Source organism: Vigna angularis, chromosome 1 (assembly GCF_016808095.1).
Source record: "Vigna angularis cultivar LongXiaoDou No.4 chromosome 1, ASM1680809v1, whole genome shotgun sequence".
NCBI lineage: Eukaryota > Viridiplantae > Streptophyta > Magnoliopsida > Fabales > Fabaceae > Vigna > Vigna angularis.
The window spans coordinates 32,943,828-33,056,442 of NC_068970.1; the positions used below are offsets into that span (position 1 = coordinate 32,943,828).

Here is a 112,615-nt window from a genome sequence, read left to right on the forward strand (position 1 = left end):
AATTTTCAGATTTCTGCACTCAACAAGGTATATCCAGGCAATTGACAACTGCTTACACCCCACAACAAAATGGTGTTGCTGAACGGAAAAACCGCACCATCATGAATGTCGTGCGTACGGTTTTGCATGAAAAACAGGTTCCTAAACAATTTTGGCCTGAAGCAGTACGCTGGTGTGTCCACGTTCAGAACAGAAGTCCTACAACTGCAGCTCTAAATCATCAAACACCAGAAGAGATGTGGAGTGGTTCAAAACCGAGGGTGGATTATTTTCGAACGTTTGGTTGCATTGCCCATGCTCACGTTCCAGATCATACTATAAGAAAGCTGGATGATAAAAGTCAGAAATGTATTTTCTTGGGGGTAAGTGATGAATCCAAAGCTTATAAATTATTTAATCCTGTTACAAAGAAGGTTATAGTGAGCAGGGATGTTGTATTTGAAGAAGAGAAAAACTGGAATTGGCAAGATGACTCTGAGAAAAATAAAACAGAAGCTCTTGACTGGGAAGACACAGCCACTACAACAGACAAACACTCTGAACCTGCTTATCAAGAATGCTCTGAACCTCCTTCACAGGAACGCTTTGAATCTGCTTCACAGGAAGTTACAATTAATGATGGTGTAGATCCTGTTATAACAGAATCAAGTTCTGAACATGTTGATATTCCAATGACAGGGAGGGCAACCAGAATTCGAAGAACTCCCAATTGGATGACAGATTATGAAACTAATTTGGTAATGGAAGAAAGTGATGAATTGTTGGCAATGATGCTGGCAGAATCTGCAAATCCCCAGTCCTTTGAAGAAGCATGGACGAGTCAACAATGGAGAGAAGCAATGAAAGCTGAAATGGAGGCCATTGAGAAAAACAATACATGGCAACTTGTAGATCCACCAGCAGGATCTACACCCATAGGTCTTAAATGGGTTTACAAGACCAAATTTAATGAAAATGGTCATGTAGAAAAATATAAAGCCAGATTGGTAGTTAAAGGTTATGCTCAAAAGTATGGAAAAGATTATACAGAGGTATTTGCACCTGTAGCTAGACTCAATATAGTGAGAATTTTGATAGCATTGGCTGCACAAAATGCATGGGAAGTATTTCAGCTTGATGTAAAAAGTGCGTTCTTGCATGGTGATCTTAAAGAAGAGGTATATGTTCAACAGCCAGCAGGTTTCATTCAAAAGGGTCGAGAAACTCAAGTTTACCGGTTGCAGAAAGCTTTATATGGACTTAAGCAAGCCCCACGAGCTTGGTATAGCAAAATTGAAGCCTACTTTGCCAAAGAAAAGTTTAATCGATGTTCCAGTGAACACACATTGTTCACCAAACAATTTCAGGGTAATATTTTAATAATCAGTCTTTATGTTGATGATTTGCTATTTACTGGAAACAGTAAACATATGTGTGAAGAGTTTTTAAAAGTTCAATGAAGCTAGAATTTGATATGACTGATCTTGGAAAAATGAAATATTTTCTCGGAATAGAAGTCATACAAAGCAAGGTAGGAATTTTCATTTGTCAAAGAAGATATGCACGGGAGATATTAGCTCGATTCAACATGACAGAAAGCAATCCAGTAAGAAATCCTATTGTACCAGGAACAATATTGTCCAGAGATGAGGAAGGAGTTCCAATAGATACCACAAAGTTTAAGCAAGCAATTGGTAGTCTTATGTATCTCACAGTCACTCGACCTGATTTGATGTATGGGGTGAGTTTAATAAGCAGGTACATGGCAAATCCAAAGGAATCACATTGGGCAGCGATCTCAATTCACGTGGAGGCACTGATAAGCCGTCTATCAAATTAATACTACTTTTCAAGGCAACTTCAGTATTGTCAAGTAGTATTCAAGAAAGTAGACAGGGTTGAAGTAACCCTGAGTCGTCTCCCAATGAACACGGAATTGCTTTTGAATATCTGTGACTCTTACAAATGCTATGCAATGCTTATGAATAAAAGTAATGGTTGAAGAGTGTTTAAAGAATAAATAAGAAACTTAAAAACAATTATGATGAAATAGGCTATCGGTTATTCACAGATAATTGTTCAATTGATTATTGTTTAAGTTTCAAATTAATTAAAGTACATTCTTAATTAATTTGAGGGTGATCATGCATTTAACCAAATAATTGTTCAATTGATTATTGTTTAAGTTTCAAATTAATTAAAGTACATTCTTAATTAATTTGAGGGCGATCATGCATTTAACCAAAGTAAATTCTCAATCAAATGCAAAACCTTTCTAGATTATTCACAATAAATTCAACCAAAGTACATTCTCAATCAAATTCTATTGTGTTTAATCATGTCTATTCTTAAATCTCCTAACCAAGTTAAAAGTTAATCAATCAAAGTAAATTCTCAATTAATTATAGTTGAAATTATTACTACCAACCAAAGTACATTCTCCATTGATAGTAAACACCATTTAATCATATGAAAGTTCCTAAATTAAATCAAAGTAGATTCTCAATTAAACCTAGAAACCCTAGAACTCATATAATCAATATGCATGTAGATTCAAACACATTATGATGCAAAAATCTTTGCTTTTAACAAGATAGAGAGATGAAAGACATAGAGAGAGAACAACTTAAATCAATAACCAAAGTAAACAATTGCATTAACTCAATCTAACCTCAGAATCCATAATGGAATTACAGCAGAATAACCCTAGATGCTTAGTTCTCCATGAATGGAGTTGAGTACAAGATGAAAGAAAAGTGAGAGGAGTATGAGAGAATGAATGAAGTGAAGTCCCCTTTCTGCCTCCCCTGGGTCTCTTAATATAGGACCTTCTTGGGCTTGGACTCTGAATATTCAGTTGACAAAATCTTTTATCTTATATCTTCCAAATAATTAAAAGATTTAGATAATTATAATATTATTTAGAAGATATTTTCTGTTGATATTCCCAAATTAAATTAATTGAACAACTGAATTTTATCTTTTAGCTTTTCTGACTTTCCAAAATTGCATAAATACCCTGAATTTTCTCTATCTACACTTTAATCCCTTCAGAAATCTCCAAAATTGCACAAAGGTCCCTGTTTGACCAGCTTTGACCAGAGGAAACTTGTTGACTAGCTTTGACTGAGGGGGAGACGCGGCCAATGAGGTGCTTCCACGTGTCCGCTCCCTTTCCACCCAAAATTAGGGTTCTGCAGATTGGGGAAAGGAGCTCTGTGCCGCCGCGAAAGAGAGAACACATTGTTCTCTACGCGAGACCATGGAGGCTTGTGTTTCTGGTTTTCCTGAGTGCAGGTTTGAAGATGAACGAAGCTTGGATGGAAACGGCGTGATGGTGATGAGCGTGGTGCACGACGGAGAGGTTGGAGTGCGCGACCTGGGAATCGCATTTGATGGTGGTGCGGCTGGGTTCCGAGAATGAAGAAGATGAAGATGGTCGTTCCTGCAGCGGCTTTGGGTGTGCGCGAGGCTGATGGATCTGGTTAGGGTTCTTGCAGGTTTCGAAATTGAAGGCGAGCGTTGGTGAAGGAGATGACGGCCATGCGAGGAGGTTCTCTCGACGGTGGTGTTTCGCGAATGGAGGAGGAGCTCGGTTGCGTCAATGGCTGCGGCGAGGATCGCAAAGTGATGGCGGCAGTGTGCGTTGAAACGTTGTGGTGGCTTGAAGGTTGACAGCGGAAAGAACTCACAGAGGCGCGATGACGATGAATGTTGCGGCGGCTTCGAACCCTTGCGCGAAGGAGAAGGAAGGTGGCGGTCTTGCGGCGTGGTTGGTGAAGATCGCGAGTGAAGATCCGAGATGAAGGTGCAATTGGTGACCGACGACGCGACATCCATGGCAGAATCGCGATTGTCGAAGGCGGAGAACTCGCGTCTGGTCTCGCGATGGTGGCAGCTTCACGGCGGCATGGTCCGGCGAAGGCGGTGCAACATGATTGCGGATGCGCGAGAATGATGGTGGTTGTCCGGTGACGGAGCGGCGTTGGGGCTTGCGGCGGCGGCACGGTAGTGGCGGCTAGGGTTTCTGTGCAGAAGGTGGAAGATGATGCTCATGGGTTAGGGCTGATGTGGCGGCACGTGGTGGGCTAGATCTGTGTGGGGAGGATTTGGACACGTGGCATGATCTGGTGGAGTCTAGCTTAGGAGGGGTGTGTATAGGAAACTTAGGGAGGTGTAGTAGAAATGGCTTAGTGTTTGGGCTTGGTCTTTGGCCTGTTTCAGAAATAGGAGTGTATGTAGGGATTTTAGGGGGTGCAAGGGTAGAGCTTGTCTGTTTGGCCCATCTGTACATTATTTTTCAAATAAAACCTGATTTTGGGCCTTGAATTGCCATTTGGACCAATAAAACTTATATTCTCAGCTGCACAAATAAACATTAGAACATCCAAGAATAATTTATGCGCTAAAACTTACTTTTTACGTCTTTTTATTTCCCAAACCCAATCATCACAAATTCACTTAAAATCAACCATTTAAACACAATTATCCCATCAAAATTTTAATTTTCAAACATAAATGTGGGCATAAATATGCACTCATCAGGCACCCATGCTGAAATCTAATCTTCTAGATGTGCACAAAATACACGTGCTGAAATAAAAGCTATGCTAGGCTACGGTGCATTCCAACCTTTAGGAAAAGGCAGCGGACCAATCTCCCTTTATTCTTCTTTCTTTGACTTTCTATCCTTCTCCTTGTTTTTGGCAATTTTGGATTATCTGATTGATCTCCAGGTTTCCACTCAAAGATGGCAAAAAGCACTTGACCTTCTAAAAGAAAATCATTAACATCTTGTTGAAGCTTTTTGACCATACCTCATGTGATGGGGCCTTGATGTATCATTGTGCTTGGCTCACATGTATCATCCTCTCCCTCTTGGAAAGGATTTGTCCTCAAATCCAAAGGATCTTCATTGTCATTTTCAATCCCTGAAAAAGGAATAAGATCAGATACATTGAAAGTGGGATGAACTCCATATTCTGGAGGAAGATCAAGTTGATACGCATTATTATTTATCCTCCTAAGAACTTTAAATGGACCATCTCCTCGAGGATTGAGTTTGGATTTTCTTAGATTTGGAAATCTTTCTTTTCTAAGATGAAGCCAAACTAAATCTCCTTCATTGAAGATTATCTCTTTCCTTCCCTTGTTATGAATCTTGGCATATTTCTCATTTTGGTGTTGTATTTGGTTTCTAACCCTTTGATGTAAGTCCTTTATAAATTTAGATTTAGATACTCCTTCCTGATGAACAAAGTCAAATGACTTAGGAAGAGGTATTAAATCTGTAGGTGTCAAAGGGTTGAATCCATATACAACCTCAAAAGGGGAAATTTTAGTAGTTCCATGAACTACTCTGTTATAGGCAAACTCTACATGAGGAAGATATCCCAAGATTTGTGGTTTCCTTTTAGAATGACTCTCAATAAAGTTGATAGAGATCTATTGACTACTTTAGTCTGTCCATCTGTTTGTGGATGACAAATAGTAGAAAAAGAAAGCTTAGTCCCTAATCTAGACCATAAGGTCTTTCAAAAGTGACTAAGGAATTTTGTATCTCTATCAGAAATTATAACATGAGGTAATCCATGAAGTTTTACCACATCTCTAAAGAAGAGCTTAACAATGTTGCTTGCATAATCTACTTTGTGACAGGGTATGAAATGAGCCATTTTACTAAAACGATCTACTACCACAAAGATAGAATCAAAACCCCTTGAAGTTTTTGGGAGTCCTAAGACAAAATCCACACTAATTTCTTCCCAAGGAGTTGAAGCAACATGCAAAGAGGTATACAGTCCATGAGGCATTGCTTTAGATTTTGATTCTAAACATGTAATGCATTTGAAACAATGCCTTTGGACGTCTTTCCTCATGTGAGGCCAGAAGAATTTTTCTTTCAACATGCCAATAGTCTTTTCTACCCCCAAAATGACCCATTAATCCATCCTCATGCATTTCTTTGACAAGAAGCTTTCTATGTGATCCTTGAGGTATACAGATTTTTCCTTCTTTAAAAAGATATCCCTCTCTCACATAAAAACCTCCTTGAGCTTTGTGTATGCATTCCTCATAAATTTTGGAAAACTCAAGGTCTTGAGCATACAACTCAATTATGTTATTAAAGCCAAGAATTTGCGCTCCTAATGTGGCCAAAAGATTGTTTCTTCTGGATAAAGCATCAACCACAATATTAAACTTGTCTTTCTTGTATTTAATAACATAAGAGAATTGTTCAACTCCTCTACCGGTTTCTTTTACTCCACTAACTCAGTTGGTGCCATCCTGTACGAAGCGACTAATATTGTCCTTGCACCAAAATTGGTTGCCTCTGTCCCTAATAAAGCATCGATTTGCCCGATGCCCGAGGTTTGGTACCTCCCCTCTGTTGAGACTAACTCGTCTGCTATGATCCCAACCTTGACCCTCTCGATAAGGAACAATCTTTAGCAACATGACCTTATTTCTCGTAGGTATAACACTTCATATAACCAACTCTATGAGGACAAACATTCTTAAAATGCGGTCCTCCACGTGAGTAACATCTCACTCCACCAGATCTCCCTGATTGACCAGATGGCTGGGAAGAAGACCCTCTAGACCCATGAGAGGGAGGCCTAGCTTAGGGTTTCCTCCTGTCTTAAACCTGACTTGCACCAATTGAAGAAACTCAACCTCCTTAACAAACCGCACAATATCTGAAAAGTACTCAGTGTAAAACTTTTTCTTAAACAACTCCCAGGTAATCTAAGTACCACTGCCCTCAAGCAAAGATCTTATACTACTCCACCAATGGCTAGCCTCACTAGTTAACAAATACTCGGTGTAGGCCAACCTGTTCTTCTCATGACATCTTTTTGCATTATATATCTGCTTCATATCTCTAAACCAATGGTCTGCCTCATCCGGACTAACTTTTCCATTAAACTTGGCAGGGTGATATTGTAGAAAGCTCTCAAGGCTTCACTCTTGAGGTTGAGTGGAAGAAGAAGAAGAAAGCTTGACTGCTATTGTGTCACTACTCATCAACTCAACATATTGTCTTTGGGATGCCTCAGCTAACACCCTAGCAACATCCAACTACAGTAAAGCCACAATATTTTGCTGGTCTAACTAAGGCGACATTCTATTGCTGCATTGCAGTTATAACTGACTCCATCATCCTCATAAAATCTGGTGCATCAGGATTTGTGGGTGGGGGAGGAGGAGGTCAAGGTGCCATCTTTTATTCACACAGAGAGAAAAGTCATTAGTCCAACTCAAAGAAACAAAGATACTAACAAGACATAACTATGAGTACACAACACAAACATAGTAAGTACACTCACAACCTACAAGATTCCTAAGGAAAGAACTACTTTGATACAAAAAATATAACATCCCAAAATATAGTATAAAACTATATAAAGTTATTTACACTTATATATAAAACTATATAAAACTACAAAGGATGGAAAATAAAGTTATTTACACTCATATACATAAATATAAATTTAAAACTTTATTTACAACATCACTAACCAAAACTATATACAATACGACTAACTAATATTACTAAGCATCAGTGGCTCCTCCATCTAGCGTCTGCTCCAGACAAGTCTCATCAACCTCTGCTCATATTCACCAGATGATCATAGCAAAAAAAAAGAAGCACAGGAAACAAACCACAAAAACACAAGCAAAATGGTAAGCTATAGTAAATAGAAACATCCTAAAACAATTATTAAATCAATCATGAAATACAATTTCAATACAGGGAATCACACCTACTACACATTTAACTATCAATAGATTTGACTCATCAGGATATAATATGAATGTCGAACTAGGATAGTTTATGCACTTGTAATGGTAATACAACTGGCCCACCCCAAGCTAGCATACAAGGTTAGTCTAAAAATGTCTTTGGTCAAGGTAAAGCCCCTATATTGGACCTCCTGCTACTCTCCACGACATAACCAACCACCTCTACTTGAGGTAGGGTTATTGAGAGCGTTAGGATAAAATCCCAGTACAAAGCTTTATACATTCATACAACAACAACACAGGGCACCACCATCATGTAACCTCTTTAAGAGGGTCATGGAATTACGTTCATCAATACCATTCACACAATTAACCACATATTCATCATCATAATATCCTTCTCATAATGTATAATCATATGTTTCATGTGATAGTATGAAATGTTTGTGTAAAGTACACACACACACACACGCACACACACACACACACACACACATATATATATATATATGTGTGTGTGTGTGTGTGTGTGCGTGTGTGTGTGTGTGTACTTTACACAAACATTTCATACTATCACATGAAACATCTAATTATACATTGAACAACCAAAAATAGCCTTACAAGTCATCAGAGGTCACAAAATAAGACAATTTCTTCAAGGCATCTTATTACCCACATGTAGGTAAGGAAAATAGCTTTGAAACCCTCACCAATAGTTCTAGAAGGGTTCAAAACCCTCAAAATGACCTAAAGATCGTCCAAAATGGACATACAGAACCCTGAAAACTCTCCAAAACTGTTGTAGTGATACTAGACGAAAATCCTTTTTGAAACCTTAACTCCCTATAACCCAGGTGCGGAGAGGTAGAAGTCTCCTCTCTTGCTCTCTTTCACACCCAATAACTTTCCATCACTTTATGGTTTTAAAAAGTTAGAAAAGGAAAGAAGAAAGAGAGAAGAGTGACGAGGGAGGAAAAAGAAGAAGAAAAAATGGAAGAAGAAAAAAAGAAAGAAGAGAAAGAAAGATAAGGAGAAGGGATAAAAAAAGAAGAAAGAGATAGAGAAAACAAGTGTTCTTACATTAATTTTATTTTAACGTCATCATTTATATTTAATGTTATATCATATTTATTTTTAAGTGTAAAGTAATAATTTTTAATTTTATCTATTAAAAAAAATTAATTTATCGTGGACAAATTTTTATATTTGTTTTTCAAATTCTTTCGTGCATTCTTTCATATTTATTATTTTAAATAAATCTACAATCTCAATTTCATAAACCCAATCCATAGGTTAGTGATTGAGACGTAATTTGAATGGAAAAACATGGGCAGTGGCCTCCATAGGACTGACATGTGTTTCAACTTTGAAGGAAAGTAATGAATGAGATAGCAACATGTTGGTTGGGATCCAACCACGCGTATGGCCCTGTATCATTTCTGGCCTACAAATTCTCAAATGCCTCTCTCAGTCAAATCCTTTTCATTCTTTCTTTTTCCCACATTTTGCCTCTTTCCAATTCTGTTGCTACATTTCCTTACTAATATATACAATTTCCACTTATTACAAGGAGTTATTGCAGGAAAGGGTTGGTATTATCACTTCTACATATCAAATTTAATGATTTCAAATTTCTTTTTTCTTTTTAAATAGACTAAAAAATGAAATTCTATGAATAAAGTTAAAAAAATTATTTACTTTTGTACTAATTATTTTAAATATATTTTATTTACTAACGTATTTATGTTTCATGACATTGTATAACTACTTATCTAGTCAAATTTTACTAAATAAGAAATGAGATTCATATGATTTATAAATATTGATACATTTCAGTTAATTATAAAGAGCATGTGTTTTATTATAATTTATATTTAAGAACTAGTTAGTATTAAATTCTATTATTTATTTTTAAAAAAGATATTTTCAGAAACAATTTTGAATTCATAATTTTTTATGCAATTGGAAAGGAGAAATTCAATCTCACATATACAAAATCTTAAAATGTGTTGTTTTAGTTTTAATAAAACATACAAACTATACAATAATATTCTATCTATTTTTTTTATGTTTAAAAATATTTTATTTTATATTTTATATTGATTATCCTAACAATTTACTCTTGCTTTGTATAGACTCTGTATAGAAATCTCCTATAACATTTTTTTTGTTTATATTCTATTACGTATCAACAACTCTTGACTTTTGATTTGATGTTAAAAATCTCTATTGACTCTTAATATTTGATACTTTTAGTATATAAATGATACTTGCAATCTCAACCTTCTAACTTAATACTTACTTTTACACCATCAACTCAGTAACATTTCCTCGATTACTATCTTCATAACATATCATTTCCATTTAACACTAAATCCCACTCTCATTACAAAAAGTACGTATTTTAGAAGGGGTTTTTTATCCAGGATTTTGAAAACCTAAGATAATTTTCGACGGATTTTCTAAAACCACAATTATGTTTTGTTTATTTTTTTTAATTTTAAATTTTTTGGCAGTTATGTTTTATTTATTAAAAGTTATGTTTTTTAATTCTAAAACCTTGGATCACTTTGCGTCTCCATGATTTTCTTGGCGAATGACTTTCTTTTGCCTCTCAATTTCTCATTCTTCACGGCTTTCCCCTCCTTTAAATCTCTAATTCTTTGGCTTTTCTCTCTTTGAAATCCCTCCTCCATCTATCTTCCGAAAATCTAGGGACCCGCAATAAACCCCTCAAACCAACATAGTTTCATTCTCTTCCACAATTTTCAACAAGATTTTTTGCAACGGCCGAAACATTGCACCGCAACCGCTGCCTCTCTATTGTCATCAAAATACACAAGGAAACCATGGTCCATAAAGTTGCGTTGAAGGTTTAAGAAGATCCATATCAGCAATTACAATCACAAGTAAGGTTTTTGTCCTTTTTTTTCCTTCAAAATTTTTTTATCGCAGTTTTAAGAAGTGATTAGGACTCGGGAGTGAGTTTGTATAAGGAAAATGGTAGAATCGCAACTGTTCTCGACTCAATATGTTTTGTCACAATTCTAGTTTCTGGTAATTGCAGGGGCACTCTAATATCGACGTGCTTTTGTACTGAAGTTCCATGTTTCAGGAATCTTTTTAAATTGTCACTGACCTAGTTGGTGAAATTTCGCAGAACGCGATTTCTTTTTAATTTTATATTTTTGTGTCGCATGCGTTCAGGGTAGAGCTAGATATATGCATATTAGTAAGTAGCCTTGTTGTATACTACTGGTTCATACCTTACCATTTCTTGTGACAAAATCCTTACCATTTTCGTGGCGAACCAGACAAAGAAAGCTATAAAGGGAACCATCCTTGCAAAGAAAATAAATTATGCGTGAAGATGCCTCTGATTTTGGGAACACTGAAGTGGAGCCTAATCTTAGAGTTTCTTTCGCTATCAAAGATGAAAAGGATGTTAGTGACCACGAGCTTGAAAACGAAACTGGGAGCCTGTTTCTTTACAAAGGGATGAAGATACTCATTACTCTACTGATACTGGCACTGGTCAGTCTCCTAAAAAAGGGAACAAGAAGGATGTTGTAGGTGCATTAGGTATGGAAATGGAAATTATGTTCTCTTTTTCATCTCTTACATCTATTATACATATTTATCTTTTATAATTTCCTTTAAAAATATTTAATTGGATTACACAATTGATTAATATACCTTAGTCACATATCTTTATGCCCTGGGCCATGAGATTTATTGAGAGAAGGAAATGGCTATTGGCAGAAATCATGTTTTAGTAAATTAATTGAAATGGTGTGGCGAGGCAAGTAATTCTTACTTAAACTGGATTAATTGAAGACTGAACCAGATTACATTCAAATACTCAAAAAATCATCACAATTTGCAACAATTAGTAGACAAAATTTAAGAACACACACTCCTCACTTCATCCAATCTTGTCGTTGAAGTAAGAATATCATTAATAAGTTCATCCAAGTTTACACAATGAATTTATTACTTTTGAAGCATAGACTAATATGTCCACTTGCAAATGCAAGGTAAGGTAGTGAGCAAGTGATCCATATGATGGTGAGACCATTCATTGGACCTCAACATAGACAAATTACCCATGTTTCCAGCCTAAGGTATTTTTCATTCTTATCCTCAAGCCAAACACATCATTGTTCTCATTGTCTTCCTCAGATGTTCAACCCATGGCTTGATTTGTTGTAGAATTATGGTCATCTTTGAGGCTCCTAATTTTAAACTGCAAGTCATCTCTTTTGTGTTTTCTTCCTTTCTCCTGAAAATGTTTTCTTTGAACAAAAGAAAGATCAAACAGAAGCATGCAAAGAAGGTAACTCATTTTGTTTATCCATACAAAAAAATTACATGTATCTGCTCTGAATTTGATCAAAGTATACGTAGTTAATTACTTGTAGAGCCGAAGGCTATATTTTTCAAGAAATGTTAAGACAACAACCAATTTTTTACTCATATTCCAGAATCTACTCCTCTTCATTCTCCTAGCTTTTGCCTGAAGTATATAATGTTAACAAAATAATGTTAAGTTTTAACAAATATTCTTTGTACATGCAAGGGTAAAATTCAAATTGGAAAAGGAGATCGTGGACCTAAGTGATTATGAAGATGATGATGATGATAAGTACACATCACAAGGATTGCACGGAGGGAAAGCTATTTCTCAAATAATTGAAGAAAATCAACATCCACAAAGGATTGAAATTATCAAAAGAAAACATGCTTCTAATATTGAGGCTTCTACTTCCACATCTACATCCTTTGCTGATTTATTTGAAAAAGAAAATCTCCCTGTAAAGAAAAATAAGTTCTCTAATCAATATTATATGTGAAAGTTTAGATTAGTTCTTAGTTTAAACATATCAGCGTGTTGGAATTGTATATCTAGCTATGGCAGTCACACTTTAAATCTTTCTGAATGATTATGACATTGGCATGAAGTATGACTTTGCTCAATGACATTTGAATTGTATAATATTGGATCAAAGATATCTTAGCTTTCTTTATTATGAACTAGGATAGTAAATTATTTCTATGCTACCTAGGCATTTGTTCAAATTGTTATTTCCCTGCAGTGAGAGAGAATGGAAAAAGTGTCCCACTATTTGTTTTCTTATATTTAAAAGATAATAAATATAAGAAAAATTGTCCCACTGGTATGCCCCTTATGTTAGTGTCTTCAATTTGTGTTTGTAGGTATGTTGACTTGAGGATCAACAGATTAACGAATTACACATTCAGCTTTGATAAGATAATTAACGATAAGGTGCACTCAATGTGTTCAAGTGTAGCTCAATAATGAAGCATGTAAATTATTAACTAACATTTATTTCTGTTGCGCTAGTTTTATTTCCCTTATAACAAGCATCATATGAAGTATAGGGTAATTTTAGAGATTTGGTTGGTACTAGTGGTTTAATCATTTTAACTTTTACTCTCTGTATATCTTTAAGATTACATTTTAACTTGTATTCTTTGTACATCTTTAAAAGTTTATAAACATGTCAGCATATGAATTTTGAAGTTGATAATCATAGTGTAGTGATTTTTATTTTTTATTTTTATGTTTTATCAATAAAATGTAATGATTCTGAGGTTTTAGTTGAACCCATGTGATGGATTCATTATAAACTTAATTTTGAGATTTTATTGGACATCATTTATGATGACGAGTCTCTTTCAACTTTTCAAGTGTCCCTCCATTTCTTATATCTTTGGCTATATTTTAATAATATATATGTTTATCGTTAAATGTAACATTTTTTTCCATCCTCTTTCAATTAACTTATAAAATGCAAGTCTCTCAACTAAATCATTGTATTTATGTAGTTATGAGGATTTGTCCATGAAAGTCGGAATAAGTTTTATAATAAGATTTTAAGGAATAAGCGCATATAAAATTTTTTTAAAGGATCTTTTGTAGAACCAATAAAAACATGATACCAATTTTCTCATTTATAATAATTGATGTTTGAATCAATAAAATGTGCTTGTACTATATATAAATTTTCTACTCTCTTATAATTGATGTTTGAACCAAATTTTATATAACAATATTTAATTTTAGTTTTAAATCATTTAACTTTTTATTTAATTACTAAAGCAAATGATAATTAAATAATTTTAATAATATAAAAAATAATTACACAAGTAAGTATCAGTGATTTTGGAGATCCCAATAAATGTTAGTGGTTTTGAAAAAACTCAGTAGCGGTTTTGAAAACCCTCACAAATCCCGACGGTTTTGGAAAATCTCCGTAAATCTCGGCGGTTTTGAAAAACCCCCGCCAATTTCGGCGGTTCCTGAAAAACCCCGCAAATCCCGGCGATTTTTCGAAAATTTTCTGATTCATTCACTGTTTTGGTTATATTTTTCTTTAGATATCATTTTTGGATGATTCCAGTTATATATATTGGATTCTACATTTTTAGATTTTAATTTGAATATATGATTTGCTAAAAACTTTCTATGATCTTTAGAAATTGAAGTAAATATGATGAAAATTTGTATATAAAACTTTTTGATGAATCTTTTCCCAGCTTTAGCTTTTGTAGTTTAACTTAGAAACTTGATTAGAGTCTAATTACCTTCAGACTTCAAAGGATATATAATCTTTAATGTATTAAGAAAAGATAGGACAAAAATTATTTGCAAAATTTAGAGTTTTAATACTTTTATTTTTTGTTTAATAGCATTTTTTATTTTTATTTTCGTCGATTTTATTCAATGTGAGACTCATATTTTTTAGTATTCAATATGGTTACAATTTTCATAATTTATGTTCAATTTAGTTATTTTTCATGATACCGTTTAAATCGTTAATAACAGAGTGTACACGTGAGAAATGACTGAATGATGTATTCCATTTTTTGTTACATGGCTCGTCATGTCATATCATCTTCTTTCCAACACACCTAGAAACTCTAGGTAACCACTATGACCTCCACGCCACCGTACCACCACCAACCATCGCAAATTAGAGTGTTTCTTCAACCATCACTTCAAGACACAACATTCATGACACCACCGTTGATTGCACCACCATCACCATCTTTGTTCATACACTAGTACAATAAGAAGAAAAGACACCGGTTATTTTTTATTATTGGCATCGGTTCTGCAACCGAGGCATATGTGGGCGAGGTAAAAAGGCCAGACTTTATGCCTCGGTCATGGACTTAGATAAAACCAGATAGGAATATGTCTCGGTTCTTAGATAACCGAGGTAGTATCGTTTTTTTTTTCAGATGCAACCCGTTTCAGTACGCAACCAACAACCAGAAATTGTTTCAATGGTGCAAGTCATTGTTTTTCAAACAACCGGAAAATCCCTATCCCAATCCGAGATCAAAACAGACCTAACGTTTCCCAATTTCAGAAACCCAAAGTGCTTGTGATTGTGAGTCTTCACTGGCCTGGCCTCAAAAACAATGTCAAAATCTACAAAATTTTACAGATCTAACATGGTTAAACTTCATCTTTATTGGATTAAGATATGAAGAAGAGGCAGAAGAACAAGAGTAGATGGACACCTTCTACAACGAACCAGGAAGCTCCCTTAGGGTTTCCAATCACACAAGGCTTCGACGGCTGGAGGAAGAATGCCGGTCTAGGGCGGCGGCGTTCCATTAAGGGGTGAGAGGGTAGCGGCGACTCGCGATGGATTTGGAGCGGTGGATGAAGATGAAGATATAGAGGGGAAGAATGGCGGAGGCAGCAACGACGGAGGGCTCGCCGATCTGGAGCGGCTTGGCAATGGCGATCTGGAGCGGTGGATCTAGAGCGACGGAGCCAGCAGCGGCGGAGGCAACAACGACGGAGGGCTCACTGATCTGGAGCGGCTTGGCGATGGCGATCTGGAGCGATGGATCTAGAGCGACGGAGGTAGCAATGGCGGAGGCAACAATGGCGGAGGCAGCAACGATGGAGGGCTCGCTGATCTGGAGCGGCTTGGCGATGGCGATCTGGAGCAGTGGATCTAGAGCGGCAGATGCAGCAGTGGCGGAGGCAGCAGCGGAGGAGGCTACAGCAGCGGAGGCTACAACAGCGACAAAGGGGAAGAATGGGAGAGAACAGAGGGGAAGAATGGGAGAGCACGGACGGAGAAGTGAGAGCACGAGGGAAGAAGAAGATGTTGGGCCGTGGAAATGAAAAAGATCAGAGAAATGAAGGGTCGCACATGTGTATAGGCATCGGTTATTTGGCAACCCGAGACCATAGGACCTTTTCATAAAGTTGTCAGACAAAAAAGCAGAGTATAGGTCTCGGGTGCTCTTCTAACCGAGGCAATATCATCATTCTGCCTCGGGTTAAGATGTAACCGAGGTATATAGTCTTTTACGTTTCAGGTTTTGCATAACCGAAGCGTATATGGCGTGTTAGATTCCACTTTTTTTACTAGTGATACCAAATCTGCAAAAAAAAAAAAAAACAAACCCAAATCGCACCACCATTTTCACCATCTTCGTTCACACAAAACTTATAGAAAAACCATACCCAAATGGCGTCATTATCGTTGTCATCTTTGTTTACGCAAAACTTGCAAAAAAACCAGACTCATATCGCCACCATTGTCACCATCTTTGTTCACGCGAAACCTACAAATAAACCAGACCCAAATCGCGCCATCATATTCATTCACCACACACATAGCCACCTACAAATTGCAGTAAACAAAACCAAGAAGATGAAAATAGAAATATGTGTGGACTTAATTCCTCTGAATAAAAAAAGAGACTTGAAAATCATAAGCAAAACTAGGACACCACCATCATAGAAAGCCTAATTTTGGGAGTGATTTTGGGGTTTGCGATTGGGGAAGATGGACATTCATAAAGCTTTCATTCAGACTTAAAAAACATGGTGGTGTAGTGCCAAATGACTTAATTTCATGTTTCAATTTCGACTTCAAGCAATTCCAATGGCATTTTACACAAATCTTCCATCTTGTCTTGCTTTCAAAGTAGAAATATTTTTTTGAGAGAAATAAAAAGGACCTTGGTTGTGGTGATCCTGTTGGAGTGGCCTAGGGGAAGGGAACTCGGGAATGGGATGTGTGAAGGAGATGATAAGGAAGCGAAAGCAACAAAGATACGATTGTGGAGGAATAAAGTTGCTTTAGTGATGGCTCAAATGGTGGTTGCATTCACGGTGGTAAAACAGCGAATCAGCATCGCATGGCCACGTAAGCAATTATGCAGGACAACCACATAAGTAACAATTCAACCTCTCATTCAAACATTGTCTACGTATACAGTCTGTCATTAACGATTTAAACGATGTCATGAAAAAGAACTAAATTGAACACAAATTACAAAAATTAAAACCACATAAAACACTAAAAAAATAGTTCCACATTAAATAAAATCAAAAAAATAGAGACAAAAATGATATTAAACCTTTATTTTCTTTTGTCTATTTTCTCTTTTGTTTTTTTCACTACAAAATAGTTTATGTTTACTTACAGAAAAATCTATAAATAATAAAAGATTATCCACAAATTACTAACGAGATCTGTATGTAATCAGAATGTGAGTAAATTTTAATGAAATTTTGATCTGTAAACAGTATTAGTCTGGGAGTAATACATATGGACCACCTACCATAAATAATTTTTCACGACTAAACTTTTGTGGCCAATTTTCTATGACTCAACATCCATGAGTGATGGATACGGACATGTGAGTAATTTCCCACATCTCACTTTGCGTGCGTGTAGGGAATGCACGTGGGTAGTTAAATGTCATCTCAACACTGTTGTGCACACCTGGACTGTCTGTCGTTAACGATTTAAACGGCGTTTGCAAAAAGGACCAAATTAAACAGATTTTACATTCTTTAGGACAACATTGAACAAAAAAAAAGAGGAACCAAATCGAACGCACTTGACTTAAATAGGGATCATCAGGGGTATTAAGCCTACATATGGACCACCTACCATAAATAATTTTTCACGACTAAACTTCTGTGGCCAATTTTCCATGACTCAACATCCGTGAGTGATGGATACGGACATGTGAGTAATTTCCCACATCTCAACTTCTATAAATAAGGAAAAAAAAATTTAACAATTTTTTGACAACTTTTTTAGAACAACTTATGTGACAAATGTGGCAATTGTGATTGATCTATTTCAAATATACAAACTAATAAAAAGGTTATTAAAATAAGTTGTTAACGTATCATCATCTATATCTAATTTCTCACTTCTTAGCATATGTGGATAAGTCATATCTGTTTTTTTTTTTCACGATAGTGTCTTTCATTTTAAATTTTGTATTTTGAAAGATTATTATAAATAAAATAGGAGGAAAATTCGGGTACACAGAGTAAAAAAATTATTCATATACTTTTCAGAAGACACAACTCAAAATTAATTTCACTCTTATTCAAATTAAAACAAACTAAAGCCAGCTAAATTTCAAATCATATTGAAACATAATCAAGAGTATGAAAATCATAAATCCAAAAGTAATGTAAATTGTTTACTCTAACTAATATTAAAGCATCAATATAGCAGAAGTAAACACAAAGCTCTTAAAAATTAATCAAAAGCTGGAACATAACTTGTGACACAATATAAATCTCTGTAACAAGGTTTTCTATTTCTTTTATTAGACACTCTACAATTGGAGCCTTGTGCTCTTCAAGGATAGCAGCTGCATTGTAAAGAAGTTGAGGGTCTTTCCCATAATCTTTTTCAGATTTTGCCAAAGTCCATGACTTTATTAACCTCTTCTTCTGAACAAGCTGCACCGACACCATTTTAGAGCTTATCAGACACACTCATCTTCACTTACTCTGTATTTTCAAATATTTTCTCAATAAATATTTTGATTACTATATTATAATCATTTTAGTAAATTCATCATTAATAATTGAAATTACCAAATATGATTCCTTTTTAGTATTTTTTTTAACGATGAAGCTTCTAATAAGTCTACGTAATTATAAGTGTAGAAAAAATAAAACTAATAACTAAAAGTAAATTTAAAGGTATTATTTTATACTATGGATGATAAAAGTATAATAAAACGAGAGTTGATGTAAATAGATCATTTATGTTGTTGACTTAGGAAGATGGTTTTTAAGAAAATTGCAGAGTGCTATAACCAGCTACACTAAGTATTATTACCCAAACCATAAGATAACACCCATACCCTCAACAAGAAAACCAGACATCAATTTATCCCATAAGTGTATAACATTAGGATATAATATGTCAAATTTATTTATCCATAGCACCTTTAATCTTGAATGTCGGGCAGTAAATAGTCAACAAGAACACACACTGTATGAGTAAACATAAAATAGAAAATACATTAAAGATGGTATAATTTCACATGAGGTGAACAGAACCAATTTATTGCATACCAAGATTAACTCACTACACGGTAGCAGTTGGCTGGTTCTAATTTTGTCCACAACGAAGCATATATTGGTTTACTTCTTAATTCATCTTTAAGAAAATTTCATAACACAATACTAATGTTAAAAATTTTAATATAAATATAAGTTTTACATTAAATAAAAATGAAAAAGTAAAGGATTATATAAGAATGTATAAGAATGTGAAGACTCATTTGTTAAAATAAAACCTCATGCACACTCAAATATTTATGTGAAATTGAGTCTTAACTTTCTATTAAATACTGACTTTTAATAGCTACGTAAAATGCCAAATACCGAAACCGTATTACAAATAAAATAATAACTAGAAGCATACTTATCTTTTCACTCAGATTTGCATAATAACAACTGCACCTACGAAATATCACGGCTTAACCAAATATATGAATAAAAATATAATTATCTACTTAACCAAAACGTTCTCTCAAAAATTACAAATAAAACACTCTCATAATTTAAAGTTTATCTAACAAAACTCTTCCATAAACTTTAAAATCATCTTTCCTTCATTCCTATCAGTTTTCTTAATTCCTAAAACGATGCTGACAACTTTATATTTTTCATCTTCTACATTTGTAAACAAACATATTACATGTACTTCTTTCATCTTTAAAAAAATTTCACAACATAATACTAATAAATCTAAATATAAGTCTAAGTTTTATATTGGGTAGAAATGAGAAAGTAGAACACTATATAAGAATAAAAACTCATGAATTTATTGTTTAAGATTTTGAGTTAAGAATATGTCAATCTCATATGTGGTTGGGTTCATATCTTAACAATATCAATGCTTTCACTCTCCATACATTTCCTAAAGCACTCCACAAGTTCCACACGTTGAAGCTCAAATTAGTCATGTTTTCAATTCTCTTCATTGTCATGCCATGTTTTCATTGTTCAAAAAGCCTCAATCTTTAAAACTTCCACATAAGGTGAGTTAAGGTCAGAATTAAGTGATTTTGACCCATTACAAGACTTTAATTAATTGTTAAGTACTTTTCAAAATCGCACGAGTCATAAAAATATTCTAAATTGTAAATTGATCTCTAAATATTTCCATTAATTATAAATTGGTCCTTAAATTCATTTTTATTTTTTGCAACTTAATTGAAAGGTTATAGCCTAACCCTACTTTTCTGATTGGGTCGACCCAACCTAACTTGGGTTCGGTCTGATTTGGAATTGTGGGACATAGGTTTGACCTTGGTTGTCCTTGTCTTAGCCTAACCTAACAAGGCCAAATCTAAACTTGGATGACATGGGCTAGATTAAACTCAATCCAAAATGGGCTTAACTTGAGTTTGACTCAACTTTATCCAAAGTGGGTCTAACTCTACTTTATCCAAAGTGGACCTGACTTGACTAAGCTTGAAATGAAATTAATTTGAGTCTACATGATGTGAGCTTGGCTCTACTTGACTTGATGTGGGCTCGACACGATTCAGCCTGTTAAGAAGTGGACTTTAAGCCTAACTCAACCCCAAAAAATCGGTTTATAAGGTAAAAGTTTGCATCCACTTATATACTATAAATTGAATTTATCTCTAATAAATGTGAGACTTCAACCACACCTCCCCCCCTTATATCGAGATATATATATATATATATATATATATATATATATATATATATATATATATATATATATATATCTAGCGCGGGACTAGACACTAATGGGTTGTCTGACAGTCGCTCGATAACGAGTGGAACAATATGCCCAACAAACAATAAATCTCTCTAAAATATGCTCTAACAATGGCTCTAATATGGACTTTAAGTTTAACTCAACCCCACAAAATTGACTTGTAAGGTGAGGTTTGGTTTCAATTATATATTATAATTGGTCTTATCTCTAGGCGATATGAAACTTCCAACACACCCTAATGTGGATCTAACTTATATCATACTGAATTGACTTGATGTGGAATCAACTTGACTTAGTCAAACTTGAACCTGAGTTGATTTAGCCTGATATAGGTATGACTTTACTTAAGCCGAGGTGGAGCTGACTCAAATTCACCTGAGATTGGTCCAATTTGACTCGACCTGAAGTGGACCTAACTCAACTTGGCTTAAGTAGCCCAAAATGACTTAGGTGTGATGGGCCCAACTTGACTCAACTTGATGTGAGCTCAACTTAACTTGACTAAACGTAGACCTTACGTGTCTTAATCTGATGTAGACTTAACTCTACTTGACTTGATATGGATGGTCGAACATGACTTGACATCTTTGGTTTAACTCAACTCAGGTTGATGTGGAGTCCATTGAACTTAGTTCGACCTAGGTTTGAGTTAGTTTAGTCAAATTTGGGCTCGATTGAAAACCTAAGGTGAATTTGACTCAACTTAGCTTGAGGTGGACTTGACTCAACTTAGACCAAGATGAGCTTGATTTGCTCAACTCAAGGTGGGTCTGACTCAACTTAGCCTTAAGTAGGCTCAACTTTACTTGTGAACCCAACTCGACTCGGTTTGACATGGGCTTAATATATGAGTCTACTTAGCCTGACATGGGCTCAACTTGATTCTGCTCGACGTGGATACGATTCAACTCAGTGGATTTGAAATCAATCAATCTTGGCTTAACTTGGGATCCATTATGACTTGGATTCATTTAGCCTGACTTAACCTAACCTAGGTATGACCTTAACTTGGCCTGCCATGAGCCTTACCTATCTCAACCTGAATTAACCTACATGAAAGTGGATTGGACCTAACTTAGACTTCATCCAACCCAATTTGTCCTAACACGTGTTCAATTAGATTAGACACGAGTTAGGTAAGGCCTAACTCGACTTGACTTGAAATCAATTTGTCTAAAACTGACCTAAATTTGACTTGATCTAGGTTCATCTGGACTAGCTTAACATGGTATTGGCTTATCCAAACTTGATCTAAGCCTAACTTGACTTTACCCACGTTAGATTTAAATTTGGACAAGTAAGTATTTTTATTTATATACAAATTTTTTAAGTAACTTTTTTTCATTTTAATTTTTAAATAATATTTTTTACTTAAAAAAAGGTTTATGGATATATCTTGAGCAATAGAACTTTTGTTGTCATTTTACTTTATAGACTTTTGTTTTTAACTGGACTTCTTTGAGTTTGACCCGTGTGGGTCAATATACAACCCTTTGAACTGGACAAGAGGTTTATAATTTTCACATCCATAATCTTTTCAACATCACTTCTTTTAAATCAATTCAAAATTTGGCTTTTTATAGACGCATGGCAAAGTTTAAAACGTGTAACTACTCATGTAGGTGTATGAGGTTTTGGTATTGTTTTTCTCTTTCTATTATTTTAGCTCTAGTCCTTGCTAAATCTTCCTTATTGTTCTTGACTCTTGTTATCCTTTCAACTTATTGGTTTGTGAACATATTTAAATGTGTATTGTTCAATCCATGCCATCATCTTTATCTCGCAACACTACTCTTGATATTATCCTTTTAAAATGACAAATTATCAGCAACTGATATAGCAACCTGGAGAACCATTTTCTTTCACAAGCCATAACAGTGTTATTATATTGTTAAAGTTCAAGATGCTTTAGGTCCAAATGGGGAGATATCTCACTATAAAAATTTAGATTTGTATCGAGGATTATTTTTTAGGTTTCCGGTGGTTTTAACACCCGGAAAGTATGTTACTCGGAATTAGGAAAACTCCTGTGAAATGCTGTAAAAACCACTGAAAAAAGCTACATCACTATTAGCGGGATTTTGCTAGAACCGCCAAAATTAGCGAGGATTTACTTAAACCACCGAAATTAGTGAAAGTTTTGCTGAAACCACCGAAATTAGCAAGAGTTTTGCTAAAACTGCCAAAATTAACGAAGGTTTTTCTGAAACCGACAGAATTAACGGAGGTTTTACTAAAACTACCGAAATTAACAAACTTTTGCTGAAACCACGGGAAATGTGTATATATTTTTTTTAGTTTTTGATTGTAATAAAATTAATTTTATTAACCAATCAAACAATAAAATAATATGAAATAAAACTAAATATTATATATAAAATAAACTATATTATTCAACATATTAATATGTTAAACAATTAATTATTCATATATTAAAAAGAAAGATGTTCAATACTAAATTAACATACTAAATCCCAAAGCATCGGCTAGACTTTATAGCTTGATCTTCCTCCAGCACATGTAAGTTCTCTGGGAAGTTTTCCAAGAACCTGAATGTAACAGCTAGGCCTTGGATTCATCAGAAAGAAAATAAGATCCAAGCATTTCAACCCGCTTGCAGTGGTCCCATAGAACATGCTCACATGAGTATTGATAGCAACAGGCACAATCTCATCAGCCAATTCTGCAAAAAGTGAGGTGAACCTCAGTAAATATGGTTCCCTACAAGTTGTTCCATCAGGACAAACCACCAAATCCCCTTCTCTCAGAAGCCTTTGCATTGTTTCACCATCTTTTTTTCTGTCCCTTGGTAGTCTCACTGTCCTTATAGGGGCTATCAGCTCAGACACCTTACTCAAGCGGTATGTCACTACAGTCAAACGCTTTGCCAAACATGTGCTTAGGAAAACAGGATCAAGAAGAGTCCTGTGAGTGCAAACATAGAGGACCCCTTGCTTTTGCTCTGACTTTTCAGGGAGAATCCCTTTGATTTGGAGATTCAAGCCACTCCAAACCCCTAATGATAATGTCCATCCATAAGGAAGTACAATGCCTAGAAGGAACCTATAAATGGCCAAAAGAATTCCAAATGGAAACCACATGAACATAACCAGAGCTGCTGAGGGTGTAGGCAGGAATGCTAGTCTTCCATCATGAAATATTAAGGGCTTTGGATATTTTTCCCTTGGCATCACTGAGCTAAAGTTGTTCTTTCTCTCTTCATTGTTCACCACATATGCTTCCTGTATTGTCATGTAGCTGAAATTAGACACTATGTATTTGAGACAGACTTAATAAAAACGTGTCCACTGAATTATAATCTGTATCAAGATTATGAAAACAGTTTGTGATAGTGACTTTGGTCACAATGCTAAGGAATTTTTTGCCTTTGATGTAACGCAATCATCACAATCCTAGCTGTATCTACAGTGACAAATAGTGATGGTGACTGCAATTCAAAACCTTGACATCAGTGCAATAGATTTACAATATTTTGTGCCAATGAAACTTGACAAAATTTGCTTTTTAAATTAAATGGTCTTCTTGTTTATTATGATTTGTAAGGCCCTTAAGAGCGCTGAACACGCAAGAGTTAAACAGTAACTGGGGTCATTAAACAGTGATGAATATTTTGTGCCAATGAAACTTGACAAAATTTGCTTTTTAATTTAAATGGTCTTGTTGTTTATTATGATTTGTAAGGCCCTTAAGAGCGCTGAACACGCAAGAGTTAAACAGTAACTGGGGTCATTAAACAGAGGAGCAAACCTCAGACTTACCTTGCAAAGGGAGAGGAAAAGATGATCATGAACAGCAGAACTTCCAACACCAATATCAGGTTTTGTGTCTCCAAAATAATCCTTCAGTGCTCTGTGCTTCACAAGTAAACCAGAACCAGAAAGCAAACCACTGAAGAGATTCTTCATTAAAAAAAAGGAAAATTCTTTGAAAATTCACATAATTTGATTTCAAGATATGATGAGATCATATACTTTTAAACAGCTTCCTAAAAGGAAAAACAAAAATTAAAATTCCTAGTGAGAGAATCAGTCATCACCTATGTATACAGACCAAATCTAAATCATCTTGAGAAACAAAATTTCGATATAGAAATGTGGAAGTTGGTGGAGTTATACTTAGAATGAAAATACAATAAAATATTTACCAAACATCATAAATTGAAATTTACATCCAAAATATTATATAACATTGTATATCTAAGTTTTTCCTAATGAAGAATGATCTAATAATTATGTGCAGAATTATGGTGAGAAAAGGGGAAATAGAAAAGTGAGGTCAAAGGATTTTCAAAAAGGGTTTGATGCAAGTTGGGAAAATTGAAAAGAAAGTGACAAGAATACAAAAAAAAGGGTGTGATGTATCATAATCCATTGAATATCTTACCTAATCATCTTAATATTTGCCCAAATAAATATGAAGGAAAGATCCAGGTATCTTCCTCACACCATTATCATAAGTCATGCATTACGTTTCTTCAATTGAATCTTAATTTTTTAATCCACTTTCTAACTCTTCTTACACATCACATCACATCCCAGGAATTTTCTCTCTGATACCTTCTATTTTTCTATATTCCCATTTCATTTTAATGACAAGTGAACCAGGTCCATAAAAACAGCATTATATATTAGCCACTAAACAAAGTGAGCATCAGAAAAAAGTAGCAGCATGCAAAACTTTTCATAATTTTTCTAATGTTTCTGACTACTACATGCATGCATCTTTTTTGTTTGGTGTAAGTGCCACAGAATTTCAATTTAACAGAGCTGAAATACTTTTAATAAATGTATTTTGAGTGTAAACTAATTTTAAAATTTGTAAGATGGAGTTTACTATGAATATTATAAATATAAATTTATTTGAGTAATATAATATAATAAAAAAACAATAAATTTAGTTAAAATAGATTTATGATAGTTAAATTTTAAATCAAACTTAATCTTATAAAATCGAAACGAAATTTATACTTATAATAGTTTGACCAATCTCACTGATGCAATGTAAATAAACAGAAAACTGTGGATGAACAGACAGATTAAAAGTGGCACAAACTTCTTAAGAAATTCTCAGAAAATACCCATAGAATCATACCTTGATTTTTCTCAGCAGATCATAACCAGTCATTCTTGGCATACAGTAATTTGTTATAATCAGGTTAACATCCACATCCTGCATGATCAATCAATCAATGATTAATTCAGAATTATTCACAAAATATTTTAGGCTGTATGTGTGTGTGTATATATATATATATATATATATATATATATATATATATATATATATATATATATATATATATATATATATATATATATATATATATATATATATATATATATAATTAATTGGTTAGAGAATTGTACCTGATGAATTTCTGATGCAACAGAAGATTCAAAAGTCCTGAATTCATCTTCAACCAAACCAAGTACCTTATGGCAAAGATGACCATTGAGCATAGCTTCAAAAAGATTGTCAACTTAAATTTGACCAAGCCAAAGAATTTCCTCCTCTTTTTCTGCACCAAATTTTGTTTGAAAGATTGCATTCCTAAATACTTATTCAACATGACTGCATAAGACAAGTTTTTTAAAAACATTCTTTCTGATATAAAAAATGCATGTTCTTCTATGAAAAATTGAAAAGCCAATAACTTCTTACATTGCAAAAATAAAATAAAACAGGAGTAGTTTAACACCAGAGCAAGATCCATGCTACATTCTGATTAAAGATTTATGTTCCTATAATCCTTCAAAATTAAAAAGAGAAGAACAAAGATCGAATTAGCTCCATCAATACAAACTTTACAAACTATTCAGAAATCATGAAATAATATTTTCAGCTAGAAGACTGAAGAAGAGTGAATCGTCCTCGTACAAACCGTAGAGGAAAATCAACTATTCCTTCGTACGAGGAAAATCAACGATTCCTTCCGCAAGGGTTTGGAGACGTCGACATAAGTGTTGGTCCAGGTTAGAATCTCATCCTTGGGGGCCAACAACCGCATGACGTAGACGCTTACCCCTTCCTCATCGTAGTTGCGTTTCAGAACCGAACCTTGTGAGTTTAGAGTAGTTGTGTCTAGACCTAGAGTAAAACTCTAACAGACAAAGAGAGTGAGAGAGAGATTACAGGAGCATGTTCATTTTGGCGGCTTCTTGATAGTGATCCTTGAGGGAACGGAGAAGAATCGAGTTCACGGTGGGGAGATGTCGCCACCTTCGGATGAAAATGGCCGTCAGAAAGCAACGCCCACCAACGCTAGCTTCCACCAACAACGAAAATGGCAACATTGATGGAATATTTTCTAGGGTTTGGGAAGAGGGAGAGGGTTGGAAGTGAAGAAATAGGGTTTGGGAAAAGGGAGAGGGTTGGAAGTGAAGAAGGAAATGTCTGAGGGTTGGAAAATTAAAAAAGAAATTTCACTTAGGGGCGGATTATTTAGGAACGGCCAGAAATTCTTTTAAAAAAATTAAAAAAAATATTTAAGTGCGGTTTTTTAAAAACTGTTGGAAACTTAAGGGGGTTTTCTATAACCCCCGAAAATAACCTCTGCTAAAATTTAATATTTTTGTAGTGTTTCATGTGGTATTTATTTCAGAAGATACATGGAGAAAACTAGTTGTAAATAATTGGAGTCTTCTATATGAGTGATGACATTCCTTTCTGATCTTTTGGCTACCCTTTTCCTTTTATCTGGCTTCATCTATCCATGGACACACTTTATAAAATTTTTATGATATCTTAGTAGCAAAATGTTACCCTATGATGCAAGCAAACAACTACAAAGACCCTCTTTACTTAAGAATAAGGGAACGGATAATACCGACTTGCTTGTTATATACACAAGTAAATAATATCTAGCATAAATATATATTACCGTAATCTTCATTCTAAATATAAAGTAAATAAGCTTACAAAGCACCAAGACAATGCTTTTAATATCTGCGGTCGTTCTAATAAATTTATTTCTTAAGAGTTGTATTGTGATGTTCAATTTAGTGGTGATGCATTAAATATGCATGGACATTTGTCCTGAGATACCAAACCATGTTTGATATGAAATGATGATACATGTTTTATGCTAATTACGATTATGAAATATTATCCTCTTTGTCTGTGTACATGTTTAAAGAACATTTCAGATAATGTGCTAAAAAGCTATAATATAAAAGATTGTAGAAGCTATAAAAAGCTGCTTCTAGTTGTCAAACACGTTACAGAATTAAAGTGGTAGGGATGAATTTACATAGCAGCTGGAATAATCTAGTTCTGATCTTCAAAATCAGTCATTTCACCTAACAAAGCGGGAAGAGCCAGGAAATGATGTTGATAGCCACAAGTGTTTCATCCTTATTATTAAAACAAAGACGCCATAGCATGGAAAGTGCATCAAAGCCACAGCCAAGTACCTGAATTTGAACATTACACCTTATGCATTTCCATTAATGGGTCTATTTTTCTCATATGTTAAACTTTATGAAGCAATGAGAAGAAAATTACCATAAGGGTGCATAGGGAGAGGATAGATCAAGGAAAGGATAAGGCCACCTGTAACAGAGGTTGGTAAGTTATGAAAGGAACAAATTCTCTTGGACTAAAACAGGGGATAGAAGAATTTACCAAAGTGAAACGCAAACGTGGATGATCCACTGAAAAATCACAAAAGTAGCCGTCCACAACACAAAATATGCAAATCGAAACATTGGAAATCTCTGCACTTGTTAACAATAAATACTTGTCTTATTCTTCAATTATATTTCAAGTTTTATATCACATATATGTCTAATCAAGAATTACGTAATATAAATACGTATTGCTCCTACAAACTCTAACACAAACGACAGAATCATACAAACAAAATTTGTTTAAATTGTTTCCTAAACAGTAATAATAATTATTGGGTGATTAGGGTCCTTGAAATCATTGCTTTGATTTTATTTAAGATAAATTTATTATAAAAAATTTTCAATTTTATTGAAAATTAAAAGCATTTATAGAATGTCCAAAAATCTTTTAATCCTAAAATCTCCAAAAAAAAAAGAGTAAAATTAACATAATGAATTTGATTCAAATAAAAACAAAAATGTGTATAAACCTAAAACTCACCATGCAATTCAATGACGTGTCACCGAGGAGGAAAAGCGCATTAATTGAGTGCATGCAAAAAACCAACTGCAAAATGACGAAAAAGCAAATATTTTCAGATGAAAGACAGACCAGCCTAACATTTGCAATTTAACATTTTATATGTTTGGACCATCTTCTTAATTAAAAAAATAATATTTTAAATATAAATAAAATTAGTTTATGTATAAGTTAACTTATAAAAAATTTATTTATTTTTAACATGTATTTATGAAAAAACTAATTTCTTGAGAAAAAGAAATCCTGCAAACATGATAAATAAAGAATTTCGAAACAATCATGGTGCTCTTATACTTTATTTTGAAAAATGAATTTAATGATAAAAAAAGTGTAAAAGGAAATTAACTAAAGTAATGTAACTAATATAGAAAAAATACTTTTATTTGTTTAGTATTGAAGGAGAAGTAATAATATTTATGTGAAGCTGGGTGGAAAGTTGAAACATTTTTTTTATGATATTTGAAGAATTTGGCAGGAAAAAGGATAAATGAGAGAGAAAGGAGAATGTTGATTATACTTACAAAATCAACACTATAATCTTTGGAGGAGCTGAGACGAGGATAAAGGATGAACCAGAACACTGAATCCGTTAACACTACAGCACCTGCACAACTCTATATATTTAAAAGAAAAATTAAAAAAAAAAAAAACAAATTAACCACACAACCCAACAAAACCAAAAAAAATTCTCTTTTGGTTTTAAGATTTTATGCTTGATAGGGAAAAAAAGTTGAAAGAAACTCCCAATTACCTGAAATATAATTTGAAAAACGTAACCCCATAAAGAAGCAATTTTTCTATCATGGGTAACAATACCAACTTCTGCATCATTCACTGTGATTTTATCTTGTTTCAGGGAACATCCATATAAGGAGAAATATGATCCTAGCTGAAAATCAATTTCAGATAACAGAAAACAAAAAACAACTAAATGAGTGCATTTTCAATTTTTCATACTAATATTTTCTGCTACATCTATCAGAGTCGGCAATGTGAAGCTTTACCCCAAAGTAAATAGTCACCAATGTAAAGGTCCATCTGCTTAGCACAAGAAAACAGAAAACGATTAGAACCCTTCTGGATTTGAAAAATTTTAAATTTGGTTTTGGTTCTCTAAAGGGTATTTTGTAATAGTTTATAATCACTGTTAAATGTTAATTATGATTACTTTATAATAAAGGTGACATCATTTTTAAACCAGAAATGAGAGATTTTGTTAGATACATTGTTAATGTTAAGGCAGTTTTGATTGAACAAAATAAGATAGAACATGGTTAACTAAAGTAGCTTACTGAGTGTAGAAGTAAAATATGACTGCACCATCTGCTGCAACACTGGCAATGATCAAAGCCAAAAGCACAATAAAACAAATTACTCTATAAATTAGCAGCCATGAAGGATCAATTCCTATGAGACAGGTATTCCATGCCTCATCCTCATGTAACAATTCTGTTTCTTCTCCTTCACTTTCAACACTGTTTGATCTTGATTTGTTGAATCCTTCGTACTTGAATATCAAGAAAAATGCCAGAGCCATGGATCCTAAAATCCATAGAGCACAAAATAAGAACCTCCAGTTCAACCAATAACTTAAGGCAGTGGTGTCTGCACTCTTGGTGGGTTGCCATGAGTGGCTAGAAGGCCAGGATAAGAAACTCATGGCTTCAGAAATAAATGTTCTTCTTGATGACTTTCTTAGAACAACACTAGGCACAGTGGTGGGAGGATCATGCTTTTGATTACCCTTTTCAATTTATAACATTCAGTTCCAATTACAACACTGCAATAGCAAGATAAAATGGATGAAAAGTCTACAAAGACACAACTAAGATAAGCAACATTGAACATGTGTAAAGAAAGATATGAATTTCATCATGCATGCAAACAGAAAATGGGAAATAAAAAGCATGGATTATGTATATAGGAAATTAATCAATCACCTCTAGCACATTGTTAGAAAAGAATGTAGTATGAGCTACTTCACAGATGAATGTAATCAGAACTGAAGCAGAAGTTTGAGATGAGATTGTTGTTCAGAAAATTGAAACTCAGGTGGGATGGGAAAGAATGAGTGTAAACTAAGGTGAGATAGATAAGAAGACTGATGATGAATTTTTGAAGGCAATGAAATGTAGATTCCTTACTTGAGAAGGGTTCATCCCAATGTTCGAAAAGTTCATTACTTGATCCAATTGGGAGAAAGAACAAAATAAAATAGGTGTGGAACTCACTGTTTACAAGTAAAATTTAGAGGGCAGAAGATGCTTTGCTTTATTCTTTTATGTGAGTGCAGAAGGAATTTGATGACTATATAAGAAGAGGAAGGGTAATAATAGAGCAGACAAAAACAATATACGCTATTCACAGCATTTCCTACTTTTTCTTAAAGCTAAATTCAGTTTGAAGCTTCAAGTTTTTGCATTGAATCTTTGAGTCTGAATATGATGTGCCAAATTCTTGGTTCCTGTTATTTTATTCTTTTACGTGTGTTTTAGTTTGGTCAGTCTTTCAGTAAAGTTTTCGTGAAGAGAATAAACTGGCTAGTTCAGAACATCAATTTTGAATGACAGAGTATAATTTTTAATTAAAACTTCCTATCTTGTTATTTATAAGTCTATTACAGCTAAATAGTATTTTCTGGCCATTATTTCAGTGTATATAAAATATCCTTTCTCTCAAAATGAATTCTTCCTGTCGTTTATTGTGTGATCCATAACAATCTAACCTCATTTGGTTCATTTAATAACAATTCAATTCACTCATTAATAGTTTTTTTTTTCATAAGTGAGTGTCCATTTCGTCCGTCTAATCATATTTTTTAAATATTAAAAAAATAAATTTATGAAATATTATTTATAAAATATTGATTAGATTATTTTCTGTCTGTTTCATATTGATTTGTTAATTTATTGGACATTTATAAATAATAAATAAATAATTAATCTTATATGGAATTAAATGGATAAATTTGATCTGATACATTTTTTTATGAATGAGTTTGCATATAAATGAAATTGATAAATAAATTTAATGAAAGGAGAGATTCAAATGTTAGATAAAATTTATCAAAATTCATAATTTTCAATAAATCAAAATTAGTATGATTAAAAGAATATTATATTTCATTTTGAACTACGTTTGTAAATCGCGTTCACAATTTCTTTATATACTACATTTTTGTAAATTGAATTATAATGTGTTTAGTTGCATAAAATAGTAAATAAGGTTTCAATATCCATGCAATTTCTTATCTAAATTTTAATTGCCTACGAAAGAATTCATATACATGTACAAAATCAAATTACATTTTTCTTACCAAAATGAAAAACCCATTTCATTAGCTAAGAGGTTACTCAAATATTTAACATAATAAAAGTTTAAATAATTCATAAAAGTTCATTTATACTCTCACATTTAACATTTGAAATGAGCAGATATACTATTTTACAACGTTTTAATGCGCTCTCGTGTGGGTTTTCTTTTATAAGAAAAAGCGTTTTACTTTTTTAACGTGTATTCTTGAAGTAGCGACAAAATGAAAATGTAAAATATATTAAAAAAGAACCGTTTAATTAACAGAATTTTAGAAGTGATTTGATTTAGATGAATTAAACCACAATATATCGTTTTAATAAATTTAATCAAAACGAACTACTCTGAATTAATATTTAATCACTTAAATTATCTAAATCATTCAAATTATAATCAATAAATGTGTCATTTTAAAAAATATATTCAATTTCATAAATTATAGTAAAACTTAAAAATATTATTTAGGAACAATTCAGTTTTTTAAAACAAAATCTAAATAACATTTTTTTCATGCAAATGCCGTTTTTTTTAAACAAACCTAGTTATTTAGGTATGAGATAACTAATTTCCTTTTTTACTCAATTTAATATTTTAAGCCTGCTATTTTTCTCAATTCAAATGCTCTTGAAATTACCATTTTTAATGTCGAATTAAGTATTTACTCAAATGGTCTTTGTTTTAGGTTTTTGACAATCATATCAATGCCTAATGATCCGGGTTGAGCTGATGTGTCCACTACATCGTCTTCATCATCATGGTAATCATCATAATCTTCTTCATCCTCCTCTTCAGCAGGAAAGTCGTCACTAGAATAACTATTTCCAAAGTTTGCAGTTGAAGCTTCTGGGTCATTTTCTTTAACTGACATGCTAAAGGCTGGATGGGAGTGCTCCAACGCCTGTGAAGCAATCTCAAATTCCTCTACCCTCTCCAACAAACAATCAGGACCAAGATCATATTCATCCAGCAGCAAAGCTTTGCTAGATTCAATTGCATGCTTCCACAGAGATAACATTTTTGGGCTTGTGTTCACCACATTGTTGTCGCCATGATTAGTTTGGTTGTCATCAGTCTCACCTGATGTCAAAAACATTACCACCTCGTTCAGCATATGTTCGACTGATATTTTACCAATATCAAACAAAGAGACAAAAATATTATATATAATTCATATGTGACACAAGATAGAAATTAACAATTCTTGAAGGCTGATTATAACAGACAGCAGTTGAATAATCAACGAGCGGCAAGGAAAAGACCACCGAATATAGTATGTTTATCATCAATGCTTCTTAGGAAAATGGTTATTGGGGTCATCACATTTGTAACTTAGAGGATAAAGAGAGAGAAAGCTTAATCTCAATGCAATGAAAAATCATCCGGGTAAAATGAGTTACCTTCTCATAAAATAACTTAAGGTAATTACAAAAGGAATTTCAAAGAACTTCAATATATCAGATGCATCTCCACGTGTTTGTCTCGTTTGAAAACCATAAACCAACTGTAAAACTTCTTTCCTTAATTTCCTCACACTATCCCTATATAAAGGTGCCCAAGCAATTGTACAAGCATCCCTATAACATAAAATCTACTAAACTAGAGGTTAATTACACTATACCCCAAAACAAGCAATTAGCACACAAAATTCATGAAACCTCGAAACAATGCCTTTCTAATGTGATTCTGTTAATAGTGATTCCTGAAATTTGCATAATAAACTCCACTGAAATACATAGAGAGAGCTTTGAGTGCTTGTTGGAATATTATCAGCCGGGGAATTGCATTAAATGCATGTTTTAAGAACAACCCATTTCTTTCCAAGAGCCAGGATTGCTTACAATAACCCTACGTTTTATGTATCTATTTTAGGATTATATTGGAAACTCCCCCTTTTTTTAACGTTCCTTACACTTCCCATTATAATTATACACAAACATGTCTGCATACGGTTATTGATTTCACAAGAGTTAAATTGGGACAAGACATTCACAAACATAATGGTTCAACCGAATTTACTTCCGGTACACGTACCTGAATTTTCTGAATTCCCTGTAAAACCAGCTTTTGAAGGTGTAAAAACTGGAACAGGTTGCTGGTACCTTGATTTCCAATCTTTGCCCCTCCACATCAATATATGTTCATCATCAAAAGACAACAGCACACAAGGTACCAAATCCTGCCAACACAAGACTATCAAAACGCATGCAGCACAGGATTCTATTTCAAATTATTGTGACAACACCTAAACTGAACATGACCTTGTATTATTATGAACGAATATATCAAAGACTTTAAAGAAAGTCCAATGCATAATTTGTTGTGTAATAAATTGTTACAAGTCCCTCATTATGCCCAGAGCTGATACTGAAGGATGGGTTGGAACCCCAATTGAAAAAAATATACTGTCTCGCTTGCAGTATGTGATGCAAATAAATGATTCCACAGCTGCTGCTCTCGAGGAGATTTGGAACATTTAAGTCATGAACAAAAGAAATTATGATACTACTTTCAACCCAAAATTTTAAGATGATACGTCTATGGATTTTTTCTTTTTAAATGTTGTTTTTCTTGCCTACTTTTACCCAATGTGGACTCCAACTCTCACTCTCAGCATTTATGACTTCCTTCAACACTTTGAATTCATTTTATTAACTTGATACTATAGTATCTGGGAAATATACTTCATTATCAAATTTTCTGGAAACTATCCAGAACACACAAATACAAAGACAACATTTAACTCTCACACTCAACAACAATACACTCTTAACTCACAAAATAACATGCAGCAGCACCTTCCCTCTCTCTTTTTGTTTCTCACGGTGGTGCACACAATCATCACAACTCACAATAACTCAACACAATAAATAACATACTCAGTTTCTCTCTCTGGTGCTTCACGTACACACACCACACTCCCTTTTTCTCTCTTTGGTGCACGGTGCTCTCACACATAAGTGTGTCACACATTTTCTCTTGCCATAAGCTGCCCATTTATAATTAAGGGCATAAACTTCCAAACATTAGTGGTGAGTGCTTGGTTTAGTGGTGCACTTATTTTCACTTACAAACAAAGTACTTTGTGGCTACTTTCGCTGGTGTGCTCTCCCACATATTCTTTGTTGATAAACTAGCAATTTTATGGAAATCCAGAATATTATAATCTCTCAAACTCACAATAGTAAGAGCACACTCAAAGTAACTCACAAAACACAGCAGTCCCCCTCTTTGGTTTCTTACGGTAGTGAAGCTCTCTTTCTCACACAAATAGCACAACCAATTTTCTCTCTTCTCTTGGTGTACGACACACACGGACACCCACTCTTTTTTCTTCTTCTCGGTGGTGTGTCTGCTTTCATTCACAGCTTCTTATTTTATAACATAGCAAAACATAAAAGTCCAAAAGAAAATATAGTGGCAGACGGTGGGCACAAGGGTAGTGGAAATAATGGGGTTATTAGAGAAACCATTTACTGAATGGAAGACCCATGGAGCTCAACTTTCCAATTCTTAATCTTTCTTTTAATTATGCTGCAAAACGTGGGCTGCTAATCGTGGAGTCCATTTGAGTTTACCAAACAGATACCCAGAAAAGATATCAAAATTGTTTCTTATGAGCATAGCTAGTAAGGAACAAAAAGAACAAAGCAAGCCACCACAGCAAACAGGGAGCAAAAGGAACATGTTGATATACAAAGCCTATCATGTTGATACCTTGAGTTTGGCACCAATTTTCTTGTAATCACTAGGATCCAATCCCTTGCAGTTAACTTTCACCAAAATACTTCCTTCAAAAGCATCTCTGACATCCTTTACAAGGGATGTATATACTCCATTTTTGGCTGTAACATTATAGAAGTAAATTAGAAGTACAAATTTAGAAATAAAAGCCATAACTCATGTCTTAAATTAATGTTTAATAACCTAAAATCAAGAATGTAATAGCAATAAAAATTCAAAATTGGAGAAGGTTGTGGAAATACAGATCAGAAAAAAAAATTCAAACATAATGACAGCTTATCCATTTTACTTTAGTAGATTTTAATTGTCTTTCCTTCACTATGAGATTTTGTACTAGTTCTATCTTCAACATCTTACATACTCTCACGAGACAACATACCCATTGTCTTTAAAATGCTGCTGAAGCAATCAATATGTTTGCATAAGAAATGAAAATTTAATGGATTTGAATTTGAACAAGTTTCTATCATTTTTTTATAGTCACAAAAATCCAAGATTTGAGGACCCGGATTAAGTGTTGCATCTACCTATTTAATTTCTACTTCTATCATCTCTGCCACTAGGTCATTCTCTGTTCTGTCACTTATCCACATCCACTTTTGTTTCTTGTTTTTCGAACAACCTTCCATTTTTGGTTGTTTCTTGCTGTTCTAACATCCAACTCAATGAGGCACCACTTCCGTTGAAACTAGGACCGTCTTCAACCAAGAACAACTTCGTCATTGGCAAACTATGAACACCCTTTTTCCACATTTTCCCTCTTCTTGTTCAATTGTGATGAAGTAAAGCCCTAACCACATTTGTGCTTTCGCATGTTCCTTCTTCAAGACCAATTCCATAATTCTTCAATTCCAGCAATACTCTTCAATTCCATAATTCTTAATCTTTGAAATTCTGGAAGCTAATGAAAGAAGCTGCAGGCTTGATCTGTGGTAATTTCTTCAAGAGATCAAATTTTCCATTTATTCGCCAATGAGATCCAAAAGGTTGGACAAATTGTTAAAGAGCCACCAAAGATTGATAGATATAAACAAAGAAAAAGAAAAAAATTGCAGAACAGAGAAGAGGAAACACAGTTATCTTCCAAGTGTTTCCCCCACATATGCTCAAGTACTCTGGGTAATCTTTTAATCTTCGTTCTCCATATTTACTTTACTGGTTCCCTTAACTAAGCAGTTGCACTAACCCTAATTACGTTCCCTTCTTTTTAGTCCTAATACATAGTGTAGTGATACTCCAGTATTACTGATAAATACCCTTTATTAGTTTGTTACGTGTGTCTTAGGGAGTCAGTTAGGGTAGTTGGATGGGCTTGAGATAGTAGAAGAAATATCACATGTTACCTATAAATAAAGAGGGCCTATAAATAAAGAGGGAAGGTTGATAGAGAAGTCATCTTATGATTTTGAAAAAAGAATGGGGACTGGAGAGAACCCTGAACTCTTGAATATCTAGGTAAATCCTTCATTTGTTTTATCTTTTAATCCTAACCAAAGGCTGCTACCACATTGGCACAACAATAAGGATCTGGGTTCCAAAAAATTATTCGTTACTTTGGATTCTGAAGCACTTCTATCAATTATTAATCCTAATGAACTCTGAAATTGCAGAACTCAGACAAAAATTAATGGCACCAATTTATTTCCATGACCTTTAAAACATATATCAAAATAAAGACTTCAAGTTTAGACAAAGTCTTGCCTCAACTTCTGTGACTTCAGTTGCTCCAGGCAAGAAAAATAAAGACAAAAGGGTACACTAAAATGTCAAATTTGTTCATGCTATGTGTTCATGCATGAGAAAGACAGAAATGAAACCCATTAGATGGTTACCTAATTTACAAATTGGTAAAAGACTTTTTCCCTTCATCCGTAATTCATCAGCTTCAGCTTTTGTTAATCCTTCTGGAGCATCTTCTATAAGTTTTGGGTAAACAGGAGCAGCTGGCTTCCAGAGCATCACTGGATACTGTGGACGAGTTCTATAGTTGTAATTTCTGCCACGGAAAAGGTACACTACACCACCAGCTCGATGAATTATTTCCCCCCCTGTTTTCTCCTGTCATGGCATACAAAGTTTAACTAAAAATAGACAAGGCATTGATGAAATTATTGTCAATATACCAATGAACAGAAGACTTTATTGAAGACAAGAAAATGCCTCAACTATGAAACAGAACCTGTCAGAACAGTTCGACTGAATATTGCTACCTTATTAAAAAATAATAATGTGAAAGAGAAGAAAGGGTACAATACAACAACTATCAAAGCCAGTCACCCCTGTAAATGTAATCTCCTACTCACTCAAATACAGCCAAATCATATGTATCTAAGAGCATATTTATTTTCCTTACGCAATGTCATGTCAATTACTCCAGTTGCAAAGTTTGTTATGTTTAAGTATAAGGAATCATTGTAAGCAATTGTGAATTGGAAATAGTCTAAAAGTTTTCTATCTTAGAGCATATTTGGATAACCTTATCCAAAAGTAGTTACAGGAAAAGAAAAGCGAAAGCTTGTGCATGTAGAAAAGAATTGTGACACACACAAAGTGAATAGATGCACTGAAACACACTCTGGTGATTTTTCATTGAACCATGGCATCCTTTAAATAGGTGCACATAAGGCCTTGGACCAAGTACAAAGAATAAAAACAAAAAATAATATATCAATTGCTTAATCTAAATAATACTACTTATTCTATCTCTATCTATATCAACAATAGAATAATATTGCACCCCATTCTAATAAAAGAAAATCAAAACTACCAATCTTTATCTTATCTCTATCATAATCAAACTAATATTACTAGCCCCAAACTTATAACTGAGAATCAAAAACACTGTGAAATATGCGGCAAAGATAAAAAAAGATTTAAAACATATCCCTAATTTAAGTTTATTCAACAAAACTCCCCCATAAACTTAAATTTTTCATCCTTCATCCTTGCACTCTAGTTTTCCATGTGCATTATCCCACATCGGACTTGTTTCTTCCAATCAGATTTTGATTCTTCATTTCTTCATGGCTAACTTATCCATTGCTTTGATCGACTTTCCAATTACCTTTGCCCACTTCATTTTCATTATGGTGGACCTCTTCTTGACCTTAACCCACTTGTCCTTGACATTTGTTGATTTGTTCTTTGCTTTGGCCATCTTCCTAATAACCTTGCTGCCACCACGGTCTCCTGTAGCTTCAACTCTTTTATGATTTTCTTCACGACTATCCCCACACTCATCATTCATCATTCTACCTCTAATATCACTGTTTCTGAAATTCAATTTGTCAAAGGCTACTTCCCTATGATGGTGGTTCTCCCTACTAACATTTGCAGGCTCATGTTTCATATTGTTGTGTGCCAACTCCCTCCATATTAGGTTCTCCATTCTGAGATTCTTCACTTTTTCTTGAAGCATCCAATTGAACTTCCCTAAACAAAGTATCTCCTCATATTTTTCTGAGTTTCTTCTCCATGGCTTCTTGTATCATTTTCACCAACATATTTGATTGCCTCACTTGTTGCTCCTCGAGCTCCAATACTTTATCATGCTTTATCCTTGCAATTTCCATGTCCAGGTTCGCCACTCTCATCATCATGACTTCAACCATCTCTACCAATCTCTACATCACATCAACCATTTCTACCAAGCTCTGAATCGTCATGGTTGTGTTGTCCTTGCACTTTGTTGAGCTACTAACATTCTTCAACAACTTTGTCGAGCTCTGCACGTCCTCTACATCTTTGTCGAGCTCTATAATTACTCGTCTGAGCTTCCTTCTTACTTTACTAGCCTTGTTGGGCTTTCCAACTACTCGTTGTTTGAGCTCTCCATCATAGCCTCTTCTTCTAAGCTTTCCACCAAGCTTTGCACTTCACTTTCCACCAAGTTGCTCTCCATTGAGCTTAGATTCAGTTCGACATCAACTAGCTCGACACAATCTAGATCTAGCTCAGCACAACTCGAACTAAGCTCGGCATCCTCTAGCTCATAGGTTCGCCTCTGAGCTCCTTGACATCAACAGAACTATTTCTTCGCCACTTCCTCTATAAGAAGATTCTTCTCCTTCTTCTCAGCCCTACAGAACTTCACAATGTGGTTGGCCATACTACAGTTCTAGCACTTCCCCGACCTACACTCATTTGCATAGTGGTTGTGCTTGCCACACTTAAAACACTCCACTCCTAATCGACCTCCTCAGTCTTCCCCTTGTCCTCGGCCATGCCAATTCTAATGTCCTTTGACTCCTCAATGGCCACAAACTATGTTTTCAAAAACATTTGTTAAGGATCTCAGAATTTTCTCAACCACCTAGCTGAATGGCATGGTTCTCCATTCCTACCGAGTTGGTTGACCACCTTCTCTACCCGAGTTATGTACTCGGTCACACATTCTCTGTCTTCCATCTTCAAAATTTCAAACTCCTCTCTGAGAGTTCTAAACACGGTTGTTCCCTCTGTATGCAATCTCCAGAATCTCCCATACTTCTTTTGAAGATGCAGCTTTTGCTATCTTCTCAAAGCTTGATTTGTCCACCTGTACAATAGGTACAAAATCGATTTCTCTTTCAGTCGTGTTTTTTTTAACGCAACAATCCAGGCCATCGTCTGTCCTTCACGGATCCTTGGTACCCACTCTCCACTACATCCAATATGTCTTAAGATCCAAGAAGGACCTTCATTTGCAAACTCCAATCATTATAATTGGCTTTCTTTGACAATTGTAGTAGGGACACATCATCCACGAGGTTTGTCACCTCACTCACTCTCCTTTTCCTCTCATTGTTTCACTCTCTGTCTTTTCTCACCACTCGACACTCAAAACAAAAAGCTTTGATACCACTTTGTCGAAAAGAACTGTGACACACACAAAGTAAATAGATGTGCTAAAACACACCTGAGTGATTTTTCATTTAACCATTGCATCCTTTAAGTAGGTGGAGACAGGCCTTGAGCCAAGTACAAAGAATAAAAACAAAAGATAATATATCAACTATTTAATCTAAATGATACTTCTTATTCTATATCTATCTATATCAACAATAGAATAATACACAATAGAATAATCCACACTCCGATCTAATAATAGAAAATCAAAACTAGCAATCTCTATCTTATTTCTATCATAATCAAACTAATATTACGGACCCCAAACTAATAATTGAGAATCAAAACCACATATACGGCAAAGATAAAATAAGATTTAAAACCTATCCCTAATTTAAGTTTATTCAACAGTGCCTAAATTAAAATAATAAAAAATAATCTTTTAAAGAAACAGGCCATAACGTGTTCTTATTACTTGTTCACAATCCATGTCAACATGCCTAGGAATAATCTGGTGCAAATGTTGGTATTTGGTATCAATATGCTCAAAGATTAATCTAAAATACATTCTGGTGTAAGAAATTTGCAATCACAACATACGAATCAATCCTAAAGAAAAGAAAAGGGATATTGTACCTCAATATGATGACATACATTATCCATATCAACAGTTGGAACACCTAAACAACGAATTTTACATACACGGCTACGCTTCCAATGTGAATGTACCAATTCCAGCATGTTATGCGTTAATCCGTCCCTTCCAAGATTCACCTGCCGATTATCTGACATCATCGGCTTAACAAGCATTTGTATCTCCCACCTCTTTAGAGGCTCCCCGAGAATCTCTTCCCTCGTCTTACCCTCCTTCGGAAACTGCCCCATGGGAAACGGCCCCGGCATTTCCACGTGCTTCACGCCCTTCGTGCTAAGCGGTGGAGGATTGAACGAGTCGAACAACGGAATCTTCTTCTTTTTGCTCTTCAGCGGCGCCTTCCCCGTCCACGGTCGCGGCATCGTGGGCGGCGCGAACGGCAGAAACGCCGGCTCCCGAATCGCGATCGGCTTTGTCTTCGGCGTCTCCGAGTAGCTAAACTGGAACTCGAACGGTGCACCGGGGAGCAGGTACGACACGCCGGACTCACCAATAATGACGGACCGGTCCCCGTCGTCGGAGACGACTACGCCATCGTGTGGCACGGGCTTGTGATACTTGGAGTGGCGGTGGTATTTGAGGCCGGGATTCGGGGTCGGGGGTTGAGGAGGACGGTTTTGGGATTTGCGGGGTGGGGGATACTTGGGGACGGGTATTGGCGGTGGTGGAGTGGCAGAGACTGCAGGAGTGCGGTCGGCGGGTGGTGGCGGCGTTGATGGTAAGGAAGAGAAGAGGTTTGTCCCGACGGGAAGAGAGGAGGATAATGCAACTACGACCATTGAAAGTGTGTTATTCTAACTTCATTGCTTTCTTAAAATATCTTATATCTTAGTGAAGTGCTGCACCTCTCGCTTTTTATTGCACCTCTCAAAACATCTTTTTGTCCTTTGAATGAAAACGAAAAATAAAACACAAAAATATAAATAAAAAAAAAACATAATTAATAAATAATCCTTTCTTTTTTATCGTATTTATTTTATTTTATTTCATTTAATTTATTTTGATTCGATAGATTTTATTTGGTTTGATTTTTATTATATTTTTATTTTATTTTATTCCTTTTGAATTTATTTTGATTTAATTTGTTTTATGTGATTAGATTTTATTTTATGGATTTTATTTTTATTTTGTTTGAGTTGTTTTGATTTTATGTTATTCTATTGTGTTTTATTTTATTTTATTTTATTTTGTATGATTTTATTTTATTTTGTTTGATTTTACTTATTATGTTTTATTTGATTTCATTATTTTGTTTTATTTGATTTCAGTTTTTTTATGGTTTCTTTCTGCATTTTGCATTTCAGTTCATTATTTTTATATTTTAATAATTATTAAAACATAATTTATATTATAATAATAGTTATACTAAAAATATAAAAATAGAATAATTAAGATAAAATAATAATAAAATATTATTTAATATATTTAAATATATTAAATTATATTAAAATACTAAATTAAATTAAATAATTATTAAAATTTAAATAAAAATAAAATTTTAAAAACAATCAAATATCAAATAAATTATATTAAATAAAATATTTAAATGCATTTAAATTATATTAAAATATTGAATTAAATTAAATAATTATTAAAATTAAAATAAAAAATAAAATTTTAAAAACAATTATTCATCGGATATGGATATATGTAAGATAACTTATAAGATGTCTATATCCGATTAATCCATTAACAAATTTTTCAAAATTTGGTTTTTGTTTAAATTTTAATAATTATTAATTTTAATTTTAATTTACTTTAATATATTTAATTTAATTTTAAATATTATTTTTATTTTCATTATTATTATTCTTATTTTAATTCTTGTTATTTTAATTTTTTTAATAAAATTATTATAAAAATATAAATCATATTTTAATAATTATTAAAATATAAATATAATAAATAATATTATAATTTTTATTTAAATTCAATATTTATTAAATTTTAAATAAAAATCAAAAGTGTTACCATATTTTACGGATTTTAAACAAGTTTTTAAATTTTGGTTTTTATTTAAAATTTAATAGTTATTTAATTTATTTTAATATAATTTAATATATTTCAATATATTAAATCAAATTTATTATTATTATTATTATTATTTATTTTTATCATTATTAATATTATTTTTATTATTTTATTTTTATGTTTTTAATATAACTATTATTATAATATAAATCATATTTTAATAATTATTAAAAAATTAAATTAAATTAATAAAATATTTAAATTTTAAATTAAATTAAATTATTATTAAGGTAGTGAAAAGTGATTTTAATAAGAGAGAAGAAAATGAAAAAATATTTATTAAAATTAAAAATGAAAGTTTTAGAAAAAGTTGGAGGTGCAGGATGAAATGTTAAAAGATTAAAAATGTAACTTTTAGAAGTGCAGGATGAGATGTTGTAAGTGTAGGATGAAACATTCAAACTAAAAATGGGGGCCATTTCGTTTTTGACACCTGGGAATTCATAAAAAAGATATAAAATAATAAAAAAATTAAAATTAAAATAAAAAAGAATTGTTTTAGAACTTCATCTTTCATCTTTGTTTGTAAATAAATAAATAAATAGAATTTTGATTTGTTAGTTTAATTGTTGTGTGAATATTGTTTTTTTTAATAAAATAATAAATAAAAATTATAAAACCACAAAAATATTTGTTAAACTTTTATTGTTGTCTTTCTTTTTAAAATATGGTTTTTCTTAAATATAAAAATCTAAAATCTCAAAAAGAAAGTATGGAATGGCAATGTTAGGGGTAGATTTTACTGGATTTACTCTTGCACACACCGAAACATCTCATCTCCATCAAATACTAATGTCAACCCTTTAAAACACTCAAATCCTAGTCCCTTAGGTGAGAAAGGCTAGGTTTTTTAGCTAAGCGTCAATCCCTTGATCACTCAACAAGAAAACTCGCATTAGGACCTAGGGTTTAAGACAACTAATGGGTTAAGCTACATTCTTAGACACTAGCTCCCACTAGATTTCTTGTTTCAAGTCTAGGGTTCACTGGATTCTTTCCAAAACTTAGAAAATCACAAATTAAGCTATCCATGTCCCTATTTCAAGCAAGCATTAAGAATGAAAACAAGAAATTAGCATATAATGGAAGATGCATTTATATACAAAAGGAGGTACAAAAGGAGTTCAAGTACAGATTGCAGGACGTATTGATGGAAAAGAAATTGCACGTGTCGAATGGATTAGAGAAGGTAGGGTTCCTCTACAAACCATTCGAGCTAAAATTGAATATTGTTGTTATACAGTTCGAACTATTTATGGAGTTTTAGGGATAAAAGTTTGGATATTTTCTAAATAAAGAAAAAGATGTTCTTCTTTCTATTAAATAATTCAATATCCTATTTTGATTTTATAGAAAACAAAAAAGAAAAAATTACTCGATTTTAATCAAATCGTTTACAAAATACAAGAGAGTTCAATTGCTACAAAATCTCATAACAAGATTATTTGACTTTCCATTTCCATGGAGGGCATAAAAGTTTACAAAAATGGATGATGAAAGAAGAAGGAGACCCAAGGAGGGAGAACAGGATGCTCCCACATGCGCTAAGCAACTTCCATGAGATCCAGAAGTGAAATCGCGCCTCCACGTCGCGTTCCTGAGCTTCAGTTGTGTTCTCATATCCATAACTCACTTTTTCTTCCACTCTCGCAACTTTAAAACCCTCTCCAAAAAGTGCACTCTCGTTGGGCCACAAAATCCTCTCAATGTGCTAGAGGTGCTCTGCTGGTAGGGCTAGCGGTGTTTGTGGCTCGAACAGCAACTTCTGGCAACAACTCTCTATTATTTTCCCATCTTCCAATTTTCTAAAAAATAAAACCAAAAATAGATAATTAAATCTGTCTGTGAAGACTATACACAAATCTCACATCTTTTCATGGAATTCAACACAAAACACATTATATAAGACAAATAAGGAATTCTAATAAGTGTGAATATATAATAGTTAATTATCACGGTTATCATTGGTTCCTCCTAACAATTGAACTTTCAAAGAATATATATAAAGGGAAGTTCTTCCATGGATAATCAACTAATCAAAACATAAATGATCACATAAATTTTCGTGTGTAAAAAAAGTAAAAAAAAATCAAATGTTAAGGAAAACCAATGTGTTTAGAGGACCAATTTATAAAGCTTAAATTTATAAATTTTTCATTCAATGAAGTTAAGACTTTAAAAAGGATGAATGTTTATTTGTAATATTGCCTCAACGAATGTCACTTTGGAGGTAATAGACTCACCCAACGGACCATGAAACTTGCTCAGCGAGCTGGCGCCCAACGTCATTCATTCTACACTCATCATAAGTGTCTTATCCAAAGCTTCACGAGGAGCTTGCTTTCCATGTGCTTCTAGCATTAAACACAACACGTGTGTTTTTACGTGGCCTTTGATCCACCATTTGTACCTAATCATAAGGAATGTATCTAAGCATTATGGGGAGGCTTGGATCGTTCTATAAATCAACCTCTCCCACACTATTGTAAATGAATTTTGAGTTTTGGTAACGATATGTTGTGGAAATTACTCCAGCAATCATTCTTCTCATTGTCACCAGCTACAGAGAGAACTCAACCTCTTCTAGCCACCCTTCCTTGGTTAAGAATCCTAGCTAAGCTTCTAGACTCTTCACCACACATTAAACACATTCACCGAACCACCTCTTTGCACCTCCTTCATGATTTTGTTTCATCCCTGCATCCATCTTCGTTCTGATACCATTAATCATGTTGCATCTCTGGATCTAGATTTGTGGATCTTTTTCCTTGTATCATTGCACCAAAACACTACCTACATAGCCTTTATCCATTTCCATAGAATTCCATTGAACACCGCTTCATCCCCATCTGTCTTCTATTTGAATCATCTAGTTAGCATTTATTTTCCGCTGCATAAATCTAATTTCGCTCTAGTTCAACTGACAGATTGGATTGAGACTTCCAAGCACTCCTAGAGCGAGTAATCAAGGTTTGTCTGGTGAGTCTAGTACCTCCAAAGTGAGGTTTTGCCTCCCTTCTTCCTCTTTAGATGCTTCTTTAAGCCTTTCTTGGAACTCTTTTCCCTGTAAGTGATGGACCTTTGAGTGTGTTTTAGGCTTGGACCCAAGTCATCAAATGTTGTATACTTGGTACTTAATCTTACGTAGAGATTAAAAAATTGCTTAGAGAGACTTACTTTTATAAGTCATAAATAAGAAAGAATAATATTTATAATAATTTTTTATTTGTATAACCCTTTGTATGTTTTAAAAGAGAGCTAAACGTAACCCAAACATGGGTGAACTAATATAAAAGTGTAGTTTTTACTATCTTTTCTATTCCTTGAGTTATTTCTCTCTTATTGCCTTAAAGCTTTATAAATGTTTTTATGAACTTATTTCAAAAATCATTAGACGACTTTATTAATGTCCAATGTCCAATTGGATTTACGTATAAAAATTTTCCAAAACCTTTTTAAGTTCTAGTTAAACTTTTCTTTCGAGAACTAACACTTTTTTCCATAATTGTCATTCATGATAATGGTGGAGAGAATTTTTTGAAAGCTAATGTGGAACTTAATGTTGACATTGAAATCAATCAATATCATTTTTGTTTTGTCTTTTTAATTTTGTACAATCTTAATTTTAGTCTATAAGAGGTTTAAGAATACTCTTAATTTAAAATTTTTAAAATAATCGTATTTTTTACTATTTGACATTGTTTTTTAAGTTATTCTCATATATTTTAATATTATACATTCGCTTAATTCTACACCCTTTTAAGTCTATATCCCACCTAAATCTATATTTGGAAAGAGAAAAATATTGGATCGATAATTTTGTGACACATCAGACTTGGAGACAACACAAGTGACATTCGATATTTTGCATCAATCCATTCAAACAATTTCTTCTCAAGTTTAGGAGACATGGCCTGAGCCGAAATGTTATTTTTTGAGTGCCTTGATAGACTCTTTAGGATCATTGCGAACCATATCTTTGTTTAGTTTCAAGTTTCGAATGACTTTCTCATCAACTCTGTATTATTGAACAATACTTCATATGGATTGAGGTTTGGATTGCTCCAACAAAGATATAATCTCAGTGCTAACAATCATTGAGATGTAGACCTTAGCTTTTGCATTTCGTACCTCCCTGATTACTATTTTTTGCAATGAAGCGAATTACTTTTTCAATAAATATAGTTTAATATATGACTCCTAATATTTCATAATTATATGACTCTAATAATTTATAAATTCACATCCCACTTAATCTACACCAAATTCTTCGTATAAAAATGTGGACTTAGGAAAATGTTATATCATACCATTTTCTTAGGTGTTAGCTTCTATAAATATATAACATTATTTCTTTGTAAATTATTTCTTTATAAGAGTGGGGACAATTTTGTTTTACCTTACAAAAATGTTGATTTTATACTTTGATTCTTAAAAAGTAAAAAAAAACAAAAGGTTAACATTTTTTTGAAAAGTGAATTTTTTCAACTATGTATGGAATATAATCGATATGTTCACTAGTAAAAAATTGCATTTTTAACTCGCACATTTTCTGGAACCGAAGCGTATCAAAACACGGTGGTAGGCTCGTAATTTTTGAAACACTATATGTCTCGGTTGCTTAACAACCGGTGTCTAAAGCGAATACGGCCTCGGTTGCCAGAATGAAGTGAGGCATAAACCAAAGATACTGCCTCGGTTGGCAGATAGACCGAGGCATATAAGCCTTTCTAGCTTGGATTGTGGGACCTTAAAAGCCAGGAAAACCTAGCCTCATGGCAGAGGAAACTTTTCCCCGAAAACCTAGCACCTCTCCTCTTCTCCTTTCTCTCGACGATGTGCGATGGCGATGATAGCGCGGACGGGGCGGCGAGAGAGCAACGACAATGCTGCGATGGCAAAAACTCTTTTCTCATAGAGTGGCGAGGACGTGGCTGCGGCGTGGTGGCGATTATGCGCTGGATCTGCGTTTCTCTTCATTGGGTTTTTGGTTTTGTTTCTCTACATGTGGATGACGAAATGGATTTGGGGGTTCTGCTTCTTAGTTTGCTCTACGACTTCTAATTGCTCGCTGGGGAAGAAGAGACCGAAAGAAAGGGAGCATCTTGATGGCAACAGTGGAGTGGTTGAAGCGTCCCCGGTAAACATTGCTCCAATCTCCGCCGGACTTCAACCTCAACCGCTTGGAGAAGTTTTCGGTGGCCAACCAGATCTCCTCCGCCGCAGAAGGTGCAGCGCGTGTCGGCACATCACTCTTCCTCCCTCTGCAAATTCCAACCACTGTGACCTCCATGCATTCATGGCTTCTCTCCTTCCTTCAATCCCCAACCCTCCCCTCTACCTTCCCCATTCCAAACCCCAAAACCTCACAAACCTCACGGCGAAACAATTCTCTCACAACCACTTCTCTTTGCTCTACGAAGATGGCCGAATTCGCGAAGCCGAAGATTCCCTCTCCGAAATGCAATGGCGGAACCTCCAGGTTGGCCCCGACGTTTATGGAACGCTCCTTAAGGGTTGCGTCTACGAAGCCAGAACGTCTTCTCCTGGGCCGCCATTATCGGGTTGCACACGCGAACGGGCCATTGCGAAGAAGCACTTTTGGGTTACATTGAAATGCAAAACCATGGGTTCTTACCTGACAACTTCGTTGTGCCCAATATTATGAAGGCTTGCGGGTTTCTTCGGTGGGTCAGATTTGGTAAAGGGGTTCACGCGTTCGTCGTGAAGACAACAGGGTTAAGTGAATGTGTTTATGTTGCGACTAGTCTTGTGGACATGTATGGGAAGTGTGGGGCTTTGGAGGATGCGGAGAGGGTGTATGATGGAATGCCTGAGAGAAACAATCATAGGTTTTGTCATAGGTTTTGTTTTTTTCCAGCACAATCATAGGTTCTGTTTATAAACATTCATATCTTCTTTCCTTCTTTTTTTCCAACACAATCATAGGTTCTGTTTATATATACTTTATTTGTTAAGTTTGTGGCTTCATACTTTCCATTGAATAGTGAGAACTCAACAGCAAGTTTGATATGTGGATGGTTTTCCTTTTCAATATGTTATCTTTATATTCAAGTTGCCAATGGTAAAGAGCTTCTTTCTTGCTATGTTTGATCAAGAATTCTAGACTTGGTTGAGATTAAAAAGAGAAGAAAAAGAGAAAGCAAAAACACATAGAAAAACATAACATAACGAGGAAACGATCTGGGTTGAGATTAAAGAAATTAAAATTAAAAACACTTTACTGCCTCGGTTGACTATAAACCGAGGCATAATCTGAATCATTTTGACTCGGTTCAGAACAGAAGCAAAAAGCTTATCCTTTTTACCTCGCCTGTATATGCCTCGATTGCATAACTACTGTCTATAAACAAAAATAACCGCTGTCGTTTTTCTTGACTGCACTAGTGGTTATGTCTTTCTATTTAATGGACAAGATGATTTACATTGAGTTGAAAATACATGACAATATTGTACTAGAAAAGAACAAGGTACTCTCGATTTGAAGAGAACTTTTGAACAAAGTTATCAAATTTGAACAAAATTAATTTAAAATACTATATTCAAGAAATAATTTTCAGACTTGCATAACTTGAAACTAGTTTCAAAGATACTTAGTTAGTCCAATATAGATATACTCCAAAAAAATATAAGATTCGAAAAACATATATCCAACAAAATTGAAACAAAACTATGTTCAAAGTTGAAAGGAAAGTTTGGTAAAGGGAAGAATGAATTTTGAACTAAAGAACGAAAATAGAAAAATTTGTAAGACAAAAAATAGTTATTACCACGTTTTCTACGTGAAAGTTATCATTACTAGAATGTGTGAAAACATTAAATATTATCAATTACCACACCTAAATTTGCTAGTTATCACTACCTGGTTATCCTAAACATAGAAGTAATCATTAGCTACTCATGAAAAAGAAGTTATATATTCTCTGAATATCACTAAAAGAAGCCGTTAGGAAACATTGATGCATTTCCAGTCTAGATCTTCATGTACTGTTTTCTATAAATAAAGCAAATTATTTATAGAAATTATGATCTACTTTGAATTACGAAATTTGTTATACTTTTCTCATCACATTAGTTTTTATGTACATCTACCCAATTGAAAATAAGAATATATTACTAATTAATTAAAAGAATTTTAAAAGTACTTCAACTTAACTTTGTTCCTAACAGAAAACTCTTATTTATTTATAAAATTAAGCGGTTAAAACAGGTAATCCGACTCGACCCAATCCGATCCACCACGGTTGGTCACCTAGTGAGCCAATCCAACCTGACTCATTTATTAGCGAGCAGAAAAAATTTGAACCCGACCCGACCCACCACGGGTTGGTGGGTTAAACGGGTTGGCTCATTGGCTCACTTAACTTTTTTTTCACCCTCTTTTTCTGAGATTTTTATAACATGTTACTTTGATCGATCAAATTGAAACAGTAATAATTGGACCAATTGATATAAAAGAAAATGAAACAAAAGAACTTTATTGTTATATATTCTAAGCTATCAAGTATAAAATTTTGTCAATTTAGTTTAATAAGACATACACAACTGTTTGACCAAGAAACTACATATAGCCATTAACAAAACTATATACTAGAGGGAAACTTTTGGATAGACAACCGTACAACGCAACACTAAAACTCTACTGGGAAGTAAAGGTTGTGCGTTTTGAATAATTAATTTAATTAATTTGATTTCAATAAAAAAAATAGGTGGGTTGGTGAGTCAACTCAGCTCACCACGGGTTCAATCCGGGTGAGCTGGGTTCTTAACGAGCCGGATCAAAATTGGCTCGCATCAAGCACTACATAAAATTTTATGTTAATTTATTATTTTCAAACTAAAATCTAAGCTTTTAATTAATTACAAGAATTTTCAATCAATACTCGTGTATTGAAGATACTCATAGTACCGAAATTTTCTCTGTTTTCTGAAAATCTAATATTAGGAATTCATGATTTAATTTTTGGAAGATAATATTGCCAAAAATAATTTTGGTTTAATGTCTCAATAGATCCCTATTTTCGTTCAGAATCTCAAATAAGACCCTTTCTTTTTTGGTGTCTCAATTGGGTCATTGTTTTTGTAGAATTGAATCAATTACAGGCTTACTGTTAAATTGGGAAAACGGCCGTTTAATATTAAATTACGTGGAATAGACAATATATTGTTTAATTAGATGTGGCATTATAAACGTGTTTGAATTGTATTTTGTATTAAAAAAGATTGCAAACAGGGGAAATCAGATTTAGACAGGGGAAATCAGATTTACTTAAAGGGCAAAGTGGAAAAAAAAAAGAAATTAAGTGCAACCCAGCAACTGAGAAATCAATTTGAAGCTCAAAAATGAAAATAGAAATCAAGATCCCAATTCAAACATTGCAATTTCAATTACACCAGAGAATCCCTAATTTCCCAATTTCAGCAAACCTTAATCTCCAAAATCAGATAACAAAAGGAACCCTAAATCGCAGAGTCAAGAATTTCCCAATCACAACTCGTCGTTGACGTTGTCGTCGCCGGATAAGGCAATCAGTCGCCCTCGCTGTTGTCGCCGGAGATCACTCTTGACGCATTGTCGTCGTCTTCTCTCACCACTGCGACGCCGTTCGCACATAGGCTCGGTCAGAACTGAACCCACGTCCACCATTGCGGGTTGATTCGAAGGAGGAAAGCTTCCGCGACCCCCACCGCCCAGAGAACGCCCACGCTTAGAGCATTGTGGGGACGCCATCGCTACCGCACCCTCACCGTGCCACGTGGAAGGGTTCGTGTCTTAGCCACCGATAAGCTCATCCCCTACCTACAAAACCCCTAGCAGAACCAAGAAGAAGAGAAGGAAGGAAGACGTCTACTCTTCCTACTCCGCGAGTTCGAACAAGGTCGAAAGGAGGAACAAGATCTAAAGCGAAACGCGCCACTGCTGAAAACGACAATCAGATCTTCTCCCCCACAAGGCTGCAACCATGGTACGAAGAATCGAGAAGAGGAAGAGAAAGAATTTTCTTGTGTGCATCGCCAGACTCCCACTGCAGGAGTTTTTGGTTCAAGAAAAGAAAGGTGCTACCTTAGCAACTTGCTCGCTGAAACAAAGAGAAAGGGAATGAAGTTTCCTAGAACCCTAAAACTCATCTATTATCTCAACTTTACCCTTACTTAAATTTTATTTTCCTAATGTGCACTCTATTTTTTAATTCAAAAATTAAAAAAATACACTTCACACACCTTTTCAATGCCATGTCAATTAAAATTATACCGTCAGCGTGTCACGTATCACCTTCCTTAACGCCGTCTGATCAATTTGACGGAAAAGCCCTATTTGATTAGATTTTATAAAAATAAAGACCTAATTGAGACACAAAAAAAGAAAGGGTCCTATTTGAGATTTTGGACAAAAATAGGAACATATTGAGACATTAAACCAATAATTTTTGTAGAGAATTCTTTTGTTATGATTTTTACAAAATTATTTTCATGGAGATAAAATTGAAACTTTTACGAACTAAGAAAAAAGGGAGTCCTACCGCGATGAACATATCGCATTAATTTTATCAAATGATTTAATATAATAAGTTGTCAAAGCTTTTACTAAAAATATGAATTTGTTTGTTAATTTGAATTAAACTTACATAAACATTTTAAAAAATATTTATAATAATCTAAATAAATTTGAATTATTTCCAAAAATCATAATTTTCTCGTACCAAAAATATGCTTAAATTAATTCCAATCCAAATTAAATAGAAAATATTCACACAAATGATTGAATCCCATCCACTTTAATTCGCATTTAAGAGTACCTACCACTTGTATAGTGTAAACTTTTGGTTATAGGATATGGTTTTGAGCCACCTATAAAAGTATATTCTGGCGACCAAATTCAAACACGCAGTTCCATTGCATTTCACATCTTTTACCTCTTTTATTTATTTTTCAATATATGATTTTTCCTGAATTGTAGTAGCAGGTGAGGTCAAGTAATCATATTCCTCACACTTTTTTCTTTTCTTTTGTTGTTTTTCACTCTGACGTTGATTTGAATCTATCGTTTCACTAACACGGGAGCAAGTGTTATTATTTCCACTTTTTTTCTTTTGTTTTTTTCCCTTTTTGTCGTGATTTGCATCTCTATTGTTTCACTCACACCGAAGCAAGTGGCATCTAGACGAGGACCACATGCCTCTTTCAAGATCGTAGGACCTTCAAATGTTGCCGCAACAAATGAGGCATTTACTTTCACTTTTAATCCGTTTTTCTTTTTCTGTCATCATTTTCAACTTATTACTGCATAATATATGTTAGTCTCAGTTCTAATACTGGTTTAATGAGTTCTTATATATAACAAGAGATTCTTCGTTAAATAGAAACATCATAAGATGTTTGGTTACTACTTCAATAATCGAATTTTGAGGTTGCAAGTTTAAGTGGTCGTTGGCATGTACACATATTTGTCGTAAATAGCACACATTCACTCTTTTAAGAAAAAGAAGAAAAAGAGAGAAAAAAGAGTGGAAGACGGGGAAACACCACTCCTCTTATCCCTTTAAAGATGAGGTGAATCTATCGTTAGGATTTCTCGAGCTATTTTGGCCCTTCACTCTAGATATGTGTGGATAAGACAATGTTACACTAATTTGAATGTTCTCTACTATATAAAACCCTCCATCAAAAATATCTTAATTCTCGTGTACTTTTGCCCTTTGTTTTCTTTCTTCTATTCCTTTCTTTATTCTCTTTGTTTTTTCCATAACTAGCTACACCAACACAATGCATCACAGTCACCAATACCCGCTTCCTTGTTTGTATTGCCACCCACATAGCTATATTAGGATGGTAATATATTCTACTCGCTGCCCTTTTCTGATATAATGTTATATATATAGAACTGACAAAGTTTACTTTAAAGACTATTTTTACCTTGATTACTTATTTATATTATTATAAGCTCCAAGTAATAACCTTCGTGCATGGAAAATAATGCAGGTTCAGAATCTCATTGAGAGGTGCATGCTGTTTCACATGAGTCAAGAACAGTGCATAAGGGCTCTGGCAGAACATGCAGGGATTAAACCACTTGTTACTGTTACAGGTCATTATCTTCACTTGATTTGTTTGAGGTCGGAGGCTCTCAAAACAGAAGAAAGTAGCACTTGTCTGTGTTACACTTGGTGTTTCTTAGACGGCTTGATCGTGTGGATTAAACTGTGTTATTTTGTGCAGTGTGGAAAGAGTTGCAAAAGGAGAACAGGGAATTCTTTAGAGAATATTTGCAGGTTGTCACTCCCAGACCATCCATAAGTAAGATCCTTTGAACTAAGATGTGTTTCATCTTTTGAACTGAGACGTGTATGAACATATAAACTAATTATCAAGATTTTATGACCATTAACCTTTTCTATGATTAGGCTGCAATAGTTATCACCAGTATAATGATATCAGTTCTGGTTTTTTTCCTTTCAGGTAGATATTTTCAAAGGGCATCAAAATTGGCTAGAAGAAAGCACTGGAAGATGAAGTGAATGTAGGCTCATGAGTAATCCTACAAGGGAAAAGTGAGCTAGATTTCTCTGTTACCATTTAGTGAAAGATGGATCAGGGAAATATTAGCAATGACTAATCATTGCAATAAAGTTACTAAGCCTAATTTTGTGGGCTTCCCTCTCTAATGGTTTGTGGGTGCAGACTCTTCTTCTTGCCACATATAGCGTGTGTAGTTCTTTAATACAAGATGCTTTTCTGGGAAGCATTAAAGAATAAAATTGTACCATAGTCGCATTAGGTTTAACTTTTGGTGTATAAGAATGCAATATGTGATTAAAGTCTTTTACATTTCTTTTTGTGTGATTTTCCAATTTCAGGTTAGATTTCTTAGTTTTATTTTTTCTTTTTTTGGTGTCTGTGTTATCCTTATTTCTAGCATTATGATTGCCAGAAATCTGTTATTGCTACTTGTATAATTTTGACAGTTAATTCAAATGTACCAAACTTAAGTGTAGAGCCTTTTGGTAAAAGTTAGTAGTAATAATTTTCGGTTTTTTCTGCCAGTTTTGGACTCAAACAAATTACACCTTGGCAACCAGCTGATTGTGTTACTGCAGATTTGGTAACTCCATTGACATCACAGTGATTTTCTAAAGCAACAAATACTTTTTTTATTGTAATTTCACCTTAATTTTATTCTCAACTAGATTCAAACCACCAATCCAAACACAATTAGAGATATATATGGAGAAATTTTCACTTGACCAATAAACATTTGTGTGATCCTGAAAAAAATGATGTTGATATGTTGGATCAGAAAAGGGTGTCAGTCAAAACTAAGAATCAGTACTACAAGACACTTTCTAAAGGTTAAAGTCTAAAAGATAAGGAATGTTTTATCATTCACACTCTTTTGGGAAGTATACTCCATCATTTACACCATGTAAATGAGTTAAATGTAAAGTCACAATAAGATACGATATGGGAAAGTAAGAGAGATAGCACAGGTGTAAAGCGAGTGTGAAAACAAAATTGAAGTTTCAGGTTTCAAATTGTTAGCTATCTAGAGTACTCAACTCGTTTTCATTCGATGCAGTGGCAACTTCAGCTTTAAGACAGAAAACAGATTGTTGTGATGTGTGCTGAGCCTTCACTCGAAAGGTGTCCTTGATTAGACAGAATTCCTTGGAACCTTTCTTCCACGGAAACCTTGGCCTTCTTTGTTGACCTTAAAGTTTCACAAATGAAGTTAAGTCATATGCACTCTGGCAAAAGTACTGTATTATAAACAGGGTAGGCTTACATTACCTTAGAAATTCACTACATTACATATACGGTACAGCGTGGGGACCGTGACTAATATAATCACATTACGAGAATGGCATTTTTTTTATATACAATATTGCTATTCTTTTTTAGCAGAGTTACAGTTACTGGCAAAAGTTATGATTTCTTGGTCAAAGATCTTCTTTCAGTACATTCCATTATTAAAACCATTCTCTAACATAAGCATCGTAAATCAATTGCGTGCATAAATGCTTCTAATAATAATACTGGGAAAAACATGTTTTTGTTGCCTGTACTTCCACTTAAATTGGTCTTAAATATTAAATACTGAGTAAGAAAGTAATAATGAAAGAACTCAACTAAAATAAAAAGATGAATAGAGAGAAAAAATATAATAGACTATAATGTAATTTTATTATATCTTTTTCTAACTTCAATTAGAAAAGGTTTAATGTCACCAGAAGTCCTTTTTTTTGTCCAAAATCTTAAATAGATTCCTTTTCTTTTCGGCGTATCAATTGGGTCCTTTTTATTGTTAATTTGATTCAATTAGAGGTCTGCCGTCAAATTCAGCAAACGGCCGTTTAATAATGGGTAACGTGGCATGCTCACTTAAATGTGTAATGACATGTGGCATTAAAATTGATTTTTGTTTTAAAAAAAAATTAAGGAGAGAGGTGATATCAGATGGAGTGAAGGGCAAAGGTGGAAAAATTAAATTTTTTTAGTGAGCATCGCGCTAAGCTACATCTCCACATTGTTGACGCTCGTCGAAGAAACAATCCTTCCGGTGACGGTTCCGAGCGCGGAGATGGAGTCGTTGAGGCGGTCCAGCGCGTCACCGATGACGGAACTGTAGACGTTGATCGCCTTCTGCAGACGCGCATCGTGTTCTGCATTGGCACGGAGCTTGGAAGGGAAGTTGGAGAGCTTGGAGAGCTCGTCAATGGCGACGCGTAGCGAGAGCTTGAAGAGGAGCTCCGGGTCGGTTATGTTGGATTCCAGCAACGAGGATATGGTGGAAAAATTAAAAATTTTTAGGGTTGTCACCTTTAATTAGGGGAAAGGTTGTTATTATTACGGTTCGTGTGAAGGGGAAAAATCGCGTTGTATGTTCGATTGCCCATTGCATATGCGGTGGTAGAAGGAGAAAACCCTTGATTTTTTGTTCTTTAGTCATTATTATTCTTCTGCTCTTTGCTGCTTACTCACTCTTTCTTCTAATGTCTAGAGTGATTCTTTCTACCATTTTCTTTTCTTGTACGTGGATTTCTGCTAATAGGGTTAGTCAGAAAGGGAAAAGAGGAAAATTTCTTTGGATTTTGAAGTCTCTGGTTTCATGTTTGTTTCTAAAGTATAGCTTGTGAGGTTTTTTCTTTTTATGAGTGGAGCGGGTGCGGGACGGGTTTCAACTTATCAAAATTCAAGAACGAGCCTTGCAAATTCAGGGGTTGGAGAAAGATAGGAAAAGTTTTGATCTTTTTGGGTGCAGATAAACAACTTTTGTCGTTACCCATTTAAGTTGAAAGTCTTAATTCACATTAATTGGTGTTTATGATTGATAAAAGCTATTAAAGTGAAAAGATTGATTTTTTTATAACGTCTTAACACTTTGGTTGTTTCTGCAGTTGTTTACTCTAAATTTTTGGCCAATGGAACACAGTTGGAAAAGAAAGTCTCCATAAAATGAAGACTTTTTACACTTGAATGACTTTTCTCTGGATGACCTTAATGAAGATCTCTTAGAGAGGGTGCTTTCATGGCTACCAACTTCCTCCTTCTTCCGCCATACTTCTGTCTGCAAGAGATGGAAGTCAGCTGTTGCTTCTGTGAGTTTCAAGCTTGCCTGCTCATAGAAGCCCTAAAAAGTTTTAATTTTTCCACCTTTGCCCTTCACTCCATCTAGTATCACCTCTCTCCTTAATTTTTTTTAAAACAAAAATCAATTTTAATGCCACATGTCAATACACATTTAAGTGAGCATGCCACGTTACCAATTATTAAACGGCCGTTTGCTGGATTTGACGGCAGACCTCTAATTGAATCAAATTAACAATAAAAAGGACCCAATTGATACGCCGAAAAGAAAAGGGATCTATTTAAGATTTTGGACAAAAAGAAGGACTTCTGGTGACATTAAACCATTAGAAAACAATAACCTTCTCTCTTAGAATTACAAAAAACAATTATAACAATAATTAAAAAAAAAACTTATTTTGGTGAAATTAGTCAAATTCTCGTACCCTATTTTAATCTTGCTATTATGTTGTTTATTTTTTCGACACCACATTAGTATCAATTCATATAAACTCATAAAGTTATCAATATTAATTACTTTGTCATAGTATCTTATAGGTTTTTGTTAGTGTGAATATTTTTCATATTCACACTTCATTTCTTTCATCACTTTTGGAATGAAGCCCTAGTGTATACCTATGTGTTTTATCCTAAAATACAATATATGATTTCTTGCAATGCTCAACATATTCCGATTGTTATAATATATAACAAGTTTTTGTTGTTTGTATTCAAGTTCATCATTCTTAAGTTTTGAATCCAAATAACTTTTTTTGCATGCTTGAGTAGTTATCATGTTCCAACGAGACAAAGCTACAACATCTTACAAAGTGGATGCCAACTTCTCGTCTCTATTATAAGTGTAAACATATAGTCAATAGTGAATATTCTTTTATAAAAATTTGAATTAACATAGCATTTGACAACTAATTTTGATAATTCAAAACATAATGCAACACTTAAGGTTCTTTTGATGTATTATATAAGGGTTCTCTTAACAACACTATAATGCTCTCTACCAAGATTTGCAATGAACTTGTAATCACTCTCATTATTTATGCATTGTCTAATCTTGTACAAATCATGTCATAATAAGGCTTTTATCCACTTGAAACATTTTCATTCTCTTTGTTTCATTTCTAGGACTCATAATTGAGAATAACCTACAATTGATATGAAATGAGGGTATAAATTGGTTTGCAACCTTACATGTTAAAGCGCCACAAGAATTATAGTAAGTAATTATTTTGAGAAAGTCAAATCTTCTCATATTTTTGTCTTAGGTAAATTTGCAACCCAAAAATCTTATTTGTTGGTCTCAAGTTTGTCATATCAAACTTTCAAGCCAATTATGCCATCAATTCTTTTATTTGAACTTTATCGGAGCCTACCTCTAATATATCATCCACATAGAATAATAGGATGATGAAATAATTCTCATCAAACTTATTAATAGGTATAATGGTCTAAATTCAATATTTTGTAACCAAGACTTCTAATAGAGGAATCAAATCTCTTGTACCAACAATTGACATTTACAAAGTTTTCTAGTTCCTTAAAGTCTTTTGGTTGCATCATATATATATATATATAATTCAAGTTTTTAATGAATAAAAAGTAATTTTTACATCCAAATGCTTAAGATATAAAACAAATGCAATACACAAGGCCAAAAAAACTCTAATTATTGTCAATCTAACAATTAGCAAGAATATCTCACTAAAATGCCTTCTTTTTTAGCATACTCCATTATTTTCAATGTAGCACGATATTGTTCCACTTGATCATTGTTATCTCATTCGATCTTATATGCCCATTTGAAACTAATGATTTTTCTACATTTTGGAGCTCAATAAACTCTCATGTATTGTTTCCATAAGCAACCTCTATTTTTTCTTGCAACACTATCATCAACAAAGAAGTATCTAAAACACTTACATCACTTGAAAAGTTAAAGACTCTCCTTCATTTAGAAGACAATACAAATCATAGCTTGTTATAACAAATTGTGAGTGCCAAGATAGTTTAACCTTTCCTCTTGTGGACCATCAAAATCCTCCATTACTAATCTCATTTGACTCTTATTCTTCATGCTCTTGTTCAATAAGAAAAATTGTCAAAAGGCATATTCCTTGTATATGCTATGGTAGTATCCTTTGGGAAGATGTAATTTATTTGTTCATTTTGTAGTTTATTTTTTTGCAAAGACTACATCTCTAAAACCACCTTATAGGTAATAGGATCCTATAGGTGATACTCTTTCATATTATTAGCATAATCCAAATATACACATTTTTTGGATTTTAGGCACAACTTTACTCTTTTGTGGAGTTATACATCACATACATAGGACAACCTAATACATGTAAGGAAGAACAATGAGTTGGTTTGCCATTCGAGATTTCCAAAAGTGCTTTCAAACCTTTCATAGTGATCAATTTATCACGTAATAAATAAATTTAACTACCTATAAAGAATTTGTCACTCTTCCTATTCTTAGCATAATTCTTGTTCTAGTCCAAAAGTGTTGTATCACATCATTTTGTTGAGGTGTACGTGGAATAAAAAGTGGTCTCTTAATAACTTCTTACTTTTAGAATGCTAAAAAAAATCTCCATTTACATATTTTCCTGCATTATTTTTCCTCTCACACTTAATTCCTTTTTCAATTTCAAGCTCTACTCATGCTTTGAATTTCTTAAATACTAGAAACACATCTAACTTTATTTTGATAGGGTATATAAAAAATCCCCTAGAATAATCATTAATAAATGATACAACATATTTTTCGCCTTCGAGAGATTATAATAGTGATTCCCAAACATTATAATAAATTAAGTATGATATTTGTCTGCATCTAGTATACATGCTAGCAAACTTCAATTTATGTTACTTGTTTATCACATAATGCTTGTAAGAGGGTAAACTAACCATTTTGAGCCTAGACAAGAGATTATGTTCTACAAATATTTTCATACCTCGCTCTAACATATGACACTCTATAATGACACATCATCATCACTTCCATTTGACTTGTTGATGCAATAATTGTTGTATTTTCTTCTTACAATGCATCTCCCAAAACCACATGCAAATTGCTCACAATCTTCTCGTCTTTCATTACTATCAATTAAGATCTCACCTTTAGTATGGATCTTACGCTCAAGGTTATCTAATTGTTTGATAAAAAATAGATTATTCTTGAAGTTCTTCACATGGTATACTCCTTAAACTATGTGTACAATATCATCTTACTTTTTTATTTTGACGGTATTGACGTAGTGAGTTTTAAGGCATGGTCATTTTCCATGAACATTGATCCACCTAAGATTGATTTATAAGTGTAAAGCCAATATCAATTTGAAGTCATGTGATAAGTTACACTTGACTCTACTATCCACTTATCTTGTAATTGTTTTCCATTATTAGAACTAATTTCTACATCACTCACTAAAATATCTCCGTCTTCTAAGGTATTTGCAACACAACCTTGTGAACTTGATTCTTTAAAGTTCTTTTATCCATTCTTTATATGAAAACAATCTTCCTCTAAAATTTCTCTTTTGCCTTAATGCTAGCATTTGGTATACTTCTTACTTAGAGACTTTGATCTATCATGAGTTAAACTCCCACTAGTCACATTTATTGATCTACCTCGAATCATCATCAAAGCTTTTGCTTACTTTGAACTCTCCTCCCCTTTTTCTTTACTTTTTTCACTTGGATTCTTTTTCAAGAATAACTTTGACAACATCTTCAAAGTGTAGGTATATTATATTGATGTGGTCATGAGAGTATATAGTATACATTTTTTTCTTCAAGACTATTCTCATGTTAACCTCATACATGAATTAAAATTAAGTCTAAGTAGAAACATGTAAACACTTTTTTTCTGTAATGTAATAACAATGTAGAATGCTTTTGTAATAAACAATTCGTTATACATGGATTATGTTTGTCTATGTGTTTACGAGATTTAAAAATTTAAAGAAAATATAAATATTTTTAAGTTTATATTAAATAAAATAAATGTGAGAAATAATTTGAAAACTTTAAAAATAAAAATGTTTATAAAAATGTAAATAATAAATTTTTATGAAAATATAATAATAAAATTGACTCTTTAAAAATATAAAAAAATATGTAAAATAAACTTATTAAAAAGACAAATCAGTTGATGAATAAATTATGTTAATATATATTGCTAGATTTATTTAATATTATTTAGAAAAATTGTAATTTTAACGGTATTTTATTAATAAAGGTTATAATAACGTGTATAAATACACAGCTGTTACTCAAACCTCCGGTAAGTTTAGAGGTTTGTAAATTTGGGAGGTTTTATAGAAACGCTAGTAATTTTTCCGGAGGTTTTTCCTTTTTTTTGTAATGCAATAATAATAATAATAATAATAATAATAATAATAATAATAATAATAATAATAATAATAATAATAATAATAATAATAATAATAGTATAGAATGTTTTTATAATAAATAAACAGTTACATCTGACTATGATAGACGAGTGTGATGATGATAAGTCTTTTCTACTGAAATAATTAATAAGTCTTATTAAGTAATTGTACTATTTCTCTGTTGGATAAATTGACACTACATACACACTGCCAAAACAAATCAGCTCCTATTCAAACACATGTGTTTGGATCGAATGAAAAAAAAAATCATTTGAATAAGAAAAAAATAAAGAAAAATAGAAAAAATCATTTTTATTTATATACTATTATATTTTACTTATTAATAGACTTGATATTAGAATAATTTTTATTGAACTTCGTAATAACTAAATATTTACCAAATATATCATTGTTGGAGAAATTACCTTTTATAAAATGTTTTGGTATGAAAATTATTATAAAACATTGTGTTTTATTAGAAATTAAATTATAAAATATTTCCTTTATATATATTTTATGAAACTCGCATAAAATATCATTTATAACAAATTATATATGAAAGTTACATTACAGTTTATTATGAAAAATTGCTTATTTTTTTATCTCTCTTCCCATATCACACACATTATATACTTATAAATTTATAACTTGTATTCCTTATATAAATATATATTAAGAGTTGGTGAATATTTTGGATTTGCATGAATATTTTTCCTTTTTATTATCACTGAAAAAAAATGATTTGGTTTTACCTGGGAAGCATTGGGAGACTCTACATGGCAATCCAGATGCAGAATTTTACAGCTGTCTGCTTCTCCTTTGCAGTGAGAAGGGGGGAAATTGGCCCACTAAAAATCACCAAAAGCAAACATAAACAAAAGTACCTTTCTTCACCACAACTTACTGTCAAAAGCCTTACATTTTTTGCCGCAGTGCTGAAAGCTTCTCTGTGGGCCATTTTAGGGTTTTCAGCTTTTAGCCTTTTAATCTCTTCTCTGCATATTTAACTAATATTAGTGTTAGAATTATTCCTAGTTTTGAATTTATGGTTTCTTTTGTAGTCTATGCACACAACTTTGTGCTGTTAAAACATTACTTGATGAAGCAGTTATAAGCAGATGGTGTCCTCTGTCTCTTCTCTGGGGCTGAAAACATTCCAACATGAAAAAATGAATAAATTAACAAAACTTGCTTCAAGCTTAGTAATATTTATCAAAGTTTTTACGTACGTTTATTCACAACGCTGGAAGTTTGAGGCGTGTTCTCTTCCTCACAATCAGAATAGGTTACTACGGATGAACTATAGTTCTTCAAAGTCTTGCAGGCTGCACCATCTTCTGAACTACCTTCGTTTGGCTGCAGAATGAGAATATTCACAAATGCATTCAAATTTAATCCCCTTGAAGTTAAAAATAAGGTTTAAATATGTCATGTTTTCATATATGCACATAAAAAGCGCACAAAAAACCCATTCTTTACCTATAGTTTTTGTTTCTTCTTAGATGCTACAAGACATTCTAACATAAAATTTGACAACTTTTTTGAAGTTAAAAAGGTAAATATGTGGGTCATTGTGCTACTTCTAGAAATAAAGAATTGAAAGGTAACGAAGATGACCTCAACATGAGAAAGAGAAGCACGAAGCTGGAAAGGGACAAAGGAAGTTTTGTTCATATTAACAGAGAGAAGGCTTGTGCAGTGGCCGCATCTGACTGTCACCACCGTTGATAAACTGCTGCATGGGACGCTTACCTGCACCTCACAACATTGAATTGGAAACAGAAATACGAAAAAGAATAATTAAAAGCAATCAGTAAGGTCTTTAGAGAACTCGTTACCATTAATATTGTGGTGCAGAATCCACATTCTACGTAGCATATCTGTTCTGGAAGATCGAAAAGATGGTTCAGTGTTGACATGGTTGTCGTGCATGTGTTTGAAGTGTTTGAGAAAGAGAGAGATTGAAGATGTAGCTCACTGTACACAAGTAAGAATTTATAGCTGAAAGTGATAATTTCTCTCTCCCTTTAATGATTTGAGGTAGGGGTACTTAAATGCTGATTTTTATTGCCGGAATGCACTCCAACATTCACGCTAAGTACCACGAGACTTTACGTTTTTCAAACCTTTCATGATATTTAGAGGTTCAGGGCCAAAATTACAGTCACTCCCTTATAAGAACATCGTTTATGATCATTTCTAATTTAAAGGTGATATTTAAATTTGACAAATTATATATATTTTATTCAAAAGTGGATGGAATAATCAATGGTTAACTAAACCAAAACTCATGAATAATGAACAAATATAGTTTGTGACTCATCTATGGCAATAAGTGGAAAATAAGAACAAGTTGCCCAAGAAACATGAGTCTCTTCAAAACAAAATATAAAATTAAATATATTTTTATTTTAAGATGCGAAATTAAAATTCGTTTCTATTTCAAATTTTGATATATTTTGATTTTCAAATTTTAAAAATTAAGGTATATATAATTTTTTTTAAATTAACAAAAAAATATTTGTTCGGTTTGTTAAATGATATTTTAATTTAACAGTTAGAACTTGTTAAATTAATGTAAATAACTTAAACGTCGTCCTAAAATAAGTTTAACAAGTAAAAAAATAATATAGTTGGATTAGAATAACTATATTTTTTTTTTAAATTTAAAAATAAAATTATATCAAAATTTGAAATATAGACAAAATTTAAATTTGGATCAAAGTTTAAAAATTAAAAATATATTTTACCCTAGAATATAAGCACAGTAAAAATTAGTCATATGAAAGAAAACTCTTACAAATAAAAATTAAAAGAAATAGTTTTATACTCAAGATACTCAAATAAATCCACAAATAAATAATATTTCTTTCTTTTGAATGCAACTTACAAGATAGTGTCATTTTAAAGATTAGTTGAGCCAAGATAGATTAAAAATGAGTTTCAAACAATAGCACATGAAAAAAATATCGTAAGTAATAAAGACACCTAGTATGAACACTTTCCCAACAATAATGTCTAAACTAATAATTACACTTAATGTCTCACTACTCTTATGATTGATATACAAAGTTATCTTTTTAAGTTTGATTTAGCACATGAATGACCCTTAAAAAATAGAAAGAAAAAAAACATGTGAAATAATTTCAACATTCGCATACACTTAAAAGTAACATGTACATTATGTAATCTTTTAAGATGTGACATGTACATTATGTAATCTTTTAAGATTTGTAGAATATTGTTTGATTTTTTTTAGAATATTTTATAATCTTTAAACAAGTTACATTTTATTTTGTCTCTTTATTTCTTCCCACATTTCCTTAAGTTTTTCTACGTAAATCTTTATTGAAACTTCTTTTTCCTTCTTGATATTTTTGTTTGAAATTTTTATTCTTCTTTAACTTTAGTTTTACTTCTTCATTTGATTCTCCTCCACTTCAAGCCACACCTAAAAAAAGGTCAAAAGTGAATATTTCAAGAATATCCTATTCGGCGTGAATGGATCCATTGTAGCCAATCTATTATGTTTAGTTTTTTTATCTTGGTGATTGATATGCATTTCCATAGCAATAAAAAGTAATTAATTTTGCATTTCTTTCGTCAGATAAGATTTTTAACGTTATTATTTTTCTTATGCAACTATAAGGTTAATAAAGTGTTAATACTATAACATATTAAATCAAAGTAAACGTGGATAAGTTTAGGATATTTCTATTGGGACTTAGACTCATACTTGAAATTTTGACAGCATTTACTACATTTTATGACTTCTTTGGTAGTTTCTATAGTGATGAAATATCATCTACAAATTTACTTGTACAATAAGTGATTTTTCCTCCGTCATTTAATTATTGTGACTTTTAAGTTATGATATTCTAAAGTTTTTAAATAACTGAGTTTGAATACTACATTATTTCATACTTGAGCTCTTAAATAAATTTTCATATTTGCAATGCAAAAATGAATTCTCATCGAAAAAACATGAGTTAAAAGTGATAAGCCTCGATATTAAAATGAGAGGGGACATTAATTAATACAATCATAACAAGAGGCTACATAACAATGATAAAATCTTATCGTAGAGATAAGATTACACAAAATAACCCACCAACCACACAACAATGTACTACTAAGTGATGAAATGTGCAAGACAACTCGTTACAAAACAAATCCAGATTCTACGGGAAAGCACAAGAAGCGAGATGAAGAAGGATATCAACAATAAATAAACCAATGAGAAACTAATGAAGAAATGGACAAATGACTACCACTTGTCATTAATTATATTTTATATGTGTTAGTACTTAGTGTTTTGGAATGACTTTTAAATCTATCAAAAGAATATAAAATGGAAATATTTTGATTATATATATATAAACTTCTGTGCAGTACGAGAATCTAACTTTAAATAAACAATGTACATAATTTTTTATACGCGAATTGAAATACCTCAAACACTCCAATATTTATATACAGTATACTCTGCTGATTAAAGAAAATTGTTTCGAAAGTTTATCATTTTGAGATTTTTTTTGTCTGATTTTTTTTTCACTGGCCTTTTTTATTTTTGTCTCACAATCCCTAAGGGAATATTTAAACTTTTGGTAGGATGTGAAGGTTAAAGTGTTAACAACGAAGGACATTATAGATGAATAAATTTGGTGGAACACGTATATGGTATGGGAAAGAAATATCTAAGGAAGAAAAGTCTAAGACGGTAACTTTTCATAATATTGTCAAATTCTTACGAATAGAAGTAATGACTATGGTTGATTTTGCCATCATTTGGTCCTTAAAATGTGAGTGAAATGCACGGATTATTACCACTGGTAAATTACTCCTTATTGCAGTGGCCCAAAGTTCTATGGTACTTGGCTGAGTGACTTAAAATAACTTGTTTGTTTCATGTGTTGTTTTCTCTTTTATTGATACTCGTAGCTCGAGCCCCCTCTCCTTGTCCTAGATCAAATTCAAAGTGTAGAAAGATCTCCCCATGGAGGAAAGGGAAGGTTTCAGAAGGGTACATGTGAAACAGTAGAAGGTAAATGGACATCTTAGGATTTGTCTTTCGTGAAAGACAGAAAAAATAATTGACCATTCAAAAAGGTATCTCCTCGCTTTCGGTGCTCTCAAACTATTTCTTAACCATGTCTCTTAACAAAATGAGAAACTGGTTCAAACAGTAGCCATGAAAACTGCAATATGTCTATTATGGGAAAGCTTGATATCAGGGATTTGATGAAGATCTTAGTGACAATATCTTTGAAATGCATAGCATTCGTTTCATGAACTTGATACACAACACAGAGAAAATTCAATACGAAAGTTGGCCTTGTTTTCTTTAGTGCAGACAAGGCTCATGGATATAATCCTGTTGAAGGAAGTGTATTCCCATGATCTAGAATGCATGGGACCATGTTGTTATTAGAAAGGATCAAATTATGTGAAAGGAATCTTTATGAGTCGTGTTAATGGGCACTTCCAACAAACAAAATGAATGAAAGGTGCATGGTTGGTGGGAATCAAGAGCCGCTATTTGCTTCTCTTGTTGATTTATTTGGTGAGTGTATCTGAGTAACACACATGCATCTTATCTTTGTTATTTCTAAGTACTGCATACCTTGAAAAGTTTCTTCATTTCACTTTTGACGATTTTGGCTTTACACTCAAGGATGGTCCCTCTACTTACCTGTTCATTTATTGCATGTGCTCGTATTGATCCCAATCTTGTAAAAGCCGCGTGGCCCAGAGAAAAAGAAAGAAAACAACAACCTTGTAAGAGCCAAAAGACAAGTCTCCTTTTCTACTCATGTTTTCATTCAGAACTCACCCTGTGTGAAATCACCTCTTTTATGGAAATTAAAACAAATTTTTTGAACGTGTCTCATACACTGATTTTAAACGATATACAGTCAAATATTATAATTTTTTTAATGATTTTAGGTTATTTTTGCAGTTCTAAGAAACAATTTTCTACAAAATATGTTTATCCCTTCAACATTTGATGATAGAATTTCACTAAACAAAATATACCTTTTAGAACCTATTTAATTGTAGAGGCCATAACAAATCGCTAAAAATGTTTTAGTCCGATTTTTTTAATTATCACAATTTTTTATATTGTTTTGACAATTTTAAATTTAGTTGAGTGTTTTTTTCTCGTACTTCTACTTAAAAGAAAAGGTGATTAAAGTTACGTCTTGATGAACTGGATGAATGAGATTGGGGTGTTAAGAATATAGATACATAGAATATAAATAGAAATGGGAAAATTGAGTGGTATATAAGAAAAAGAATATCTACAAACATTAAATATTAAAATTTTATATTAAAAGTGATGTCAGGTTTTTTTTATAGAACAATTCATACTTTATAAGATATCAATGATAAAATTCATACTTTAAAAAAATTTATTGACGGAAATAAAATTGTTGGTAGAAAAACATTTGTTAATTTACTTTATTGATAAAAAATAAATTAGTTTTTGAATTAACAACATAAATATTTCTCGATAAATTCTATCGATAACATTTGTAAATAATCTAAAATTGTTATTATCGATGAATTTATCTATCCGTAAAATATGCTATATTTTCCACTCTAAGCTTTGATAAAAATTCATTGATAGAATATATAATTTTGATTGTTAATAAGTTTGGTGGAAAATTTGGTGTCAAATTTTTTGTTTATTATGATGAAATATGTTTATAAATTAATTAAAGATGTTAAAAGAGAAGAAGAAATGAAGTAGAAAGAAAAGTAGGAAAAGAAGTGGAAAGGAAGAAGGAGGAGAAGAGAAAAGTTAGACATGATATAACAACAATGTCGATACTATAATGACAATAATAACACAACGACAATAGCAAATTTTGTTGAAATATATAAACAACTTATTTTGTGGAAATATTTTTTAATCTTTCATGATTCTCACTTATCTACGTACTATTTTTATAAATAAGAATAAAAATATTTCTATTTCTCGATTCATTAAATAAAAAACTTAATTATATAAAAAAAGTAAATAACTAGTAAAATTGTGATCATCGTTGAAATCAGACCTCCAATGTCACTTAAGCTAATGATAAAGGGGGTAAACAAACAAATGAAGAAGAGCAGTATGATGAAATGTTCCAATAAGATAACAAAGAACACATTTCACAGCTTTCCGGTGGTTTTCTATTGGTTTGGTTGATGCATGCACTGGCAGACCTTGTTGACAGAGTAAAAAGTAAGTAAGCTTAGGACACGTATTGCAAAGCTCCCATAATGGATATGTACAAAATCATGTCATGAAAGGTTATGGTGTCATCTTGAGTGACACTCAAAGATGTTATCGGTGGAGCAGATGGAGGTTTTGGCTTCATGCATGGTGAAAAAGGTCTTTGATGTATTGAGTTTGAGATAAACGAAATTTTCCTTGGTCCACATAGCCTCTACGCCAAGAAAATAATGTAAGGGATAAGATCTTTTAAAGGAAAAAGGATTGTTTAGAGATAAAATAAGAGAAGAAATTTCATGTGTAATTATGTCATCAACATATCTCAGAAAAGCGTGGTTTTAACATCAAATTTGGTGAATCGGTTATTTAAATGAGATGGCATGGGCAAGCACAACATGAACAACAGACTTAATGATTGTACTGAATGTCTAGTATAATCAAATCTCACCACTTGATGAAAACCAACCTACTAAGCTTTATGACATCCAAAAAAACTCAATCTACCTTAATTTTGCATCCCACAATACTGGCTAGCACCTTCGCAAGAGTCCAAAAATTATTTTTATAAGAGCATCGTGTTCAAATTGCACGACACTCAACCAAGCAAGATTAGCAAGCAAGATTAGCAATAGCTTCTTTATACATGATTGGTTCAGAAAAAAAAAATAGAAACATTTATATTTATTTAATACATATTATAAAAATAAAATGATCACTAAGAATGAATTTTTATATTTAAAAAAACGTAAAAAAGTAAATGAATAAATATAAAAGATTTATATATATATATATATATATATATATATATATATATTCAAATATCATTTTAATGTAATAATACGGGCAACAACAACAAGCTTGCAAGGAAGTGAGACACAAAAAAGAAGAGAGAAACTTGTATCTGTGTCGATGCTCACATTCAATAGTTTTCTTTATCAAGAAGATAAGAGTTGATAGTTTTATCTTTCTTAGGTGTGCGCAGCAGCTGTATTGATCTTACCTAAACACTTATTCAATCAAACTTATATGCGTAAAATATTATCAATTTATTTAATGCACCGTTACTTTCTTATGTATTTTTAATTTTGTCTAATAATGTGATATCCTGAATTTGATTCTTATAAATGAAAGGGTTAAATGCTTACTTCGTCCTCATGTTAAGAGGTGAATTTCTGTTTATGTTAAGAGGTGATTTTCTGTTTAGTATCCGGTTTTAAAAATGAAGACATTAGATTCTATGTTATGAAAATTGTATGAATAAGGTCCTGTCCGTTAAGTTGACAACAACGGCGTTAAGTCCACGCTGATGTGGCCATACTTTTTCTCTTCTCTCTTCTGCTCTCCATCTTTTCTTTTCTCTTGTTCAACTTTTTCTTTGATGATTTGTTGAACTTGTTCTTTCTTTGTGGACCTTATTCATATATTTTTCATAACACAGAGACCCGATATCTTCATTTTTAAAACCGGGTACTAAACAAAAATTTCACCTCTTAACATGGGGACAAAGTAAACATTTAAGCCTAAATGAAATCTTCTTAATTTAGTTATTACATTTTCAATATTTATTCCAAATGTTATATGATTAACTTAGTAAATCAATTATTTTGAACAAGTTATGTAAGTTAATATTTATACTTTAATTTTGTTAATGAATCATTAATCATTTAAGTTTGGAAAAACAATATTTCTATATATAAAAATTCTAATAATTAATTTTAAAATTAAATACTTTAAAACAAAAACTATAATACATAACAAGCAAAGAAAATCATTGAAAAATCCAACTAAAAGATCAACTTTTCAAAACAAAGAAAACATACTACCCTCACGAGTCTCACCCCCGCACCTCCTTATTTTTCTATTATTCCAACTGTCCCTATCAGAATCACAAAATCACAAAGAATCTTTTAACTGCTTTTATTTTTAATTGATCCATTCAACACTTAAAAGCAAGTACCCATCCCTTACTCTTATGTTGCATTTCATGTTTTGAAACCCTACACCCCTTTTTTTCTCTCTTCTCGCACACAGTGCTCCTCCCATCCAGGTTGGTTGTTCTTTCCTTAAACTTTGTATGATAGAAATATTGTATGTGTTGATATTCATTTCTATGTGTTGTTTGTATGTAGTATTTGTATGTGTTGTTTGTATGTGCTGAGATGCATTTCTGGGTTGGATGGGATGAAATCGATGCCTTAACTGCACTGGTTGAGAGTAGGCCAGCGTTGGAAGAGGGGTTGCAGAGCTCTTCGTACTTGGAAGTGAGATTAAGAGCTCACTGCAGTTTGAAATGTGGTCCAACTATAATTGAAAGTGCGGTTCATACCACATTGTAATTGGAAATGCGGCTGACACACTTGGAAGTGCGGTTCATTGTCGCCTTAGATGGAATTGCGGTCAAGCTTTTCCTTTTTTGCTTTATTATATTTAATTTTTTTTAATTTGATTTGTTTTTTATATTTCTTTTATTCGTTTATTTAATTATTGAATATTTTACGGTTAATATTTTGTAATTTGTATTTTATTTTTATATTTGATATTTATTTAAATATTATTTTTAATGTAATTAATTTTTCTTAATTTTGAAATTTAAATTTGTTTGTTAATTTTTTTTTTAATCTATAATTATTTATTGATATTTTATTTTTCAATATGAATTATTATTTAATTATTTGTTGTATTTTTTTTAGTTTTTATTCGTTTAATAATTTAAATTTAAGTTGTTGTGTTTTTGTGGTTTTTTAAACCTTTTCTATTGATATGTTAACATTTTCTTAATTATTAATTTTTATTATATTTGATATTTATTTAAATATTATTTATAATGTAATTAATTTCAAATTTATATTTGTTCGTTAATCTGTGTTTTTGAAATTATTTATTTATTTAAATAATATTTATTATGCGTAAATTTTTAATTTTTGACTTATTATTTTTTTCTTAATTTATTTTTTAATTTTTAATGTTGTTGTTATAATTTGTAGTTATTTAAGTATTAATTATTAAATAATTATTATTAATATTTAATATTTTGATTATTTATTATTTCTTTCAATATTTATTATTATGTAATTATTTGATTTTTTTGTATTATATTTTTAATATAGTATAATTTATTTTGCATATAATTGGTTAATAGAAATAGTTAGAACTAGAGGTGCATCATCTTCCTATGGTGAGGCTTCATCTTCTCGTGGTGAGTCTTCATCTTCATCACATAATGAAAGGAGCCGACCTACGACATCTGCTCGTAGAAGATGTATAAAAAAATATTGTGTGTACGTCATTCATAAGCATGAGCGTGAAGAGCATGACGAGTATATACATCAAAGGTATGCAATAAATAAAACATAACAAAAAATATTCTAAACTAAATACTAAATAATAAAAAATTAAAGTTATTGAAAATTAAATATAACTTCAAATCATTAACACGAATAAAACAAATAAAAAAAATTCATAACAAAATATTAACTATTACGTAAAAAATAACACCTAAATTATTAACCAATACATTAAAAATAAAATAAAATATTTTAAATTAAATCCAAAGTTTAAAAATTAATACATACAAAAAAGTCAAAACTTCATAACAAATAAAAAAAATTAACAACAAATTAATACAGAGCATAATATATATTAAAAATTCAACAACAAATATAATATATAGAAACACAGCATAATATATATTAAAAATAAATTAACTCATATATAAAATAACAACTACAACATTGGAGAAACTCATATTAGGCAAAAGGTTTGCATTGTACCAGGGAAGAGAAGTTTTGGTAAAAGTGAAGGTAAGGGAACTAACTACATACATCTATATTCCTGGTTGTATAGTTATATATGCATCTGAGTATTTATATATATATATATATATATATATATATATATAAATATATATATATATATATATATATAAATATATAAATATATATATATATATATAAATATATATATATATATATATATATATATATATATATATATATATATATATATATAAATAAACTGCTCCTCTCAACATTTTTTCTTTCCACATACAACCTCCATGCCTATAACCCATTCTCTCAGTTCTGCATCAATCCCAGGCACAACAATACTAAACCCACACTTTGCTCTCTTTTCTCTCACTTCCTTACATTTAGACTTCAATCTAAAAGAAAATACATCAAATTCTAACTCCATATAAAACATCCACTCTCTCACACTCACACACATCACTACAAACTCACCACCCTTCAAACTACTTTTCTATCCCTTGTCTCCATCGTGATTTTCCACCCACACACCATTGCATATTTTTCAACCCCACATGCACCCATGCATAACTATTTATAACATTTTCCCACCTAAATATTATACCCTTACAAGCACCTATTTTTCTTTCTCTTTCTCCCTAAAGTTTCTTTACATTTCCTTTTCTCTAATAACCCCTAAAACCTCCTCAAGGAATACAACAACTTAAATATTATGCAACACGAAAAAAAGCACCCATTTCCCATTCGTCATTTAAAATTTACATACATACCACCTTATACCCAAGCTTTTTTTCTTCAATATAACATAATTGTAACTCTCTCTTTCACACACTCAAACTTATGTAAAAAAAAAAATCTCCATGCAACATCTTCTATCTTTTCTTCAACTTTGCTTACCTAAAACAACCTCAAATACAACAAAATCTAAAACTACCGAACCTGAAGTCATACCTAATACATAAAATAGAGCATAATATATAAAATAACAAATATTAAAAAAACTATCATATACATAAATTACAAAATATTAAAAAAATGCAGTACAAACAATTAAATCAAAGTTGGAAGTGCGGATCCCCTTAACCGTAGCTCGAAGTTCAGTTGGGGACAACCAAAATTTGAAGTTTGACACTATAGAACCGACGTTCGGACGCCGTTGTACCCTTAACTGCAGCTTCAATGCTGGTTAAGGATGTTTACGTGAAATATTGAACTAACCTCGATGAGCTCTCTATCACCACCTTCGTCTATAATGAACTCTGATAACAATGCAATAATAAGGAAATAGATGGAAGAAGAAAGCTTTATATTATCATATGAAATATGAAATCTGTCATATAAATGGAAATGATAGAGTCAAAACCTAATAGTGTAAAAATAACATAATGGGCAGAAGAATATCCCAAAAGGGTCAAGAGAGAGAAAGACACAATTCAAATCCTGCACACCCTTCTCATGTAGCAATATCTTTTCTTATACTCACGCAATGCTTCATACAAAATCTTTCAGTGTGAAATTGGCTATTCTTTTTCTAACACTTTTGCGGTTGCTCTTATTTTCCTCCTTCTTTGTTATGTGTCCATTGGGTTCCACGTCACCTACCTGCTCACTACCTGTACCATTCATAACATTTCTTTTCCCATGGAGATCAACCTTGTCCTCAAGGTTGAAGTTGGGATGCTCAATTTGCAATGTACGCACATCTTCCCAAGTAGGTTTGGAGATATTGAATCCTTCCCATTGGATTAGTACTTGAGGTATATGTTGATTTGCGCGTAAGATGACTCTAAATTGTAACACCTTAAGCGGTTGAATGAAAGGGCCATGTTCATTAGTGAGAAAAGGCAAGGGCAAATATGGTTGTTGATTTTCTCCTTTGAATGGTTTCAATAAGGACACATGGAAAACTTGGTGGATCTTTGTTGTAGGAGGCAATGATAATTTGTGAGCAACAAGTCTAATTCATTGCATTACTAAGAAGGGACCAAAATAACGAAGGCCAAGTTTTTTATTTTTGTGAAGGGCTACTGAATATTGCCGATATGGTTGGACTTTCACAAGCACAAGGTCTCCCACTTGGAACTCCACATGAACTCGTTCATGGTTCGCATATTTCTTCATTAGATTTTGTGCTTTCGCCAAATTCTAGTTGAGACATAGTAGTTTTTAATCACGATACAACAACAATTCCTATAAAGAAGGGGGTTCTGTAGCATCCTTCACATAATTGGGAAGAGTAGGGGAGTCTCTCCCATAAACTGCTTTGAAGGGTGTCATGACAATGCTAATTTGGAAGAAAGTATTATACAGTATTCTGCCCATGACAATCTTACTCTAGCCTTTCGGGTCATCAACTGTGAAACATCTTAAATACATTTCCAAGCATCGATTAAGAGCTTCGGATTGACCATAAAATTGAGGATGGTAGGCAGTACTCACTAATGAACGTGGCCCTAAGCTAGTTCTACCGAGTTTACAAAGTTGTTGCGAAAATTTACTTGTAAAGACTTTGTCACGATTTGAAACTATTGATTTTGGTATCCCATGCAACTTCACCATGGATCACATGAAAATTTCAGCTACTTGCTTGCTTGAATAATCTACCTTAAGTGTGCAAAAATGTGCATACTTAGAGAGATGATCAATGACAACCATAATCACGGAGAAACCATAAGATGGGGGAAGGCCAACAATAAAATCCATGGCCAAGTCTTCCCAAATCTGGTGAGGGATAAGGAGGGGCTGTAAGAGTCCCCGGGCAAAGTAGTGGAGGATTTGACTTGTTGGCATATCAAACATTGTTGTACATAAGATTTAATATCATTGTGCGTACCCTGCTAGTAAAACTGAGAAGAAACCCTTGTCAAGGTGCGCGCAATACCCGAGTGGCCGCCTATAGGAGAGCTATGGAACTCTTGTAAGATATTTTTAATTAAGGGATGTTGAGCTGGTACCACAAGTCTATTTTGAGCTAGTACCACAAGTCTATTCTTCCATAACAACAACTGATTATGAATGGAATAATGAGGACTTAGGGGGTTGCCAGCATTGCAAAGTCTGATAATATCAGAGAGTTGTGAATTCGAAGCAACTACATCATGTGAGTTTATGATGAGATCCCATTTAGGTTGAGAAAAAGCCACGAAATAGGATCTAGATAAAGCATATACAACTAGCTTCTCCGTGCCAAGCTTATACTCAATGGTAAAATATACCCTAATAACTTGTGTAGCCAAGCTTGTTGCTCTAGAGTATGAATGACTTGTTCCATGAGACATTTTAAGCTTTTCTGATCGGTGCGTATGATGAACTTATGGCCAAGTATGTAGTGTCAGAATTTCGCTATAGCCTCGGTGACTACATGGAATTCTTGTGTATAGGCATATTGCTTCTACGTGTGTGGTGACAATTTCTTGGATTAGAAAGCAATTGGGTGTTGGGATTGACTAATAATGACACTGATGTTTTTCCCTAATGCATTAGTTTCCAATATGAATGGATTGGAGAAGTTCGGCAATGCCAACACAGGAGCCTTGGTGATGGCTGTCTTGAGGTTATCAAAAGCAAGATTGGCTTGAGAATCCTAATGGAAATTAGACTTTTTAAGCAAATTGGTTAAGGGAGCTGTGATGGAAGCATATCCCTTTATAAATCAACGATAGTATCCATTCAATTCCAAAAATCCTCGTAACTGCTTCACCGTTGTTGAGATTTGCCAATCCAAAATTGCCTTCACCTTATTGTGGTCCATCGAGACACCTTACTCGAGACAATATGACCAAGGTATTCCACCTCTTGTATACCAAAATGACACTTGGACAATTTGGCAAATAACTAGTGTTGTTGTAAAATTCAAAGTACAACTTCCAAGTGGTGTAAATGAAGTGGCCAAGATACAATATAGATAATATATCATGAAAAAAAACTAACACTGATTTTCTCAACAACCCTTGAAAAATTGGATTCATTAAGCTTTGGAAGGTAGCGAGGGAATTGGTGAGCCCAAAGGGCTTAACTAACCATTCGTAATGGCCTTAATGAGTTCAAAAAGTTGTTTTGAATCTATCCTCTTGTGCCACCAAAATTTGATGATATCCTGAGCAAATATCAAGCTTGGAAAAATATTAAGCGCCCCTCAATTCATCAAGTAATTCATCAACCGTAGGGATGGGAAAGTTGTCCTTAACGGTGATGGTGTTTAGAGCCCTATAATCGGTACAAAACCATCATGTACCATCTCTTTTCTTGACTAAGAGTATTGGTGAAGAGAATAGGTTGTTGTTAGGAGAAATGATGCCTTCATTCACCATCTCAGCAACCATGTGCTCAATCAACGCCTTATGGTTAGGTGGACACCGATACGGCCGAACTTTCACAGGATTAGTACTTGGCAATAAGGGAATCTGGTGATTATGAGACCAATTAGGTGGTAAGCTCGAAGGTTTGTCGAAAACAAATATGTAATTATATAGGAGAAGGGCTAGATCCAATTGTAAGTCAGTAGGGAAGTCAACCCTTGGATCCTTTGGCATCTCAAGAACTTGAAGTTGTAAAGTATATCATTCAACAACAGGATGTGTGTGAAACATTCTCCGTATATGATGGAATTGTGCCGGGGTTGGAGTCAAGATTTATCACCATGGAGAGTAACAAATTCACCATTTAAGTAAAATTTCAGAATCAAAACACGACAATATAAAATATGAGCGCCTAATGTCGCCATCCAGGATGCTCCCAAAACCAAATTTGCTCCAGAAACTGGTAATAAATAGATTGGAAGAGTGAGTGTATGGCCTTGTACTACTACCTTGAGTTATCTGATCAGGCCTTCCACTACCAAGGAGTTTCCATTGCCCACCATATTAGGAAAGCTAGAGATGGGTTCCACCGGTAATTTCAAGTAATTTGCAAGACGAGGTTGTAGAAAGTTATCGGAACTGTCATTGTCTAACAAAATATGAACAAGAATACCTTGAATAGAGCCTTGGAACCACATGCATAACCACGCCGTGAGAGCCTTTAAAAGTGTTAAAGGAGAGATGATGGTCCAAAAGAGGTTCATTGTTGGCATTAGTAAGTTGTGGAGACAAATTTGTTTTATTCAGAGGGTCCTCATCCTCCTCATATTACAGCAAAAGGTATTGTTTATTCGGACATCTATGGTTAGGGGTGAATTTGTCATCACAAGTATAGCACAACCCTTTCTCTCTACGACTTTGCATTTCAGCTGGTGTGATGTTTTTAAAAGTGGGTGGTTTGAAAGGTTGACTAAATGGTTTTATGTTCAGGGGGGGGGGGGTGGTAATAGGGGTGATAAGGCATTTGGTTTCAATTGTTGGCTTGTGATTGGTTTTGTGTTGGAAGGTTTAGGATAGCTAGAGGAAAATTAAGGTTTCGGTTGAGGAGTGTATTTTTCTTCAAAAAGTTTGGCTAAGGACACAACTTTAAGAATAGAATAGGTGAATGAGTCAACACATCTCTTCTTATTTCAAGTTTGAGGCCACTCAAGAAATAATCCAATATGGCGTCGACTGTAGGTCTTGTAACACGATTAGCCAAAGCAGTGAACTCTACATAATAATCACTTACAAATCCCAGTTGTGATAGTTTTTAAATAGAGCAGAGCATGGGCATGCATAAGGAGAAGGACCAGGTTTGAGTTCTAATACCTTAGTAAAAGCTTCCCAAGATTGGAAGGGGTTGTTTTTTTTCATCATCTGAAACCAGGGTACAACATCCTTCTCTAAATGGATCGCAACAATAGTGAACTGTTGGAGCTCAAGAATGGAGTAATACTCAAAAAATTGTTCAGCCTTAAAAATTCACTGCAAAACATTTGTACCATCAAATTCAGGAAAATCAAGCTTAATATTCGTAACCTAAAATGACGGGTTGCTTCTAGAGTTCGAACCACCAGGGTTATATTTCTTGGAAACGTCCTCGAGTGCCAACTTAAGCTTCTCTAAACGTTCAGTATAATGAAGGTCATGTTTCTCCATGAGGTTGAGGATTTTCTTCACGTTGGCGTCAAGTTCCTTAAGCTGTGTGTTTTTGGCCATGGTGGTAATGAAAGCACCAAAATGTAATGTACTCTGGTAATAATACAATAATAAGGAAATAGATGGAAGAAGAAAACTTTATATTGTCATATGGAATATGAAATCTCTCATATAAATGGAAATGATAAACTCAAAAGCTAATAGTGTAAAATAACAGAATGAGCAGAGGAATATCACAAAAGGGCCAAGAGAGAGAAAGAGACAATTCAAATCCTGCACACCCTTCTCATGTAGCAATATCTTTTCTTATACTCACGTAGTGCTCCACACAAAATCTTTTAGTGTGGAATTGGCTATTCTTTTCCTGACACTTTTACGGTTGCTCTTGTTTTCCTCCTTCTTTGCCATATGTCTATTGGGTCCCACGTCCCCCACCTACTCACTACTCGTATCATTCATAACATCGTCCTCCACCTTTCTCCTCCAATAACCAGCACCACCTCCACAGATCATAATCACCACTGTATAAGCTCTCAACTCTCAACTCAGGAAACAATCAAACAGTGAAAGTGAAGAAAATGTTACTGTGAAGAAAGTGAAAAAAATGAAAGAGGAAAAGAGGTGCATGTAGGGTTTATACAATCAAAGGGGATTTAGGGTTGTTGGTTGTTAGGAAATGATTAACTCATCATTAAATTTGTTTTGACTTTAATAAATGAAAGACAAATATGTAAAATAAAAGGTGTAGGATAAAATAGATGAGGTGCATAAAACAACTCTCAGAAAACTTTTATGATTGAATTATTTTACTAACCAAACTAATAACTAACATTTCTCATTAAAATTATTTTTTACAGTAGGAAATTATTTGAGAGTTACTAAAAATCGAGAGTACTAAAACATAATATTTTCCTGTATATGAACATACGTTTTCGTGTATAATCTCCAAGGTACTAAAACGTAATTTTCTTCTTTTCTGGATTGTCTAACTTGAAAACAAAACCATAATACTTTCGAATTGTTTAATTGAAAAGGGGAAGATGATGTTTACGTAGGATTCTAAAAAATTTCTAAAAATTTTGTTTCAAAAATGTTAGCCCATAAGATAAATCTTAATATATAAATTTTAATATATAAATGAATGTAAATATCTTATAAAAATGTTCAGTTAAATTTAAAGTTTATTAGAATGAGTTGAAACCTGAAATCTATGTAGTATCATAGTTACTTATTTTAATAAGATTTCTTATTTTTAGATCTATTGATTTTATAGAATTAAATTAGATTTAAAACTAATTCTTGCTAAAAACTTGTTTCAATAACCTTATTTAAAAAATCTTGTTTAATAAAACTTATTTCGAAAGGCTTCGTAATAAGGAAACATATCACAAAAATTAAAATGGTCATTTCAAAAATTATAGAACAACAATTAATAATTATGGGGTGCAGTGAGCAAAAGCCTGACACGTATTACTATTCATAAACAATGTACAGAAAGATGGATCACTCTTAATTTTGAGCCCAATACTAATATTTTAAATGCTATGTAATTAAGTTTCACACACCACCATTTATTCAATGTGGTTCTGTACGTACCTACATTTTAATACTTGAAAAAAAATTATATTCATTTGACATAATTTTTTATTTTTTTACTTTTTTACAAAATTATATTTTTTTATAATTATTTTATTTTTATAATGTGTGTCACCAAGAATAAAAAGTGGGTTAGCATGACCTTTGGTAAAGTTATAACATACTTGAGTGGTTGTCTTCCAAGCATGGTAAATGATGATCACTTTTTTGTAGTTTCATGTATTGAAGCTTACTTACATTGACCACATGCAAATTTTTTAAATTGGTATTGAAATTGTTTTTCCTAGAAAGGTGTTGATTATTATATAATTAACATTTTAATAAGCATTGTTATTAGTGTAAAGGCGATCATGAATATAATTTTTAGTATGGTATTTAAGATAGTTTGATTATGAAAAAATATTTACACTTTCAACACATATATTTATTCTATAATTAAATGTTCACTAATTTCATAAATTAATTCACATGTTTGTCATTTGCCAATTTACTTCCAAAGATATAAAACTATTATGCATGATGCTTAGTCACTTTGTTCTATCTATATTGTAAGGAGTTATCATGGTTGTGTTGATAATGTGGCTGCTGGTGAAGTTTTCAAATAAAAACTAGAATGTTCCCATTACAGAGTGCATGTTGTGAGAGACTCATTGTGGTGTTCGTCTTCGTTTTCCTTCTCAAAGTTTTCCAAGTCTGAGTCTCAATGCTGGCTAAAGCGTGGTGTCAGTGTTGGATGAAAAAGCCTCAGCTTCTCTCCTTTCTCAGACCCATAACAACTGTTCCACACACGTTTCTTCCCACTGATTATGTCTACCTAAAGAACCGCGAACTCCACGCTCTCATAAAACGCAGGGACCTCAAGGCTGCACTTTCACTGTTCCACAACATGCCATTGCGTGACACTGTCACCTACAACTTGATAATTTCCGGGTTCCGCGAGCAACCGGAACACGCTCTTCGTTTCTACGCTGAAATGGGTTCGCTTGGAATAGGAGAAAGCTCGACCACCTTCTCCTCTGTTGTAGCGGTTTGCACCAAGGCCGCTGTTTTCAGAGAGGGTGTTCAGGTGCATTGCAGGGTGGTCAAGCTCGGATTTTCATGCAACGTGTTCGTTGGTGGTGCACTTGTTGGGTTTTACATGCGTATGGGGCTAAGTGGGGTGGCACTGGAATTGTTTGATGAGTTGCCGGAACGAAATTTAGCTGTCTGGAATGTGTTGCTGCGTGGGTTGTGTGAGCTGGTTCGTGTGAAAGTAGAAGACTTGTTGGGGTTTTACTCTCGGATGCGTTTTGAAGGTGTGGAGCCAAATGGGGTTACGTTTTGTTATTTGCTTTGGGAGTGTGGTAATCAGAGACGGTTGCATGAAGGAAAGACGATTCATGGGTGCATTTGGAAGGTGGGTTTGGTGGAATCGAACGTTTTTGTTGCCAATGCTTTGGTGGATTTTTACTCTGCGTGTGGGTGTTTGGTTGGTGCAAGGAAGTGTTTTGAAGCCATAGAAAACGAGAATGTTATTTCGTGGAACTCGTTGGTTTATGTTTATGCTGAAAACAGTTTGTTGGGTGAGGCTTTTGAGGTGTTTAGTATCATGCAGTTATGGGGGCGAAGGCCATCAATTCGTTCTTTGGTGGGTTTTTTGAATTTATGCAGTAGAAGTGGAGAGCTTTGTTTTGGGAAGCAGGTACATTGTCTTGTAATGAAGATGGGTTTTGATGAAGGGAGTGAGCATGTTCAGTCTGCTTTGATTGATATGTATGGAAAGTGCAGAGACATTGAGGGTTCTATGGCTGTATTTGAATGCCTTCCGAAGAGAACTTTGGAGTGTTTCAACTCATTGATGACCTCTTTGTCTCATTCTGAAGCCGTCGAGGACATGGTTGAATTGCTTCGTTTAATGGTCGATGAGGGTCTTGTGCCGGATGAAGTAACCATATCAACCACACTGAAGGCACTGTCAGTGTCTGCTTTATCAAGTTTTACGGGTTCCCAGTCACTGCATTGTTATGCATTAAAATCTGGACTTGGAGGAGATGCTGCAGTTGCCTGTTCCCTCATGGATGCATATTCAAGATGCGGGCATGTGGATCTTTCTCATCGAATTTTCGAGAGTCTTCCTTCTCCAAGTGCTATTTGCTTCACATCCATGATCAATGCGTATGCTCGAAATGGAATGGGAAAGGAAGGAATTGCAGTGCTTCAGGCTATGATTGAGAGGGGACTAAAGCCAGATAAAGTTACCTTCTTATGTGCTCTAAGTGGTTGTAACCACACAGGACTAGTTGAGGAAGGAAGGATAGTTTTTGAGTCGATGAAATCTCTTCATGGGGTCGATCCAGATCGCCGCCATTTTTCTTGCATGGTGGATCTTTTATGCCGCGCAGGACTTCTCTATGAAGCTGAGGAGTTGCTTCTACAGGCACCAGGAAAAAGAGACTGCTTTATGTGGAGCTCTTTGCTTAGAAGTTGCAGGGTCCACAAGAATGAAGAGGTTGGAACAAGAGCAGCACAAGTCTTACTTGAGCTAGATCCAGATGATCCTGCAGTGTGGTTGCAGGTTTCTAATTTTTATGCTGAAATAGGGAAATTTGACGAAGCAAGGCAAATCAGAGAAGTTGCTCTAGCAAGGAAGATGTCTAGGGAGATTGGTCATAGTTTAATTGAGATAAGACAGTGACAGGAAAATAGCGTTCCTGAATTGATGAAGCATTTGGCACATTATTCACACACGATAAGACAATCATATCAATTTGCTGAACTGATGGAGATGTTTCCTGGGATAGTAAGGTCTTGTCTATTTGGGAAATCCTACAATCTAAGGGAAAGGTTTCCTTTGGGAGGAGTTCTTGGTGTGAGCATGCCAAATAAATGAAGGTCGGCATTTGCATTCCCATGTTTAGTGTAACTAACTGGCAGCTTCCAAAAATAGAAAAATATTTTCCCTCTTTCGTGTACCGCATGTTACTATGCCTTTATACTAGAGCAATTTGAGACAGTGGAATATGCAAAATAGAATCTTAGATTATATGTCATTCACTTCTCTTTCAGGGCGGCAAAGTGGGATAGTGCAACGGTGAATATTACTTGTGGCTTTTGTAATTGGTTGATGAGTAAAGCAAAATACTACAAAAATATTTTTCCTTGTACTTTAAGTGTGGGCATGTAGAAATTGTTGCACGTTCATCCACTTTCAAGCCAAGCCATAAAGCCCCTCCAAATCCTTCATTTTTCAGAGCTAATCTACGCGTATAAATTATAACCAAAGTATTCATTCGCATTAATCAAATCAACCAATCCTTGCAATACAACCAACAGGAGCAAAACATGGACAAATTTTTCCTTGTTTCTTTACTCGCTTTGCTCATTGCAGCTCATGGAGTTGCAGGAAGCATGACGTGTGACAGCATTGACATGCTTGAAGAACTTAAAAGCTTGGAGTCCTTTGACATAGAAGAAGAAACTGAGGTAGAAGAACTTTCTGACATCCCTTCATGGAGAAGCGAGCATGGTGGTAAAGTTCTTGTTAATATTGATAGCTTTGGTGCTGCTGGTGATGGAGAATCTGATGATACTGAGGTAACTTCTTTCATTACAGTTGTTGAAATATTTATTGTATACCAGGTCTTGCAAATGCATATCACTATTTTTTACTCTTCTGTTTTGCTCAAGAAGCACTTTCATTCATTTGACAACGTTGAACAGAGACAAATTGTTTTGTTGAGCTAATCAATCAGGTCAGGCATTATCGCAGACCAGACTAATCATTCTGTAATTATGTTTTGTCCATTGCTTTTCATGATTATCAGGCTTTGCAAAAAGCATGGGGAGTTGCATGCTCTACACCAAAATCTGTTTTGTTAATTCCTCAAGATCGCCGTTACCTAGTCAATGCAACAAAATTCAGAGGGCCTTGTGCAGACAAGCTCATCATCCAGGTAATCAAACACAAATATATAGATTTAACAATTGTCCTGTGATTATTGATGTAGTATCTGCATTTCTAGATTGATGGTACATTGGTTGCCCCAGATGAGCCTAAGAACTGGGATCCAAAACTTCCACGGGTTTGGCTTGATTTTTCCAAATTGGATAAAGCTGTTTTCCAAGGTTCTGGAGTCATTGATGGCTCAGGAAGTAAATGGTGGGCAGCATCTTGCAAAAAGAACAAGTCAAATGTAATTTTTTGCAAAACGTGGTCTTGTTTATTTTACAAGTTTATGAAACCTTAATGATAACTTTCTGATTTTCCTCCTGTGTTTTGCCACAGCCTTGCAAAGGTGCACCAACAGTAAGAACCGCTTTCTTAACCTTGCTTGTAATCTATTTTCAAAGAGAAGGTTTTGCAAGATGTGAAATCAAGTTCATAAAATAATAAAGTAGTTTAACATTGAGGAGATCATTGCAGGCGTTTACGATTGATACAAGTACATCTATAAAGGTTAAAGGACTGACAATCCAGAATAGCCAACAGATGCATTTTACCATATCACGATGTGATTCGGTTAGAATTAATGGAGTTAAAGTGTCAGCACCTGGAGACAGTCCAAACACTGATGGAATTCATATTAGTGAATCAACAAATGTCATAATCCAAGACAGTAAAATTGGAACAGGTTCTGAACTCGGTGTTCTTCCTCATCTTAAAGTTCCATTTTGCTGAACAATAGAAACAGTAGTGTGGTTTACCCTTAACAGACTTTGAAACAAAGAAACAAAGTAGCTAACTTGGAAAAGGAATTTTAAAGACACACAAAAAGAATAAAGAAAAATGAAAAGTGAACTTTACTCTTGTCCTTAGATTTCTGCCATTTATATAAAAATTAAAAATGAAGGATACTGACCAGTTATGTTTTTGCGCTTTCATCATAATCGCACGCACTATATTCAGGGGATGATTGCATATCGATTGTCAATGCCAGCTCTAATATCAAAATGAAGAGAATTTATTGTGGACCAGGACATGGAATCAGGTATCATCTATTCTTCATGCCCCCATTTAATTTAAAATTACACGGCACTCTTTCTCTGCTACGTTGAAGTTTATATAGTATGGTTGTATAGCATACCTTCATCCACAAAATTGTCAACCTTTTAATGAACAAATGAACTTTCTCTATCTATCGTTTCACTTTTCCCTTGTCTCTTGGACAAGCGTGAGTTACATGAAACATACATGATGATTTCATTATTTCAATCGGTTACGTTAAATATTTTTCCTATTCTTTCTTTGATCAAATCAAAGTGTCTGGAACAATTTAATGAGTAAGGTAGTTTATACCTTTTTCTAACTCTTTCTTTGTTTTTCAGCATTGGAAGTCTTGGGAAAGACAACTCAACTGGCATCGTCACGAAAGTGATTTTGGATACAGCAGTTCTTAGGGAGACTACCAATGGTCTCAGGATTAAGACTTGGCAGGTAAGTATAGTATTCTTAGGTATTTAGATGTCAAAATGAATTTTATTCATCACCTAATCTAGCTTATCACATGTTCTGGTAAAATAAAAATTAATTTTTGTAAATGTAGGTCTAACTGTATGTAACTCATTTAATTCTCAGATTTAATAGCTTTGGGAAGGTGAGTTAACCTATAACATACAAACAATAACCCCAGACATAATATTTTATCATTTTTTTTATATTTTTTTATTATAATTATTTATTATTTTTAATTATATAAGATGATAATTTGATTTTTTTAAATACTATAATGTTCTTCAAAATAATGTGAATATTTAATTTATTTGTTTGGAGGTTGATACTCTAATTTTCAACTATTATTTTTATAATAATATTTGGTAAAATAAATAAACACTTTACTTTGATTATGCTGCAATAAAAGATGAATTAAATTAATCTATTTTGATTGTACTGTGTTAAATATATGAAATAAATAAAATATCATGGTTAACTTATCAATTCATTATGGATCGGAATAAATTACAAAATTTTTAACTCATAATTAGGTTAGACTAATCCACTTTTAGCCCAACCCATAGTAAACCAGTCCGTGTGAGCTTCACTCACTTTTAACACCCCTAATTTCATAATAAAATTGTTTTAATCTTTCAATAATCTTTTAATTTTTCTCAAGATTTTTTTTATTATACATTATTATCCTTATTTTTCATGTAGATATTAATTAATTGTCCATTCTAATTATTTAAAATTTTGAATAAAAATTGCAAAGTAATTAACCTTTGACACTTATTTTCATTTAATGCTAAAGTTATATTTTGAATAATATTGGTTCTTGCAAATCTAATTTTGATTTCCAAATATTATACTTTTTCTTCAAGACATATTTTTTTTTGTAATGTAACCGTAAACAAAGCTGATAATTATCAAATATTAGTTTAGTAATATTATTATAAATGGTATGTAATAATACATGTGTATATACGTGCTTCAACTTTTATAGAAATTTATCTGAATTTAAGGACAGTACGTAGTCAAATTTAGAGACCAGGCTTCTAAATTTTTTAAACCTATTATTTGTATATTTATTATTATATCTTTTGGTGGTTGCCAAGGCAATATGAAAATTAATAAAATTAATAGTCTTATATGATAAATAGTTTTATATTTTTATTTAATCAGAAATAATGGTTAATATAACTTTTAAAATAATTATCACAATTTTTTTCTCTGAAATGTCTTCACTCGGCCAAAAGAACAATGGCAAAAAAGCCACCTAACTGATTTCGGAATAAAAGGAGTTAAGGGAAAACAATTGATAATTTGATCATGTGACCTTAGTATCTGGTAAGAGATTCTGAAAAGGAAAGTCAGTGTGTCTGACACATGACCTAGAAAACAATTGATATTTTTTTAGTATAAACATTAGATGTATGCAAATATATGCGGTGGGAAAAATCCCCCTGCATTTGGAAATTGTGGAAAATACTATATTGGAGAATGCTGACTGATGTTTTTCTTTATTTTGGTGCCACATAGGGAGGTTCTGGATATGTTCGAGGCGTGCGTTTTCAGAATGTGAGAGTTGAAAATGTGTCCAACCCCATTCTCATAGACCAATTTTACTGTGATTCACCATCCACTTGTCCCAACCAGGTTTCAAAGCTTTTTATTTATATGCCAAAATTACACATTTCATAGATTAATTAGACTAATTGTATCATTATGAAATGATAAGTCACAGTTATGAACTGTTTGTGCAGACATCAGCTGTGGAGATAAGCGAGGTGATGTACCAGAACATTAGTGGCACTACAATGAGTGCTAAGGCCATTAAATTTGACTGCAGTGACACAACCCCCTGCAGCAATCTAGTCCTTAGCAACGTTGACTTAGATAAACAAGATGGCACTGTTGAAACATATTGTCACTCAGCTCAAGGCTTTCCCTATGGGGTGGTGCACCCTTCTGCTGATTGTCTCAGTTCCACCGACAAAATCTCTCAAGTTGCACACTCAACTATGGAGGAGGATATTCCTCACACTGAACTATAAATTTCGTATCAACCTCTCTAAACATGCATTATACTGTAACCCTTTTATTATTATAATTTTATGTCATATGGGGTACGTAACAGGCTTGTTTTATGTCACGTAGCAGTAGTATATGTGGAGGAGGCTTGAGGTGAGATCATAGACAAATCAAGGGATGTACTGGTTATTAAATAATTAGACATTATAACAAAATTGATTCCTAAGAGACATCGAATTTATAATATTCATTAACAGTCTTGTGTTCCATACTGATGTTTTATGTACTCTTGTTTCAAATTTGTCACTACTCTGTATTAACATGAATTTCTTTTTTTCTTGGTCCTTGGAGGAAGTAAATATTTATAAATAACCACTTCAACTAAAAAATTGTTAACTTTTCATAAATAAATGGTAGTAAGTAACAGTCTTCTTCTTTAATTATAGACAACTTTTTCCTTTCTCTTATTTGAAGATGCGAAAACTAGTTTACTTTTACTATTTGCAATCACCCTAACTATGAATTCTTCTTCAAATGATTTTTACGTGCTTCATAACATAATTAATAACCCTTATATCACATCTATTATTATCAAATAGTAAGTGTACGGTACATACTCTTCTACCCTTTTAGTTAATAAGTTAAATTATCCATAAACCATTCACTTATATTGATTACTTTTGAGCTGATCATCCATCATTATTGAGTATCATCGTTGGAACAATTATTCTTGAATCAATCACTTTTGAATCAATCAGTTAGAGCCTAACATTTTTGGATCGATCAGTCTGACTAAACAATTACAGAAAAAAAATGTTAGATAAATATTTAGTCAATAACAATCACAAACCAACCAATTAATACTAATTAAAATATAATTGAACTGTGATTAAAAATAATAAATAAAAATTTATAACAACTCGTCTAAAATTATTCATACATGTATCTAATATCCTTGTAATAAGTCACTTACTTACTTTAACATAAGAATATCTAACCTTTTTAATATTAGACAAACGAAAACTTCAAAAACCAAGAAACATAAATGACGAGGACAAAACTACCCAGAAATTAACAGTACTAGACCGGGCACTACCGAAACAATAAGAAACCCTGTGATCACTGGCATGGACAAAAATAATGTTCATATTCGATTTCCAGTCACTGCAAAACGACAAACACATGAATTCTGCAGAACAGTTTTTACATGCCTGCAAGTGCAAGGTGATGACAGTGTGGTCCAAAGATCATGCAAAACAATCGAATGGGACAAAAAAGATACTGAAACGGGAAAAAGACAAAGATGAAATTATTTGTTCATTACTCTCTGTTATATGGCTTTATTGATTTCTTTGCCAAGGCTATAAGCAAAAAGGCCAAGGGGTGCCATCCTCGAAATAAAGTTGATTCTTTCAGTTGGTTCTCGTAGACAATGGCATATCTATGATAGCAAAATGATGATACTAATAGAATGTGTTGTTGCTAGTGCTTCAAAACTTCAACTTTTTAAAGTCCCATGTTGTCCCAAAGAAAATTCTTTTTGTTTTTTGTTTGATAACAAAAGATGTCCCTTGACATTCTTTTGTAATGTAAACCATTTCCATGGTATGGGCCATTTTTTATTGTGCAGGCTCTCAAAGGATATATTAATTTATTTTTTAAGAGTCTTATTCTTTTATGACAGAATTTCTTCTTCTTTTTTACTTTGATTTAGTGTCTTAAATTTTATGTGATTAAATTCATAATTTTGAACATGACTTTACAATGGAGATGAGACTAAGAAATTACCTTGTGTACGTTAAAATTTTATGATTGTGTTTATGTAAAATGATTGATTAGTTTATATGAATTAAATTAAAAGCATTTGGTATAAGTAGTGTATTTTTCATCAACAAATAAAATCGACTTAACCATAATTGTAGTAAATAAAAAATGTGATAGCAATTGTGTAATACGTGAGGAAGATATTATATCAAATTTACAACATTCTTTGTATTAATATGTCAGAACATAAAATCAATGGAATTTTATTTTAATTCAGATTTTGTATCGGTTGGTACAAACGATCGATATAATATATTTTTAAAACCCCAAAAATTACATGGGGCGCCTTAATTTTGTTTTGCAGCTCACTTGTCTTGTTTTATATTCGAAATTGCAATTTTCTTCCTCTTAAGTTTTTTTTTTTTAGAAAATAAAGGAAAATAATTTAGTATAGTTTAATCATACAAGGCTTACATATTAAATACTCAACAAAAATATTGTTATTCAACGTTCATCTCAAGTTTATATCTACCATTATTTAACAAAAGTATTATTACTTGTATTTTTTCTAGTAAGATTTTCTTCCAACTTTTCATAATAGAATTGAAAATCTTTTCATATAATTTTTCTAGACAAAATTACAAACTATTTTCTACATACAAAAGATAAATTAGTTGATAGTTATAATATCCATGAATTTTGTGTTAGTTATATATAAACATGGAAGGAGAGGAGAAGGGAGGTGAGTTTTTGTAGATTAATTTTTAACTCTTTGTGAAAGAAAACCTTTGAAAGTGAGAATGTTCTCCTAAGTTTTGTTCTTCTCATTATATTCAATAAAAAATCTTTATTTTCTTTGTTTTTTAACTTTTAGTTCTTAACACAAACCTTTCAATGATACATGATTACTCAAGTCTTCAATATATCAAAGAACTTATTGAGTTGTCGTAACAACACTCAAATAACATCTTACTTTTATACTAATTTATTAACTTTTACTTCTTATTAATTGTTTCTACTGGAATGAGACGAGGATGACTCCCTCGTAGTACTCTTGTTTGGACGAGCGTGCTCTTCCTTCGTGCTTGGGGTGACCAATCGGTTTGAGGGGGATGGCCTATAAAAGACACTTTCATGCTTAAGTCAGAATTTTTCTCTGGAAGTGTAAAGTAATTCAATTATGAAAAAGGTGTCCTTTACCTCGATATTAACCTCTATTTATAGAATTTCCAAGAATCTGACCAATTAATTTACCTCTTAATGGTCATTAATGAGTGTCTTAACTAGTTATCAATAATAGTTATGATATTGATTACGCTTTAACTCTGTTCAACTGTTGTCTTGACCGAATGGTTATGAAATTTATTTTTGTATCCCGACTGTCCGGTCCATTCTACATAGCCCATAGTCATACCCGATCGGTGAGGTGTACCCCTATAGTAACATTAATCAATGTGAGATTTTGGTAACTAACTACTTTAGAACCAGCATATCCTTCTTTCACCAAAAGTCAAACATATAAAGAGATAATAACTTGGTATTGAAGTTTTATCATTAAATTTGGCATTATCCTTTCTTTTCATGCTTTGAATCGAATGACTAACATACTATCAATAGATTCACTTGAACCACTCTTGTCATCGGTGGCCTGAATGGACTCATTGATGGCAACAATGTTTTATTTGTCAATCCTTACCACCTTGTATATCACACTTATTATCGACAATTTTTGCATCATTGTTGTTGACAGCTCACTAATACTCAAGGTGAAATTCTTCACCACACTATCCCAATCAAGTCGAACCCCACCACACATATCAAGAAAGTCATTGCTCAAAAAGTGATCAACACTAAATTTTCTTTAAAATGTGTAATAGAAAACACTTTCTCAACATACAAAATTGTTGTTGTCTTCCCTTAATTAGAACCTTAGCTCTAATATTATGTAATAGTAAGTTAATATCTTTTAGTAAAAGCACACTTAGAAATAAAGCATAAAGTAGTATTATTACTTAAATGCCTCTCAAGACCTAAATTCATGAATACTAAATAAAGATATTATTACTCAATATATACTTCAAGGCCTAATTCACGAATGTTGGAGTATTATTACTCAACATGCAATTTTTCTAGTCAAAACTACAAACTTCTCGCACAATTTTTTTGAACAAAGTTGTAAACTTTCTCATACAATTTTTTTGAACAAAACTACAACCGTTTAATGACACACAATTACTTAAGTTCTCCATATATACTCAAGGATTATTGATTTATGATGATAAAATTGAAATCAACTATTCACCTATATAGTACTTACTTAGTTTTCCCTTCTTCACATCACTAAATGTGGAGCTTTGGTGAATAAACACTTTAGAACTAACATTCTTCACCATCCAATCCTGCCAATTTCATAATGACAAACGTTAAATCATTGCTATTTTGTCGTTCCTTGACCACTATGTTACAACTTCGTTACAATGTCACAATAATCCACACCACAAATTCTCACTATTGTCTCTTTGTCACCACTATCATCCCCTGTGACACCACCACTGTTGTTCATAATGAGATTTCTAGTGCAACAACACTCAATTTAATAACATAACATATTATATATATATATATATATATATATATATATATATATATATATATATATTCTTGATTGAATTAGGAATAATTTTAATTAAAATGTTTATTAAAATCAGAAATAAGATAACAATAATATTAAAAATTATTGTAATAACATTAGATTTAAGATTTAAATCAAAGATTAAAATAACATTAAAAATAGGATTATAATAACATCAGCATTAAGATTAAAATTAATATAATTAGATTAAACAGTACAAAGATTATTAGTAAGTGTAAAATGTTAATATAAGTTATATTCTATGTTTAGTTATATTTATTTGGTTTTACTAGAAGTTTAAATTTCTTTAGTTAATTTGTGTTTGAAATATGTCAACATATATATTTACTAATATCTTTTGTTGTAGTTTGATATTCTTGTTTGTGATATGTTGATTGTAGCGGTAATAGGTTTGAAGGTGTTTGATTCTCGACAAATTTTAATATTTAATTTTAGAAGTTTAAATTTTAAGAGTTGTGTTGTCATAGGGAAATATATTATATTGATTTAACCTTAGTTTTTCACTTTAAGTTTGATGCAAAGATTGATTACTATCATGAGCATGAATTGTTCATATTTTCTTTTAAAATTTTGATGACAATCATTTTATTGAATCTTAAAAGAGTGAAGATTATTTGTACCAAGTAATAAGTATAATTTTATGATTTTCTGCTAGTTACCAAGTAAGATGGCAGGTAGGATTATTACTTATATACATATTTGTGGTAGAACTCTTTCAATACAAGAACGTGAGTGTTTATGTTGTTGTTACTAGCATTGACAACATATCAAATGTAGGAAGAGTATGTAAAACATGTTTTACGAAATCACTTGCACCAATGGTACCGCATAAGAGGAAGAACAAACATATTTTGTTGAAGAACATGTATACATGAAAACTTATCTAATGTTTATTAGCATTACTAATACTTATAGTAATTTATGTCTATATTAAGATGAATATAAAATATCAAAAGAAGGATAGTTTTATCCTTTAATCCATTTCACTTGTAAAACTAAGAGTATTATGAATTTATTCAATGTAGATACATAGTTATAAGGAAGGTTGTTAAGAAAGTGATTATTGAGATAATAGAAAGAACTTTCAAGGAAAAAATATTCAGACAGTGATGGATGTTCAAGCAAGATGAATGGAACTTGAAAATGACTATTTATTGTTATAAAATAATAATGATTGCAAAAGAAAAAGTTAGTTTTAAATGTTAGATTTCTCATTAACGTTCATAAGTGTGCAGTTTTTTTCCTCTCATTAAAGTTCATAAGTGTCACTAGTAAAAAATATGCTTTTGAACTCGTCTAATAGACTTCAGTCAAAGAAAAACTGAAGCCTATCTGAAAGCGGTGGCAATCTTGTAGTTTTCACAAACTTATATACACCGGTTTAAGAATATCTGAAGCATATAAAGCATCTTACCTCGGTTCAAATCATAATCGGTGCCTAATACTCTCTGAAAAAGTCACTTGTGCTTCTGCAAAACTTAGTTTTGGCCCGACACGTGATCTAGTGCTTCGGTTCTCTACAGAACCGGTGTCGAAAGAGGTTTATGCCTCGGTCAGTACAGAACCGAGGCCTAAGATGGAGAGAGAGAGAAGAGAGAAGAAGACAAAAAGAAAGGATGAAAGAAGATGAGAGGAGTACGAAAGAGGAAGCAGAGAGGGAGGGCCAGTGGGAATACATTAATGGCATGAATCCGTGTGCACGCAATTGCTCACCAACATATTGAATCACTGACACTGTCTCATCCCATCCCATCCCATGGTCCACCACCTCCAACTTTTCCTTCGTCCACTCCTAACCCTAAAAAATAACAAGGCTACTTCATCTTTTATTAATTGCACCTCCACCAAGCACGTGCTTCACTCATTAATAATAATCTTACAAATATACTTTTATTGATTTTGTCGATTTAGCAGAGCTCAACGAGCTTATATATAACTCAAATTTCTGGGTTTTTCCATGCACTATCAATCAATTAAGTTTCAAAGTAATCTCTGGGGTGTCAACCATGGCTAAAACACGAACTCCATTTCCCCTTCTCATGATTTCCTTCTGCTTTGTGTTGCTTGTAAACAACGTGAAGTCAGATTCACTTTCATTCAGCTTCTCAAAATTCGAGCCAGGAATACAATTCGATATTGGTTTCCTCGGCGATGCCCGTGTAGTAGACGGTGCAATACAATTGACTAGAAGAGACGGTGGATCATACGACAATCCGATAATTCGCAAACACAGTGTTGATCGTGCTGTTTACATTCCACCCGTCCGTCTCTGGGACAAAACCACAGGGACACTTGCAAACTTCGGAACTCTGTTCACCTTCGTCGTTGATTCTGCTGGGTCACAAATCCACACTGATGGCCTCTCCTTCTTCATCTCACCATTTGATGTTGAACCGAGCATTCCCAACAATACATCTGGGGGATACCTCGGACTCTTCACTCCTGAAAAATCTTTCAACGCCGACAAGAATCAGATTGTGGCCATACTCGGGAGGGATCTGGCCGGAGAAAAAGTTGCCGCCAAGGTGGAGATGACGGAGGAAGGGCATGGCGGCGATGGCGACGGGGAGGGGACTGGTCATGTTGTTGTTGTAGAGGTCAAGGACTTGGAGATTGACGAGGCGGGCGAGGTTGGAGGGGAAGGTGGCGTTGAAGGTGTTGTTGGAGAGGTTGAGATGGCGGAGGGTGGAGAGTGCGGAGAAGGAGGCCGGGATTGGGCCGGAGAACTGGTTGTAGGCGAGGGAGAGGTAGGAGAGGAAACGGAGGTTCAGGAGAGGAGGAGAAACGACCCAGGTTCATCAACCGAGGCATAAAGTCCAGCGAAAAAAAATATTTAAAAAAATAAAAAATGTTACTGTCTCAGTTAATTTTGAACCGAGGCATAATCCTACCATTTTATGCCTCGGTTCTGAACCGAGGCATAAAATCTATCACTTTTTACTTCGCCTGAATATGCTTCGGTTCAGAAACCGATGCCTATCAACGAAAATAACCGCTATCATTTTTATTATTCATTATTGTGGCAACGGTTTTTGACCAAGTTTTTCTCTATAAGTAGAGCATTACCTACATTCCAAAAAACACATCAAATCAAGCTATCAAGTGTAACATCCCAAAAATATAGCATAAAACTATATACAGGTGTCATCATTTAATAATATGGTAAATCAGTTACTAGAAATAAAGTTAACCTTACAATTATTTCAAAATAACCATAAAAGTTCAAACTTTACAATAATTCTATACTATTACAAAACTAGGTACATAACCGAGCGGTCATTTCAAAACTAGAACTATAACCGCACGGTTAATACAAAACCACTCAACTCTAGTACTGAACGGTCTTAATCTACACAACAGGATCCTCGCCATCCAACGCCTGCTCCAAAGAACACCCCTCTCCCTCTGCTCACACCCACAAGGTGATCATTGCAAAGAAGAATTTTCGAACAGAAAGAATAACAAAAGAAGGGTAAACTAGTGTAATTTAATTAATCATACAAATAAAGCAAATACATAATCTTATAACCATTAAACACTCAAAGTTACGAAATCACCAACCATACAAGCATGCAATGACCGAACACTTGACTTTGACCATCCAGATTGTATAAATTATCGAGTTCTAAGGATTTGTGCACTGGTGTGATGAAGTACTGGAAACTCCATCAGCCATCACACCAGGTTAGTCCTACAAACGCCCTCTTGCCATACAGGCACTTTGGACTCAGACCTCCTACTATTCTCACCACATGACTCATCCCACTCTACTTGAGCATGGATGATCGTTTAAAATGTCAAGATAAATCCCAACAAAACTTCGGCCATTTATACAGTAAACCACAAAAACAATCACCACCATGTAACCTCTCCTTGAGGATAATAGTAATACCTCTATCAAACATACTTTTACTTTAACACCATCAGGATCGTGCATACACATTCATCAAAGCAATTTGAACAATTAATTATCCTACACATTAGAATAAATATAAACCGAACTGAATTAACAAAACACATATGAATAAAACCGACCACTCTGTGTAGGCTGGAAACCGAACGGTTTCTAAATTCCCAAAAGACAGGACAGAACGATACATAATATATAAGGCTAAAGAATTGACCGAACGCTATTAAAAATTGTTCACTAGACTAGAAACCGAATGCTACCATCAGACCAAGTACTAAGCTTAAACGAATACTAAAACTCAAACCGAACACTTAATGTAAGACCGAGCGTCTTTCATTATCCACATAACAGAACCGAAAGGTCCATACTAGTTAATAAAGAGGAAGTGGCCGAACACTATTAAGGACCAACCCCTAAGAAAAAACCAAACACTAATACAAGTACAAACACTACCAATACAATTACCCACCTAAGCCGAACACCCTTTATCTTAGATCTAACACCTAATGCTTAGGTCAACACTGAGAATTTATAACAAATGTTAATCATCACTTATTACTACTAAGAGACCGAACGGTACAACAGTATGATCGGTCGGTCATTAACCAATAAGAACCATAAGAATTCAAACACATTTAAAACCAAACCCTCGAGTAAAATCATACGGTCAACTAGTAACCCTCAGCGATCGACATAATTCCTTAGAATATTGCAGAGCTATGTTCAACACCTATCCTTAACCAAAACACAACATTCTCACCAACTTCTATATTTTTTCAAACTTGTATTATACTCCCTTCCCTGTCCAAGTTTACTGACCCAAAATAGAAAAACAAAACCACTCCAATTCCTAGGTAAAGTCACTTGTCCTCTTGTCCCAGACCACCTTAACTAAATTGATGGATTTTCCTCTAAGTATCTTAGTTAGGCTCTCGGCAATATTGATTGGCTGCATCTCGACCGAATGGTCTTCTCCAACTTGAACATCTTCTACTTCCAGCATGTGAGAAGGATCAGGCACATACTTTCTGAGTTGCGATACATGGAAAATTGAAGGAAGGTTGGCTAGCTGAGGAGGTAAGGCTATCTCGTAAGCAATTGGTCCTATACGCCTTAAAATTTGATATGGACCAATAAACTTAGGAGATAACTTCTTAGACCGAACGAATCTTCCAACACCCGTGGTAGGATTCAGTCTGAGAAAAACATGATCTCCAACAACAAACTCTAATGGTCTTCTTCTTCTATCAGCATAAGACTTCTACCTACTCTGAGACGCTCTCAACCTTTCTTGAATTAACTTCACCTTATCAGTAGTCTGTTGAATCACCTCCGGCCCAGTTAACACTACTTCTCCTTCCTGGAACCAACAAAGAGGAGTCGTGCAATGTCTTCCATAAAAAACTTTGAACGGTGACATGCCAATGCTAGATTGAAAACTGTTGTTATAGGTGAATTCTACTACGGCAATACCTCATCCCAAACTCCCAAATGATCCAAGACACACGTCCTTAACAGGTCTTCAAGTGTCTGAATCGTTCTCTCCGACTGACCGTCTGTTTGAGGATGATAAGCTGAACTCATTTGCAGCTGACTTCCCAACTCATTCTGCAGTGACTGCCAAAACCGAGAGAGGAATCGAGTATCCCTGTCTGATATAATACTGGACAACACTCCATGTAGCCTTATCACTTCTCTGATATACAACTGAGTCAACTTTGCCATTGACATCTTCAAATTAATAGCTAAGAAGTGAGCACTTTTAGTTAACCGATCTACTATCACCCAAATAGCATCATGATTTCTGACCGTTCGGGGTAAATAGGTAACAAAATCCATAGCAATGCTATCCCATTTCCAATTGCTACAGGAAACCTCCTGGTCTTTGATGCTCCACTTTTGCTCTTTAACAGATTAAGCATGAAGACACAAACGGAACCACATCACTCTTCATGTCAGACCACCAAAACGATTCCTTTAAGTCTAGATACATTTTAGTCATGCATGGATGCATGCTAAAACGACTTTAGTGTCCTTCCTCAAGAATCAATCTCTTCATCTCACCATCATTAGGCACACACACTCTTCCTCTGAATCTTAATAAACTGTATGTCCCTTCACTAAAGTCTTTTCCTTACTCAGAGCCTATTAATCCTCTAGACTTCTTTAGATCAACATCAATCAACTGCTTCTCACGTATTCCAATAAACCACTTGCCAACACAACACTGCTACATAAAATAGCGTTCGGCTCTAACTCTACCTGTAGCTTTAAATCCCTGAAACTTTCAACCAAATTTAGCTCTCGGACCATCATTGCAGAAACATGAACAACCTTTATGCTCAATGCATCAGCCACCGCATTGGCCTTTCCTGGGTGGTAAAGTAGTTCAAACTCATAACCTTTCAAGAATTCCATCCACCTCATTTGCCTCTTGCTCAGTTCCTTCTGCTCGAACAGATATTTCAAACTTTTATGATCACTGAATACTTGGAACTGTGCACCATAAAGATAATGTCTCCATATCTTCAATGAAAACACCACTACTGCCAATTCCAAATCATGAGTGAGGTAATTCTTCTCATGAATATTCAATTGTCTTGAAGCATAAGCAACCACCTTCTTTTCTTGCATTAACACACAGCCCAACCCTTGATAAGAGGCATCACAAAAGACTTCAAAAGACTTTCCTGTGTCCGGGATTACTAATACAGGAGCACTCGTCAACCTTTTCTTTAGCTCTTGAAAGCTAGCTTCACACCGATCGGTCCATGCAAAAGGCTGATCTTTCTTGGTCAGTTGTGTCAACGGTGCTACTATCTTAGAAAATCCTTCAATGAATTGCCTATAGTAGCTCGTCAATCCTACTAAACTCCTAATCTTAGGGGTCGATTGAGGCTGCTTCCATTGAAGCACCTCCTGCCCCTTTGCAGGATCCACAAAGATACCCTTGCGGAGATTACATGCCCTAAAAACTGCACCTCTTTCATCCAGAATTCACACTTAGACAGTTTGGCATACAACTTCTTCTCCCTCAACACACCAAGCACTGTCCTAAGGTGATCCTCATGCTCTTCATGGGTTTTAGAATAAATAAGTATATCATCTACAAAGACAACAACGAATTTATCTAAGAAGGGTCTTAAGATACGGTTCATGTAATCCACGAAGATAGCCGGAGCATTAGTAACACCGAACGACATTACTACATACTCATAATGGTCATACCGAGACCTAAAGGTTGTCTTCTGCACATCTCCCTCCTTAACCAAGATCTGATGATATCCTGACCTCAAATCTATCTCGAAAAACACAATAACCCCATGCAACTGATCCATCAACTCATCAATCCTAGGCAACAGATACTTGTTCTTGATGGTTAACTTATTCAGTTCCTTGTAATCTACACAGAGCCGAGAACTATCATCTTTCTTCTTGACCAACAACATAGGAGCACCCCACAATGATGCACTTGGCCGAATGAACTACTTCTCTAGTAATTCTTCAATCTGATTCTTGAGCTTAGATAGCTCTGCTGGAGCCATTCTATAGGGAGCTATTGATACTGGCCCTGCTCCTGACACCAGATCAATAGAGAATTTCACTTCTCTTGGAGGAGGTAATCCAGGCACCTCTTCAGGAAAAACGTCCGGAAATTTGCTTATGATCGAACGGTCTAAACTTTGCTTACATTGTACTGATCGGTCTAAACTATGCTCATCCTGACCTACTTCAAAATGAGATAGCACCAGGAAACAACAAGCACCTGCATTATATCTTGCCTCAACTGACCGATCGACAATGACTCTTCCTGCTCTTCTTCTAGAAACACCAACTTCTTCTCACCACAGTCTATAAGAATGTGATTGGCAGCTAACCAATCCATTCATAAGATTACCTCTAAACCTTGGAGAGGTAAACATATTAGGTTCACTTTGAACCGATGACCCTCAACCACTATTGAACATTTTGACAAATAAGTAGCCGTCCTAACCTCACCAACTACTAGGGTTGACACCACCAGATCAAACTGAAGTTCTCCCACATACAAACCCAACTTCTCAACGCATCCCTTCGAGATGAAGGAATGTGTTGCCCCCGAATCAAACAACACACAACAAGGTATTCTAAATAGCAAGCAAGAACTGATAATAATAAGGTTACCTGAACTTGCTGCCTCTGATCCAGTCAAGGTGAAGACTCGGCCTGCAGCTTGAGGTCTACCACCTCCCTTATGTTGAAATCTTCCAGTATTAGGTGGACGCGAGACAACCCTTCTACCCATAGGACAATCTTTCTCATAGTGACCATCCTATTACACCGAACACCTTATGCTTCTCCCTAGTTGAGGACAAACCGACTTGAAGTGTGGTCCTCCACAGTTATAACAGGCTACAGACCCTTGTTGTCCTGGTTGACCTACTGAAATAGAAGACTAAGAAGAGGAACCACTGAAACCCGAAGAAAACGTAGGCCAAGAGTAGGGAGTTTTCCAAGAACCAAGACTCCCTCTGGATACAACCGGTCCTCCAACTTTTTGTGGTTGTTTCTGTTGACTCTCTACTTCTAACTTGGTTTTCTCCAAAACCCTTGCCCTTTCCACCAAAGCAGGAAACTCTTTGATGCATAAACCGACCACCAACAACTTAATGTCGCCTCTCAGTCCGTTCTCAAACTTCCTACACTACCATTCTTCGTCCATGGCCAAAGTGTGAAATCGAAGTAAGTGCTTAAACCGTTCGACATACTCAGAGACCGACATGCTTCCTTGAACCAATTGCAGAAATTCCACTTCCTTAGCAAACCGAACACTATCTCGAAAGTATTCGGTATAAAAAGTCTTCTTAAAAACTTCCCAAGATATGGGAGTACCACTACTTTCTAGTAACATCTTCATGCTACTCCACCAATGGCTGGCTTCCCCAGTCAACAAATACTCGGAATAGGCCAAACTGTTGTCATCCGAGCACCTCTTGACATTGAATATTCTCTCCATGTCACGAAACCACTGGTCAGCTTCATCTGGACTGCACTTGCCGTCAAACTTGGCCGAATGATGTTGAAGAAAATTTTCCAAACTCCATTCTTGAGGATGATTGGTTGAAGAAGAACTTGCTGTAGCCCAACCACTTAGCATCAAATCCAAATATTGTCTTTGGGATGTCTCAACTGACACACGAGCAGCATCCAACTGTTGCAAAGCTACAGTATGTTGATGAACTAATGTAGTGTTTTGTTGTTGCATTGCTTCCAACACTGACTCCATCATTCGTAGAACGTTGGACGTCTCAGGATTGTGGGGTGGAGAAGGAGGAGATATATTTGTCATCTTCTGTTTACACAGACAGAAAAAGCCATCAGTCTAACTCAAGGAGATAAGTACAACTACTATAAATAACTAAGAGTACATAAGCACATGCAATGCAAACTCAAAACCTACAGGATTCCTAAGGAAAGAACTGCTCTGATGCCATTAATGTAACATCCCAAAAATATAGCATAAAACTATATACAAGTGTCATCATTTAATAATATGGTAAAACAGTTACTAGAAATAAAGTTAACCTTATAGTTATTTCAAAATAACCATAAAAGTTCAAACTTTACAATAGTTCTATACTATTACAAAACTAGGTACATAACGGAGCGGTCATTTCGAAACTAGAACTATAACCGCACGGTTAATACAGAACCACTCAGCTCTAGTATCGAACGGTCTTAATCTACACAGCAGGATCCTCGCCATCCAACGCCTGCTCCAAAGAACACCCTCTCCCTCTGCTCACACCCACAAGGTGATCATTGCAAAGAAGAATTTCCGAACAGAAAGAATAACAAAAGAAGGGTAAGCTAGTGTAATTTAATTAATCATACAAATAAAGCAAATACATAATCTTATAACCATTGAACACTCAAAGTTACAAAACCACCAACCACACAAGCATGCAATGACCGAACACTTGACTTTGACCACCTGGATTGTATAAATTATCGAGTTCTAAGGATTTGTGCACTGGTGTGATGAAGTACTGGAAACTCCATCAGCCATCACACCAGGTTAGTCCTACAAACGCCCTCTTGCCATTCAGGAACTTTGGACTCAGACCTCCTACTATTCTCACCACATGACTCATCCCACTCTACTTGAGCATGAATGATCATTTAGAATGTTAGGATAAATCCCAGCAAAACTCCGACCATTTATACAGTAAACCAAAAAAACAATCACCACCATGTAACCTCTCCTTGAGGATAATAGTAATACCTCTATCAAACATACTTTTACTTTAACACCATCAGGATCGTGCATACACATTCATCAAAGCAATTTGAACAATTAATTATCCTACACATTAGAATAAATATAAACCGAACCGAATTAACCAAACACATATGAATAATATCGACCACTCTGTATAGGCTGGAAACCGAACGGTTTCTAACTTTCCAAGAGACAAGATCGAATGATACATAATATATAAGGCTAAAGAATTGACCGAACGCTATTAAAAACTGCTCACTAGACTAGAAACTGAATGTTACGATCAGACCAAGTACTAAGCTTAAACTGAATACTAAAACCCAAATCAAACACTTAATGTAAGACCGAGCATCTTTCACTATCCACATAACAGAACCAAAAGGTCCATACTAGTTAATAAAGAGGAAGTGGCCGAACACTATTAAGGACCAACCCCCAAGAAAAGACCAAACACTAATACAAGTACAAACACTACCAATACAATTACCCACCTAAGTCGAACACCCTTTAGCTTAGATCTAAGACCTAATGCTTAGGTCAACATTGAGAATTTATAACAAATGTTAATCATCACTTATTACTACTAAGAGACCGAATGGTACAACAGTATGACCGATCGGTCATTAACCAATAAGAACAATAAGAATTCAAACGCATTTAAAACCAAACCCTCGAGTAAAATCATACGGTCAACTAGTAACCCTCAGCGATCGGCATAATTCCTCATAATACTGCAGAGTTATGTTCAACACCTATCCTTAACCAAAACACAGCATTCTCACCAACCGTTCCCCATGTTCCAGCCATATACAGAGTTTCAAACACAATTCAATCAAACATTCACTTATTCATTCATGCAAACATCCAAACAGAAACTCCCAACACAGAAAAACATAATTAAATTACTAACTTCCCTTACCTCGAATAATCCAGACAATTCTACACTTTCACAGCCTTGCCTAACCCACAAATAACTTCTAAGGCAGCCTACAATTTCCGATCGGTGAAAAGGAACCAACCAGAGAATCAAAGATAGAAAAACAGGTTCAGAGGAGTAGTTGATGAACACATGCAAGCTGAACAGTGCTTGCATGTAACAGAAAATGTAGAAACCTCAAAGAACGAAGGAATTGAACTTACCAACTCTAACACAACAAGTTGATCGGTGAAAAGAAAAGTTCTTGACACCAAGGAAGCTCAGGCACGACCTGATTGATGATCAAATGCAGAAAAAGTGAGAAATTCTAGAGAGAATTTGTAGAGAAGGAGGAGAAAAGGAAAACTCAGAATTTGGAGAGAAGAAGTGCATGTAGAGAACGACACAAAATTTTGAAAAATTCATTTATATACTACGGTAAAAAACTGATCGGTCCACTCAGATGCATACACTTGTCCTCCCCACTTTCTTTGATTTTCACGGTTCTTACATCAAGCTTTATTTTATCCTCTCAAAAGGAAACTTTATTCCTCAAACTATCTTCTTAGTTTTTCTTCTTTCTTTTCTTATTCTCTTTATATCCTGAATTTATTCGTTTACTCTCTTTAGAGTTTCTTGCTAGTTCTGACATCCTCGAATATTTTGAGAAGTTCCTATTGTATCTTGGGAGATTTGCACAATACACCGCGGATAAGTCCTTAAAGACAATGAATCTACATGCCTCAGAAAATACGATTACGTGATTTAGTTAGCAATTTCTATAACACTTATTACTACTAAGGTGTTACTTGGAAGAATGCATATTAACTACATACTATTAAACTTAAAATAAATTATTAAACATGAAGTGAGATTAAATATTGATGATTGTAGAAAAAAATTAAAATTAAGCATTGTCATATTGTTGGTATTTTTAAAATAAGAAAGTTAGTCAGAAAAAAAAATATGCTTAGACTTTATCACCATAATCTCTCGTTCTATTATCCTGTAAATTAAAGTTTTCTTCTTTTTCATTTTCATCAATTTGTATAATAAGAAGTTATACTAAAATCCTGAAGAGAAAACCACTCAATAGGATAAACTTGTATTATGTTCAAGAATTTAAAGATAATAAGTAACCATTCTCTGTTTCCATATGAATGATTTAGGGATTATCTTCTCTTAAGTCAAGAACGTATTCATGAGAATGTGAAGATTTCCATAGTCACACATAATGTATGGATGCAGCGGAATGATTAAAAGAAGATAAGGTGTTGGTGCAGTGGAATGTGAAAACAATGGTGGTGTGAGAAAGACTGGACCTATCTAGGAGAAGGGGGCTAAATGAGGCTTTAAGAGCTCTCAAGCAGGTGACTCTTGAAAACAAGAGGGGAAGCTTGGGCAGGTACATAAGAACTTAGCCAAGTGCAGAAGAACTCGTTAGCCAAGTGTAAGAAATATTTTTACATAAACAAGTTTTCCAAACAAATCCATAGCCTATATGTTGAATAATATTGTCACCATTTAGATAACATCAACAATACATAAGTTAATTTGAAGATGCCTTAAATTATTTAGAGTTATTTAATACTCCTTTTTAAGTAAAGCACACATCACAAAGCTAGTTTAATGATCTATAATGTATCCTAAAACTACCCTTACAATGCATCATTCACAATTTCTTTCTATTTTTTGTCACATCATATGGCCTATAGGAAATAAGAAGTTCAGCCATAACCGAAGATTCCAAGCCAACATGAGATTACTTAATAGAAACTACCTTCGCAGTTCATCAACATCTCACACCTACAGATATTAGAATCACCCTCCTAATTTGAGAGCTTCTTTAATCTTTATAAAATTATTAACGTGAGCAATAAAATCAATATTACTAATTACACCAGATCAATCCTAAGTTTGGTGTTTGGGTTATGTTCTTAATTATGTGTGTAAAAAATGAAAAAAAAAAGTTATAATTTACTGACATATTTATCGAATCGTAAAATTATAATTTTGGTTTTATTTACCATTAATCAGACTGACAACAAATTGACGGTATATGATTTTTGATTTCTACCACTAGAATCATAAATTGGAGACATGTGATTAAAGAAAAGACTCTCAATTTAAGAAAATTTGAATTTCCCAGAGCACTTTGTCGAAACTGCAGCATTTGCTGACATGTGTATAGCTGCACTGGTTAGGCTTTAAAACCCTGGCCTTGGCTCCTCAGTTTCCAACAAAAAGTTTGTTTTGTGGCTTAGTTTTGAACTTATGACTGAGCAGCAGAAAGCTCAAAGCAATAGACTGATGAGGCCTGAAATGTCCATGGTGGTCCCAGACACATGGGTTTTCAACTAGATCCATGCTCATCAATTTGGGATCTCAGCATCTTCACTTAGGATCAGATTGGATAGATATGGCTGCACAGACAAAAAATCAATATTCCATGTGAAAATTTAAGGGTCCAGTTTTCTGTAACAGACGGATGCTACTTAGCTTTTCAGAATACCTTAGGGAAATCCTCTCTGGCTTTTTGACCACTTTATTTATATACACTTTTAATAATCCAGGTAGCAACTCACGAGCTAGAATGCAAAAGTATAAATCTAAATTCTTTAGGTTCCGAATATTTGAACATAGACTAGTAATTGATTCCTCATAAAACCAAACAATGAAAAATTTACAAACTTGTTTTCCTTTTTTTAACACAGATTTTTGGTTATTATTAGTATATCACACTAAGAGTCTAAAACTCATGGTCCCCTACTCTTTTCTTCTATAACAAGGTTTAAATCAGTGATGTAGGTACACTATGGTTTTAAAACAGAACAATTTGAACTGGTATGGTAGGTAAGTGTCGTATCCATGATTATTATGTAAGAAATGGTGTTCAACAGGACAAAAATCAGTATTAGTTCTCAACGAGAAAAGAATATATATATATATATATATATATATATATATATATATATATATATATATATACACTATCATTGATTAAACAATGATACCATGTTTTTTGTTAAAAAGTTTTGTTAATAAAAGAAGGCATTGTTGTTGTGCAGGTTCTTGAAAACGTACGGCATTTTCCTTTCTGCTGCATAATTCTAGAACATGTTTGATGTCATACTTTAGTTATTATTTATTATGGAAGCTTTATGATCTAAAGTGACACAATGAACATTCCACGGAAGAAAAACTAAAAGGGCACATGGATGTGCATAATGCACAGTAATGATAGCGAAAATGAAGTAATTGTGAGAGTGAGAGAGTGTGAGATTTTGAGCCGTGGGATAAGGGTGATGTTACAGGCCAAGAATTAAGAGATTAGATTTGCCTTTATGAAATTATTGAGAAAGGAAAAAGTTTTTGGGGCTCAAAGTGATCCGTGAATATATATTGCTAAAATAGCTTTTTGTATTCGATGAAGAACACCAAGGCCTATTCGGATACAAACAAACCCATGGGGACAAAACACTTTTTTGTCTCTACTTTTTCTTTTTTTATTTAATTAATATTTTCATCATCATTCACATGGACAAACCAGCCTTTCTTCCAACTAAAAACTCACATGCACCACAAACTATACCATCCCCACCAACACCTATATGGTAAAATTAATACATTTTTCTTCATATATTAAAAAACTTTAATATATTTTAAAAAGTTTAATTATGTTTTTAGTTTATTAAATCTGATATATTTATTAGGTATATGAATTGAAGAGGTTTATTTGGAGACACATTATTAATCAAATTTAAGTTCAATCACATTAACACTATTTTTAATTTAAAATTTTAAAACAATAAATTTTTAAGTTTTTATATATATTTTACTTTCTCATTTTTATTTAGTATTTAGACTTATGTTTGAATTGTAAAAATATTTTGATCCTAAATTCTAAATCAATCATATTAAATGTTTTTTTATCTTATTAAACTATGTTCTAAGTTGTTATTTGAATTGAAATAAATTACACAGTTTAAATAACTCAAATTAAATAAAAAATTAAGAAAATTATATTTAGTTATTTTTTAAGTTTTAAAACCAAATTATATTTAAAATAAGTACAAATTTCAATTTTACTTAAAATTTAAAATGTAAAATCATATTTAATTATATTTTAAAATATCAAAATTAATATATATCAGTGTATTACACAACAAAGAACAGTCAAAAAAGCTTCATCAGAAAATCCAAATTCTTATAATTTCAACCAGGATTGCCTTCTGCATTATATCTGATTTTTCGAAAACCAAATCGATTTAGTTAGTCTTCAAATTCTAGAAAGATCCGTGAAGCAAAAGCTAGAAATGGAAGTACCTCAACCGTAGCAAATATTACACAAACTTTTGCATTCGTTGTTCAGGGAATAAGGAATCGAATTGTTGTTATAGTGAACCGATTCCTGCGGTTTCCTTTTGAGAAAACCATGATCGCACCTTCATCTAATTAAGAATGATATTATGCATGAACTTTCCACATCTATGTATTTGCTTTCTTAACCAACCACACTCTCTGCATCCCAAGATCTTGGAAATGCAATGCTTACTAACTTTTTGTTTTTAGTTAATCAAATTTCATACCATGTTTTTAACACCATCTTAATTCTTGAGAATCCAAAACGAGTAGGTAGGGTGGTGAAAAGTGAGAAAGTTGAAAAAAAAAACAGAATGGAAAATCAAATTGTTTATGTTAAATCAAAAAAGTGGAAATGAGTAATAATTTTACTTTGTTTATTAATTTAATATCACTTTTAATTATTTATTATTATAATAAAAAATATAAATATTAATAGGGAGTGAAAAAAAAGAGTTTTTTAAGATAGAAAATGGTATTGAATGTCATTATAATTTGCATTGATTATGTATTGTTTAAATTCAACAGTAATGTACAATCAAGATTCTATAATTATGATCATATAGACTAATACTTTTCTAAATAGGATACTGATGAATAATTGCAATAATTATTGTAATATTAAAAGCCATAAATGATAAGATATTTGATAGGATATTTGATTTTGTCTAACTCCCCCACTCAAACTGGTGGTGACATGGTCATGTTAAGTTTGTCTCTTAATAAGTTGAATTATGTATGAGTAAGAGGTTTAATCAAACAGTCTGCAATTTGATCAGTAGTAGGAACATAGGCCATAGTTACTTCATTTTGTAGGACTTGATCACGTATGTAGTGCACATTTATCTATATATGTTTAGACCATGCATGCATGACTGGATTAGAAGCAATTGACTTGGCACTTAGGTTATCACACCACAGAATTGGTTTTCTGAGCATTTGTAGTTTTAGTTTTGTCAACAAAGATCTGTTCGAAGCTACTTCAGTAGCAAGATTAGCCAAGACTTTATATTCTAATTTTATGCTTGATCATAACACTGCCTTTTGTTTTCTTGAAGAATAAGAAATGAGAGTTTCTTCAAGAAATACACATTGTCCTACCATGGATATTTTGTCATCAGTACTAGTTGTCCGATCTGCATCAGAATATCCCATTATGTCAAGATCATTTGAAGGTTTTATGCGCAAACATAGGTTTATTGGGCCTTGAAGATATCTTAGTATTCTTTTTATTCCTTGTTAGTGATCCATGGTGGGTGTGCTCATGTATTGACTAAGTTTGTTGATCGTAAAAGCAATGTATAGCCTTATGTTGGTCAAATATTGCAATACACATATGGCTTGTTAGTACAAAGTAGCATGGGTCATTGGTTCCCATTCTGTAGTGAACTGTCACCATTAGTGTTGGACAGACACAAATTGTCTCCATGTTGAACTTCTTCATAATATCTTTTATGTACTTAGTTTGCCTTAGGTACATTCCACTATCATTTCTTTCTACTTCGATGACAAGAAAGTAGTGTATATGTCTTCTAATGAGAAAGAAACATTTAGTTGATTAATGAATGTTTTTAAATATTAGTAGATGCTTCCTATTATAATAATGTCATCAACATAAATGAGAAGGAACGTGGTATGATTTGTACCTCTAAGAATGAATAGAGAAGAATCACTTTTTGTGTTTTGAAAACCTCAATTCAGAAGCGTGTCTCTTAGCTTATCAAATCAAGCCTTTTGTGCCTGCTTCAAACCATATATGGTCTTGGACAATCTACATATATAATTCGGTTTGGTTGAGTCTATGTAGTCTTCAAGTTTATACATAAAAATTATTTCCTTCATATTTCCATTTAGGAAGGCATTGTTTATGTCAAGCTGACTAACATCTCAATTGAAATGTATTGTAATGACTAATATGATTCTAACAAAGCTGGACTTGATCACAGAACTAAAAGTTTCATCAAAGTTTATGTTTGTTGTTTGCTATAAACCTCTTGCAACAAGTCTTGCCTTTCTTCTTTTGATAGAACCATATACTTTATACTTGGTTTTGAAGACCCGTATTAAGTCTATGAGATGTTTTCTTGACCCTTGAATGATATTAAAGTACAAGTTTGATTAGACATTAGAGACTTGAATTCTGCATCCATGGTTTCTTTCCATTTTGTCTTGATTAGAGGCCTTTACTTTCAGTCTTTCACCATTCCCAACAAGTAAAGAATTTGTACCACTATTTTCACCAATTTCTTGAATTTTTTCACTTTGGTGAGTGATGAGTCAATATTTTATCGACTTCACTTAGCTTATTGTACTAGATTTAATTAGAAAATTGTGTTTGAATGTCCATTATTTCCTCACTTTTGCTAGTTGTGCTTAATTTGACTAGAAATTCTTATTTTAATTAATTTGAATTATCTCAGCCGAATTATTTTCATTATTAATTGTAGGGAAATTTTTGGAATATTATTTTGGGACTTCAAGAAGGAGACCATGTCATTTGCTGCATCATTTTCGTTCATCCACATTAGCATTGCAGTTTAAATTAAAATGTAATTTCGTTTTTAGGCATTTTTTGGGCATATTTAGGTTTTGTGCCATTTTTTGCCATTTAGGGTTAGGCCCATTTTAGAATTCTGACCTAGTTTTGTATGCAAAGGGGGGGAAACCCACTCACTCTCCTTCATTATGCATATTACGTTTTCTTTCTTCTTGGAGAGCTCCCATGGAGGTTTTTTCGTTTTCCTTTTCTTTGTACTGAATTTGTGTTTTAAATTCTCAATGATATTTCCTTTCTCTTTTGCTTCCATTAGCCATTTTCGTTTTCTGCACTTTGGGTTATCTTCGATTTTTGTTTTTTGTTTTGCTAGCTTGTTGCGTTGGTGCTTGTCATTTTGTTTTCCTCTTTTCAATTTGTTTTCGAGCTTAAGTTTCGTATTGAATATGAACTTCTGATTGTAGTTCTATTGGTGTGTTTTTGGGTTTGCATTGTGATTTCATTTTTGCATTCATTTTGGTTTGTAGGTTGCATTTGATTTTGCAAGTAGGTATTCATTTTCCAGTTCAATTTCATGCTTTTCCAGCTCTTTGTTTTGCGTTTTTAATGCTTGGTTGCAGTTTCAATTCATTCATAATAGTAGCTTAATTGGTTTGGGTTGGTCATTAGTGATTTTGCAATGTTTTCCATTAGATTTTGTGTTGTTATTGCGATTTTGCTACTATCACTTTGCATCACATTCAATTTGTTGTGCACTTGTGATTAGGACACGCTTAGTGGTCTAATTTGGGTTAATTATCGCTTAGTTAATTAATTTGTTCGGTGCAGAATTGATTGAACAAGGTACATTTCGTTTGCTTAATTTGACTTTAGGAAAACCCAATTGATCTTCGCTTAGTTGGTTGATTGGTGTTGGAATAGAGTGAAGCAACATTTAATTAATTGTTAATCGAAGATTGGAAGTGTTGTAATTGAGCTGATGACAAACTTGTCTCTAGTCAGTGTTTTAATTTAGTTCGTTTCAAGCACAAAATTGTCACATAACCACCTCCACCACGTGTTCGACCTAATTTCTGAACCACATTTGGTCCTTGAGAGACAACCTAGGGATCAATTCACCTAGTATACTGCACTTTAAATGCACATTAATTTGATTCGGCTACGGTCTCGATTAGTCACTCACATGGTTGTTGGCTCCACTGTCAAAATACAATTCATAATCTTGATCTTGATTAAGTGAAGTTATGAATGCACTGCGTGTTCCTTGTTTTTCACTTTCAATAGATTGAGTTTTCCCTATATAGGACTTATCAAATTGATAATAACATTGTATAGTAGTGTGGTCAATCCTTCTTCATACCTGGTGTACTAGTTTTGACATTCTACTTCTTCTTATGCCACATCTCATGCCTCTGAAATTAGAGTCTCTCCAATTACCTTGGGATCCAAAACTGTTGTCTTTGGACTCCTTCTTGGCAAAAAAGTTTGTAAAGACATTCAGGTTAAGGTTGCTGAAATTATTAAGTTGATCTAATATGCTTTCAAAGGTTAACAATTGAGTTTGCAATTCAACCAAACTAATGTTAATATGGTCAGACAGCTTGACAACCACTGGATTGTAATCAAAATCCAAAGCATATAGTGTTTGAATCACTAAATCAAAGTTAGAGATTGGTGAACCTTCCA

The 112,615-nt window shown here is 33.5% G+C and overlaps 7 protein-coding genes across 18 annotated transcripts; 3 read left to right on the forward strand and 4 right to left on the reverse strand.

Annotated features, from left to right (window-relative positions):
* Nucleotides 1-23,158: 23,158 nt before the first annotated feature.
* Nucleotides 23,159-27,217, reverse strand: LOC108340215 (glycerol-3-phosphate acyltransferase 1-like). 8 transcript variants are annotated; one of them, XM_052867440.1, is made up of 6 exons: nucleotides 26,961-27,217; nucleotides 26,490-26,577; nucleotides 26,195-26,346; nucleotides 25,920-25,997; nucleotides 24,587-24,727; nucleotides 23,159-24,049 (listed from the first exon to the last, which is right to left on the reverse strand). In XM_052867440.1, exons 3-6 carry the CDS (start codon nucleotides 26,285-26,287, stop codon nucleotides 23,294-23,296), a joined length of 1,068 nt encoding a protein of 355 aa, XP_052723400.1. In that variant the 5' UTR covers nucleotides 26,288-26,346; nucleotides 26,490-26,577; nucleotides 26,961-27,217; the 3' UTR covers nucleotides 23,159-23,293. The 8 variants fall into 8 exon arrangements, with proteins under 8 accessions (XP_052723400.1, XP_052723394.1, XP_052723398.1 ...); XM_052867434.1 differs by having other exon boundaries at nucleotides 26,710-27,217; XM_052867438.1 differs by having other exon boundaries at nucleotides 26,195-26,399; nucleotides 26,961-27,216.
* LOC108338653 (uncharacterized) lies at nucleotides 26,490-31,240 on the reverse strand. 3 transcript variants are annotated; one of them, XM_052867456.1, is made up of 9 exons: nucleotides 31,121-31,240; nucleotides 30,269-30,756; nucleotides 29,981-30,014; nucleotides 29,728-29,865; nucleotides 29,498-29,590; nucleotides 28,938-29,003; nucleotides 28,452-28,543; nucleotides 28,332-28,379; nucleotides 26,490-28,259 (listed from the first exon to the last, which is right to left on the reverse strand). In XM_052867456.1, exons 2-9 carry the CDS (start codon nucleotides 30,634-30,636, stop codon nucleotides 28,127-28,129), a joined length of 972 nt encoding a protein of 323 aa, XP_052723416.1. In that variant the 5' UTR covers nucleotides 30,637-30,756; nucleotides 31,121-31,240; the 3' UTR covers nucleotides 26,490-28,126. The 3 variants fall into 3 exon arrangements, with proteins under 3 accessions (XP_052723416.1, XP_052723418.1, XP_017431178.1); XM_052867458.1 differs by lacking the exon at nucleotides 31,121-31,240 and adding an exon at nucleotides 30,917-31,100 and having other exon boundaries at nucleotides 26,490-28,240; XM_017575689.2 differs by lacking the exon at nucleotides 31,121-31,240 and adding an exon at nucleotides 30,917-31,100.
* Nucleotides 31,241-32,891: 1,651 nt separating this feature from the next.
* On the reverse strand, nucleotides 32,892-42,337 carry LOC108320530 (CRS2-associated factor 2, chloroplastic). 3 transcript variants are annotated; one of them, XM_052878526.1, is made up of 5 exons: nucleotides 41,559-42,337; nucleotides 37,862-38,087; nucleotides 36,003-36,130; nucleotides 34,320-34,464; nucleotides 32,892-33,365 (listed from the first exon to the last, which is right to left on the reverse strand). In XM_052878526.1, exons 1-5 carry the CDS (start codon nucleotides 42,288-42,290, stop codon nucleotides 32,947-32,949), a joined length of 1,650 nt encoding a protein of 549 aa, XP_052734486.1. In that variant the 5' UTR covers nucleotides 42,291-42,337; the 3' UTR covers nucleotides 32,892-32,946. The 3 variants fall into 3 exon arrangements, with proteins under 3 accessions (XP_052734486.1, XP_052734483.1, XP_017407475.1); XM_052878523.1 differs by having other exon boundaries at nucleotides 41,511-42,337; XM_017551986.2 differs by having other exon boundaries at nucleotides 41,493-42,336.
* Nucleotides 42,338-54,168: 11,831 nt separating this feature from the next.
* On the forward strand, nucleotides 54,169-55,389 carry LOC108339991 (uncharacterized). The gene is made up of 4 exons (XM_017577225.2): nucleotides 54,169-54,393; nucleotides 54,544-54,649; nucleotides 54,781-54,858; nucleotides 55,021-55,389. The coding sequence occupies exons 1-4, from the start codon at nucleotides 54,328-54,330 to the stop codon at nucleotides 55,077-55,079; spliced, it is 309 nt and encodes a 102-aa protein (XP_017432714.1). The 5' UTR covers nucleotides 54,169-54,327; the 3' UTR covers nucleotides 55,080-55,389.
* Nucleotides 55,390-55,648: 259 nt separating this feature from the next.
* LOC108342049 (axial regulator YABBY 4) lies at nucleotides 55,649-64,513 on the reverse strand. The gene is made up of 7 exons (XM_017579754.2): nucleotides 64,382-64,513; nucleotides 64,161-64,295; nucleotides 63,773-63,899; nucleotides 63,640-63,688; nucleotides 63,463-63,538; nucleotides 63,296-63,391; nucleotides 55,649-56,269 (listed from the first exon to the last, which is right to left on the reverse strand). The coding sequence occupies exons 1-7, from the start codon at nucleotides 64,460-64,462 to the stop codon at nucleotides 56,213-56,215; spliced, it is 621 nt and encodes a 206-aa protein (XP_017435243.1). The 5' UTR covers nucleotides 64,463-64,513; the 3' UTR covers nucleotides 55,649-56,212.
* Nucleotides 64,514-81,999: 17,486 nt separating this feature from the next.
* On the forward strand, nucleotides 82,000-84,231 carry LOC108327479 (putative pentatricopeptide repeat-containing protein At3g05240). The gene has a single exon (XM_017561178.2). The coding sequence runs from the start codon at nucleotides 82,011-82,013 to the stop codon at nucleotides 83,796-83,798; it is 1,788 nt and encodes a 595-aa protein (XP_017416667.2). The 5' UTR covers nucleotides 82,000-82,010; the 3' UTR covers nucleotides 83,799-84,231.
* A 157-nt stretch (nucleotides 84,232-84,388) lies between these two features.
* LOC108337983 (probable polygalacturonase At1g80170) lies at nucleotides 84,389-88,837 on the forward strand. Its single transcript, XM_017574585.2, has 9 exons — nucleotides 84,389-84,697; nucleotides 84,928-85,056; nucleotides 85,126-85,296; nucleotides 85,389-85,409; nucleotides 85,527-85,734; nucleotides 86,010-86,091; nucleotides 86,429-86,537; nucleotides 88,077-88,193; nucleotides 88,301-88,837. The coding sequence occupies exons 1-9, from the start codon at nucleotides 84,446-84,448 to the stop codon at nucleotides 88,589-88,591; spliced, it is 1,380 nt and encodes a 459-aa protein (XP_017430074.1). The 5' UTR covers nucleotides 84,389-84,445; the 3' UTR covers nucleotides 88,592-88,837.
* Nucleotides 88,838-112,615: the final 23,778 nt, after the last annotated feature.

Excerpts from the sequence above, each read along its gene's own strand:
- LOC108337983 (XM_017574585.2), top strand. The coding sequence starts at position 84,446 with ATGGACAAATTTTTCCTTGTTTCTTTACTCGCTTTGCTCATTGCAGCT. Across the intron at positions 86,092-86,428 it reads GGACCAGGACATGGAATCAG|CATTGGAAGTCTTGGGAAAG; the intron begins GTATCATCTATT and ends TTTGTTTTTCAG. Across the intron at positions 88,194-88,300 it reads CATCCACTTGTCCCAACCAG|ACATCAGCTGTGGAGATAAG; the intron begins GTTTCAAAGCTT and ends CTGTTTGTGCAG.
- LOC108340215 (XM_052867445.1), bottom strand. The coding sequence starts at position 26,287 with ATGCTCAATGGTCATCTTTGCCATAAGGTACTTGGTTTGGTTGAAGAT. Across the intron at positions 25,998-26,194 it reads TTGCATCAGAAATTCATCAG|GATGTGGATGTTAACCTGAT; the intron begins GTACAATTCTCT and ends TTGATCATGCAG. Across the intron at positions 24,050-24,586 it reads TTTTCCTCTCCCTTTGCAAG|GAAGCATATGTGGTGAACAA; the intron begins GTAAGTCTGAGG and ends ATGACAATACAG.
- LOC108339991 (XM_017577225.2), top strand. The coding sequence starts at position 54,328 with ATGCATCACAGTCACCAATACCCGCTTCCTTGTTTGTATTGCCACCCA. Across the intron at positions 54,394-54,543 it reads CACATAGCTATATTAGGATG|GTTCAGAATCTCATTGAGAG; the intron begins GTAATATATTCT and ends AAAATAATGCAG. Across the intron at positions 54,859-55,020 it reads CACTCCCAGACCATCCATAA|GTAGATATTTTCAAAGGGCA; the intron begins GTAAGATCCTTT and ends TTTTCCTTTCAG.
- LOC108327479 (XM_017561178.2), top strand. The coding sequence starts at position 82,011 with ATGCCATTGCGTGACACTGTCACCTACAACTTGATAATTTCCGGGTTC.
- LOC108342049 (XM_017579754.2), bottom strand. The coding sequence starts at position 64,462 with ATGTCAACACTGAACCATCTTTTCGATCTTCCAGAACAGATATGCTAC. Across the intron at positions 64,296-64,381 it reads TCTGCACCACAATATTAATG|GTAAGCGTCCCATGCAGCAG; the intron begins GTAACGAGTTCT and ends TGTGAGGTGCAG. Across the intron at positions 56,270-63,295 it reads AGTCTCCCAATGCTTCCCAG|GTCAACAAAGAAGGCCAAGG; the intron begins GTAAAACCAAAT and ends TGAAACTTTAAG.
- LOC108338653 (XM_052867456.1), bottom strand. The coding sequence starts at position 30,636 with ATGAGTTTCTTATCCTGGCCTTCTAGCCACTCATGGCAACCCACCAAG. Across the intron at positions 29,866-29,980 it reads TGGTGACTATTTACTTTGGG|CTAGGATCATATTTCTCCTT; the intron begins GTAAAGCTTCAC and ends ATTGATTTTCAG. Across the intron at positions 28,544-28,937 it reads ACACGTCATTGAATTGCATG|AGATTTCCAATGTTTCGATT; the intron begins GTGAGTTTTAGG and ends TAACAAGTGCAG.
- LOC108320530 (XM_017551986.2), bottom strand. The coding sequence starts at position 42,290 with ATGGTCGTAGTTGCATTATCCTCCTCTCTTCCCGTCGGGACAAACCTC. Across the intron at positions 38,088-41,492 it reads ATGTATGTCATCATATTGAG|GAGAAAACAGGGGGGGAAAT; the intron begins GTACAATATCCC and ends ATGCCATGACAG. Across the intron at positions 36,131-37,861 it reads TTTACCAATTTGTAAATTAG|CCAAAAATGGAGTATATACA; the intron begins GTAACCATCTAA and ends ATAATGTTACAG.